Consider the following 118,277-nt stretch of genomic DNA (forward strand, 5'->3'; position numbering starts at 1 on the left):
CGACACAATGTCTGGGGAGGAGTGGCACATTATTGGAAACATGACACCCCTGTGTTCAGAGGTCTACATGGTTGGTACCTGGATCACGATGAAGAGGAAATTCGGCTTGTATAAGACAAAACAGTTATTAGATCAAAAATGCATCAGTCGGCTGTAAGTACAGTTTATGCACCATCAGATAAAGAAAACATAAAAATAGGAGTAATCAATAATATCTATGATTAGTGTAAAGGAATCATCCCCTCTAGGTTTTATTATACAATTTTTCACATGTACATTTACAGTTTTCGTTAACAATCCAGAAGAAAACATGAAACAATATATTAATGAAAAAATGACAAAAACAGTAAAAACCCTAACATTTATTTAATATTTAATCAGTGAACTCAATTGATGAAACAGTAACAGCCAGTTACCGTCTCACATTCTAACACAGGGATATATTAAACCCTAACTTTGGGGCTATTGCTAAATACATTATACATCGGCTAAGAAAAATTGCTCATTTAATGTGAAATGTTAAGTTGTCCTTTATCAGCCTCTTATGTTTAATTGGCCTTTGCTTTTCAGATAATTTTCACATATGCTCAGATTGGTGCACTATAGAATTAAGCGAAGCAAAACTTCTCCCGTCTAACTTTGCACAATCATTTTGAAGTATGCTACATAAGCGGCACCACACAACTTCCTCGGCTCCCTGCTTTGAGAGACTGGCATGTGCCGGGGTTCTTAAGTTATTAATACTGTGGCAGCAGTGTCTTACCTGAAAGAGAATATGTTAACACTTAGCATGAAGAGCCTGAACACAACAAAGACACAATAGATTAACATGAATGAAGAATATGTTACATGAGAAGCATTTTGAGAAAAAAAGTTTTTTTTAAAGGACCTCAACTAAGGCTACATCCACACTACTAGGTTTTTATATGAAAATGGCGGTTTCAAACAAAAAGTTGTTACATCCACGTGAGCATTTTGGCTCAGAATCAGTTTTAATCCCTGTCCGGCGTACAACGGGGAGCATCTGGTTGTTTGTTGCAGAACGAGCTAGGTTACAAACAACACTGCTTGAATAATGCCTTATTGTTTCCTACGCATCTGAGCAGTTGTATCATTGTAAAATGCAGAATTTCTTTGCACAACAGGGTCAGCAACATTTATAATTGATAATCCATTTCACGTTCTACACTGATCGCCGAGGCAAATGCTGGGCGTATCATTAGCAGAGTTGATGCATTTTCAAATGAAAATGTAGTTGTGTGATGTAGCCCAAGAAACACATTTAATAAAGAATTGTTTTTACCCTGGTTCTCCATGCAGTCCTGCATGAGACATTTTTATTCCCCAGTTTGTGAGCAGGCAGACAGGTTCGAGGCCTGGAACTTCAAACATTTTTGCACGAGGAATTCAACTTCTACATCTAGAAATGATCTGTATTGGGCTATCAACAGAAAACAGTAATATTTGCAGATGGTCAATTATCTTCTCAGTGGATAAGTAAATCAATAGTAGAGAGCAAAAATATTTAGTTGTATTGGCACAAGGAAAATGCTTTTTCTTAAAAGTGTGCTCATTAGAGACAAAACTTTAACTTCAGTGGAGGTACAGTACATACACGGCTATGGGTTGCAGAAACTCTACAACTCAATAAGTTTTCATCCGTCAACAGATGCGCTTGTGACCAATGTGCGCCCAAAGATTTCGGAATGACTTAAATGAGAGGGTTGCTAATGGGATCCAAGTCCTGTCAATTCTTATATAAACGTCTATAATTACTACAATGGATACACGTCAACGAAAGCCACACCAGGCCTAAAACACAGCCCTTCTCCAACAGATATCACAGGGAGGCTGACAGGTCCTACAACTCTCCTACTTAAAGTGTCTGTCACACAAGGTACACAATTGCAATCACAAACACACATTTACATCTACTAATGTCTTCACCTCCACTGTGCAGTCTCTTTGAATTCAGTTCAGTTGTATTGATGTAGTCAGACTTGCTGAAAATCGTCCTTCCCGGCTTCTGTTTTAAATCCGCACTTTTAAAGTCATCCGGTGAGACGCGACGCGGCTGATGCACAGTTTCGGCCTCACTAGAGGCTGTGTGCAGAGGACCTGCTGGTTTTATGTTAACTCTCGGTCCCCCTCTCCTCCATAAAGGTAATTATTGGCTCCGGCTGGTTGTACATACTCCTCAGTTTTATCCCAGTCTGAGACCCAGCCTCCTCCTCCTCCTCCTCCTCCCATGCCGCCGCCTCCATTAGGATCTGCACCTTGGTTCATGGCTCCGTAGCCTCCCCCACCGCTTGTGCGATACAGCTCCTCTGTCTCGTTTGCGAGCTCATCCTCGTCCAGGATGCCACATTTCTCGTCGCTCAGCTGCTCCGGCTCAGCCCAAGCCTGTTTCTCTCCAGATGCAAAGAGTCCTGCAGCAGAGACGGACAAAATAAGACACACAGGCTGTAGCATAAAGAAACTTATTATTGATCTGAGGCAGAATGCGTGGAACATTTACAGGTAAATATACCCACCATAGAATATAACACCACCGTAATGTACAAGTGAGGCAATAAGGAATACACCCTGCCACTCCTCTCGAGTCTGTGATGGAGAGAAGAAATAAAGGGGTTAAAGTTATTAAAAAATGTAATCAACCCAGTCAAAGAGAGGATGCACTTGTGCCGTGAAACATCTGTTCCTCTTAAAAGACAGATTTCTCCTTGTAGGCAAATGCAAAATGGTAAAGTAAAGAAAAGAAGTTTTAATTAGGGACGGATAACTTTTATAAAATGTTTTCTATGACCAAACTCAGTTGCCAAAAATACTCACAAGATAATGAAAACAAAATTATATTTATTTTACAGTGTTTTCTATTCAGATATGATGTCATGCGTACTATACTACTTGTATACTTGAATGTAACTGTAGTTGATGAGTGTCTATACAAATACACACAGGCCTCTGTAAGATTTAGTAGAATCAGTTCTCACCTTGTGCTTTGTCATGGCACCAACTATAAGTGGGCAAACCATACCAGACAAGGTGCCCACACCGTTGGAGATACCCATGAGGATACTGGCATATCGTGGTGCAATGTCCAGGTGGTTGACATTGAAACCTTATGAGGAAAAATAAATATGGTCAGTGATATATATATATATATATATATATATATATATATATATTTGTGGAATGGGCTGTTTTCTACATTAGAATTATTCCTCATCATCTGTGAGTTCTCCCCAGTCTATGGTGCAGAGTGAAGTTAGAAAACTTTATGTTCATCCTACCTGGTTTATCAACTGTGAATATTTTAAAGTCATTATATTAATACAGTTAAACTGAATTAGCTTTCTTACTTCTCATGTTTATGGTTTATAAATAGGTTTGAATGATTTACTGAACTACTGTTTTTTTTGTCATGCACTTCACATCAGCTGTTTCAGAGGTCTGTTAGGCAAACGGAGCAGTCTTCAGATCCAATTTTATTACTTTCAAACTAAAAGCTCTGTAATTCAGCTCGATATAAAGCATTGAAGTGATTCTAAAAATGTTGCTGCCTTGACGAAGATCAGCAACCACAACACCCGAAAAATGTCTGTGTCAGTTCAAGATGGTGAAATAAAGATGATCAAACTATCAAATGCATTTGGCGGCGGTTTTGACCTAAGGTTTAATCCAGTTGCAAGAAGACATATTCAACTGCTGTCTAGAGCAGCCTGTGTATTCAATAGTATTGAAAATATCAGGTGTCCAAATCACACAAAATTTGAGTGTGGAGCCAATAAGATGGATGGTTTGCGAGATATGCACTCCACATACAGACAGATAGCGAGACAGACGTTTGTGGAAATAGTAGGTAGATATTTATGGCCAAAGGGTTTAAAGGAAAACATTGTATGAGGGATTAGAGAATAAATAAACTCGAGATATGTTTTCACCTGAAATGGCAAAGCCAGAGAAACCCACAGCCAGGACCAGGAATGTGATGGCAACACCTTTGGTATGAGAGAAGCCCACCACCAGCAGCAGAGTTGCCTCCATCCCAAACCCTGGCAGAGATGAAGACATCACAGAAATCAACAAGGATTGGGGTATCAAAGGAAGACGCTTATTTAAGTCAACTGAAAGATATTTTATTAATGTTTTCTTGTCTTTCTCTCTGTTCACAAACTGCTGTTCTCTGAGATGGATGTGAAAATAGCCTCAGTACTGACACAGCTACCAACAAATTGATATGTGCACTGTTCGCTTCTACATTTCACTCTGCTGGGGACGTTCAAAAATAGCTGACAGGCACAGAGCTTCTGCTTTATAGTGAGTCACCATTCGTCTTATCCAGCAAATGTTTTCTCACTGCAGCTGAAGAAATAATTTAGTTCACAGCACAATTAGTCAAGGAGTCACCATGCTGTTTATGAGGTTTACACGGAACCTTCTGACTGAAAAACCCCAGACAGTAAAATGCTATTTTATGTCAGATTTTGCTTATTGAGTAGTTTGACTACAGGTTTGATCTTTGGGAAGTAAAACTCCCTCGCACTTCCTCTGTGCGATTTTAATTTAGCTCTACATTCGTTCGACCTTTCCTTACCTCCACAGTTCATAAGTTTCCTGACGTTAGTGGTGGACATGATATGGTTGGAGCGCATATAGTCAGCAAGCTGGCCACCAATGGGTACGATGATGGTCATAACCAGATGGGGAAGTGCAGAAACTATGCCCACCTACATGAAAATGTAAAAAAAGGTTGAAAATGCAGTTAACATTGAAAGTGACGAGGTTATGTTTTCACCTCTGTCCCTAATTGTTGGTTACCTCGTATTTTCATTTGATCATTTGTAAGATTACAAAACAAATTGAATCTCTACAAAATTTGGTGCAATGATGCAGGTCAGGGAAGATGGATCATAGACATTTAGGGAACTGAACTCTATGGTGTGTGAAATTTGGTGCAGCTTTATTGAAATTAAGGGGACTGTTGAGCCTTATTGGAGGTATCTGCTCTACTGAGTTCTATTCTATGTATTGGGCTTTTGTTCCTGTTCCTGTTACCTTGCTAATCTCGAACCCAAACACCTCCTCGAAGTACGCGGGCTGGCTGATGAGAAGCAAGTAGAAAGTCCAGCTTCTGCAGAAATTAGCCACGATGATGGCGTACACTGGCATGGACGTGAAGAAGGCCCTCCAAGGGGTGTTAAATTTCTGTAACACATAAAAATGTGTTATTTACCATCTTCTAAAACCTTTGGAAGGACAGTGTCTATCATACTTCATCTGAGGGAATCTACTGACCGTTACTGTGTGTTGGGCAGACTCGCCGATGCTCTCCTCGATATAAGTCCTCTCCTCCTCAGTGATGGTGGGATGAGCTGCTGGACTTTCATAAGACACCAGGGTCCAGAAACAGTACCACATGATCCCAAAACTTCCTGGAGCGGAGGAAGGGAAGGAAGACAGGCAGGGAAAAGAAAGACAAAAATGTAGGTGTCAAAGCTATAAGACAGAACAAGCAGCAAAGAGGACACTGACAAATCTAAAAATCCTGGTTCATTTTTTAAAGATGCTAAAATAAATACTAATTTCCCTTTGAAGGCTTTGAAAAGCAAGATAAGTGAAAAAGCTGGATGTTGTTTATCTTCATTCTAAGGTTCACGGGTCGCTTACCGTAGACGTAGAAGACTGATGACCATCCTGAGTACTGGACAAGGATTCCAGCTAACGGCATGGCAATCACAGCACCAGCATAAGAACCTGAGGAGCACAGTAAAATTGTGGTTTTAATGAGAAGACTTTTTTTTTCTAAAAGTCAAACATCAAACATCAAATATCCATCATTCAAAGTGAAAAAAAATGTTATAAGTGACTCACCACAAAACGCTGTTGTGGCCAGGCGACTTCTTTCAAGAGGTGGCGCCCATTTTGCCCAAATACCATGACAGGCAGGATATGAAACACCCTGTAGAGAAGAGGAAAAAATTATATGTTGAATGACCTGAATATAATGTGAATCTGTCCATCTTGTGCTATTATTGTAGAGGAAGACTGCAGTACCTCTACAAGTCCTTGAAACACCCTGACGATTATAACGCAGCCAAAGTGCATCCGGGCGGCCGCGGGGATCAGCATGTTCAGGCATGATGTGGCCACTATGGCGAAGCCAAAGACTCTGGAAAAGGGAAGAATAAAGACAGAAAAAGACATGGTCAGTATAGAAGGATGTGCACTTATCCTTTGCACATACAAATTCTGAAATAACGAACCTGTTTGCTGCAAACTTTTGACAGATGAATCCTCCTGGAATCTGAGTTACGATGTATCCCCAGAAGAAGGAGCCGTGGATCATTCCCACTGTCTCTGGGTCCCAGTCAAATTGAGCTTGCTGTCGGGACAGACAGGAAGACAGCACATGAAGAATGAAAAATCAAAACAAGAGAATTAAAGAGAAAAAATATTCCTTCAAATCACTGATTACAATGCTTTGTGTCGACTCCTTTTTGTATTTGCCCACTTCCACGTGTTCCCCATCGATCTTACTCTAAAATAACCCTTTATGCTGTATTGATGGCCACTCACCACTATGACCTCCTTGTTGTCTTTGTAGATCTTGTGGCTGTTGACCATGCTCACGATGGCCACGCCCAAGTTACACCGGATTCCAAAGGAGATGCAGAAGCCAATACCGGAGAGGATGGCGATGATGTAGCGCCTGGGCAGGCCGAAGCACGTGCAGTCAACCACCGGCATCTCCTTCTCCTGCACCATCTCTGGCCGGCCCTCCGCCGACAGCTCGATGGTCTCGCCATTTTCCTGCTTCTTCTCAAGAGCTCTGAAAAGAAGAGTTTGGAATAGGGAAGAGTGTGGGAAGGAAAAAATCCATCTATCCATCCATATTTTATCAATACCGCCTTTCCTTTAAGGGTTATTGGAACACTAGAGCCAATCACAGCTTTAAACAAGAGGTGGGGAACAACCTGGACAGGTCGCTACCCCATCACAACTTACAGGGACAGTGGGAACATTTGATTCTCTCACTGAACCAAGTGGAATGTGTTTGCTCTGTGGAGAGAAGCTGGAGTATGTGGAGAAAAAAAAACATGCAGACACGGAGAGAACATGCAACCTCCACACAGAAAGATCCTGGATGGCCATCGGGTTCAACCACTGCATCACTATGCTCCGTCCTTGTTGGTATGTTGTTTGGATGCTTGAGCACCTTGATTTTTATCATTTGAAAGGCCTACTTTAAAAGGTGCGTTGATTTGTCTTTTAGGAAGTTGATTTTAGTAATTACATGGATAAGCAGTATAGATAATGGATGGATGGATCCAGCTTTCTCTTCTATCAGATTACGATGTGTGATGTGGTTGTCTGGGCTTGATCACCTCTTTGCAACATTGTGGAATTGATTGGTGGAGAGGTGTCTTATGGGTCAAGGAAGAAACCATTACCTTTTCCACATTTTTCCAGGAAATAATACATAACTAATTTGACTGAGTTTGTGAAATTCAGTTTCAACTTTTACTTTCTAGATTGAATATATGTATATTACTCATCTCCTGACTGAACCAGCTCAAAGTAAGGAATACTGTGTGAACGAAAAACAACAGTGCTGACAGACACGTCTCATCTTGGTGCATTCATCCTCCTCCTCTCCCTCCAACTCCTCCCTTCCTGCTCCTGTCTGTGACTGATGTTCACATGGCTTGCTGAGAAACCCTGAGAAGCCTTGACCTCTGCCAAGCTTGAAGTCTAACAGGCATCAAATATGTATCTAAACATGCAGCGGATAATCTATTAAACATGACGCATGTTCTCGGATCAGACCCGAGAGCTGCAGGTCCTCATGATGGAGTCCTTTTTCTACCCGCACTGCTTTCGTCAGGTAAATATAGTTTCTCACCGATGTTGAAGGATTCGGTGCTTAAGAGCTGGTTGTGCTGAAGCAAAAACATATGAGTCAGCTCTGTCCTGCCGTTGTTTTTAGATAAAATACAAAAAAAAACATCAGACGGTGCAGAACATGAGTCAAGCTTTAGGGAATGGGGGTGTGTGCTTTTTTTGGCAGCTGTTTTTTTAGGACAGAAGATGATGATATTAGATGGAGATCATGAGATACAGCCTCATCTGATTGTGTTAGGATTCTTTACTGACTGAACCATCAGGGCACCACACTAGAAGGCGGTCTTCATGGTGGCGATGAAAATCTCACTGCAATTCACTAACACACACACACTCACACAGTTTCAACCACCGCAGTTCTGGTGTTTGTTCAATTCTTCTCTGACTAGACCGTTTCATTTCGGTTCAACCATTGCGGTCGGGGGAGTCCACAAAGACCACAATCTCCAAAGGAGATGGTCACTGAATTGGAAATTATCAAGATCTAATTCATATTTTCATACAATTATCTTTCTTTTACAGAATACTCTGAACTATTCTGCTGATTTCAAGTGCATTTTGTTCTTCACATTGCTGTTAATTGATTTTAAAATGATGATTTTATGTTTCTGCAGGGCTGCATTGCCTTGTATTGAGACAGGAATTATCGTAGGAGCGGGAGACATGTGATAAAGACCCCAAACAAGATATAAACCATCCCAGAACTCTCTCTATCTTAGCTAATTTAGAACCATATTTTTTCTGTTAGATATGTGGAGCATCTTCTCTATACTCTAAGATCTCAATTCAGAATGTTACAGCTCTGTCACGCCACCAAGACAATCCCATTTCTGAAAAGAGCCCCAGCTGTTGGCAAAAAAAACCTTTATACATGCATTATGGAAGCTCTTATAAAAATGTCCCTGCTGCAGACAAAATGAGACCGATCCTAACATATCAGGTGACAAAGAAGACATTGGTTCCTGCTAATAAACCTGTTCAAATAAAAACTCCAGCGGTAAGCAGGCTGCATGGGAAAGAACAGCGACGCAACAATAAAACATACAGGCTCTATTAGTTACTGTAAAGCCGTAGATCTAACAGTCTTCAACACTGATCAAGTATTAATGATTCTCCATCCTGAATTATTAATATCTCTGGCTCGCTTGGACTATTTTTGTCTGGGCGGGCCTCTCTCCTCATTCCTCCTGTCTCCTCTTTATCTTTAACCCTTCCTTTTACCGCCAACTCCCCCGGCTCCCGCACAGTCTTGCACACAATTCACAACATTCCCTTCCTCCTCAACACCAATTTATTTCCCAGTGTCCAGAGGACATCCACATGGAGCTTTCTTTAACTGCTGGTATTTCCACTTATTTTTTTGTTTTACTACATATCGTACATGCTGTAGTGACTTTTCATGACTGACCCGGAATTAAGGAAAATCCGTTGTAATCCTCACAAGCTACCTGACCTCCTCTTCATTGCTCTTGTCACACCATGAGGGAAAAGGGTGCCTGATGGGAGAAGCTGTTGAACTCAGAATTTAAATGATTTTAGATGTAGATCCGGACGTCGAGTAATTTCTGAATAACTGATTCATATGTCGATAAGATAAAGTCAAATAACTATTATATGAAAGGTTGAGAAGCTCCAACTGAGCAGAAGCTACTGAATTCACTTGTGAGGCAAAGCATGCACTCAATGAAAAAGTTCAGAATTTTGCCTCCAACACTCTCATGTCACTCATACTGACTCTGTTGCAGGGGATAAGTCAGCAGTTGGTTTAAATGAACGGTAAATACAGAAGAGACACGCACACTGAGAATAGAAGAGCAGCAGCAGAGTGTCAGTGGGTTCTATCAGTGAAATCATGGCCCTGAATTCTATTGTACATAAAGAAAATACTCAACAATGAATAATACACTGTCACTATTGTTGTTCTATTCTATTGTTTGATTGTTATTATCAATTTTAGAATTGAATAGAATAGCTTCAGAGACACACAATAAAAAAAACTCAACACTAAATATTATAGTATAGAATAGCTACTAGAGACATCATCAAAAAATACTTAACAATAAATAGTTTAGTATAGAATAGTACAGTATAGTATAGTATAGAATAGTATAGTATAGAATAGTATAGTATAGAATAGAATAGTATAAATAAAAGAATTGCTACATAGAGGTGCATTCAAAAACACCCAACATGTATTAGATATTCTTTCCAATTATATTCTATTATGCAATTATTGTACTTGTTGTTATAATTGTAATTATAGAACTGTATGTAATAGAATAGTATGGAATAAAATATATTTGGAATAGAGACACCTTTATCACCCACCACTAAATAAAACGCTGGCCGCTTGTCACCGTGCGTGCCCCTTCGTTAAAGTTGCGTGCAGGGAGCAGCAGCAGGGAGCAGCAGCAGGGAGCGGGGCGGGTGCGTGTTACGCACGACAGCGAGGTGCCCAGGGAGTATCTACCTGAGCGCACGTGCACGCTTCACTAAAATGAGAGGCCGTGGGCAGCGGCGGGCTCTCTGCCATGACCTAATCTTGGCTGTGAGGTGCCCTGAGAGAGGGGGTGGGGGGGTGGCACGATGACGAGTTATCGGGCTACTTAGGTTGAGAGAGAGAGAGAGAGAGAGTGTGAAGAACAGACAGAGAGAGAGAGAGAGAGAGGGAGGTGTCCAAGGTGTACGGCCTGCGGGGATTTACGTGGGCCGACAGCTTGGACGAGGAGAGGCTATTTCTGGAGAGGATTTAAGTGTTTAGACGCTCCATCAAATCCCGAGAGAGAAGAGGAAGAGGAGGCCATCAATACCTTCCTCCTCCTCAGATACCCATCACCGGCCAGACTCCTGACCACCCTACTCACTCGGTGTCGGGTGCGTGCGGAGGGAGGGCCACCAAGTTCAGCCAGTTGCAAATAGAAAAGGAGAAGAACTGTGCAATAGTGGCTTTTGCGCACGGTGGCTTGCGCAATGCGTAATAACGCATGATAGAGGTTAGATTTCCTCCCATGTTCCACGTCCCCCAGTCTTCTATGACACGTTTGCTTGCTCCTCTATTATCTAACACAAAAAGGTGGAGCCTCCACTAGAGTGAGGTTTTAATGGAAGTCGCCCTGAGCTTGCTGTCCCATGGAGGCAGGTGCGACAAAATAACAGGCCGCAGAGGAAAAAGTCCTCACACTGAAACACACGATATAAACTGAGACACCTCACTTGATTGTCCAGACACAGAGCCCCACTCAGACCTCCAGCTGAAAAGTGTGACCGTGCCTCTGTGATATGACAGCGCTGCAGAAAAGCCTGGATGAGCTGAATCTGGTTATTGATCCAAGGCTTCATCTTACACTGATCGAGCAGTTTGGGTCTGAAATGAAACTTAATTCTGAAGCTCAGAGGAGGATAATTCACTTACTGTGTCTCTGCGTGTGGAGCAGACTTTGGTAGACTTCAACATTAAACCTATATCACACAGAGGTTCCATCTTGAGATAGATGTATAACTTTACATCTGGCGTTTTCAATGACTGTGATAATTTGTATACCGGTTTGTTATGTGATGGCTTAGAGACACAGATGTGGTGCGAGGTCATACAACTCCACACTAATCCAGCTCCCTGGACACCCTCCGCTTTAAAGGAGCAGTTTGCTTAAAATCAGAAACTTACATGATAAGATCAGTGGACTAGATTCAACGTCAAACACACAGCTCGTTACTTTTGCTTGAGGTCAGTCTACATACCCGTATATTTTCCCGAGAGTCTTGGCTGCCACGGCCTTAAACCTATCCGGCCGGATCTCCATCCTCACGACTCCAGGTTCCGACCAAGGTGCAGTCTTTGCGCGCTCCCGCCCGAGCGCACAGGGTTCTCCTCCTCCTCTCCTGCTCCCTCCGCCTCGTGTCTCTCACTCAGACATTAAAAAACTAAAACAAAGGAAAAACTTGATTTTACTTGATCACCAGCGTCCTTAACCTCGCCGTTCCCTGAAGCTGCAGTCAGCAACTCTGATTTTCCACAATTGTCCTCCACATGGTCAGTGCCACTTTGCCCTTTTCCTCCTCCTCAGTGTCCTGAAGGAACTTTCCTCACACTCCCCGGTGTCCGGAGAGGAGCAGGAGGTGCAGGAGGAGCAGGAGACAACTTTCGACAGGAGTCATGGCCCGGGGCGGCGTCACTGGCCGTGGTCCTGAAACCAGATTACCGCTGCCCGCGCGCTAATCTCCCCAAGTGTGTGTAGTGAGTGGAAGGTAGCATGTCACTTCCTTCCCGGCGTTTTAAGCAGCGGCTATTCTTGGAGCGCACAAGCCTTCAATGGAGAGAGTCAGAGTAAATACTGTCCGATCGAAGCATATCACCACAGTTCCCAGGTATTTGTGACACAGGGAGGGGCAGGCTGCTGCCGGGAGGCTGCAGAGGAGTCTGGGCGGAGGATTATTTGCGCTTTTGGGACCACTGATTGTTTTATTTTCAACTATGGACCCAGGCTGTGCAAGACTAAGAGTAAAAAAACAAATATTCTTTTTTAGCCTAATATATAAATATTCTAGAAATTGATTTTCTTGCAGGGTTTCCTTTGAGACCTGACGCACAGGAAACGCTGCCATGACGCAACTGCATTGTATTATTCATTGTTTTCAGTAAATAACCACTTGACTTTACAGCAGAAGTTTGTGACACTAGATGTTTTCAAGATTCAAGAACTGTATTGACATTGTGCAACTAAAGAAATACGAAATTGTCATTCTCAAATCAAATTGTGCCTTTAACGATTTATGAAAGGTAAAAATCAGCTAAATAAGAAAATATAAATACAAGCAACGCAAGAATGAAATAAAGTTTTTCAATAAAATATAAGTAAAGACAATTTAAGGTGATAAAAGTACAAGAGCATCGTAGTAAATTCAGTGATATAAATAAAGAAAAACTAAATAATATAAATAATATGAAAATTGCAGTGTTTTAAGGTGACTGTGGATAGGATGACAATAAATATTGCACATGTGATACAATTGCATAGTGGAGTCTTATTAGAATGAAGAAAGTTTGTTTGTATGTCGTTAAATTTGTTATGTGAATATGAACTTTGTCTGAAACTAGGTGTATTAAATCCACTTTTAAGATTATTTTTAACAACATGAGCGTCTATCTAAAGAAGCTCAAACACAGATCAAAGACTGTCAGATACTTTTTGATTTCACTCGTTTGCTGAAAGTCTCAAGCAAATGTATTTTTAGCCGAGGAACAAGAGACTCTTCTTTGGTCTGCGTTGTGGAGATTCTCCTTTGTTACAACTGGCATTGAAGCTCACGGAAACATAGTAAAAATCTGTATATCTAATTATGAGGCTGTGATTATTGGTCATAAAGAGCAGAAATGTGGTGGCAGTGCTGAAAGGACAGATAGGATCAGGTGCAGAGAAGATCTAGTTTATTGTAACTGTACAAACAGAGACACAGATATATAACAGATATATATATATATATATATATATATATATATATAAGTGTGATGTACAGACACACTGTGTGTGTGGTAGTTGTGGGTAGTAAGAGGGTTAAAGGTCAGGAGGTCACAGACAACAGTGTCAGAGGTGCATCAGGTGAATGGTGAATGTTTCTAATAATTATATTTGTATTTTCCTGCTGATAAGTTTGTGAGCGGAAACCATAGACTGTAAATAAAGATGAAAAACATGCCACCTGACCAAGAGTGAAGCCACACCGTCCAGATCGCCATCTAGTGGCTGGCTGCAGTATAGGTCATAAAACCCACCTCCTCTATGTTAGTGGACAGGACATGGACCAAAATAAAAAGTATACGTCAAATAGAATTTTCTACTGGATGGTTTCTGTCATTTAAGGTAATTCTAATCACACTGGTGTTGTTCCAGTAAGTTTGGTTTTAATTAGCTTTTTGGTGATAAAAACAGAGTGAAACGTGATTGACAGCTGAGAGACTAACCAGAGATTGGTCAACACTGTGTATCGGTGGGATCTTCATCTCCTGATCGCTACTGCACAGACTGTGGCGCCAAACGCACAAGATGGCAGCGTTCACATGCAGGATATTTTGGCTTCATTTTCTGGATATTGGGAGGATTAGGAGAGGCTTTATTTACAGTCAGTGGTGCAAACCTGATCTTTTTAAGCAAGATTTTGTCTACAAAGATTTTAAATTGAATCAGTGTTCAGAAAATGATAAGCAACATGCACAGTGAAAGAGAAACTACTTCTTTACGTCATTGTAATGTGTCAAACTCAGCATTTAACATCAGATGCAGCTCTTCTCCAGATCCTTGGCTGATATAGTTCTCAGAGAGCGAGAGGAGAGGAAGGGGGGAGGGAAGGGCATGGCAGAGGGAGGAGGGGACAGGCTGGGTGGGACAGAGATGATGGAAGGAGTGTCTGAGAGCGAGCCGTAACCGGCTTTACACACATCTACTGCGCTGGAGTTAACAGAGTTGTGAAAAAACACAGAGGGAGGGTCCATGGGGTCTGTAGTTAAATCTGCAGACAGAAATATGAAACACTTTATTTGAAACTTGTAGATATTTCCTGTCAATTCAAAGGTTGATTTATTTAGATATTTTATCACAGGATGAAGCAAAAGAATCAGTGATTAAAGCTACATTTATTTCACTTTCTTTATTAAAGTGTTAATGGATGTTGTTGAAAGCTTTCAGGCCCGTTTAGGGGACTGATATTTATGAGTGTGTAAAATTTGGTGCAGATCCAAATAAAATCCAGATCTAGAGAAATTAAATGTGAGACTGTTGGGCCTTCACATTTAGTACAATTCTAGTTTTGTTTGTTTTTTTCAGTTGATAATTTTCTCTGTGGTTGTGCAGGCAGATAGGAGACTGCATGTGTATTTTTACACCCACATTAAACCCACAAAAAAAAACATAACTATCTAAAATACAGGCATACAAAGTCATGCCCCCACCATTCTCAAAGAGCCTCCAACTCAGTATGGATTTAATGAAGAGCATGAATGTACCTGGGTCATCATTCAGCTGGGTGTGCAGGTACTGGTGTTTGCTGTAGAACTTGTTGTAGATGCAGTAAACAGACGCCATCAGGGTGAACGTTCCCAGGGCTGCAGCGATGAACAGACCCACTTTGGCATTATCTTTGTCTCCATGGGCGTCTGTGGAGACACAAACACACCACAAATACACGCAGAATAGGAGTTTTCTGCCTTTATCAATATTGACCTGCTGTACTATCTTTGTTTTGGCATGTGCTGCCTTTCTAAGATTAACACTGTGCAAGGTGGGTAGGGAACAAGCTTACATGTCCTCTTTGTATTTAAGCGAGTGGTTTCTTCTTTTCCAAGAAGGTCCCGTATTTGCGTTGAAGGAGGAGGAGCAGCCGGGGCCTGATGGGCGTTGATCTGCCCTGACTGCAGGGTGCTCTGGGAGATGCACAGTGGAAACACCAGCAGCAGGCACAGAGCTGCCAGGCCTGCCATGTGGGTACGCCTATAAATCGAATTCTGGTTACTTCACAAACATTTATCTGCACGAGGACTAAGTTAGTGTGGTTATGTATGTGGAAGGTGAACATTCCTCTTCACCCAATCAGAATTTACGAGCTGTGTGTGCAAAACGCTTGTTCACTTGGAACACAAGTCTCCCTGCACTTCACCTTCACTTCGAAATTGAGGAAATGTGCATCCGTGCATCAACTTCACGAGCATTTTTTTTTTTTTTGCATTTTGCTTTTTGAGAGGAATGGAATGTATATTTATGTCAAAGTAAAATTGAGAAGTCCGGAGATTCTCCTTTGGCCACAACCAGAAAACTGGTTGGTCTGTTTTCCACCGTTCAGGATAATGGAGGAAGGTCAAGGTTTTATTCACCGTGTGGATTTTCCCCACTAGTTGTCAGCAGAGGACCCTGAGTGATGACGCTTCTGAAACAGTGTCTGCTTCTACTTTTGTGGCTTGTCTGACTAAATTGTGTTTATTTGAAAAAAACAACACTTGGTTCCTGGTCCATCCCTCTCACAATACATATCATCCTCCAGTACAACAGCGCAGGAAACTTTTAGAATAATGTTTCCTGTCAGTTCACGTTGTAACTTAACTGTATTTTGTCTCCGTTGTTGGCATGGGAACAGATACTTAATGCAACACGATGGAGAGAAATTAAACTGGATTATTTACATTATTAACATGATATCAATATTTTATATGGAATACCAGTATATCACAACACCCATAATCTGTACTAAAATTAATTTAGACACTTTCTAGAAATGGACTTTGCAGAGAGGGATCAGGAATTTACTGAGCCTAGTGTAAGTATTTACCTCCATCATCTTTCAGAACGTTATTATTGAAAATTATGTAGCAAATCCTACCTGGCCCTGAAACCATGCCCTGTTTAACAGAGTTATACATTTTAAAAGCATCTTATTAATATCCTTTACCTGAGGTCGAAGTGAAGATGTCGCATTTCTCTCAGCAGGGTGTTGGTCCTGTCCTCTCTGCCTCCACCTGACTGAGGTGAGCCTGCATCCAAGACAACTGAACTCCCCGGACACATTACATTTCCAAGGGGACACCTTCCACACAAAAATACACTTAGTACTTACATGAGCGATTTCTACAGCCAGACAAAGCGGGGTAGGAAAACTCTTCTGTGTGCACATTTTGCTTTGGCAAAATGGTTTGTACACTTTTAAAATATTTGACAGTAAATTTCTAGTTTGAACGGAAAGTAAAAGCAAATTTCTGGAGGTCAGAGAGTGGATTTAACAAAGTGTCTAAAGATGTGTTATTAAATTATTAATAAAATAAAATATCTAAGAAATACAGAATAAAACAATGCAGATGATTCTCTGGACAAAAATATCAAGTTTGTTTTTGTGGAATCAATCAGATTATTCAGTAATATATCAAATATTAAGTTCCTGAAATGCATCATTATAATTTACATCTGCAGTGTTAATGGATAATCTCGAGGTAAAACATCCTCCGAAGTCAGCTGCTTTGAAACAGTTTCAAAAAGGGCAGTATATTTTCCTGTTGTCTGCACAGCCCTGCAAGGACACAAACTTCCCAAGGACTGATTGATAAGAGAGAAAAACAAAGAGCTCAATGTATGAAACATTCAAATTGTGTTTTAAAGCTACAGCTACAATATGTCAGCTGCTTTTCCAAAGCCTTGCACGTTTCAGGCCACCTGCGCTTCCAACACATGAAGACCCAAACTAAAATCTACACCAGTCAAAGCAGGGATGACCTCGAAGTGTTTCCCCACATCAGGCACATTCAGTTGCAACCTGTACTATAACACGTCGGTAAGAAAAGCAAATCCTCATACAGCCGCTGCACGTTGTTCTACAGCTGCACACGTGCACACATCAAGTCGTGACATGCTTCAACTTTCCAGGTGTGCAGACAGCAGGAGATGAAAGTGGTGACATGAAATAATCTTTTTCTCCTTAAAAGCTGCCAGTGGGTCCAGAGAGTCCGTAAGAAACACGATAAAACTGCCATTTCAAGGTAAGTGTGTTAAGGCGTCCACTGAGCAGACTTGTAAACAACATTCAGTATCTGACAGGTGATATTTGTTTCTTGAGGAATGAAAGGGGTCAAGTCGACCTCTCAATGCACAGGAGGATCAATTTCCTGCCTCTCAACCCAGATGTCACGTACACCTTAAACTTAGATTCTTCTTATTATATAAGGAACGCTTGTGGACTCACAATCACAAAACTGAAACTACAAACTTAAGCCAGCCTTATTTCTACGGCTACTTCAGTTAGTGCAGTTGTGAATTCACAAATATTTGCAACACCAACTATTACTCAAGTGTTTCCTTTTTGCACAACTGCAATTCGGACATGCAGAACTCATTTGGATTTTGAGCCGCCTTTTGGAAGAAAAAAGGAAGGAAATTGTACATCTGAGCAGTTAAATCCAGAATTTTGACCACAGATAGTTTAAATACAATATCATGCTGCAAGTCTTTAATTTACAAAATGGCATTATATACAGTAGCAGTGGAATTATATTACATTTTCTCAAAAGTTCATTTTATACAAACTAGCTACAAACGAGATTGAAAAGTGAAACAATTTGATGCTGGAATGTTTTTGACATTTTGTTCAGTTGGCCTCATTGAACATGAAGGCACTTGATACAGAAACATTCAACAGCATTCAAGTTCATAAGGTCAATTCATTTTCATCATAACCCCCCCGAACATTATCAAAACCTTTAACTTCAGAAAAATGGCTGATAAAAACATAAGTGATCAAGGACTGAAGTCTAAAAATCATTTTTACAACATTTTAAAACACTGTAATTAAATGATATACAGTTATAGTTTAAGTTTAAAACTTTGTCTGGTTTGGCCTTTTAGTTTCTACTTAAACAAGAACTAAAAGAAAAAAATAAACAAAGCTTCATGCAAAATTTGATTTACAAATAAAGTCCCACCGAATGTCTTAAACATTTGTTCTTGAAGAGAATCGATGTATTTTATACATATTTACAATGAAAACGTGAGTTTCCTGTGTTTGTATTCCGTCAACCATTCAGAAAATACATTGTTTACAACAGTGTAGTGCTGCTGATGTTTTCTTAAACATGACATGTTTAAACAGAAACAAGACACAGTGACACTAAAATAACAGTTGTCATGAAACAAGGCCAGAAACTGAGTTGGATTTCAACATAGTTATCACATGACGTGTAGGCACATCTGCATTCATACGTTTAAATATGAAACTCGGGCCTCAAATGTGATGATCTGTAAACATTCTGTGTAGTGAAGAGCACTAACATTGTACCTAATAACTGTTTAATGTCAACACAGCTGAATTCACTGTCCTGATGTAACAGTCACACAATCTGCTCAAATAGTTCCTGTAGTTTCTGACCTTTGTAGAGTAATAATATCACAGATCTGTTTCCAGAATCGTTTCCTCAAACTCAGCAACAAAACATCATCTGTGTGGTGCTTCGTGCACGGCACCTGATTCTGCCTTACACACAGATACAGCAACGCCATGATCAATTATAATTATTATATTTCATTTTAATTTAGTTTTTGTTTGAATTCAGGCTCATCTTTTTTATTTTTGTTAACAACTCAAGTCATGACTGACAAGTCATGACTGACAATCTAAAGCAACACATCAGTTTACTGTGCTGTGAAAGGTTTAAGAATAAAAAATACAAACAGCACATAAGAGCTCTGTGAAGTTCACATGGAGGGAGACATTGTTGACTGTAACAAATAAAATGAGGAGCAAACGTTTAGTTTCTGGGACATTCACTGTCAAAGTAAGATGCATGACCTCATCAGGTGATGAGCTGTATCACACAAGAGAGCTTTAACAAAGGTTTGAAATGTTTTGGTTATATTAGATAAATTCACAAGTGAAGCTTTTATATATAAAAACGCAAGAAAAGGATGTGATATCTTCTGGCTTGTACAGATTTTTTTGCTCATTTGGACAACAACTCTCTTCAAATCATCAGCTGTTGGTAGTTCTGCCTTTTGTTACCAAGCAGCAATAAATAACTTGTTCTATTATGTTCTAGTATTTTCCGTATTACAGTTGTCTGGAATCTCTCAGTTCATTTTCAGTTTCCAGGCGGAGTTATCAACCAGCGAGTGGCAGAGCAGGCTCTCAAACAATCCTAGCAACGACATGTGATGTAACCGGAGTGACAGGTTATTGTGTTTCTCTTTAGAGAAAAATAGACCAACCAGTTTGTTTAATACTGTCTCGATAGCTGATTCATCACACCTCTTCACATCAGCTACAGTATACTGGTTATAATAATGTTTCAGTGGCGCTCTAATTGGACACTGTCAGTAATCGTACAAATCGCGCCCCACTTTAGATAAATGGTTGAGATTGATCCAACCAGTTTGAAGACGGACAAATCTTGTTGGATTGGCAGTACTTAAAAAATATCATCTGGATACTGGACTTCATAAAAGTATAAAAAAGGTTTGAAATATTAAAATAAGGTCTGTGTCATATCTGCCATGAAGAGAGAGATATGATTAAAACTTCCTTGAAAATGGCCCACTGAATCTTTGACTGAGTGCTGATGGTCATCTCCCTTAAGTTCAATATTCATGAAAAGGAATCAGCGGTCCCATTTCTTTGGTCCAGATCTGTCATGTCAGTCATCGCAGTCTCAAACTTGTCGTCGGTGCTAACAATGCTGTACTGACCATTCTCTGCCTCTCTGGATATTCGCTTTGTCCTTTCCTGCAGGAGTGCGTGGATCAAGGCGACTGGCACGGGCATCATGGCAAATATGATCAGTAAGGCCAGAACAGCCAGAGCCCAGTCAGGGTACGGCAGGTGCTCCTCGGAGGCCTGAAAAAAGAATCACAGGTTACATAAAGGTAATGCAGCCTAATGCTCACTGCTATATTGTCGTCTGATGTCAGACGATGTGTGAGCTGCAGCTTCACATTAAGAGCATCCGACCAACAAAACACAAATGGACTTTAACTATGATCCAGTGAGAGGAAGTACAATGTGTCAGTGAGTTTATAGTTATACATCAACAAAACAAGACATCCGTCATTATCTGTACTTTTTGACAGGGACTCGGAGTGAAATATTGCAGGGAGTAATGAACAGTTGGGAGAAGCCCAAAGGAGCTGCAGGCGAGGCTGCTACAACTCAGTGAGGTAACCAACTCCTGTCACTGTGCCATGCTGCTAACAAGCCATGTGCAGCAATAACATCATCTTCAAAGAATGATGGAAAATGTCATTTCATTGTGACTTGTTGTATTAAACACACACTTGTAGTTACCACCAGTAATAAAAGCTGACTTGTGCTTTACCAGTGTAGTTACCACAGGTGTTACCAAATCCATCAGGACTGAAATCTTCGAGATACCGATTTAAACAACCAGAACTTACAAATACTCTGCTTTACATGTTCAATATGAACGGAGAGAAAATGTCATTAATTATTATGCAGGAGTGGAGAGAGCAAGAGACAGCTTGTTTTAAAGTGTCCTGTAGACAAAAACAACAGCTGTCTGCCTTATTCAAGAATGAACATGTCCCGTGGCTGTGCTGCCTAAAGCTGTTTTAGATTGTGTTCAGATTCCACCGTACGGAACAAACCCCACAAATAAAAGCTTGATCCTCCGTACCTTCTCTTGGTTCCATGCCATGTAAGTGGGTCGTGTGATGACCATGCGAATGCCGGTGGCTCCCAGTAACCCCAGCATAGCCAACAGGCAAATGTATTTCCACAGGTATTTGTAAATGACAGAGGGACGCCAGCCCAGCATCACCTCGATGTCATCAAGGAACCTTCAAAAACAGAGAGTGGTCAACTTTCACTTTGAGTGAACTGATAAACTGAACCGTAGATTGAATTTACCCACAGTGTTGAAATAGAGCTCACCTATCTGCTCCATATAACCAAGACACGCTGAAGGTCTCAAAGACCACCACGATAATGAGGGGCAGAGTGGCAGAGTAGTCATCAAACATCATCACAAAGTAGTTCCCACTGCGTTGGGTGAAGAGCAGGCCAATCACAAAGCCAATGATGCAGCTGATAACTGAAACACAACAGACATGGCTGTAACTTTCAAGGCTGAGAGCTATTGTCCAATTTGTCCCATCACAAACATCCATAAGATTTTACTGTCCTCTAAAAACCCAAAATATGAATTGTGAAATACTGTGTTACCATGGTATTATCTACACATCTCATGCTCTGTACATGTGCTATCTTGTAATCAACACAACTGTGTCACCACTCTTGGCTTGGATATGTTGGGATTCTCCTATTTTAAAAGGAAAAAAACATCGGAGAGGTAAAACGAGTGGAACAGGTGTTTACTTGTGAATTTGGTTTTGTTGTTGGCCAGAGTTTTGAAGCGGTCAGTGAGGGGAGCGAGGATGCCCTCCATCGTGCCAAACATCGTGCTGAGCCCCAAATTGAGCAGCATGAGGAAGAAGAGCGCTGACCAGAAAGGACTGCCGGGCAGAAGTGACATGGCCTCTGTGAAGGCGATAAAAGCCAGGCCTGTTCCCTCTACACCCTGAACACAAAGAGTGCCAGCTTTAGTTTTGTGTACAATTTACATAACACAAAAAATGGTGGTTTAGTGCTTTACATTGACATTAGTCGAAAAACATCAGTCTTTACCTTCTGCATCTCTTTTTCCAGGTCACAGTCTGTTAAATTACCAGAGAAGTTAGCTCCATGCTGTTTAAACCAGGTCCTGTAATCCTCCAGACTCACAGACTGGGGGACAGAGTAGTTGAAGCTTGGCATCCGGCTTACGTCCACATGACTGTTGTGAAACTGCTCTGATAGCTCCTTCACATTACTATGAACAAGACAAAGAAAACAAACAGATAAATACATAATTAATAACATACAACTTTTCCCATTTCATTAAATGGAAATAAGTTTCTTCCCTGCACAAATCCTCCGAATTAGGTCTAAAAATGATTTGTCCTGTGATTAAACCTACCTGACGACACACTCCATGACATTGCCTTTGGCGCGGAAGCCAAGCACAGCAAACACCACCAGAGTGGCCAGCACAGAGGTGAGGAAGTTTATAGAGGAGACGGTGAAGGCATCACGGTGGCAGTTGTTGTTCCTTGGATTATAGGAAGAGTAGGCGATAATGGACCCGAAGCCAAGACCCAGAGCAAAGAAAACCTGTGTGGCCGCCTGCCGCCACACCTGCACGTCGCCCCAAATTTCCAGCTAAAACGTAGAGAAGGAACAACGGGTGCGTCAGGGAAATATGCACATGTGCTTCACTTCCCCAAACTCAACCGGTCATTTAATCTGCACATACCTTGGGATAGAACATGTATCTGATTCCCTCTGAGGCTCCGTCCAGCATGAGTCCTCGGACAAGAAAGCAGAACAGAACCACATAGGGGAAGATGGAGGAAAAGTACATCACCTAAGAAGCAAGGAAGAAATATAACATTAACAAGCACATAGAAACAGTATTACCAGTTTCACACAGGTGCTTGAGCGTGAAGGGAACAACTCTCCTAAAGTTGACTGCCTCTTACAATGCATTGACTGAATTGAACTAATTTCTATAATTTTCATTTGTTCTGTGCTCCAGCAAAGCCATGACATTTACATTTCATACAGTTATGTAAAGCATCTATTTGACAGTTCCCTGCTGCTTGAACAACCCATACTCTCCACAGAGAGGACTGACGTTTCATCTAATCTTGTGTAAGCCTGCTGCTTGTTACACACTGAACATATGGCCCTTGTAATTGAGAAGTGCTTAAGTAAGTAATTGCGTGAAACACCTGATGTCAGCCGGAGTGGGATTAAACCTCCCCTTAGATGTTAAACTAAACATTAAATACAGTGAAACATGATTTACACTCCGAACATGTTTCCTCCACCCAGGACAGAGTTTTATCCTGTAAATCTGAATAATAATTTGAAATCGAAGGAACTTTAAAGTAAATTAGTCAAAATGCTGAGCTGTTCATTATACTGTGTAACTGCAGTAAGACAATGCCCAGGATTCAATATTTAATCAATAGTCAGAATTAATCAATTGTTTTCGATCTTGTATTAGTCCAGAGTTGGAAATAAACTTGAATGAGAAACTAGATATTCACTGTTTAGCAAATCAACTTGACATTTTCATTATTTGATATCAAGCTGGAGAAAAGAGAACAAGCTCATCATCATTGCTGCTCCTTCTCTCTCATTCTTTTATTTCTCTTTCTTTGAGCAGAGGGGAAGTTATTTCTGTCTCATCATCTCTTCGAAGGTGTGAACATTGAAACCTGCTGTGACACTAGAGGGAGGCAGGACCCCTGCAAATTCATTTTTTCACATCCTCGAATAACTGGGATATTCACACTAGGAAAAAAAAAAATTCTACACAGCTCAATACCTCATAATACTGTCATCAAAACCTTTTAAAACTTCTTAACAACCTTGACTTTGTTCAGTTTTTAATACTTTGAAACCCCAACACCCCAGTTAAGGAAAACAAACAACCCAGTACTAATAGAAAACTCACACATGGATTACGCCATCTGAAGTTAGTCAACAACACTTAAGCTTAAACATTCCAGAAATTCCATCAGCCACAGTAATTTTGTAAATCTAAGCCCAACACATGAGTGGGATTAAACCAAACTGAGGGTATCCACACAGGGCAGGAGCCGCTAAGGGCTTCTCTTCGTATTCTAGTTAGTTAAACACAACACATCACACACTTGCCTTCACAGAGCTCTTGATACCCTTGAACATTCCCAGGCACACAATGGTCCAGGCCGCCAGAAGGCAGCAGGTGATGTAAGGGTTGAAAGAGCCTGTGTCATCAATGGAGTCTGTGATATCCAGAGCTTTGCGGTACCAGAAATAAGAGGTTGGAGAACTCTTCTCACATTCTTTTACTGTTTCAAAAAAAAAAAAAAGAGTATCACTTAATTATCTTACATGTCACACACAGCTATACATTTTTAATTCAATAACTGCTCATGTCTGGTGGGTTTTGAATCTTCATGTGTTGAGTGTTTACCTGTTACATTCCCCTGTTCTGGACACTGGATCCATGGTAAAGGGTGTTGGAATGAGTTCCCAAGATAGAAAAAACTCCATGCAAGGATCACATTGTAGTAGAGAGCCACAAAGAAGCACACCTTAGGATATTTGAGAACAAGATGTTCAGGTTCATATATAAAAACACAACTTGCTTTAGAATCCACAGTTCAAATACAATTTACCGTACATCAAACAAGAATCGCAGCCAAGCTCACAATTTGTCATCGGTTCCCAGGTGTTAAAAGATGTCCGGAAAAATGTTTGCGCAGAATAGTGTGATGTCACAATGAAGTTGAGCTTTGGCCATTTGGATAATGTGTCATCACTTCAATCGTAGTAGACGTTTGTTTTAAGATTTGTCATAACTAGCGTAAGAAATCTTGAGTTATGAGGGGTCACTGGGATCCTGATCTATGACCACCAAAATCGGACCCCTTCATCGTCCAAGTGAACGATTGTGACATGTTCCCCCAATCAATAACATCAATATTATTTGGGGGGGGGCTCCGACCTCCTTCTTGCCGCCAGTATGCTTGAATATGGCGTTCTCGTTATTATGGCCCAGCAGACACCACAGAAAATAACACCTCTAGCCACTGCTGTTGTCGGTGCAGAGGTATAAAAAGTTTTGAAAGCAAAAGCAAAAGCTTGTCTCTACAGTGTGAGTGGTTCAGTTTGGCCCTTTTGGAAATCTTGATAGTCCAACATACACATAAAGGTTAAAAATAGGGAATTACAGGAATGTGTTGACTCAGAGTGACGCTAACTATCAATGTGGACATCTGTGAGAAAGATAGACTGAGACAAGCCTCTGGACACTGATCTGAGCTCTGTGTGTTTGTTGAAGAGATCTTATCTCTGACTATGTGATAAGAGGCTGTGGACAGTGTGTGAATTCTGCCGAATTTAGTTTGTTCCTGTCTGGAGGCAACAGCAGAGAACAGCTGTTTGCAGATCTCAGGTTAATGTCTCTCAACAGTGCAGATAAATAAGTGCGCAGACTTTCAGTCACTGTTCTGTCTGTCGTCAACGTGATCACTGAAGTGGAAGTGCTTTACTTAGCAGCGACTTTCCCCTAATGGTCCTCGACATTTCAAAAACAAACTAAAAAAATGACTGAATGAAAATGTTTCCAGTCATATCCCAATTCCAAGGCAATGGTAACGGTCAAAGGTTTGAGCTTTTAAATGTTTCCCTATCTCATGTTTCTATCTGCTTCAAATGCTGAGAAGGTTTTTCTATAAACCCCTCAGGATGTAGGAAGTTGTTTTCTATCAATACTTTAATATTTATATATTTTTTATATGACATGTTATTCTGTTTTATTGGAGAAATATACCATTGCTCCATTGCCAGGCACATATCACTAAATTATCATACATATTACCAGATTATCATATTATCATACATATTCAGCAAAAGGAAACATTCTAACTTAGCAAAACACAATAATAACTATTGGAATATATGCAACACTATATATTGAACAGTCTAAGAGTTTTAGTGGATATATCACTACAAAACTTATATTAAAACTTATCTTACCACACAGCTGGAATAGCCGATCCCTGCGAGCCTGGGGGAGATGAACTTCCACACTCCGATGCTGCCCTGTCGGATGGCCTGGCCGGCCGCCAGCTCCAGGAAGAACAGGGGGATGCCCACAACCAGCATCAGCAGCACGTACAGGAGGAGAAAAGCTCCTGAGGAGAAAAGGTGAGCAGGATTCAGTTGAGATATGAGCAAAAATTAAAAAAGGAGAAGCAAAAGCTTGTGCTCTTCTGTTTTTTTCTAGTTCCACAGCAGCAGATTTTTCTGCTTACTGCTGCCTGCAATATTAGTTTTGTTGAAAATAGGTCTTATCTATCCTGTAGGGTGAATAAGACACATATAGTTGTTACAAGTTTTTACATATATTTTTTATACAAATATCATTCACAGACAAACTGACAGCTAGCTTTTTTTTCATTTTTAACAAAAAACAACTTCATATTGAGGCAGTAGGAACCGAACAGCTGGGAAAATAATAGTCAATTTTTCTCAGTATTTACACCATGTTCCCCTGGCAACAGATAAAAACCTAACTCTGGAACATGTGACTCCAGAGCAGTAGTGTTATATGTTGTTTACAGATAGTTTAAACATCCAGCTGCTCAGATTTGGAGGCTTACATTTAGGATTCCATGCATGGATATGTACATACAGTACATATCCATACATACAGTATATCAATTGTCTCTCTGATCACATGCACATCCTGTGACAGTGACCTCCCCGTCTCCCATGTGAGTAAATACAGTATATTCTGCACCCACAACGTGTGTTTACTTAGTTCGAATCCCACTTAACATTGGCAACAACAACAGGGTCTCACCTCCTCCATTCTGATGGCACAAATAAGGAAACCTCCAGACGTTGCCGAGTCCAACGCTGAATCCCACCTGGGCCAGGAAGTACTCTATTTTACTGTTCCATCCGGCTCGAGCGGGAGGCTCCGATAAGGCCTGCTGGCTCTCCTCACCAGTGAAGACGCTGACCTCTGACTCTGTGGTTCCTGTCATGTCATCTTCAGTTGGCAGTGGCTGCTTCTCCATCTGAAACAGGATTATATTATGCACCTTTCATAATTATGCAATCCATGTCTCTGACTTTAGAGGTGTGGGTGTGTACACTCAGTCTTTATCATCAAACCACCAGGTTTCAAAACTTAGTTCAGTTCACATCCAACAATCCTCTGCATATCTGCTACTTCCTTTTGTTTACTCACCTCTGGAAAACTTAATATAACATATACTTTTTGGATTTAGTTTTACACTTGCATCCTCTAATTTATGTAGTTTTGTATTTGATTCTTTTATACTGAGCTATTTTACTTTATTTCATTTTATGTCATTCAAATTTCCTTTTCTTTATCCTACTTTATATTCTATATAGCATCGTTCTTAATGCATTGTCCATCTTGTTCAACGTTTTTATAGTACAGTCGACCCTGTGTTAACTTACATGACAAATAAAAGTAGAGATTTGAAACTTAATAGTTCATTAGGTACACTTTGCTGAAACTGATGCAATACTGCAATAAAATAGTCTTAATGGTTTTTGTAGAAATGATTATATTGTGATAATTATTGATTTAGTTTTATTTATGTACTCAGCCCTGGTACAACAAGAGGTGTTGCTGATGTGTCCAGCTCACTTGTAATAGGGAGTTATAGGACTAGCTAACTAGCATTAGCTTTAGTCTGATAAAGTCACATAAACAGCCTGCTAACACAACAGGTGGATAAATACACTCATTCTGGTCAGCTCGGGTAAAACAAACCCAAACCAGACGACATGTGACCGATCAAACTTTATTCTATTATATATTCTAACCAATCATATAATCTACAGTGATAACAAATCAAAACATGTGGAGGGAAACACACCACTGAGCCACACCGTGTCAAAGCACAACCACCATAGACGTGTGTGTGACTGGCCTCACACAGCGAACACACACAGACACACACTGACCTTAGCACCGGAGAATGTGGCGGACGAAGCCGCGGAGGAGGCACCGGAGGCGGCAGAAAGCCCCGGAGCAGCTCCGGTGATACAGTCGGTTGACTTCACAGGAGGAGGCGAGCACGTGTAGCCGTAGGTCTGTACCGTCACCGTGTGGTCGGTTGTCAACCGCGTCTCGAGCTGAGTTATTCTTCAGTTTCTATTGATCACGTTGAACCAAACACACCGACGACAACTTAAAACCTTTAAAACACATAAAATACAATCAACCGTAGAGTTCTATCAACGACGCATCCGCCAGCGGATCCTCTCCTCTGATTGGCTCAGACACTCAGCCTCTGCTTCCGCGTGATGCAATCACCAGGCCGCGTTCAAGTGCTGCAAGACAATATAGACACAGCAGCATCCTGCAGCCATGAATACTTCTCTGTTTATCTTTAAGACCTGGGAACCTGCAGTTCAAACCCAATCATTATCATCATCTTATAAAAAGTCATCAAATTTAGAAAAAGGCACTGAATCAGTTAGGATTCCCTGTTACTATAATTCTCTATGCAACTTTTGATGTAACTTTTAATTTATTTCTAAAAACTTATTCTGTATTGTCTTTTTGTATATCATATATAGTATGTTTATGTAGTATGGTGTATTTTATATGTATAGTTTTGTAAAGCACGTTGAATTGCCTTGTTGTTGAAATGAGCTATACAAAAATAAACTTGCCCAATGCCTAATTTTACAAAAATCCATCAAAACTAAATACACCATCATACAATCAACTCTTACCAGTAAAATTGACTTTAAGTATTATTAGGTAGTACGATTTGCTATATGTATTTTTAACACATACTCATTTGATTATTATTAGTGCTGATGATCTATTATTGTGTAAACAATATGATCTTGAGTTTCTAAGTAACTTTATGCTGTATACGATCTCGGTATCTTTATTTAGGCTGCTCTTTATTTATTTATTCTTTGTTATTATTACATGTTACTATATATAGACGTCCTTCTGAAATGTAGATGTGCACTACTTATGTACATAAGTAGTTATGTACATAAGTAGTGCACCAATGACACCAAGGCAATTTCCTGTATGTGCAAACATACTTGGCAAATAAAAGAATTCTGATTCTGATTCTTCTGATTCTGAAGTGTGATGATGAATACATGATCATACGCCTCGTGGTGGCGCTGTTTCTCATACACGCAGGTACGGGCGAGCGAAGAGCAGTGAACGCCTCATCAATCTAAACTACACTGATCTGATGGATTTTATTTTCCACCCCAACGTGTGTGTGTGTGTGTGTGTGTGTGTGTGTGTGTGTGTGTGTGTGTGTGTGTGTGTGTGTGTGTGTGTGTGTGTCAGGCTGCACCAGTGGATGAGGAAAAGTTCAAAACATGCTTCATCCTCTTTGATTTACACTCCTCTGCCTGTGAACGTAACACGTTCCAACTTCCAGCTCTTGATATTTATTCTCCACATTTCCACGTGTCACTTTTTAGTTGATGAAAAAAAGAAAAGAGAAATCAAAGTTTAACCACTTTCTCTTTCCTCTGCGGTGTCGAGGTTCTGCCTGTGACATCTCTCTGGACACACACGCACATACACACACGCACGCTGTCTGCCACGTATGCCTGTTCTGTGATCGAATAAAACACACGCTCTCCTGGCACTGCCAGCACGCAGACTACAAACAACGATCTAACACTTGGGAAATAACGTGCACGCACTTATTGATGACTGACAAATACCTGGAGCTGCCAGACCAGAGGAGATTCTTCAGACAGTGTCCAGATGTCCTCAGAGCAAAGTCAAGTGGGATCCTCCGCTTGTTGTCCCTTCACCTGACTCCGCCTTTCTCCTCTATTGGTGGACAACATGGAGACTTGGCCTCAGAGAACTAAGGTCTGTTATGAAATGTGAAACCCCACTATTTGTGCAAACACCATGTGTGGACTCACCCACCCCCTCAACATGTACTGTGTGTACGTGTGTGGGAGTGTGTGTGTGTGTGTGTGTGTGATCCAGGTAATACTTATGTTGTAGACCTGTTTACTACTCCCTGTAATATCCCTAATATCCTGGGTTAGGTTTAGGTAGTACGATTTGCTATATGTATTTTTAACACATAATTATTTGATTATTACTAGTGCTTGTCTATCCCCAGATCTTGTCTATACACCAGATATTATATTTTTTTTAAACTTATTTTTACCTATTTAGCTTTTTTACATGTACATAGCTTTTGTTTTTGTTCTTGCTTATGTCTATGTTTGTTTCGTTTTTTAATTGTCTGTACTAAGAGAGCAAAAGTAAAACCGGAGTCAAATTCCTTGTTTGTGTTCACATACCTGGCAATAAAAGTGATTCTGATTCTGATTCTGAATTATTATTCTGTAAACAATATAATCTTGAGTTTACTAGTCTCTGTAATATCCCTTACAGGGTTAGGTTAAGGTTCAGTTTCAGGTCAAGGTTAGGTCTGCGTGTCTGCAGTCATCAGGTGACTTTCTAATACATTTTATTTCCCAACATTTAAGGTTTAATTTTGAATTACAACCGCATGCCTGGAATAATATCATTGAAATTACTTGTAAATAAATAGCATAACTTCTTAAATAAATATATATATATATTTCAAATATATATAATTCCTACCATGTGCAAGTCATTAAGTTTAAATTGTAAACCCAACTTAACAAAGAGAAAACACAGACATTTCTGTGTATGTACATGCATTTTTTCAAATGTGTCCCTGTGTTTTTTTAAAAAGGGTGCACGTGTTGGTGTGTAGGTGCACAGGAGGGAGGGTGAGTAAATATTTTATCTCCAAGGTGGGGTGGTACATGGGCGGGAACAGCACAAGGTGACACAACTCTGCTCCATGAATGCTTTAAGTTTCTAGGAGGAGAGCGAGACACCTCTAGTGGCACTGAGACACGGGACAGGTTTTTATCTCAGTACACACACACAGCTGTTCACAGCAGGGATAAAGCAGCGGGAGCCTTTTCAAACCTCGGTAAGTTTATTGAACAAACATTTTCCAATCATCCACATCTGTAGTCGGCTGAACTGGTCACATTTCAGACCTTTAAAGTTTGTATTTCCGACTCTAGATATAATCTGGATGTGTTTTGTGAAGTTAATAACAACGTGATGTGCTGGGTTGATTTCTCACCTTATCTTTTTATACATTAATTATTCAGAGTGCTGATGTGGACTTTATTATTTCACTTAAGAATTGTGTGTACCATATGCCATGTTTTTTTTTTGGGCTATTCAAATATCTTAATTTTGATAATTGTTTGATTTTGGAAATATCATTAAAGGGACTCCAACGATACCAGTTTGACAATGATCATATAAACAATTAAGATGGAAACATACATTATATCAAGTATCATTTAATGAAACCAATGGACGTTTACTCTCATATGATACTGGTGGTTCCAGTATTGATGGTCAATGACGAGTGGAGAGATTGAGTGATGAGGCACACTATACTGTCGTCAGACTGGTTGGGCGGTTCTCTCTCTCACACACACACACACACACACACACATACAGCAGGGTTACTGAAGCAGAGATAGTAACAAGCACTGAAACAGACGAAGGGAAAATTTGAATGAGAATGTTGCTTCATACTTCACATGTCAACAACGTGTTAGTTTAGAAAGAAGGTGAAACTTGCAATGATGCGGCACATCCGGCCCTGTTGTGGCCCGGACAAAATGGAAGTGAACCTTGGCTGCCATCCAGTGTTGCTTACTTGTGGCCCACATCTGGCAAACAGGAGCAGACTGCCCTAGTGCCATCATTCCATGTGGTATGTGGGCAGAGAGAGTATGTGTGACAGTGTGAGCCAAATTTGGGTCAAAACTATTTTGATGTGTGGGGATGCACATCAACATCTGATTGGTTCAAATGTGTGATAACAACACACCTTGCGACTGCACCTGATCTGTTCTCTGACTCCTCAGCCGACGACTCACTGAAATCTGACACAGTGGACGAAGGATGACAAACATCTCCCGGTATCTTGTCAACGTGAGTCTCTACCTGCTGCTCACACTCAACACACTACCGTATGGAGATCGAGACATCTTTCAAGTTGCATTTTTCCTCACTTCATCATCACCACTTCCTTCTCTCTGCTCGCAGCATCTGCTGACGTTCTCACTCCAGGACGGGGATGTGCAGGGCGTGGAGGAGGCCCGCTCACGCCTCTCCTTCCTGGCTCAGAACAAAAAGCTGTGGAGTCAACAGATGATGCTGGACGTCGGAGCCAAGGCCATTCAGCTCCGAGACATACAGAGCAGGGTGAGGACCGATGATGACTTTAGGCCTGCAGGATGAAGATGAGATGCATGCATGTACAATAACTTTAACTTCCTGCAGGATGAGCTGGAGAACTACCCGTTCAAATCCATCTACAGATGCGACGCCATCGACAACGTGAAACAATTCCCCTCCCTCCTCATGCTCATCTGTCAAAGTGAAGATCAGAAGAAGCCAGACATTCTCTTCTTCAACTGTGAGACGGTGCCGGTGAGTAATAGCACTGGAGCGGCTTCCCTGCCTTTCCTGCCTGACTCACTGTCAATTTGAATCGTCAGCACGGTTCAGGTTTTACAAGTGATGATGATGTTCTGTTCATATTCTCACTCCCACAGGCAAAAGAAATCTGTGACAACATCACACGAACAGTTTCGGGTTCCTCCAGCAGCAGGAGCAAGAAGCTCACTCCTGAAACCTCCAGGTACGTCCTACAGGAAAGACTTAAAAACTGATTGATTTGATGTTGGTCCCACATCTAGGGTGAGGGTAAAGGTTTCTGTCTCTATGTGTATGTTTGCATTCATATTATCCTAGAGGAGGGTGATGGACGCCCAAAGACGAATAGAGATGCACGATTCCTTTTTTTACCCCATTATAAAAGCAAAGCTGCCTGATGTCACCATCCACCTGTGTGAGAGAGGGCGGGAGAGAGGCAGAGAGGACAGTGTAAACAGCTGAGAGAGAGAGAGAGAGAAAGAGAGAGAGAGAGAGAGGGACTTGTTCTACTGGTTTCCACATAACTTAAGAAGGTGTGACAGAGATAACAAGGCCATTGTGACAGAAAACAGAGAGAGAGAGAGAGCAGGTGGAGGGATGACGGAGGGAGATTGCCGGCTCAGGGCCTAAACGGATTACCTGCTTTTAAAATTAAAGATTTCTCCATAAAGGACATATTAAGGACAGACTCATGTGGTAAGAAGGGCGGAGACACGGATGAGGTTTTTTAATGTGTAAACTTTTGAGTCAGCCTTCCGAGGCACTTGCATGGACTCTGCGAATGTATGTATGCTCAAGAGTGAGCAAACATAAGGATAGTTTTAACCTACAGTGATCCACAGCCTTGTCTTTTGCTTTTAAACCTGGTTCGTTGCTGACTGGTGTGTTTAAAGGTGGATTAGGATTGTAGCTTTCAGTGTTGTGTGAAATCGAAGGCCGCACTGTGAGTAAGCACTTTCACAGTGTTTACTGTACTTCAGTGGGATAAGGGCTGCGGCATTGAATTTCAGAGACAGCAAGTCCATTGATGGCGGTCTCCGTTGTGTGCCCTGGATCAAAGTTGCCCTTGTGTTGCAACCGCTCTGCGAGGCTGCATCCATACGAGGCTCTCAGAATGAGGATGAGCCTGTCTGACAGTCAGGAGTTTATGAAAGTGTGTCACACTCACTTGAAGGGTGTTTCCAGTGATAGCCACTGCCATCATTCTGCAAGATGGATGTAAAGTTGTGAGAGTGAAGCAGGGTTGAAACTCTCCTCTTGTTTCCTCAGGGTTCCGCAGAGTGGAGGAGAGATGATCGACCCCTATGGACTCCCACATCCCCCCATCGCACATGCTCCAAATGCCCCACCGGCAAACCCTCCGCCTTACCCTGGACCCAGAGGTAAGAAAAAAAGATTGACTTTCACACAAATGCCTGTGTATGACAGTAAAATCCTTTGTTGTGGAAGTATTTGGAGATATTTGACATTGTGAGACTGTAAGAAAGAAAGGAGAGAAGTTGGACATTTAAGGTAAAAGGCTCAGGAGCACAGAGGTTGCTTTGTGTGTGTATTTGTAAAAGGGGGAGGGTGGGTTTCAGGGGTAAGAGGGGACAGGAATTTCAAACAGCATGCAGTCGAGAATGAAAATGGATCACCTGACTCCTTTCCTCTCTTCCCCGGCAGCAAACGCTGTGAACGGCGGCCCTGACGTCTCTTTCCTGCGAGCCGAGCGCGAAGTGGTACGCCTCCTCGTCACCTCTGTGTCTTTTCAGTCAGCTCTGGCTGCATTTCATACCTGAATGTTGTAACTAACTGGTTCTTACTTTCTCCAGGGGATCCTCAATCACTGCTTCGACGACATCGAGCACTTCATGGCCAAGCTGCAGCAGACGGCCGAGGCCGCCACGGTGCTGAGCCAGAAGAAGAAGAAAAAGAAGAAGAGCAAAAAGCAAACTGCAGAAGGTAGGAAGGAGACAGAGATTGAGTTTTGCAGGCGTTATTCACAAAAATGATTTTTGGTTGAACTCATGCTAATGTTTTGCTATAATAACCATTGGCCGATCTGGGATTTTTCAATCCCGAGGGCCATAAAGGGGCCACAATTTACAAAGAGGGGCAAATTAAATGTTTGTGCACAATCTCTGATTCAGTAAGGTGCATTTATTGAAGTCATTCCTGTTTGCTCTATAATGCTGAGCAGAACAAAAACATCATCGAATAAAATGTAAAAAAAAATTTCAAGCACATTGAGTTCCTCCAAAGAATTCATAAAATAAATCAAATGTCATATTTGTTGTTAGTATTGCTTGTTTTTGTCATTTAAAGAGTGCTACTTCAGGGTCCAATCAGATTTAATCAGGGGCCAGTGCCCCCCTGGTCCCACCCCTGGATCCATCCCTAGTGATAATCCTTATGTATTATCCACTTCTGCTCAACAGACGATATACTCTCTATGAGGGCTCAGCCCCCACCAGAGGAGGAATTCATCGACATCTTCCAGAAATTCAAATATTGCTTTAGTCTCCTGGTGCGTATTCAGTCAGGCCACATTATTTATTTTCCTCTTTGCACAACACTGTGTTAAATTCCTCTTATTTATTTCTTCACAGGCCCGTCTGAAATCAACCATCTCCAGCCCTTCATCAGAGGAGCTCGTTCACCATGTATTCAAACCTTTAGACATGGTGAGTCAGTGCTGTTTGACCTCCACGTCTCCACCAGCAAGGTCTCTGAGGACAACACCTGTTGTTGCTATTGCTGTAAACACTTTTATAGCAGCATAGATAAATGTTGGGGTATGACGTGTTTCTTATCACACATCGTTTACTGAGTTGGGTGCAGAGGGAGAGAGGATAGACGTGAAGAGGAAACTGAATTGTCAGGGTGATTACTTTAAATAGTAGACGTTGTAGGACACAGGGATGTGTCATGTCAAAATAATGAAAAGGAGTTAGTGTAGTTGAGTAGTGTTGCCATAAACTCCATGTTCCAGTCAGTGTTTACTCAGGGTCGTTCCCTGTGTGATAACTTCATTGAAACTTGATAAAATCTGCATTTGTTTGATCTTGTTGCCGAGACATTATTGTATGCAGATATGCTTTCTTGGTGCATACGCCTTTTGGGATGTGTCAATGTAGGAAAAATACGTCCTGATAACACCAACAAGGGTTTTTTTATGTGTACATTTTTCCATTGCATGTCAAAATATCTAATATATTTCTGAAGCCTTTGTTCCAGATTTTACCTGGACACAATAATGCAAGTGCTATTGATTTAGAAACTGAAATGACGAAATATTACCTTTACTTACATTTATTTTATTGTCATGACAGGGAAGTTTCCAACAATGGAGTGGCCCCTATCAGAGGAAACGTAGAGAATTTGAATCCGGGAACATGTCACTATTGAACTAATTTCAAAAGTATATTGTGTTTGGTGTTTCAGGTGTGTCTGTGTTGATATTTGATAAAACATTAAAGGTCGGTGCCTCAGCATTTCTATAGGAATGAATCAGTTTAAACACTCAAAGGGTGGAATGGGTGTGTTTGATTTGTGTATACTGGCGTGCCTGAATGGAAAACACAGAGCCCCACACCTCATGAACTGTCTCTTATTTTAGTGTGTGTGTGTGTGTCTGTGGTTTTTTGTGTGTGATTTGTGTCACTCTGCTTTGATTATCAGTTTTCTAACACAAAGTTTTCTTTCGACTCTCTTGCTTCAGTTGGACTTTGAGTATCAGGCCTGTTTTCGCAGACTGTGGGCATTAACACGTTTTGTTGTTCTCTGGGTGCGGACAGATGGTGAAAACAACAGGAGGACCAGCTCTGGGAGCCTCAGTGTCCAGCCCCTCCATGACCAACTCTGCTGTGTCGCTGCTGGAGGACAACCTGAGCGCGGAGGAGAGGCAGCTGTGGACGTCGCTGGGTCCCAACTGGACACACTCTCGGTCAGTACCAACAAACACCTCCATCTTACAGTGGCCTTTTTCATAAAGTAAAATAAAATAATGTTTTTATTTATGTGATTATTCACTACACCATCCTGGAAAATAGAGCCAACATTTCATTATGTAGTTAAGGTATTTTTACTGTGAGTTTAAACAAGAGTCTTCCATGGCCCATGCATCCTTTAAAGACAAAACATTACATATATACATACACACATATACACACATACATACACATGCACATATAAACACATTCCTGTGCTTATCCAGTATCTGTTTTTGCTTTCTCAGCTCTCAGCTCAGAGGACCTGTCGCTCCGTACACACCTGTGTTCTTGGACGGCTGGAAACCAGAAGCCCTGAGGGAAGACGGGCAGGTTTGGGAAGATCCGGTCGAGTCACAGCACAAACATGAAGCCCTCCGAGTAAAACAAGAGGTACAGAATACCTGCGTTTAGGAAAATACAGCACACGTAAATATCAAGTGCAATAAGTAGTAGAGCTTGGAGATTGGCGTTTTCTTCAGCATGAAAAACCATAAGTTCTCTGTTATAAAACAAAATTGTCCCATAAATTGAGTTTGTTTCTTAAATTTGTATAATAGAAAGTGTCTTGATGCAGTTTTCATGGAGACTTTGTATTTGTGTCTGCACAGAAATATAAATGCACAAAGTCACAGACTCTCGTGAGACACTTGCTCGTGCCACAAATTCAAGACATTAACATTTGGCAGCAGACATTTTGGCCCGGAGCTGTTTTTTAATTTTCTTTTTAAATGGCTTTAAATAAATTAGTCTGCGAATACAAACCTGTCGAACCAGGGTGAAAAAAAAATCATGTAGCTTTCCCTCCATTCCTCCAGGGCTCCACGTTATGTATGCTTGCTTTAGGAATGGCTGTTGATTTTCAGGCTGCATGTTTACAGGTCTCTGTCTGAATTGTACCTGCTGTAATGAATGTACTTCACACATCAGATAAAAAGAAAATCATCTGAGTCATCTTTAATCTCTTCTTGCAAAAATTCAACACATTGCAGATGAGACATTTTGTCAACCACCCCTGTCCCTCTGCATGTTGACCTTTGACCTCTTTTTCTACACCTGTGTGTTCTCATGCTGTATACCCACACGTCCATCTTGTCTTTGCCCCCAAGCAGCAGCTGCCTTCTCAGCCTGTCCCTCCTCCTGGTACCCTTGTCAGAGACGAGACGTAGGTCCTATTTCGAAAAAGCAAGTCAGTCAGTTGTTCTTATTTTCCCACCATGTGCATGACACCAGCGTGTGTGTCCTCTCCCTCTCAGAGACTCCAGCCCACTCCCACCGGATCCTGAAAGACTCTACACCTGCAGTTACGACTTCATAGCCAGGAACAGCAGCGAGCTGTCGGTGCAGCAGGGGGAGAAGCTGGAGGTATATAAAGCCAAGCAGATCATGAACAGCTACATGTTCAGGAATCCAGCATTAAGCTTCTTCATTATTGTTTGGGATTATTTTACTATTTTACAGTTTGCAAAATTATTTAATTGTGTTTTACAGTTGTAAAAACACTGACATCCTGTGAATAGTGCTGACAGAGGAATTTCTGGATAGATAGATAGATAGATAGATAGATAGATAGATAGAGAGATAGATAGATAGATAGATAGATAACCCTGACTGACAGCATCTCCTCTGTCTGACAGGTGGTTGAATCCTCAAAGCGCTGGTGGAAGTGTCGTAACAGCTACAACCAGATCGGATTTGTCCCCTTCAACATCCTGGAGCCCATGGCCCACATAAACAGCCCCATCACCAACAGACCCCCCAGTGTAAGAAGCACAACACACACACGCATTTATACACATACACACACACACACACACACACATGGATGTCATCAGCAAAGAGGCAGGCTCTCACCTGTACATGCCTGAGTAAATTCAAGTGTTTGCTTTTCTCTTTGCTCCAAACTCCTGCAGGCTCCCGCTCCGCCTCCCCTCGCCAAGACTTTCTCTGTGGTCCCACCAAGCCCTCCTGCCATGCCCCAGGCCCCGACCCACTCCCCACAGCACCCCCGCAGCATACCAGTATACAACCAACACGTGCAGTCTGCAGAGGACTCAGATAAAGGTACCAAAACAGTGTGACACATAAATTCTGTGATGAAGAGGTTTACTATAGGGAGCTATACTGTCCTGGACTGTCTATGTGTATGTGAAAAGACAAACAAGTGAAGGATGGATAGTAGCAGAAGAAATGCTACCACATCCTACTTTACCACTGTCACGGCCACAAACTGTGCAAAGGTGAAATATGGCTCAACCTTGTAGCTACAACATGAAAAGAGGACCGAGTATAAACACAAGAAAGTTTATTTATGAAAAAGAAAATAGACTAACTACCAAGATTTACCAAAACTATGGGAGTACTGGAGGTCTGGACAAAAATGACAGGGACCAGAGGAATAATAAATAGTTCAATAAAAAAAGAATTATTGAACATTATTAAAAGCAGGGGTTGAATGTTACAAAGTACATATACTTATTTATATCTGATTTTAAGAATGCATTGCATTACACCCAAGAGGCCATCAATCATCACGACTCAGCTAAATATTATTGATATTAATTAACATCATCTGCAGAGTCTGTATATTCTTGTATTAAACAGAATACACTGTAGGCAGTTAATGATGTAGTAGACAGCTGCATTAGAGAACAGGCACATAAACTGTGTATTGTTTAATGATTAGTTATCTCTGGAATATTTGAGTTGTATGCAGCCCAGCTTTCTTTCTGTTGTCACATTATCTGCATGAGAGGCTGAAATGTCTCCTTGAATCTTTGCAGTGATGCTGGTGAATGACGAGCTGCTCCAGAGGCTGACCAACGGAAAGCCCAACCTGCACAAACCTCTGGTCATCCCTCGCTCCTCAGAGACCGCCGTCCCTCTGGACTACCACTCTCCCCCTGAGGAAGTGGCGGAGTGGCTCCGAGGGAAAGGCTTCAGTGAACCGTGAGTGATGGCTACAGACTCACTGTTGATACACTGGAGTGCTGCCAACACATTTAGGTCGAGACAAATGGCCTCCTTCATTCAACATGAATTAAAGTGTAAAGGCTCATTTCTTGTGTATGGTTTATATGGATGAAAACTGTGTACTGGAGAATTAATTGTCTGGGGTCCTCTTGTGTCTTCGTGTCTCTCAGGACTGTGTCGTGTCTGGGAGTGCTGACAGGGGCTCAGCTCTTCTCCCTCAACAAGGAGGAGCTACGAGCTGTGATTCCAGACGAGGGCGCAAGAGTCTACAGTCAGCTCACTGTGCAGAAATCACTGCTGGAGGTAAAGCCAAGGACAACAGTGGATTTTACTAGAGAAGAAATTATATTGTTAAATGCTGAAGTGACCAAAGTTGCAGTCCCCAAACCCCTGAAGTTACTTCCATAGCAAATCCTTTAAGTTCAGTAAGAATCAGCCAATGTTTGCAATCTTCTATCCTGTAAAGTATCCCATTATGATAATATATGCGATATTTTAATGAGAATCAGTTACTTTATATACTCATCCATGAGATTTGAAATGCAGATTATGTTATTTAAGTAAGATGGCACATTTAAATAAAAAATAAAAATATGCTCACACCCATAGATTTTAGTCATGTAGACATGCCTGAATCTATTTCCAATCAAGATCCATGAATTACTTGAAAATGTTTAATGCACACTTTCCATCTTTTACTGTGCAGTAGTTTATCAAAATGCATAATTTTACCAGTTAAACTATATGTATATAAATGATCCTATCAGTTGTCTATTATAATTTTTTGGAGATGCAATGGATCTCAAGCTTTATTTGTCATTATTTGGTTGTTTCCTGTGCAGGATGCCAGAAGGTCTACAGAGTTGGAGGCGGTCATGGAGAAACAGAAGATGAAGGTTGATCTGAAGCTGGAGAGCAGCACACTGTGAGCAGCAGGCGTCTTCAGCATGAAGAGTCACATGAAGGATTGTTCGCCTGGTGCTGCAGCTGTCACTAAATTTTTAAATTATATTCAGAGAGCAAACATGTAACAGCCAATCTATAATCAAAGACTGCCTGAAGATCGTCATGCTCACTCAAATGTTATTACTTTATCAAGTGTTTTTAATCCAAGCAGGCGCTGTGCAAACTACACAGTCTAACATTAAAACACATTTTTAAATTATGATGCTTGTCTTAAATGTGAATAGTTTTCTTTCCAGCTCCAATGATACACATCTTTGTAAAATACTTCAACCATGATTAACATGCCATGACACAATAAAAAGTAAAATGGTAGTTTTTAATTGAGACTTAAAAGAAAGATTTCCAACATAAACACATGACTTCACACATTAGGTAAAGCAATGCATCCATTCAAATCTGTCTGCATTGAAATATAAATCTACACACAAAGGAATTTGTTTGAACCAGGCATACGTTCAACTTTGACTCGAGCCACAACGTGTACACAGCTTTAGCACTGAATTTCAGATGTGTCATTTCTGAGCCTACTGCTTCACATGCCGGCGCTAATGTGGAAGTTTCCATTTATACTCAATATTTTAAATAAAAGGAAATCAGGCTAGAACAAACTGTTTAAACAAGAGAGACTGCCACCAATACAAACTAAAAACAAGCAGTTACATAAACTGGCAGAACAACTGAACAGATTCCCTTCACAACTGGCAGCGGAGAAGAAAACTTGATGTGGACAATGCGAGTTATATTTGTTGCTAATACGACTCATTTTCAACCCTTCAATTTCGACCAATTACTGGAGTCAAATATGTCAGCAAACATTCAAGAACTAAACTCAAAGACGAGGGAGATTTACAAAAAAAAATAAATCAGGATTGGATGAGGCTAATTAGACCGAGACAATCAGTAGGCCCATATTTACAGACTGGTTCTGTATCAAAAGATCATCCGCCAATAATAATGAATGACGAATATGGATCGGTTCCATTTCATGATATAATCCAGCAGTTCATCAGCTCATGTATTCTGCATCTGTTGGAATCAATGTACGGGAGTTCAGAACAAGACATGGGACGTGTTGGACAGACAGCCACCAAATTACAGATGTACACTCCACTACTGATCAATAACTAATCCTGCCATCTGAATGCAATCAGATGTATCTGGATGCTAGATAAGTGACTCCATACATTATTTCAGGTATGTGTGCACTCTGTGCCGGCTGCATTAACTGTTAAAGCAAAGAAAGTAGGCAGGCGGGAGAACAAAGGGGTCAAGGCAAAGACTGTGTGTAACATTAGGTTACATTAACCAGAGGGACAGGAGGAGAATGTGTCGGTGGTGGATGGAGTTGGGTCTTCAGAGGTCCCCCATGTCCCTGTCGTCTGCTCGGCGGGAGTCCGACCGACCGTTCATACCGTCCCTCCTGTCTCGCTCCCGTGACCCGTCTCTGGACGCGCGCTCTCGGTCCCTGGAAGACCTGCGCGACAAGACCAGATATTCAGAGAGGCAACACTAATCCAAAGAAAATAGAGTCAAATCTTGCCTGTGCATGTCTGTCACGAAACAAAGATACAAACTCACTGTTTATTCTTATAAACAAGTCTAGGAAAGATTATTTGAGAAAAGGCTGCAACTGTGACAGACAAAAAAAAAAAACAACACATCCAACTCCTGATAAGTGCCTTGGAGCAAAAGTCTGTGTGGGCCTGGTGTGAACTCAGTGGGTTGTGTACAAACTTGTGTCTGGAGCTCTGCTCGTGGCTGTGACGGTGGCCTCGGCTGCGGGAGCGGGATCGGCTGCGATGCCGCCTCCTCCTCTCCCTGGAGCGTGAACGGCGCTTGTCTCGTGATGAGGAGCTCGAGCGCCGCCTCCTGCGGTCACGAGAACGGGATCTGATGAGAGTGAGCGATAACACTTGGTTATAATAGATCACAAACGGCACTTTTCCATCAGAGCAACACAACGCTCTCACCTTTTTTGCTCTCTGCTTCGTGATCTGGTCCTAAGAAATAAGCAGAGAACAAAACCACATGCTTATATAATAAAAAAAATACGCTGAATACAACAAATAAAATTCCATGAAGAATTTGAAATGTTTGCACCCACCTCTTCTTCATCCGTTCCTCTTTCTCCCTCTCTTCTCGTCTCTTTAAGCGTTCCTGGTTCCTTTTCTCCTGCTTGTCAACCACAGTTTTCTGATAAAATAAAACCAAACGACCTGTTAAGAAGTTAAACATCTTGATCCAAACCTCTGTGTGTTTTGTTTTCAGCTCAATGTCAATCACAGAACTTTTACATGGTGAGACAGGCAGAAATATACCTTTAGTTGGTCCAGTTTTTCTCTGATCTGGATGAAGCCAAGGTGAAGCTTCCCACCAAAATGGTCGGCCAAGCGACGGTCGTTGTCATGGAGACCCAGGTAGGCAGAGCATACCTCGCACACCCGAAGCTTCTGCTGCTGGAAGCTGGAGGCTGGCATCGAGTTTCTGTACTCTTCCTGAGGAGACACAGACAAGAAAGAACATTGAGGGATCAGATGATAAATGTATTGATATAAAAATAGGTGTCACACTCCATTTCCTGCGTTGTTACTTCCTCACCTCTGCATCCTTCTTCCTGGTGCGGACCTTCTCCACCTCCTGCAGGACCTTCTGGGCCTCGTCCACGTTCCCCTCGGCTCCAAGCTGCTCAGCCTTGGCCAGCAGCTTTCCTATTTCCTCATTCAGCTCATGAACCTTCTCTGCCTATAACAGTCCAGAACAACACAATTCACATCTGGCTATTTCCTGCACAAAACATTAAAGAGCAAATTGAACAGTGCATTCCAAAAAAAGTCTATACATATGAAACAGGTGTAAAAATGTCTTCTTAAAATTCTGTTTGCTCACCTTTGCTGCCACCTCAGCACTGATCTCTTCTTGGGTCTCAGCGAGGCGCTTTTTGGCTAGTTCTGTCCTCCGGTCACAGTCGGCAATGAATGACTCCAGGTGATCCACGGCCTTTCAGAATGAGAAAATATGTTCACAGGAAGGCAGCGCAGATTCTTACTTTCTAAGACATTTTAATCTCCGGGTTATTAATGAGGTGCTGATTGTCAACTCTGCATACATCATATATGTGTATAAATCATGTGTATTTTATGTCCCTGAAGGGATCACAGGACCAGTGTTATCACTTCCCTTCCCCGAGGCTCAGTTTATCATATCTTTTATGGCCTTGGTTGCTTATGGCAACTGCTAATGGGAAATGGGTAAGCTTAACTGTGTTTTATCTTTCTATCTATTGACGCAATCCATCTCAGCTTGCTTGCTTTTAGGGCGTAGGTCTAAATGAAAAATACTTCATAAAGGATAAATGTACATCCTCCACAATATAGATCTGTTGATCTTGAGGCAGTGAGAACTGGAGTGTGTTGTACGAATTTTACGACAGTAAAAAATATCTGTTGCTAGCAAGTAAGTCCTCTATCATTAAGAATGCTGTAAAACCAATTTCTCCACATTCGATATGAAATTTTAATAAAACATCTACATTTATATCTAAGGATATAAGATTTGAGATTTAAAAACTGCAGTTAGTGTGAACAGATCAGCAAACATGTATTATTCATAGTAGGATATCACTTACATCAAGCTCAAAGAACAGATCTCTCTCCTTGGAGGCAATTTCATAATCTGCCCGAAGTGCGAGGTCATGGATCTTCGTACACTCTCCCAGGTCCATACGCTATCACCAAGACAAAGGCAGACGTCACACACACGCAAATATCAATGAATGATGTTGTATAAATAAATCATGGTACATATTTGTTTTTCCTTCCTCTTTGTAGTATTTGACTGCCAAGAGAATTAATATCCTGTGAGGAGTCAAATGTGCTTTCAAATGGCGATATATTCCAGCATTTTAAAGTATACATATTTGTATAGTATGGTGAAGCTAAAAACAGAAATGCAGCCAACTCACAGTTCCGGACAGGATGTCATGTGGACAGCAGTTGAGAAGATGACTTTTGCAGACTCGCTCGTCAGTGAACTTGACCCTCTGCCTCGTCTCATCCCCTGAAATAATCAAGAAAACAACCAGTGAGAAAGACCTCACATACTTGGTAGCAGGTGCGAGGTTTCCAATGGTTTAGTACATATTACTATACTGCAGTAAAAAAAATTCTGCATGTTTGTCAAAATACCTGCATTTGTGTGAAAACCAATTGTTATATATCTGGAGTTTTACATATTTTATTAATGCGACATTTACCTGCAACAAACTAACTGTGTGTGTAGTGGGCTATGTTTAATTATGTGACAATGCAAAAGGTAGATGTAGCTCTGCGTTTTTACCTGTGTTTACCTTACCCACACCTTGATAAAAATGTGGAAATATTAGAGCCTCTGTTCCGTTTAACTTGCGATCAGGCTCAACGTCCACTCTTTAAATGTGGAGCAACAAAAGATGAAGACAAGAGGGACACAATATGTTATATTTGTTACCTATGGCTGTTTTGGATTACCATGACCTTGTAGTTGGAAATGGTACTATGCAGGAAAGCCTGCTGCTAAGACTATGACAGTAAAATGTAAACATGTCAGACAAATATTCCAGCAAAGACCTTTACAAATATTAGAAACGTGAAAAAAAAATACAAAAAAATACAAAAGAAATCCAAGGGAAAAAATGGGTTTATACACACTGCGATCTGCACCACATACTGTACCCTTCTGCATCTTCAAGACCTCAGCTGCAGAATTTTAAACCCGCTGTAGAAAAGTATAAATGGGAACAGTTTTCTTGCCCATACCTGTAGTAAGAAGTTGGGAGTCATACACAAGTCAGATTGAAAATGATGTGTGCAAAGTTTTTGTTTCGACTGAATGCAAAAAATGCCTTCTGAAAAACAAGACGTCTAATGGGAATTTGAGAACTTCTCCTTTGGCTTCAGCGGAACCAGACGTCTTATCTCAGACTGTATAGTACTACTCCAAATTGTCATTCTAGTGCCACTGAAGATTAACCCATTTGTGTGATTACAAAATGGCTACAATAACTTCCGAAAGGCAAACAAATCGTTTGGATATTCATCATAACAGCTTTAAAAATTATGTGTGACTCACGGCTCGATGAACATGAGGCTTTTCTGCAACTCCTTTGCAGATTGATGTAGGCTGGCAAAGATACACTGAACCTTAATGAATAAAATAAAGGGGCCACAATTGTTCAGTTTGTATGCAACAAATGTATGGGAAGAATTTGATATCAATGTCATCACACATACACCCACAAACTCACAACACAAAGTAACTCTTACAGTACAAATCGAATTAACAATTTGTTAAAACATAATCTAAAGGGCTGCAAGTTTATTCTACCGACATGATGCATCTCCTTTTTATTAAATAACATGACAGCAGCAAGCCGTCATGTTCTGCTAATGGAAACCAGACTTGACAGCTGATTCATCTTTTAATGTTTGCATCCAAATGGCTGAAAGTTAATACCAAAAGTATATATTAGCATTAAGAGATAACAGATTTGCACTTGCCGTGTGCAATACATTGGTTAGGTCTCAGACATAAGTTTTACATTACTGTTGTTATGTTTATAGATTCTACACAACAATGCAATCTGAAGCAGAGGGGAAAAACACGGCTATCATATCCATTTTTACACAATTTCAGCAAAACCAATTCCAATTTTATTTACCTTTGTACCTTGATGTTTTTTCTACAACATTTCAAATATTGAACATTCAGTCCGTATAATCATCTTACAGATGACATACATATGCATGGCATACATACACACGTGATTTTTTTATATAAAACATGGAATAAACTGAAGATATTTGATACAATGCACTGTTAACAATATAAAAGCAGCAACATCTAAATACTTCTAGTACATTAACTAAATGTGGTTATAACATTACACAAACAAGGAGCATTGTACTGCGTAATAAACGGTTATTTAATAATTTAGTAAGATTATGATGTCATGTCTAGATCTGGAAATTGGATGTTTACAAAAATGTACCGGGGTTCCTATTGATTTAGACAGTTTTATCCTTTTCTTTCAGTTTATTTTCTTCGTGCAAATATCACGTATATGGACAATGACTATGCTTTACATGCGCTGCATTGAAAATACCTCATTCCTTAAGGAGATTTTTCAGTAATAGCAAATGAAATGTAAATGCAATTCTTTAGCCCAATAATAGACACAACGTGAAGGCCCAATATAACCGACTTGTTTGTTGAAGCTGCATCAATGATCATTGTAATTGTAAAGTAGTAGAGTTAAGGTCACACGTATATTAATAACTATATTAATGCTCTAATTAGTTGTTGTGCATCGTCCAGTGTAGAAAAGCAGCAAAGCAGCGGAGGGTCCATAACTTCACACTAAACACTAGCATCTGCTAAGTTAGCCACGAGCTACGTTTAAGGTTCACTTTCAGAGCGACAAAAGCGAAACTTCAATATCTTTAGATTCATGGATGCAAACATTAAACTCGTGTGTTAATCCGTTAGAGCTCTTCGAGTCTAACTGTGCGGTACTTAACGCAGCCCTCTTTAGTACATCCATTCATGCAGGTCTGTCCATCACACGACAACAGCAGCCAGCCTCAGCGGTGGCTCCATCTTGGCTATGCTAGCTCAGCTAGCATGCTACAGCAACTCACCATCCCTCGCTGTCCCCATCAGCTGGTCGAGCAGAGCCCGCATTTGAGCCTGGGCGGACATCTGTGGGCCTTCCGTCGACGGCGCTGTGTACAGGTTAGAAAACAGAGCGCGGCTCCTCGGTGTTCCGTTCAGGTGATGTGTGATACTGGGTTCGTCCAAGCATCACCTCTCGCAGCTTTTCTCGATTTCGTGGATTCGTCTGTTTCCGTTTCGCACAGGGGAAGTGACGACACAACCAGTGGTTCCGGTGTTCTGCCGAAATCCGCATGCCCGTTGAGAATCGCATGCACCTCGCGGGAGCGCGCCAAGCTAAACTATATAATCTCGCTTGTCGGTGTTTGTTAACGATGATAAATGATCCGATGCTTGTTGTTCATGATGTTCAGAGTCACTGATGATGTATGAGACTCCGGTGGAGACACTTTTCCTCGCGTTAGTCTGATCAGTCAATATTTCTGAGGACGTTGGCATTAAAATGTGGAAAAGACAAAACTGTCCAACTCAGTCTAATAAAGCTTGTGATCGAGACTGTGGCTGATATTTCTTGTGTCGTTAGTTATTGTTGAACTGCTGCCATGTAATGTATACACAGCTATTTCAGCATTATTGACCTGATTGTCCTGTCAAACATCTAAAAAAGTATTTTAAACTACTAGCAGTTTATAGATCTCTAGAAATAAAGTTTATATTGTGAATGCATTTTTTTGTAGTTGTGTATTTGATGAATCGCTAGGATTTGCATCCCCTTCTTTTCTTACATTAGATGAGTGTCGGATGTGTGAAATTCTCAATGTTGAGTCAAAACAGACTTTTTAGATGTTTGACTCATCTGTAAAGTGTCAGTAATGCTGAACTACCTGTGTAAATATTACATTTCACGTGTTAACCGTCCTCAGAAACATCGACTGATCAGACGAATCTCGAGGAGATGAGTCTTCAGCTGAGTCTATAAATCACTGATGACTCCAACAAACAGGTTGTACAGTATTTCGTTGCCATGGAGATTATTGAGACTCGAAGCGTCTTTCCGCTGCGGTTGTGCGCGCTCCCGCGAGGCGCACGCGATTCTCCGCGCAACGGCGGAACTCTGCACGACACCGGTTAACAGGCGTCAGGGTGAGGGGCGGGTCCTAGATCCGAAACTGGCCCGTCATTGGCGGACAGGTGAAGTGACCAATCAAAGCTTCTTTAACTAAACTCCGGATCCTCACAATCTGTTTTTCCCTGAGTTTGACCTGACAGGCAGCAGCTATCACAGAAGGTGAGCCCCACTCACTCAGTGTCAGGACCGGGTTCAGGTCACAGGGGGGTTCTGTTAAAGCTTGGGTCGTAGATGAAGCTGTGGTCACTTTAATGTCACTTTAACGGACGACAGAGCGCCACCTGGCAGCCAAACAGAAGCGGTTCAGACCCGTGTGTGCTTTGTTTACTGAGGTTGACAGGCAGCTCGGTCGCTGTGTGTCAGGCCTCGGTGTCTGCGTTAGCGCCGCTGATCTCAGGACAGCCGTGGGAAGTAAGTAAGAACAAACTTTTCTTCAGTCTCTTTTCATTCTTCTCTCAGCTTCAGTCACCTTGTTGGACCGAGTTCTAAACCAACCAGGTGTTCGCTGCAAACTTTAGCTGCTAACGAAGATAGCTGCACCCAAAAGTAAACCCTCCTCCCGGGCTACCTGGCTAGCATGGCACGGTGCGTTCACTGAGGTGCATTTGACAGCGGATGTTTGCTAACTTAAACACACATGTTCAAGTTTGTATTTCCCAGACACTAGATCCTGTGCGATTCCTAAACGTAGTAATGTGCCTGTGGCTGTAACAGGGTGTGCTAGCCTGGCCGGGGATTATTATTCATCGTGGGTTTGTTGTTTTCGTGCTGAGAAGTCTCTGGAGTCCGAGCTGGCACCGTTTGAATAGGCCCAGGTCCACAAAGGTTGATGCAGCAGAAACAGCTGGACTCTGCTGCCTTAGTGTCTGATCATGTGCTACATCTGTGGATGCCTGCAGGCCTGTCTCTTGTTATTGATCGTTGTTATGACACATGCAAGTGTACCATACATATTGTGACAGACACAGAAGCAAACTGCACCTCACGATGGGAGTATCCACCGTGGAGTCCTTAAAGGGACATTTCACCCAAAAATGAAAAGTCACTCACTTCACACTTGGATGAAACCATATGAGCAGCATGGAGGCATCTTTTGGGTTCTGGCCAACATTCACTTTAATTGTAATGGATTTGGCTGCAACGCTGTTTACCCCTGAGAGTCCATAAGTGTTTTGTGGACTCAAACACTTCACCCACTCCTCCCTCATTTTCATTTTTGGATTAACCATACTTTGAAAGTGTATTTAAATGGTTACTTAAAGCAACACTATGCAACTTTTTTTTAAGATAGCAGCTTGATTAAAATGAGTTTGATGGTTCACTGACTCAGAATAGGGAGAATGATGCCGTTTGTGTAACTTTGGTGAGTGGGTACGATCTCCTGTTACAGGTCTGATAGCTGCACCTTCATCGTCAGAATCAGGTCGAGCAAGTTCAAGAGTAATGCTGTAGTAACTGTAGATCAGTTTAAAAGACTTAAGAGTCATTAAAAAACAGCGTTTTTCTCTAATATCCAGCGAGGAAACTTTAAAAATATAAAGGCAAGGTTATTTGTAAGGCACATTTCAAAGTGGTTTGAGTAAAATACAAAAAGCATCATGACAAATTGTAAAAGCAACATAAGACAATACAAACTAAGCAAGAAGAATTGTAAAGTTACTTTAAGATTAGGATTACACTGTGGGGTTGTTTTACTGTTAACTCTTTCCTGTGTTAGGTAGATCAGTGGCCCAGTAATGCTTTGAGGCGACGATGGAGACCACAGACCATGCCACTGAGGGCGACCCTCTGAAGAGAGGAGAGGAAGAGACGGGACCAGCGCCATCAGCAACAGAGCTGAAGAAGAAGAGTTGTAAGGAAGTGCTGGGTTTTGCCAAACTGACCCACTGGCGAACTGCGGTCTTCTTCTTCTCCCTGTTCCTCTGCCTCACCATCGTGTTTGCCTTCTCCTTCATCATCCCCTGTCCTGTCAGACCGCAGTATCTGGTTTCCTGGAACAGGACCTTCTCTGAAGCAGGTGTGTGTGTGTGATGGTGTGCATTTTGCTGCTCGACAGTGTCTTGAATGTGGGACTGACTTCTTCTCTCTCTGCCACAGAAACTTTTGATTTCTTAGCGGTTGAAGCTGCGAGTAGCGACAAGGTGCTGGACGTCCTGTTTGTGCTCAAAACCAGAGAATGCAGTGTGAACAACACCTGTGCTAATGCAGGTATGAAGGGCTTTTCAATTTTAATTCAATCAGAGTTGTTGCTCAATGTAAATGTTTGCTTTAAATGACTGATGTTGTTTTGTGTTCATTCACCCTGTGTGTGTTTTCCAGGTCTGCCTTCGCCATGTGTGTTTGTGTTGGCGGTGGATGGGACAGATGGAGAGACCCTGTGGGAGCGTCCACTGCATCCTGAGTTCCACTGGGCCCAGTGTGGTCTGGAGAAACCAACAGGCAGAACCTGGGACTGCCTGCTCTCCCACTCCGACCAGATCACCGCTGTGGACAAACACTCTGGTTTGTGACTCATCTCTGTCTCTTTGTTATGAAAACTATAAATTACATTTTCATGATAGATTTTTATCCCAACACATTTATAGTCATATAATTAACTGTATGATATATATAACAAGTTGTTTCTTCACTTCACTTTTTAAAATTAGTTTGTTATTCTTTAAAAGAGCAGTGGAATGTTTAACCTTCTTTTTATATGACTATTGCAAATTGTTCTGAAGTAATGTGTTTTTGTGAAAATTGTATTTATCACTGCGTCCATAGGTCACGTTCATAATAATAAACGCAGTTAAAGCAAGGATTTAACACATTAAAGATACAAGTGGTGGTAATAAGCACAAAGGTTCTTTGCCTGGTATAACTCCATGTGATGATGATGCAGTTAAAAGCTCAGAGAAAAGTTAGTCAGTGGACTTTAGCAAAACTGCTTTTCCCAAAGTAAAAAATGAAATGTCATGCTTAAAGGAATTGGTAGTCGATGTTGTATAGTGTGATAAACTCGGTCAGATTGAGTGTTCCTGTGTGGTGTGTTTGTGTACAGGTGAAATAAAGTGGCAGCAGCCTCAGCCCTCTGGTCTCCACAGCACTGTGCCTGTTCTCAGCGTCCCAGATCTGGATGGGGACAAGGTCAATGATGTGGCTCTGGTGGCATCTGACAGCACACAGGTGAAAGTCAGCAGTGTTGTTTATTACAGAGACATTTATTTGCCTCTTTTTATAACATAGACCCTGTTCAGAGGCGTCAAGGTCTGTCCTGAGGGATCTAATCACAAGCGGACAGCTCTGAGTTCATCGGTTCACACCTGGGATTCCAATGAGTCTCCATGTGTCTCAGATCTCAAATGCCATCTATTAATGTTGCACTTACACAGAATCAGCCAGTCTCATGTTTCCCATCATACCTGCAGACTCAGCTGGTGTTCCTCTCAGGGAAGACGGGTGTCCAGATTGGTTCCACTGTGTCTCTTGAATCCACAGGGACACACAAACATCTTCTCCATCGCACTGCAGAGGATTCTCTCTATGTGCTGCTCCAAACAGGTTTGTATCTGAAATCAACCATAGCAATCAGGTTACTACTGTGTATCTGTATTCACACCAGTCAAGTTTAACTGATGGAGGATGTAGTAGAACTGCTCTGCATCAACAGAGATAAGAAATGTCATAATAATTATTTTATATTATTTAACACACTTGGAAAAACTTAACTCTTGATGTTATTGTGTATTCATTCAGACACTGGCTTGTATGGACTGGCACTGTGGAGGATTGCTGCCAAGGCTAAAGCAGGGATGGAGGTCAGCTTAAAGAAGGATAAACACTGGGAGAAAAAAGCTAGCGGTGCAACCGGCCTTGTACCTATCTACGAGTGAGAGGAGCCCTCATTGTACTTGTTATTATTTCACTGAACAACCTGAAATGATAGAGACTGTGGCTGATATTTCTTTTCTACTTTTGTAGGTCTGACTCAGTGAATCAAGTGGTCAGAAGAGAAGAAAGAGATGATCCAGCAAACTTGCTGCTTGTGACCAGCACAGAGGTGGCGTTGGTAGACGGAAAAAATCTGCAGCTTCTGTGGATATTCAATACCAGCTCAGTCCTCAGGTATCCCGCCTGTCTGTTTTTAAGATTATTATTTAATCTATTATTAGATCAATCTTATGGTTATGGGCCTAAAATGAATATTGCACTGCCAGATAAACATTTAATTGAGTATTAAGTAATTGGAAAGTAGATGCATTATGTTCATATTGTAAGTAAAGCTCTTACTTTACTCCAGTAATGTTTCTCCTCTGTGTTCTCATTCATCCAGCGAGCCCTCCTTTGGCCACTTTAACAAAGACGAAGTACTTGATGTTGTAGTTGAGGAGGATGTTGGCAACTACACAAAGAGGGTGAGTCGGGTTTAAAAGGTTCCAACACTGTTGGGATATCTACAATATGTCCACCTCCTCTCATGCGGTGTTTGATTTGAATAATATATTAATTTGACCACTTTCTGTTTTAAATGAAGATAGTAATCCTTGACGGGAAGTCCGGTGGTGTGCTGTGGGAAGTCAGTCTTTTGTCTGGTCCGAACGCACCGAGGCCCGCCTCAATACACACCACCACTTCTGTTTCAATCTTTATGTTTTGGGGCACGATGCCCACAGAGACCAACTCTTCTGTGAGTACACTGCCTTAATGGAAAAGATGTATGTTACAGATTTGCTTCAGGAACACAAACTTACTCACAAAACATTGATATTCAAATATTTCCTTCCAGATCCCTTTAACTAGTGAGCGACGCTCTTACATGCTGCACCCTCTCTATTCTCAAGTTCTCCTTGAGTCTGCCAATGTCCTGGACCACATCATAACATTTAAAGGTACGCTTTAATGTCCTATTCTTTTTAATCATATCTTAACGTAACTGCAACAATAACTCGGAGGGAGAAAGAAAACCGCTCTTTGGTGTGACTAAATCTGTGATCTTATCTCAGCCACTCTGTTGGAGCGTGGGCGCCACGCTGCCTACTTCCTGCTGACAGGTCCTGGGACTGAGGGGGATGAAGACATTGTGGTCCTCAGCAAGCGAAAGCTGAAGCAGGATGTCCCGCACAGCAAAGTGCTACGTATTGGCACCGGGGGAGGTTCGGAGAGCAACGATGACATTATAGAGGCGTTCAAACGACTCCGCTTCAGTGACGAGTGAAGGGACCAACTGGGACGCGTACAGAGATTCCTCAGTGTTTGAACCAGTGGGTCACAGGTGACTGTACGATGACTTAACTGGGCTTTATAAACCAAAGTGTGTGCACTAGTTACATTTACTTTCCTACTGCTGAAAAGATTCCTTCAAACTGAGCTTTACCTTCAGACGTGACTGTAAACATACAATCATTAGTTTGATTTTATGTCCAAAGAGCTACTTGTCCTCTGACTCCTTCACTGTGCACAGACGCTGTTTTCCTGCTGATGAATCAAGAGGGGACAGGCCTGGTATCGTTTCTAACATGGGTTATTGTTTGGTTCTATGCAACTGTATGTGGCACTGTGCTTTAAAGGAAGCAGACGCACTCTGCCACAGGAGGCATTCTCAAATCGCTACAACCTTTATATGCCACAATCATAGGGCTACTTTTCTTTAGTTGAACTGAATGATTTAACTGCTCGGTGAAACAGATAGTTGTGCGGAAAAACTTGAAATCAGACAGAAACACCATGAACCTTAAAGTACTGCCATTACATTTTTTATTATATTGTATTTGCTGGCTTTTAGTCATTGATACTGTTGCCAATAACCAACACGTGTGTTATTTACTTAATCCAAGATGCTGTAAGGGTGAATCAAAGGATCACCTACTGAGTCATTGCTGTACGTAAGAAGCGGTTTCTTTTCTTTGTGATTTATATGAGTTAAAGAGTTTCTGGTTTATGCTTTACATTAATATATTGACCTGTTGGGCAGGTCTGTGTTGAAGCTGGCTGTTCTTTCTGACTTGACAAGCTTGAATCTGAGCAATATTAAAGAGTTTTAAAATAAGTGATCTTGTTTAATCTCAAAGATGGTAAACAGATTATATTTATGTGGAGCTTTTCTAGTCTTTATCAAACACTTGAAGCATTAACACATTCATACAGCACTTCTATATGCAGCATGTTTTCCATCCCACACTGTTGGAAAAGGCAAAGTCAAACCAAAAAAATAAAACAATAATTAAATACAGCACATGTTGAAATTCATTTTGTCAGAAGCAGTTGATGATTCATTGAATCTCAAACTTCTGCATCTGATGTTTTGCACCAATTAAATTCTGCCCAGTCACAACATATAAAAGGAAACTAGGTCGCCTCCTGGTGTTGTAGTATAGACACTGCATGATGAGTAGGCGGTAGATGTCATGCGCGCAGCAGGCTGCCTCACGTGCACTCGATCCATTGACAAACTGAGGCCAGTCACGTAGTACAGGAGTTGAACTGTACACTTTACTCCCTCAACAGTTCAGCGCGTCATTTTATCACCGTGACGCACGATCACCGGCAGGCTCCTGCCTTCCTGAGCTATCTCGGAATGGGAAGCCGGTCCATGTAGGGAAGTGGTCGGATCGTGAATCACTTCAGAGCACATAGAAATATTCAGGAAGACGGTTCCTGGCAGGAAAAGGCGCCGTGAGGAGAGGAGCCGGACGCGCACTGGTTGCAGGAGAACTGCACTGACGCATTTTTGTGTGATGGTTTGAGAAAATAGGACACGATGATGTCTTTAAGTTTAAGATGAAAGTGGAGCAGAGCAGCCCACCACCTTCCTGCCACGTTCAGATCAGTGCGCGCCGTTGACGCGCGCCTCTGTCCTCAGATAACACCTGACTAGACGCCCCACGTGTCCCGAATAACGCAATTCCTAGACAGAGAGTTCCTGGTTTGAATAAAGGAGCATTTCTTTTTCTTTGTATCTCTCTCATGTTACATCCTCAGCTGAATACAGACAGAATGAAGTCAAACAGAAAGAGGGAGACGGATTAAACCGAACCACCTGAGATACTTTAAATTCCCTGCGTAAACATCTGGTGATAAACGATCATCGAATACTTCCGCGTTGAGAACAATGCGGATAAACACGATTAAAACAGCCTCACACTGCAGCTGCGGAGTCTCCATCCACGAGGCTGCGTCCCCTGTACCCCCACATCACTAAGCAGCAAACCCCACGCGTGTGTGTGTGGACTCTGATCAGTGTGTATGTGTGTCCCAGTCACTTCAATGTGACCTAAGTCCGCCATACCGTTATGATTCCACCGCACGCCTGCAGCAGTTCCAGAGCGGAGCGCGCGCGCGGCACGGTGCGCACACGGCTTCTAATCCAACGAACCAGACGCAGGGAGCTCGAACCAGCGACTCAAGCGACTACACAGGTAACATCCACCTGCTCAGCTTCACATTTTTAACACATACTTCCCACCACACTCACAGAACACGGACAGTGAAGGCTGCATGCATATATTAATGATACATTAACAAGAATAAGTTAAGGCTGAGCCCACGCGTCAGGAAATACAAGTTCCGCATGTACATTTTTTTCCAGCACACGGTTTATTTGACCTTAGTTATTAATCACCTTGATACGATAAATTAGACAAATAGTTGTTCATGTGTTGTTTGATATAGAAAGAGAAACTGGGCTGTGTTGTAGGAGGAAATGCGCGCAAAGGCCTGGTGACGAGGCTGTATTGAAAACCTGTTTACCAATATCCTTACGCTTATGTTTTTTAATGTCACCATTTTCTAGAATTGTCTGGTGGAGCGGCAGCCATTAGACGTCTGTCGGACAGCTGACAGCCCTGCAGTGATGTGTTGATCCGTGTATTTTCTCTATGAAGTGAATATTCGATGATATGAATATAATCGTTATTGGCATGCAGCCGACCTAAATCTTCTGCCCCAAAATAAGCCCCTGCAGAGCCTCCGCTTGTCCCCGGTCACACCTGAGCTGCAGCTCCACAGACGCTCTGTCTCTGGGCTCAAAACATACATTTGGATCGATTTAAGAAGTGAGCCGTGGTTTGCTGGGTCTAGGTGCTGGGGAGAAATCTGGGTCTTGTGAGTGCACAAACTGATGATCCTCTCTCGACAGAGGTGACCATGGCTGAGGACATCAAGACCAAACTGGAGAACTATCGCACTGCTCCTTTTGACGCCAGGTTCCCCAACCAGAACCAGACCAGGAACTGCTGGTCCAACTACCTGGGTGAGACTGCCTGTTGTGCTCCTCAAGGTCAAAGCTGTCACTTGTGGCTCCACAGCACTCTGAATGGATATACAATACAGATCTGAGAGTATATTCAAATTCTGGAAACATGCTGTGCTATAAAAACAATATCAAATATTTTATACCTTCAATCTGAGTGAGTTCTGTGGAGCTGATGCAGTTTTACCTGAGGTCTTTCAAAAAGTGTTGACCTCTGAGCTGGAGCTAATCCAGATCGAGGACGCTGACTTGTGGAGTGAATGGTCCTTCTTTTTTTATACTCATTGTTATTGTTTCTCTATTAATAGACTATCACCGCTGCCAGAAAGCTCTGGATGCTAAAGGACAAGACACCATGCCCTGTGATTGGTACAAGAGGGTCTACAAATCCCTCTGCCCCATATCCTGGGTAAGTTGTTTTTTTCACATCTGAATAATTCAATGAGATAGTTTGAGAAAATTACACAGACAAGTGCTGCTACATGGTACCCCCCCTCCCCATGCGGGCTGAGTTTGTTTAGCAGGGGTCAAACAACTTTATCGTTCCTCGCATTCCTGCTCTGTAACGAGAATCAAAACAAAATGAAGAGCTTCAGTCCAAATTTAGAGATTGAAGATCCCCCTTGAAAAAGTTCTCAGCTCAATAAATATACAGGAAGGTGAAGTGGATTCTAAGTGACTGTTTACGGAAGAATTTAAAATAGAGTTTCTCAAACATTAGACAGCATCACTTGTCCTTTTGAGGAAGAGTATTGTGGTCCGGCAAGTGATGTCACAGCACGTTGTGACATCACATTTAGTCATGGAGTTTCCAACTATTCCAAATAGCCGTCTGGGAAGTTTTCAAGAATTTTTCTATATTTATCTTTATGTCACAAAGTAAGTTTCTCTCTGACATCTTGTCCCTTCAGATCCAGAAGTGGGATGACCAGAGAGAAGAGGGAACATTCCCAGGAAAAATCTGAGATTGTCGACTCCAAAGGATGTTGAATTGCGAGGATGTAATCTTCTCAGCTAAATGTTTCTATGTGGTTGGGAGACCAAGTGGCTACTGCACCACCTTTCCACTACTGGTGCTCTGTCCCAGGAATACACTGACACTGAATGGTCATTCCCCTCATACCTTATGAAATGTACAGTGAATACTGAATTAAAATATCTCAGGATATATTTATGGACCTCAGTTGTACCTTGTGTTTTTTTTCTTTCTACAGTGAGAGGTTAATCCCACCAGAGTACGATTAAGATACAGCAGCTGTGTCTCCATTCAGAGGCTGCAATTGAAGTCTGATTGTCACAGAAGTGCAACTAGACACGTTGTCTTGACTCAAAGTCTCCTTGAAATGTGTCTGACATAAGTTCAAGTGCCTGTAGACCACCTAATTTCTGTTCTGCCTTCCCAGCCTAAGAAGAGAGCTTCCTTCTTTGGACTAGTACACAGCATCCTCCGAAGGATGCGGCCCCTGAATTGAGACACAGCTCATAATTTGGCTTTGATGAGAAGTGTGCGAGGTCAAGTGACTGACTGTCACAAAGCTGACACATCTTCTGATATTGTTCATGAAACCGATGGAAGATACACAAATATATTTTAGAATTTATTCAATCAAATAAACCTACATCAGATATACATATTCAATCAAGATTAGAAAAATAATTAAATATTTCAAAACACTAAAAGTTACATACATACAATCACAGCCACCACCCCACAGAGCAGGACTGAGTAATGGCTACTGCTGCTGTAGGACTTAAAGAAATTAAATACATAAAACTGCATTTCATATACAACGACTCCCCATCCGGTGTTAGGAGTAATGAACAGTTTATATCTGGCCTCAATGAAGCAGTAAAAACTCCTCCGAACAAAAGTGTCTTAACATTTCTAGATGATAACAACAGTTAATGCTGAAGAAACCTTCCCATGCAACAAGATAGTACAGTAAATATTGAATGAGTGAGTAGTATAACACCAAGTGCCAAGAACTATAGTGAAGGTACGACCACATTTATCCCTTTTTAAAAATGATTCGGATCAATTCGAGGTAAGTTGAGAGTATTTGCATATAAGAAGTTGTCTGTTAATGAATCTGCTCAAAATCTAAACTGGAAAATGTAGATTTCCATTTCTGACTAAATTACTAAAATTACTGGCTCAGGAAATGAGTTACCTTACAGCAACTTCAATAAAAGGTCACTTGTATCACAAGTTTTTTCTACCTGATGCTACGCAGAAAACAACTGACCAAGTCCTGTAGAGCCAAATATATGTTGACATTTTTTTTTATTTTCTCTGAAGTTGTACATGCAGTTGTCTTTTTTTTATTTTACTTGAACAGTACAAAAGTGACTACTTGTACTTTCATCATCAATACAAATCTTGTAAAAGGTCAAAACCTGTGTGGAAGCACTTCCCAAAGTAAAACCACTAGCTTTGAAATATAATAGCTACCAGGTATAAATGATCAATAGATATAAATTAGTGTCTGCATAGCATTACAACTGTTGGTAGGGAGTGTTCGCCAGGTCTCAGACCTACGAGGCAACGAGCTGATCGATCAGGCTCATCAGTGGATCAGTGAGAAATGTAGCATGAGCCACATCCTGATGTGATCTGTGTGGCCTCAGAGCATTTTTCTTTCTTTTCTTTCTTTTTTCTCAACACGCCACAAGCAGCATTTAAATATGCAGCACAAAAGTCACAAGTAGCAGCCACAGATATAGTGTTAGGTACGAGGCACAATAACAGGGCTGATAAAATGCAGCCTCACAGATTTATCCTGGCACTGTTGGATGGACGACCAGGGCAACGACGTGGTACGTGGTAGAGATAATATGTATGTGTGGGTGTTTGGACAGAGCAAGGGAAGAAGGGGAGTGATCCAACCATAAAGTGGAATTCTGTGAGAGTGTGTGTGAACCCATTGTTCAGCCTCTGTCCTCTTCAGTGTCATGTCAAGCCAACAAACCACGGCTCGGTGGCTGATGTGGATCTCATTGTGAGGGAGGTTTTCAGAGGTCACCCACCAGAAAGTGGCTTTAAAAAGTCAGTACCTCCTCTTGCCATGTTTCCCACCGTCAGTCATGCAGGTCTTAGGTCGAAGAGCTGTTTAAGGGGAGAACGAGCAATTAAAGTTTTTAAACTGCTGAGTGTCTGTGCCCAAAAAAGCTTTAATCCAAGTTCAGCTGTTTCCCCCGACTCACCTGGATCGGCCGTCTGCTTCTTCTTGTTGTGATGGACTATCTGGTTCTCATTGGTCATCTTCACATCCTGATCCTCCACATAATTACTGCAACACAGCAAGAGAAAGGAAGAAACAGCAGTTAATCTTTTGCATCTGTGGGAAATTGGGACAGAGATAAGACACGAAATGGAGGAGTGACTGATACCAAAGCCCGAAGCCAGAAGGTCCAGGCTTTGAGACCAAAGGTGGAGCTGGAGAGTTAACAGGAGAGAGGAGGGAAGGGAGAGGGACTGAGGTATCACAAGTCAAGTGTGTGGGAAGGAGGGAGTGGCATTGCTGCAGGGCGTTTGAGGGCACTGGAGGAATCTTCAATACAGGGATTGACCACAGGGAGGTGCTGACACGAGGCTTTCAGGGGCTCAGTTACTCACTGTTGGTGGTGGCGGCTGCCGCGGGGGCTGAGGTGGAGAAGAGCACATCTCCGTTCAAAACAACTCACTACTCCTAACAGAGGGACTGAACAAACTCTACTTTGTCAAACAATTTTTGTCTCTGTTTCAACCGATCCCTCGTTACATGTTTGAATTAATTCACAGTCAAAAGTCGACTGTCTATAAACAAGCTGCTGGACAAAGTCTGATTTATGTACACAACTTGCAAAAAGACCAAAAGGAAACATGCATGACACATGGCACATGCGTGTTTTGGAAAAGATGCAGGCCTGACCGGCAATCTGTATTTTCATACCTGATAACAGTGTTCCTCTCACGGTGTGCGATGTAGGCATCGTCCGTGAACAGGATGGTGTGGTAGGGCACCACTGGATCACAGGTTGGCAGAATGCCCCGTGCCGCGTGGCTTACACTGTCCAAGATGCCGTTATACACGAGGAGGTCGTCCACCAGCAGCTGAACACACAGGGAGACATTCAAATTCTGCTGCCTGATGTCTGACTTTAAAAACATTAATGCCCAAATAATAGACAGAGCCGCGTACCCCAAACTCCTTCACTCCCCTCTGTGGAGTCTTGGAGTAGTTCCACAGCTTGATCATCGACACGGTCACCGGCTGATCAAAGATGACGTACACACGGTTCACCTGCATGGCAACAAGAAATACACCTAACTGCAAACTCTGATCTGAGTGTGTTAACTGACGGCACGCACACAGAGACACACACACTTCCTCACCAGGCCTGGGAGAACCGGGGCTAACCACATATGTCTTCCATCATGGGTACTGTTGACTCCATCTATTAATTTATCTGGCGTCCTCACGTCACCACTCACATGGTCCAGCACGTTCACACTGTCGGGAAAAGCAGCGATGTCTGGTGGACATGTCAAGGAACAGACATTTATTAGTAACTATTATCATGTCTTTAAAAGTATATGCATCCTCTCCTTCTAAATAAAATCACAATAGGACTGGTTGTGGAGTAAAACTTTTAAAATCAGATTATATATATAGAAACTGCAGTAATGATTTGCTAAACCAAGTTTATAGCATACCTTCTTACATTTTCAGTAACTAATAATACCAATATCTATGAAGTCCACTGGATATCAAGTGTATTAACCCATTGTCTGTAGATATAAACTACAAATCTGGAAGTGAACAACAACCAGACCACATGAAATAAAATGTGGATTTGTTACTGCTGGTGAAGAGAGCACAGGTTAGTGAGGGTAGATGCATGAAGGTTGCCGTTGACTGATAAGAAAGGATACTGTTGTCACTGAGACTGATCTTCTCGTGGTTGTGGTCGTAAAACTCAAGGCCGTTGAGGCCGATGTAGTACGGATCTCCCCAGGTTGTTAAAAGCTGCAGCTGAAAAATGACTGATGGGTTAGGGTCAAGGAATGTCCAACATGGGTCATCTGGAATACCACATATAAAGCCTGGTCCTCTATTTTTCATTGATTCATGATGGTACACAGGTTGTGCTTAGAGTGTCAGCCAGCTGTGACAGTATCATTTAACATGGCTGCATACACAGTGTTCATGGTTTTATCCTCCACTAATGATCTGATATTTGGGTAGAGTTTGCACTTCGGCTCAGTCTTACTAAACATTTCTTATCTTCCTTCTCCAGCCTGCATTTGTTCCTCAGTGTTCAAAAATATCCGTTAGTGCACACGTGCATGTCTTTGCTGTTACCAAAGCAACAGATGCAGATGGATTCATGTTGTCTGAACCCACAAATCTGGTCTGCTCATTTCCGAATATCTAAATATTACATGTGAACCGCAAACAGGGGCGAAAACACAGCTGTCCAAACCATCATTTTCTGCTATGGTTTGCGAAAGGATACAGCCACAAGGCATGATGGGAGCTTCATAGTCCATGCTGGCCTGCTCTTGTTTCTTAGAGCTCACTCTGAATTAGAAACCACAAAATTAGAAATTAGGAAATTAAAGTTCTTAATTTCTCCTGAAATAGGAGTTTGAGTGAAAGCAAACTCCGCCTACTTATGATAGTCTTCAGCACTCTTGTCTGTGGGCGTCTGCAGGAAGTCGACGAAGAGGATCTCCTGTGCAAAGTCAAAGTGGCAGTTGCCCGGTCCTTTCCTGATCAGGAATCCCTCCGTTGGGGAGATTGCGACATCGTCCATAAAAACATGGATCAACTTCACCTGAACAAAAATCAAAGATATTTGTTTGTGTTATGTGTGGTATATAATCTACTGAATAGAACACTTCCGTTGACTCTAGAAGCTAGTTCAAGCCTCGCACAGCAGCTTTATCACATTTTAGGTGTGAACTATGTGATGTTTCACGCAGCCTGACAATCGTGTGCTGAATTCCTGTGTGAATTCTATTTTAGTTTTCCTCACTGTCTCTCTCTGACACCTGTATGAATCTAAAAACATCAGCTGATCTTTGGTACCAGCTGAAAGAACTGACACAATAATGGAATTTGTCGTTTCACAGCGTCATACTGCTTAATAAACATGTTGTATTATCACTAGTGCTATTTACAGCAATTTGTGGCTGAGTCCAACAGAGAAGTATCTCACCCCTCTGTAAGAGTCCTCAGGAGACTTGTTGTAGTTCCAGATGCGGAGTCCTGCGATGGTCTGGGCCTTGTTGAAGGTAATGTTCAGGGTGTGGGGCTCTCCACGGGAGAAAGGGATCAGCCACATGTGCTGGTCATCCGTGGTAATGTTGTGGCCATCAACAAGCCTGGATATCGAAAAGACATAATAAAGAGTGTGGATTTTTATTATGATATTAGATTTTTCTCTAGCACATGAAACACTTTTTGTGAGACGTACTTATCGAGTGTTCGCAGGTCGTGTCCGTACTCAGGCAGGTCGTTGAGGTCGCTGGGTGACGCAGCCATTGCACTGAGGTCTAAAGGTAAATACTCTCCATCTTTCCCCACCACCTCCAATCCAGTCAGGCCCATGTAGTGGGAGTCCCCCCAAGTGAACAACAGCTCTAGTCTGAGGACTGGAGGACGAAGAGAGACGGTTATTTTGAGCACCTAGACATAAACTCTAAATAAAAATTGAACAGAACATGTGATGACAGGATATTGTTGCTTTACTCACACTTTCCAGTGAACATCCCTGGAATATGTTCCATGCTCTCCTCAGACTGGCTAACAGTGGGATTGAGGTGAAGTTTCAACTAAGAAATTATGTGAAAACATTAAAAACGTTATTATATTCCACTCTTCTGTTGATGGTGTGAAGACGAGGGTTGCAATGATAAGAGACTTTAATGGTATGATGGAGATTTGTGTAATAGCCTGTACTCACAGCGAGGTCTTCCTCTCGGAAACCGGCCTGTGTGAAGGGTCTTTCCTCTCCCTCTCCATCGGCGGTGCGCGGCCTCTGCAGCTCCTCCTCATTCACCAGACTCTCACGATCCTCACCTTCACTGAGGAAGGTTTCATCAAAACGAGACATGGCCTCCAGGATGTCATCATCAGTGGTGAACAGGATAGTGTCCCCAAACTGGTCCAGCTCTGAAAAAGACAACAGTGTAAGAAGAAAGGATAAGTTGATCAAAACAACAAATGGAGACGAAAACCCGGCGCTCGTTCCATTCAGATACCTCCAGACAGGGTGCCTGAAGCTTTGGCAATCTCTCCCCTGAAGATGCACCTTCCATCCAAGAGCATTTCCACCTCTTTCACCCCTCGGAAAGAGTGGATGCGAGACTTGTTGTAGTTCCACACACGGATCATGGCCACTTGGTAGGGAGCTCCGAAGTCCAGGAAGATGGTGTGGTTACGACCAGGTGTGAACGGGGCCAACCAAAGATGCATGTCGTCCTGTGTGCGATTGATGCCGTCAGTCAAGTTGGTTACAACACGAGGGTCTTTGCCATATGCAGGGAGAATGTTGATGTCTGGAGGATCAGCACGGATGTCATCAGGTCGAAGAGGCTCTCCACTGGAGCTGAACACCTCCAGACCGTTGAGGCCGACGTAGTGGCGATCGCCCCAGGTAGATAAGATGTTGATGACCAGCCTTTGACCCTGCGGCAGCACCGGGATTTCAAACTCCTCCTCCCGCTCCATGGATGGATCATCGTCAGGGACGTCGCACAGAGTCCCCTGAGCAGTCAAGGAGGAGAGGGGACTCCTGGGTGCAATGGAGGGATTGGATGGGACTGTGGGGGGACCAAGGCCCTGCCGCTGGATGAACTCATCAAAGATGTCACCTTCAAAGCCCATGTTGGAGATGCGTCCACGTTGGCATTGGTTGAATTTAATGAGGGAGTCCCAGGACTCCATGAGGGTATCATCCTGCTGGCTGTGCAGCTGGGCTCGAGACAAACACTGCCTCCTGTTGGTGTTCACCAATGACAGTGGCTCCTCTGGAAAATACAGAAACAATTGCTATTACTGAAGGAAACAAGAGCTGCCTTAGCATTTATTATCAAACAATGAATATAAGAAAATTGTTAATAGGTTTACTAATAACTAAACAGCAAACATTAAATTCCTAAATTTAATAAAATAACCAATATCAAACTCAACAGGTGAAATAAAATGTACATGGGTTAAATAACCAATAATAAATAACTTTGGTGTCCCTCTGTCTTATAATGATAACCTCACATATTGAAGGTCGTAGCATTGACTACCTGTGTTTGACAGTTTTGCAGCTCTGAGGTTCTGCTCCTCCATCTGTTTGGCAGAAACGGAAACTACACTGTTTCGAAATGAGCTCCTGCGTCCACTGATGGGTCTGTCTGGCTTTTGCTCCCCAAGCTCCTCCAGCAGGTCGCAGCTTAGGTCCAGAGAGTCAGCTTTCCACTGACTCCCATTCACTGCGCTCTCCGTCCCTCTGCACACCCGGCCTGGGTTACAAGGCAGCTCCGGGAGCATTGAAGAGGATGAGACCGGTGGTAATTTGGGCTCTGTTGAGTGCTGAGGCACAAGCCACCTGGGCCTCTCCCTGCCGGCCTCACAGCCCTCTGCTACTTCCCTGTTCAGTGGCTGCAGCCACTGGGGGGCCACCCGTGACGAGGACGGCTGGGTAGTGACAGTCTGCTCCATGGGCACTGGTTGCACCACCTGCTGCCTGAGAGAGAGGGGCTCCTCTGAGGCAGACAGGTCGAAATAGTTTCTCTGCGTGGAGGAGTGGCGAGAGGAGGATGAAACCCCCACTTCTGAAGGAGTAATCGGTGGTAGCGGTGTATGTGATTTCTCCTGCATGTCTATCATAGCCTGGCCTGGGGTGTCTGATAGCTGTGCATTCGAAATGTGGTGTTGATGGATGGTGCTGGCCTCCCCACCATTCCTGTCCTCATGGCGTTGGGGGCTGACCCCCCGCAGATTGTGTCCTGAAGACACAGGGCTGGAAAACACAGAGTCTGGGATCTGGAAATCCTGGAGATCAATCGTGGTGCTGTAGTCATAGACCTGGTTGCCGCAGCCCCTCTCCAGCTCACCTTCAAACACCAATGTGCTGTTGAGGTACAGCTTAATATGCCGTGCACCAATGTCAAGCTCCTAAAAAACAAACAGGGCATTCATTTACCTGCACCTTCAACTTTGAGCCATATTTCACAGCTTCCATAGCAACACCTGTTGATGTTAGTAAATACCCAAATAATTCAGATTTTAATGTCTAAGATCTACACAAAAAATATTGTACATATTTAGACAACATATTTGTATACTGAACAATATTTTGAGTACATAATCATTATTTTCAAAGCAAAGTAGGTCAAATTATAAACCTCAAAGCAAAAGGAGCAATAAAGTATATCACAGTTCATGGAACATGCAGAGTGCCCCTCGCTAGCAGTAATTAGCACGCTCACAGACACAAAGTCATGGCTACCATGAAGAAATGGCTGAAGCCCAAACTCAAATCAGCTCGATCCTCAGGACAGTAAACTTCTAAAAACCCAGGTCACATGACAATCTATTGCTCTTACCTTGCAGGTTGAAGACACAAGTAACTCTGGACAATCGTAGTAACATGTAAAGAGATATGGTGGGGCTTTTGTGCCCCTCTATGAACAGCAGTGAAGCTGAGAAGCAGAAGCCCACGTTTCCCCCATCACTAATCCTCTGGGGCTAATCTCTCACTGTTCCACATTTGGACAGCCTGAGTGGCAGCCCAGCCAGCCACTGCTTAAAGAGAACCACACCTCTCATGTTACCACCCCAACACAAGTCACCCCGTGCGATAGTGACAACACACAAGCATGAGGGATTTATGAGCACATGGAAACATCTGGACTAGAGGGAGGGGGATAACTCTGAAGATGTGAGGAGAGATGGGACAGATTGCACTTAGGCTGAACTTATGCCTCATAACAATTCGACTTTTAAGAAACTGTAATGACCAAATGATGAAACTAAATTAAAGAGCACGTACATTGAGGCTTCTGTTGTAGTTCCAGATTTTGATGCGGGATATTCCAAAGTCTGGGGAGCGCTCCGTGTTCCTGATGATGAAGTAGAGCTGGATAGGAGGGTGGTACGGACACGTCCACATGTGACGCTCTTTGGTGGTCTGTCAACCCAAGAGAATAGATGGAATATCCCTTTTACACCACGGACAAGTTTAATTCATGATATTTGTGCTTTAGGGCCCTGTTATTTAGCATTAGTTTCTTTATTGTAGCCATAATGACAAGTCAAAATATCTGCTGTGAGAAATGTTTCAATGTAATCCAAAGAAGATTGAATGTAAATGTGAAGATTAATAAATTATAACCAAAATATTGTATGCACATTTAAATAATTATATTATTCAAATGTAACAATATATTAAAAAAACTAAATATATAGACAAATTATATATCTCAGTTGTATGGCAAGCTACACAATAAAATGTTGCACATGCTTGAGTGTAATTATATAAAGGTGTAGGGCATTGGGAAGGACTCACAGAGGACAATGGGCTCAACAAAAGGTATATTCAAAAGGGACAGAGTCTAATTGGTCATTTTGTATGCAGATTGAATTTGTGCTTACATACAAGCAGAAACCGTTCAAACGAGATGCTGACGCAGCAAAGACTCACCTTCGCCTTTCCATTGACGAGTGCCCCCAGGTTCCCGGGGAAGTCAGCGTTCCTGATGTCCAGGTCGTGCGGCGAAACGTACAGCTTCTTTTTTACGAGACAGAAGAACTGCAGCTCCGTCAGCCCGACTTGCAAAGCGTTCCCCCAGTTCGACAGGATCTCCATGGTAACATACAATGCTGGGGTGACCTCTGCTGAGGGCTGAATTCTCTGCGATGAAATACATCATTAAAAAGTGCTTCTGTTAACAATGTTTGTACGATACAGGATTATTCACATCTGCACTGTGTGGCGGAGTCACTGACTCACCGGCTGCTTGCTACAGTCTGTTTTGACACTCTGAGGAATGTTGTAGCTGGGCCCAGGTTCAAGTTTCTCCAAGGCCATCAGCAGTTTCTGTTGTTGCCTGAACAAAAGGATGACATCCTCAGCTCTGCTGCTTCGCCTCTTGTCCTGACCTTCACATTAGTGGTGAGGGATGGCTAACCACTGTGTTTGCTACACTGATAAATTATTCTTCAAGGTCAGGATGCATACAGACCATAAATTGCTGTTCTTGGTTGCTTCTATAAAACACCATTATGTTTGTTTTGACACTGTGTGTACCAGGTGTCCTTCTACCCATCGGAGGACAGATGAATTTACAGCATCTGTGTTTAAGTGTTATATTCTGTCAACATACCTGGGGCCCATAAGAGTGATTCTCTGCATAGCCAAACTAACACTGCTCTCATTCTTGTCGTGGGTGTTGTGGTGCACTAAGCCATTTATTATCTGGTGTGCCCTGCCCTAGATGAAGAGAAAGCAGAAAGATAAATAAGCTTTAAGGACAGGGTTTACATGTAAGCTAAATCCAGAACACCATCAATGAATTAAAATCAAGAGCACATATACTACATGTAGGGAAGACAGTGAAAAGAAAAATCAGGCCATCTCTTATGTTCTAGATCACCATTACACCAACTGTCAATTGTAGAGAAACATGTAGTAGAAGCTGATGGCCTGAATGCAGTAAAGATGTGCAGTGTGAGGCGGACCGTGCTGCGACTGAAGAGCTCTGAACTCTGCACAGAGTCGTTTTCCCTCTGGATGGCCTGGCGAACCCGGCACGCCATCTCCTCTGGGTCTCGCTCCTCAACGGAAGCCTTTCTGGCTGCTGACAGTGGCCTTTCCACACGACTTCTTGGCCCTAAAGCAAGAAGCACATTTTTTTTTAGCAACAACCATTTGGGCTTGTATCAAGAGATTATTCCAAAATGTCTAATCTGCAGTCTTTACATTTAAGAGTGAATCTTGACTCTCATGTCAGACTTTGAAAATGTGAATATTTAGCCTTAAATAAAAATACTTACTCTGACCATCCCAGGTCTCTGCTGAAGGTGGCCTATCTAACGTCTTGCTCTTCACCAACATAGGCTTGGTTTGTATGTAGGTGTCAATGTTTTCTTTCCTTTTTGCAGACAGAGAACGTTGAATCTTACGACCTAGAAGAATAGAGAACACTTTTTAAGTCAGGGAGGAACAGTGAATACCTTTTATATTTTGTATGCACAACAGTGTCTCACTCTTTCTGTGTTCCACAAACAGAGCAGAACCATTCAGTATTTTATGTTATTGTGACGGAGCCACTTTGGACAATTAAGATTCAACCTAAAAATCAATATACATTTACATACGAAAGTGAAAGCTGCCTACCTTTAGGTGAGAGTGCAAAGTCCAGGACAATGAGGTTTGCAGAGTCAAAATGGCTGTGGGAGCCGCTGGGCCGAGGGTTAGAGGAGGACTTGGAGGATGAAAGAGGGAGCCCCAGTTCATCCAGACTCTCGGTGCTCTCCTCTCTCTCAATATGCTCCTCCACCCACTCTTCCTCCGACTCCTCCCCCGCGGAGTCGCGGCTGCTCCGCCTCATGTTAACTTCCAGGCTCCGACGCAGAGCCTAGTTTACAAAAGGTCAGCGTTTATGTAGGCATCAATGCACGCAGTCATCAGTATGCAAGCACGTGCATACTGACAGTTTAAGCATTCCCTCGATTTTTGTGACAACCCTTGAAAAATCATGACAAATGAACACCCGAGAGCATGAAACACATCTAGATGATACAGTTTATCTTATGCCACCTGGACAAGATTGAAGAAAACAGTATGCATAAGTCTTCATCCGCTCACCTTCACCTCCTCCAGGTTGAGAAGCACCTTCTCACTGTGCTCCTGGCTTGTTTGACCTCCCTGGCTCTCAGGCCTGGAGCTGAAGGAGCGCGTCACCTTGCATGTGTCCCTGGGGGAGCAGGGACTGTGAGGAGAGCGTGGATTCGAGCTCTGTGGGAAACACAGTGATTTGATAATGAGGAAATGGCAAAGATGGAGAGACGCTAAGCAGTAGAGACAGCTGCTTCTGACACAGAGCCCCTCCCCTAGAAAAAACACCCACACACACAGGCTTATTAGGCTTTGTTGTGTCTTCACTCTACCTCCATGTCTAAGCTTTCGTAGGGCTCAAAATCCTCAGAGTAGCGCTTTTCTGGAGATAACAGTAAATTTGGTCCTTCCTCTGTTCGAACTTTGACAGAATTCTGCACAAATGACAGAAGAATTTAATGTGTACTATCTATACTTTTATTATAAAAGATTTACAGCATCAAGGTTTTTAAAAAATCTTGTGTGAGGCCTGTACCTGCACCCATTCTTTCCTCTGGACCTTTCCTGGGGCTGTGTGGCTCCTCTTCCCGTGGGCTTGCTCCAGATTATGGCTGTCTTCACTTAACTGGTGGGCACTTCTACAGACATCTGCCGATGAGTCACAGCACAGAAAAGAACATGAGCAGCGTGCAGCAGACTAAAGCCTCAGAGGAGAAGGAACACACAGTCACATACGCAGATGGTCCACAGCACAAAGAGGAAGAGCGAGAAACTGGCTGCCAGCTACAACTGTCACTATCATTTATTCACTGAGATAACGGCATAGGTTCGTGCCATGCGAACTACAAGCTGGGGAATGGCGGCAGTTAGCTGGTTTTCATATGGTCTGCAGATGACAGAAGCGTCAAGAATAGAGTATGATGAACTTTGTTTGATTTCATTGTGAAAATGACTGAATCCTCAAGATTGGTAGTCGCCTTTGTAAAACGATGCAGTAAAAGATTTAAAGATTTTTTGTTTTGAGTGCCTGGTTTATTTTTGTCCGGCAGCAACATACCTGCTGTGCGTTCAGGCCTCAAAGCAGGTGAGGAGGTAGTAGACTTGTGGCTGGAGCTTTTGGGCAGCTTCCTACTGGCTTCAGCATTGGCTCCATTAAGATATATGGAAAAACCCTGCTCAAGCTTTTCCAACTCAATGTCCCTGGGGTCTTTGGCTTTAAGGCGCTTAAGGATCCTGAGGAGGAAAAAAACTAGTAACTAAAATTGAGAAGAGACTCAAAAGAACGTCAAACATTTGCTTTTGCCACATTTCAAATGCTTTTTTTTGGGGCTATCAATGCAAAGAACCAATCAGTGCTCCTATTAGGCAGCACTGAAAGCAGTTGTGTATCTCTTCTGTGAAATCGAATCTGTCACTCCCCAACAGTCTGTGCTCACACTTCACCTGTTTTTGTGCTGGAGGGCGATTAAATATTCATTCAGAGTGTCATCCACAGCAGAGGCAAGCTTCTCTTCTTGGCACGCCTTGCTCTCCTTTAAGAACACACACACACGCAAAGGAGTCAGAAAAACCTACATCAGCTGTTTTAGGAAAACAAGATTACAATACACATCATTGTTGCACAGGTATTCACAGCGACAAACTTAAAAACACTTAATTTAATACATCACAAGATTGATGCAAACCACTTGCTCTTCACAATAAATAAAGAAACAACACAGAGCATGCAGTGGGTCACCCCCTTAAAAGGAACTGCTCATCGATTGAAAACAGCAGGATGTGACAATCGAATTTGTTTCTTAAAGTCTGCATGATACATATCGTTCTCTCGTGATGATTTCATTGTCATCTCAATATTTAGTTAAGCCTGTTGGCCTGCAGACTTTTAAATTTGATATGAGGTGAGGAGGAAAAGTAATCACAGGAAAAGAGCCCAGCAGAAAAACATGGATTAACTGAGGGGGAAGTACTGACTCGGCATTTGCCAAATACCTGTGGAATAATTCTAATACTTGTACGAGTCCATGTCTTATCAAATTAAGGGTGTTCTTGAAAAGAGTGAGGAACAGAAGCTTCCATTAAGGTACATGATAAATGAAGTGCAGCTCTAAATAAACTAGCATCGACAAACACGTTTCCCAGATCTTTGATCACTTTACATGTCATGCAACTATAAAGTGGAGAACAACACAATATCTTATACGTACAAATCATAACAGCCAGCATTTGTTGACTCGACTAAAATGAAATCATCCTCATTAAAACATCAGATGTCTGCCGGCTCCTCACCCTCAGCCGGAGGTAAGTTTGACAGAGATTCAGATTCAGCTGTATTCGTCACTTCCACAATACAGGGAGCAAAATGCTGTACTCCACAGATCAGAGTCACATTTAATAACAACACAAGACACAATAAACCACACTATCCATGTAACATAGAAAACTGAGCAGGCAGTCAGTGGACATCGGTGGTTGTATACATAACATGGACACGTACAGCTCATGCCATCCCAGAATACATCAAATAAATTATCATCATGCAAGACGAGCAAAGGAATCACAAAGCCCTTACTCAGAGGCTACAAGTCAACTAGGCTACAGCATCGGTCAGTGTCAGCAGCAGAAGAGAAGCAAAGAAAGGCGAAGGAAGAATAGAGAAGATCTGTTAGTGACAGAATAAAGAGAAACTGAGTGACAGCTGAGGCCCTGCTGTAAATATACAGTGTCTCATATCAGGTTAAATGACAGAGGAGGTGTCACATGACGAAGATCCTGTCTTACCTCGTTGTCCATTGTGTGGCTGCAGATGATGATGCTGTCCACACTATCCCATGTCTTGCAGAGAGACGATCACTCTCCAGAAATATCACAGGAGTCGGTGTTGTGTGTGGATACCACTGCAGAGGAACACACATGAAACCTAAAGTACCTTGGATGCGGTGGGTTTAAAATGTGGCCCAACCCGCTGGGCCATCCAGCACAACGAATACACGTTCAAGCCACATGTCACGCAGCCGATTTCGAACCAGCGTCTTCGCCAGGACTCATTTTAACATACGATCGACATGTGGGCGATGCTGCGGCGATGTGACAGATGTGCGGCAACGTCTGCTCCCTTCGTTGCGATAGCATTCGCGGCAAACACGCTCACTGCTGCTGCTGCCAGTGCTAACACCGGAGAGCGAGCTAATGTTTTCACCCAGTTCACAGAATCATTTGAGTTAACTGTTTAAAAGCTCACTGTGTATCTCCCGGGGCGAACGGCTGAGCTAGCAACCGCTAAACAGCTAGCAGTGACGCTAGGCTAACAGAGGCTAGCGAGTTAGCGTGTAACTAGTCAATCGTGGAATGACACAGCTTAGCGTTTGTATCCGTGCACGACCTTGACTATTGCTCTAATGGGATAATTCAAACATACGTACTGTCTGTGTAAAATAGCGATTTGTTCTCCATAAGCTTTAAAACCAGCGACTCTCTGTTTTCTCATGTGCAGTGTGTTGTGTTGGTTGGTAACCAGGATGGATTCTCCACCAATGGGAAGAGCCGCAGCGGAATCAGACACGCCCACTGCCTGCTGCTGCCACATCCATACTGAGAGGGACAATAAATAATATAGTTATAAATAAATGAATACATAAGTACATTCATACAGTTTAGGATGAAAAGGGCTGTTGTGTATTTCTGCATTTATTTATTTCCACATTTGTTTATTTATCTCGACATATATTTTTGTATTTCTACATTTATGTATCAATGTCTACATTTATTTATTTCTTCATGTGTTTGTACACTTATTTATTTCTGCCTTTATCCATGTCTGTAGTTCTACATTTCTTTCTGTATTTCTCAATTCATTTATTGATTTCTGTATTTCCACATTTCTGCATCAATGTCTACATTTATTTATTTATATATTTCTACATTCATTTATTACTGCCTTTATCCATGTCTGTAGTTCTACATTTCTTTCTTTCTGTATTTCTCAATTTATATTTATTTCTACTCTTTTTTTTTTTTTTTGCTTCATACCATACAAGCCTGCACAAAACCCCGAGCTGCTGAACCACACTCCCCTCCTGCAGCACTGATGACAGTGGTATGCAAGCAATGTTATTAAGCAATAGCAGAGCATGAAGTTACATGGAAATGAGGAGATCTCCGAAGTAAAGTCACACACACATTCATGGTCAACGATCAAAAGTTCAACACTGTTTTTATTATTATAAATCAATACATTTTATATAAAAAAGGACAAAAAGGGGGGTCTGAAATAAAACCATTGTAGATGTAAACCAAACAGATCAGGTTATGGAAACCCTTTCACCATACTGGACCCATAGCTCAGACTCTTGATTCACCACCACTCATTCACTCATCCCAAAACAACCAAGGCTCTACTTAAGCTCAATCTACAGTTTGGATATCTTTGAATTGGAAAAGTGGTTGACATCAATCTCTCTGCAAAGTGTTGCAACCATCACCAGCAGCAGTCAACATTACTTGTGAAGTGTGTGCACTATTTGTTTCTTTGTATAGTAGTTCAAGGACGTGAAGACTCTTGCGCTCATGAAGGTAAACAATACAATACAAGCTTTTTGTGGTGCCCAGTGTAATGGTCCTGAATGTAACACAGGTTTAGGCATCTTCTGTTCAGAAATGACCTTGACCTAGCTTTAATCCATTTGTCATGTTACAAGCTTCCCTCTGAGAAGCATCATTGTGGTGTATACCGCTTCTAGAAAATAGATGGACATCAAAATGGTAGATGCTAGAGGTCAAAAAGAAGCACAGCCAGCTGCTTAAACAAGCCAAGCTCAGTCACTGCACTAGTAGCACTCAAAAACACTCAACACAGGAAAAAGAGTTGGTCTGTTACTATGGAAATGAATTTTGGTTCTAAATGGTTATTGTAGCAACTTTCAAGGGTTAAGCATACAAGTGTCACTTGTTTTAGTTTCAAAGTAAATCGCCCTTGTGAGATAATTGTAATCTGATACGGTTTGCAATGTAATTACAGGCCATCCGGTGTGAAGGCAATACAAGTGCAACCAATTCATCCTCACAGCACCGCAAGTTAAAAGCACAGACTCTAACTACGTCAGTCCAATCCAGACAATTTCACCAACGCGACCCCCATGATGAATCTCATATTTTGGTAGCAAGAAATGACTTGTATAGAGGTTTCCCAAATTTCCCTTCTTGTTATTAAGTATTTGTACAAAAAATATCAGCAGTGTTACCAGGTCAAAATGAACTTTCTGGATCAACTGTGTGGGGAAAGGTTATGGCTTTCTCTTGCCTGCTTTTAAAACCAAGCCTTTACTTTACTGTGCTGGGTTATGGTAGGAAAGTGTAGGTTCAAACGGACCACGTCCATTTACTAAAAACACACATGGGAGGAGAAAAAAGTAAAACAATAACTTAAATAGAAGTGCTTAAAACATTTCATTGAGCCCTTTCAAAAACCAAAAAAAAATGTTGCGAAGCAGGAATCCCACCCCAACAGAAAAAGAGAGCAAAATGAACAGCTGTAATGGTAATACTAATATTTATCCGATGATTCACAGATGTACAGTTCACTTATAGGTCATTTCCTTCCCTCGCTCACAAATATTTCTTGTTTCCTGGTCAGTGCCCCCCCCAAGTCTGTGAGCCGCGGCTTCCCTCTGTTTCGAGTCTATCTGTTGAAGGAGAAGACTCTGTGTCAGTAGACCTCCCCTCTTCCTCCTTTGCCATCAGTGCCTGTTCCTCCTCTTTTTTCCTGCGCTCCAACTCCCACTCCACAAAGGTGTCGAAGAGACTCGGCCACGCCTCGTCCTCGCTGTAGTTGGTCAGGTCAGGCCCAATCGCCTGGGTGAAGTTGAGGAACATGTTCCACGTGTCCCTTGAGATGCCCCGAATACCTGAGGGGTTCTCCCCTAGGAAGTCCAGCCAGCGCTCCAGGATCGAAGGTGTGTCCTGCGTGAAAACCAGGCGCCATAGGGCAATGGCGATTTCGCGCTGCAGAGAGCGTTGGCCCTCCTCCGCGTCCAACCCAAACTGGAAGGTAAAGCGGTACAAGTCCTTGAAGTTCTCCTCGCCTTGGGCATCCAGCAGCATGCAGGGGAAACGTGAGCAGATGCCTTTGAGGCTGTCTGCCTGTATGGCCTTACAGCCGTCGACAAACTCCTTCCTGAAGACACAAAGAAAACAGGAACACATATCAGAACAAAATTAGACCAGCTCCCTCAATATCACGTGGCCCAGAAGCAGAGACTGTACTTTCCCACAGCAAAGCTACAGGAACTGGTTTCCAGTCAAAAAAACATGTGAAATAGCACAGTGACAGAAAAATGTCTACGTCCAATTGTTTAGCATTGTTTCAGCGGATTCATCAAACATCTCCACATCAGCGGCAGCTATGTTGGTTGCTTCCATCGAGCGTCAGTAGATCTATCAAACCTGTCTCACTCTAGATAAACCGTAGGCCGATCAGTTTCAGAATGACAGAAATCGATCTGAATGAACGGAGACAGACACATAAACATGAGCTTGTTCTGGTTTGAAGGCTAATAGATGCAGCACCAGAGCTAACTAACTGCTAATTATGCCAGAAAACAACAAAGCACTGTGATGTCACCTAATGCAAACAACAGGCTGTGTGTCTAGGATGGCACAACAAACATCAGTAACAAAGACGCCATGGTCCCTTGTACTTTAGGAAACGCAATTAAAAACTCTACGTTAAAGCTTTAAATGTCAAGTTTTTCTAATATTTGTCTCTTCAGTGTCACCGGCCTCAACCTATGCACATAAACTTTGACTTTGTTACTGAGCCCAACAACAATATAGGCTGTGAAGGTCAAATGTAATATAAAGAGCTTCAGTAAGCATCGGTTGACAATGAAACATGTTGGTAACCACAGTGTGGCATTGTCCAAAGCCTCTGGATAGAAAAGTGCTGAGTTAAGAATCAGAGAGGGGGAGCAGTGACAAGTGACCCAGCCAGCAGGCAGCTCTATTCATCTCCAACACTAACTGCCGAGCGAGAGCACAGAGCAGGATCCATTTCCTCTGTGTCCCCTACCTGACAGAGAGACGCTGTGTGTGTCTTTACATGGAAAAAATAAAAAGTGAGTGTGTGAGGTAGGATGGCTGGACCAGTCCACAGTGTAAAACTGAAGGTCAAAACTGTAAAATCTTATAAAGTGGCTTGAAGTATATCATCTAAAAACAAGCTGGTTATAAAGGGTCAACATTTATTGTGTTCAGTATCAGACTAAGTTCTATACATCAAGAACCATTTTAAAATTAAGCCAGTTTGCTGCTTGTATTGTGCAATTAGCCACTTGTCAAATTAAAGTTGAGCCAATTTATAATACACATTCTCCTAAATGTGATCTTTTCTGGCCAACTGAACTTTAGGTATCGACCCAAACTTTCTGAGCCATGTCTACATTATATTTTTTCCTTATTGTGTGTAGGCAACACACTCAAGATTAGAGAGCCTGGTCAGAGTAATGGGTATTACTAAAGGTTTTCCCTGATGAAAGTCAAAAATTGTAGAGCCAATCTCCTTTAGAAGGGAAGTGTTTAAGAGCTAACAGCGTTATGTTACTGTAGGTGTTACAAAGGGCCAGTTCTGAACTTCTTGTCTGAAAATGTGCTTCTCTTTTAAGACTAACTATTCAGGCCATCTCAGTTCCTTTTTAATATTTCAGAGCTGTGTTAAACCTGCAACACTGAAATAAGTTTTTATTGCAACTTCAAATGGTAGCTGTTCACATGATGCTGCAAAGCTGGTTTCATATGGATATTATTTTGAAAGGTTTCTGAGAGCTGGTCAGCAAAGCCGGACACACTGAACCTCTGGGGACACACTGAGAAACAGCAAGTAAAATACCATAATAAATGAGGATCGTTAGACATCCGTTGCAGTTTTCATCTACAGCCAACTACTATAAGTAGTGACGCTAGTTTATCCATAAAACCCCACTTTACCTTGTAAACTTGCACATAGTGGCTGCTTGAAACTTCCAGGCGAGAACAAGCACACGGAATTCTGCTGGGTCCACGCACAGATCATTGCAAAACCTCTCCATGCCTTCCTCCAAGATGGCGTCGTCCCGTTCATCCTTGTAGCAGCAGAACAGCTCCTCGATGCGCAGCAACGACAGCCCATCTGCGTCCAGAAACTCGTCCTTGCGCGGGTCCCCCATCAGTGCGGGTATGACTGGCGTCTCCACTGTAACTTCCAAGGCCTTGGTGCCATTCGACAGCTCGCTGGTGGCTTTGCTACATGGGGCACTGAGCTCTTCTTTATGGCTCCCCCCACCACCGCTACCTTTCTTGGGGTGGGACTTGGAGCTGCTATCCTTGTCTCCACTCTTACTGCCGAGTGAGGACGTTGGATTCTTACACTTGGTGACACACTGGCCCATGTCTTCCTCCCTGGTCCCTCGTCAGTCTTTCCTCCTCGCCTTCAGGCCCCGTCCGAACCACCTAGACGCCTCTGCTCTGGCCTGGTGAGATGTCTCAACATACCCTCAGGCCTGAGGAGGAGAACAATTTAACTCATTATCACACAGTGTAGCTGTTAACTGAACAGGTCTTGCTCAAAATCGAAGTTCAAGATCCACATTTCTGTGACTCTCATTAGGAATAAATGAAATTACAGGTTTTTTTTTTAATATTGCAGGTCAATAAATGTACCTGTGCCAAATCTGCCAGGAAGGTTTGCTCTGCTTGATTTACACCCTAAAGAGAAGAACAGATAAAAAGAGTTTAATTGATTTGCATACATACACAGCATATCATGGAAACCTAGAAGACATTCAAGAGGGAAACATCACTAGTAACCCCAGAACTTCATCAACTTCAATATCAACTGGTATGTTTTCCTTGTGGTCACTAACAGGAAATTTGACTATAAGTAGATTAGCATAATTGTATCTTGTTATGTTTCATATTAGCTTTATTATAGTTTAGTTTATTTCAAAATTATCTATGTACGATATCTTAGATGACAGAATGTGGTTAACTAGGTTCTATATAAGTACACACAGTATTTGCTCCCTTACTAAACCCAGCAGTGGTGACAATGGGTGAATAAAAGTAATAGAAATGTCAGTAATCATCATGCAGTTTATCAAAACCATGATTATTTGGCTGTGTGTGATTCTTTCTGGGTTTTGATACATACATGATTGGAATAGGGGGTCACAGGCTTGGAGATGCCACACACTGTGTAGTAGCATCACTGTAAAACTCACATTTTCTCCTAGTGCTACCAATAATCAAAACCCTAGTGGTAACGATGGTTGACATTGGCAAGTCAAATAACACAGGGGAGAATAACTTAAGGACTTGATGTGTAGAGCATGCACTAAGCAGGTCATGACATTATTTACTTTTTTTTCAGGATTAAAAACTGATTCATAACCAAACTGTGGGTTTTGAGTAGTCAGACACACGTAGCATGTGCAAATCCTTAACCTCCACCAGTTCATTTCTCAAAATGAACGTATTTCATCAATTAATCACTCTGCAGTCACAGCCACAACACACGGGCGTTGATCAAGTGTTCGATGACTAATAAAGCAGCCGGGCAGGAGGTTACTTACAGAACGTCGGTCAGATGGCACTGGCCCCAGATCAAAGTGTCCTCCTACTCTGCTCCATCACTGTGCTCTTGACATCTGCAGTGCTGAAAAGACACATTATCTTGTCACCATAAGCAGAAAGTGATAGCTCATCCCTCCCCAACCTGCAGGACTATGTTGGTCAGCGTGCAATGAATATGTCATTTGAGCACAACACCACAGTTTGTCTTGAGGGAGGATTGTTCAATTCCTGATTTATACCTGCAATGAAGATGGTTCACAGCATGTGAGGTAGACATAGACAGAGCACTGGGGACTTAAGCAGGGCTTATGAATCTCTGGTTCAAAAGCCTCTAACGCTAGGTGTCCAGTGAGGGAGCTAGCTTTGTCCTAGATTACAGCTCAGTCGCTTTGTAAACATCCAAACTTCTGAAACCAACTTTTAGTCTGTGTGGTGATGCTGAACGATCAAACCGAGACTTTAGTCTCACAGCAACTAAGAAAACCAACAATCAGCATCAGAGGAAATGTATGAGGCTGTGAGGGAGATCACTGCACTGGGCATGTATGGACAAATCTCTCACACGTCCATTACGACTACACCTACTCCACCTGATGGAGAAGCGAACAGACGCTTTTGAAATCAGAATCCTACGAATTATTGTCCACAACATGCTAACACGCGAGGCTAGCAAACACTTCTGTGTCAACTAGTTTAGATTGTTAATATTAAAACAGTGAGAGTTAAGTTCGGCAGGAATGTGTGTGGTCTGTGCACCGTTGCTGTCAATGCACGCTCTCATATAAGATATATTAGATGTTTACTAACGTGAGCTTAGCATTAATGTTCATTTGACCAACTTGTGCTCTTTGGGAAGCTCTACCAGGATCGAGAGAGCTCAGCAGCTCATGCACAACACAACTGAATGTCAGGCAAACAGGCTTTTAATGATTATACACTGCTGGCGATTGAACACATTCACTAACCCGGATCGTAAATGGTCTGAAGCTGTTATCGATCCCCAACACATCACCGCCGTTTACATTTAAAGTGCTTGGCCCTGACGACGTCGCCATAGCTAGCTAGCATCAGCTCGTTTAACTAAAAGTTAGCTATCGGCTAAGCTAGGTCTTTCGGGATATGCCACACCTGTCCTTGTGGAGAAACTCACCCGTGGGGGGGATCGTGCCGTGTGGACCCGGGGGCTCATCGCTTCGGGGGATGCCAGTGCGAAGCTGAAGGAGTGAGTAAGTTGGCCGGAGGCAGCGTTTGAGCGCAGGAGCGAACTGACCCAAACTCGTCGCGTTAACTCAGATAGCTAACCGACTAGCTGCGAGCTAACAAAAATAAACTTCCACATCGATATCACATCCTTCTCCGCGTTTGGGAGGAAAACGAGTGAGCAGCTATTGACCGGACTGTGCTTTTAAATCCATTTGGAATATTGTTAATCCTCTGGAGGGAGTTAGAAGAGCAGCCCGGACTCCAGCAGCCTGTTTCTTTGTGCTTCCCCCTTCTAGTCATTGACTGTAGCTACATTATGGGCATTTTCCTGCATCACTTCCTCTAACAGCTGATCCTCATCTCCGCGGTGGCAACGACGAGATAAATCTTTTAGTCCGGACACAGTGACGCTTGTAAAGACTGTTTCACATCCAGCTGGATAAATAATCACACGGACAATTACAGAAGCACGAGTTCAGAGGATGACATGTTAAAGAGCTTTAGGAGAATAATATTGGACACCAGGGAAACGCGTGAAAACATATTTGTAACTCACCTAAAATGGCTTAAACTTGCGCTCCTGACGATCGTGTTTGTAAATCAAACCAATCATTTTAAACAGATTTGAAATCGATAACTTTATGTGCGACGTAAAAGAGGAATCGGTGATTTGTGATCGAGTTTATTTTTCATTTCTCTTGCGACGTCATCATCAGGCGACAGATGCGTCGGTGCTGCCCTGGCGAGCTGCTCGTCTCCAGACACAGTCGGTAGGTCAGAGTCTGTAGCTGTCGGGTCACTAGCGAGGAGGTAAGGAAGCTAGTTCATGTGGTTGAAACGAACGTGGGGACAGAAAGTCAGAAGCAGCAGAGGCTCGGTTTTGTGCTGTCGGGGTTGAGGGCTAAAGGAGAGCTAGCTTCATGCTAACAGGTGCTGCATGAATATATGAAAACAAGAATCAGAAATACAAATACATGAAGTTAAATTACATTCACATCGTGCTTTACTCTTCATGCGTATTGCAGAACATACTATTAATCTACGAGTCAGTTGTGTATCTGTTTGTGAATGCGATGTGTTGGAAACAGCCCTGTTTAGGTTCCAGTGACATCTAGCGTTGAAAGATGGGGACACTCTGGACAACTAATCCGACAAAGCGAGCAGCTGTCCCGGGGCCCCAGACTCCCAGGGGCCCCTAAACGTCCTCGGTTCATAGTGTGTGAAATGGATTCTATCATTTGATTATTTGTGTGGGAATCTGCACCACAATAGCACAACCTCAACAAAGAACACTGGTATTAACTGAGCCGTCTCGCTTTTAGATAGATAGATAGATAATTATAGATCAATGTACTTCATTGATCCCAAATTAGGAAAGGGCATTGCACATAGTGAAGTTGCAATAAAACAGTTAGGAAGAATTAAAATATCTCAAAATATAATTTAATAAACATCAAACATGATTAAATAGTATTAGCAGAGTTTGTCATGTCGATAAGCTTAATTTCAATTATCGTGCAGGCACCTGCTGCTTTCCCAGAATTCGATCCCAGATGACGGCCTCCACTCGCAGGACGGTGCTGTCACTGTACATGCGGGTGTTTCGTATCGCTCGAACGTGGCAGGCGCAGAGTGGAGTTACAAGTGACACAGAGACGGAGAGAAAATACATACTTCAGGAGGCCCGCACTCTGTTCAGACAAAACCAGCAGGTGTGGACAACAATACTCTCCTCACAACAAATGTAGTTTTTTATATATACATATATGTGTGTGTGTGTGTGTGAGACCAATTCTTTCTTCTGTGTGCTTCTTTTCAGCTCCCAGATCAAGTGTCAGTAAAGAAGTGTATAGAGGAATGTGAAGCAAGGATAGAAATAGGTAAGAGTGGAGGAGATGTGTCTCAAGTCTAGACTAAGCTTTATCCTGCACAGATAAAACAATTTAAAGCAGCACTACTCTTTGCTTTCAATGAAATGAAATGTTTATCCATGAGGGTGTGATAAGCATCCCAAGTGGTGTACGTTTCTAAATGCAGTGAAACATCTGCCCGGTGCTTCTGTGAAAAATCATGTGACACAAATCCTGTCATGTTTTCATTAGTTGAACATTTCTCTCCTGCTCATTAGGTGTAATATGTCACTGAGTGTTTTGGTCACAGCGTGGCTGTGAAAGTTCACCTGAAAGTGTTTCAGCCCGAGTAAACAGGAGTAAACTCTGACATGATGATCTGAATGTTGCTGACGGTAGAAAAGCCTGAAAAAGCAGCACCATCAGCATTAGCAGGGTTTATAGTGTCAACACTTCAGTGAAATATAAACAGGCTCTAATGACTCGTGCAAACGAGATCTGCATGTTCAATTGTTTTTACATGTTTTTGTTTTTGCCTCTGCCAAGGAGGCGATGAGTTCATTTCATTTAATTTGTCTGTTAGCGAGGTTATGAGAAAACTACTGGACAGATCACCACAACATGTGGTGGGAGGATCCACTATGGGTCAGGGAAGAACCCTTTCACTCTTGTTGCAGATCCAGGAATATATTTTTACGATCTTAAACATTTCAAAATGTTCACACATTTTCCAGGGAGAATAATTTCGGTGTGAAATTTGGTGAAGGCTGAATTTAAGGGGACTGTTGGGCCTTTAAAGAGGTATGCTCTCTACTGAGTGACATTCTAGTTCCAGATAATAAGACAGTTCACATTCATGCTCAGCTTTTTAGATAATGGACGCTCTAATTTGACTACAGGGAAACTTCAATAAATTATAAATGTATTCTGTTTAAAACAACGTTCACAATCTTGTTAAAATATCGGTTTTCTTCACAGGTCTACATTACAGGAACCCATATCCAAGGGCTGTAAGTAACCATTTGTCACATCCACTTTTCTTCCGGTCTGTTTAGGTTACTGTGTTGTTGCTAGATTTTATTCCATAATTCTATTGTTTGAATCTTCCTGTAGACCTACTTGCCACCACTGGGACTAGCAACTCAGAAGGGCAGGAAGCTGCGAGCACAGCAGCGCCTGAGGAAGCAGGCCAGGCCAATTTACTTGCAGTCACATGACGAGACCTGATGCTCGATTTCGTAGATCCTCGCTGAGAGTTCAAATTACCAAGGACAGGAGACAAGAGTGCAGTCACAAGCCGATCACATGGAGTGTTGCTCTAATTGATGCACGAACTGTGGTCATTCAGGGGAAAAGCCATGTTTCGTTGTTTTGTTTTTTATTCTGTGAACCTCATAAACGAGGCTGCATGGTCAGTGTGGGCTCACCTGTAATATAAAATCAAATTGTATATTTAATTTATTTTTCAGTGTAAAATATGGTTGTTATAAACACTTACTACATCAAATAGAAGAGTGTAGAGATAAACACTGGTGTTTACATGGTTCGTCAACAGATATGTTAAAGTAAAGTTCAGTATTCTAGTAATAAATGTGAATATTGATATGACAAATTCATGTAGTGTCTTTGTAAGATCTTTGGGACAAACTCCTGATTAACGCTAATGAGGTTCGTGCAAATGCTGTTACCGTGGAAACACAAGATCTGCAAACTTTATGGTCTTTGGATTCTGCACAAAGGAGCTGACTGTTGACTGTGAATGGATCGAGAGAGAGACACTGAAAGAGACAAAGATACAATATCAGAAATCTCAAGTAGTACTGGGTGATAAATTATCTTTACATATGAGCTTGCACCATAATCACATGGTGAAAGAAAACAGGGGTGGGCACCAAAGAACTGGCATTAAACAGACCTCAGGGTGAAGACGAGCGAGAACTGATCAGCTCCATCTTCACTCTTTTCTCCCATACTGTGTCAGACAAAAGAACATTGCCCTCTGCTGGAATATACTAGTACACGACCCTATTTTACACATTTCATGAGATTTCTGTAAATTCATGAACTAGTTTTGCAACTAATATTTAATAAATCTCTTATAAAAATACCCCAACTGCTACTTTGTTAAGTGAATGTTGCCACAGACAAATGCCAAACATGCCAAACAATCCCATCATCGTGTGGCGAGTCAGTGGAGTTTTCAAGAATGTTAGGCCCAAATTCAAAATTCAAAACAACTTCATTTTTCCCCAGAGGGCAAGTCTAGCTCTCCTCCTGAATTCCACACGTCTAGGACAAAGTTAAAGTATGAGGGTGGGTTTAATTTTTGCAACAATTGGCAAGAGAAGTTGGAAAACAAATCAAAACAAAGTACTAAGATTCTGAGTCATTGCAGTTTATTAAAATCCTGGAGGGCTAAAGCAGAATGACTGGCTGGGGTAAACCTTAAGGAACCAACAGCTTTTTTATTGTACAAGCAAATTCTACAAAGTTCTGTCCAGTAAAGCAACAAAACGGAGGTAAAGACAAAAACAATGAAATGGATGCAGAAAAAAATAGTTTGCTTTAAAGGAATAATACTATGAATTGCCATATAGCTGCACACACACACACGAATGTTGGTGTAAATGTTTCCTCCTGCTCGGAAATATATTGACTTAAATTAAAAATCAAAGAGAACTGATATTTTATTAACAGGAGTGAGCTCAAGTGGTTCTAATATTTCACTTGTTCTGTTCTCTTGTCCTCTGGTGAGACAGTCCTGTATATATCACTAAGCTTTAACACAATGCAGACCTTTCATTTCTTCCTCTGGACTGAATCACCTTGACAAGCACAGTCTCCTCTGAGACTTTTCGAAGGCCATGTCTTTGTCCTCAGCCGGACATCGACCAGCACGCAGCCACGTGATGAAAGCAGAAGTTAGTGTACATGTTTCACTGAGGGAGCTACACTTGACTCCAACCTCAGGTGTCTGGGCTGTGTGTGAGAGAAGTCCTGGTGGAATAAAGAGGCCTTGTTTTAAAGGGGCTTTTTAGGATGAAGTATGATCTCAGCTAAATTCTCAAAAACAATCTTAACAATCTTTATCCACCAGGGGTCACACTATGCTTAGTACTGAAGCCTTGAATAGGCAGTAGTTCAGTGAGTTTACCATGACTGGATTTACCAGTGTGAGTGCACCACATGCTTTGAGTTGACATTAAAATTGACACAAACCTCTGATCAGGAGTAAATACAGGCACTAGTGAATCATCATTAATTTAACATCTAACCTGAACAATTACAAATGATTTCCACTTGTCTCGTTTGTTTTCTGAGGACTGAGTCACAGTCATTACCACTTCAGAAGTAAATATTTGTCTGGCACACAGTAAATACACTCAGTGAAAGTGCGACGGGTTGTTGCTGCTCTCTCTGGAGACGACATCACCTCAGTGATAAATGACTGTGCTCGTTGTAATTGAGCACTGATGGGTGATGATCAGCAGCAGCAGCAGACTCTTAACTTTAATGCTGAGTAGTGACTCACTCCATGCATTCATACTGTATGCAACACTAAGGTTTAACCAAGACTCCACATTTCTCACTGGAAAGATATTCTACTCAAACAACTAATGTCGGAGCTAGTACATAAGTACATGTCTCTAAGGAGGATGAGCAAGGACAATGATTCACTTGCACATTCACATCAACAGAATAAACATGATCAACAAATACTACTTGTGCAAACTGTGCAGAGCATTACTATTTGCATTAAGTGCTGCTTAACAAGTGTTAGCATGCTAGCATCATCGCCGTGCCAATATCAACATGCTTATGTGCTCATAACGATAATGTTATGACAGGCTGATTTATGGCAGATATTATGTTCACAATGTTCCAAACAATTGATTAGCTTGATATCATTTCATGGTTTTCATCCCTAATTTCCCCTTCTGTGAAATTGGACAGCCCATGAACATGATCCCTTTTGCTATGTTTCCTTATGATTAATGAAAATACAACAAATGGTGTATTATGCTGCGTCTCTTTGAGCAGATCTCATCGGCAGCACAGTGGCAGAATGTGGACACTGTCTTCTGTCCGATCCTGCTGCTTTGTGGCTTTTTAATACTACACAATATGCATATGAAGAACCTGAACAAGTTTCAAACATTCCAAGTTTAATGCTGCAACAGGAATAATCTATGTGTAGGAAAATAGTACAGAAGCTATAACACCATCTTACTGAACTTTAACAGAGCGATTCTTATTGTTCATGTTTCTCTCTCGTTCTGGATATTGTCATGTCTCTGTAGCTGAGATCTGGAAAGGATGCACCTTTTAGTCAGGTGATTATTTAAGAGTTACTCACCTCATAAGCTGTATACACACTCTAATTATTCCTTACTGCTGTAATGAGCTGATTTCCCCACAGGGCCTGTTACAGTTTCATTTGTGTTCTTCCTATAGATGCACATTGTGTTTCAGAAATTACTCAAGCTGGTGAGTTTTGAGACCAAAAGTCTGGATTCAGATAAAATCACATTAATATTCATTAAGCAATTCTCACTTCATATGCAAACATTGTGTCTCTGATTGTATTTTAACCTACTACAAACTGAATTTCTTTATAAATGTCAGTTCTGGCCAAACACAAGTGGCAATCGGTTGATTTCACTGTCTTTAAATAAGCTTTCAAAATAAAAGTCTCAAGGCAGGTAGGTGACCTATTTTTGCCACTAATGACATGCACCAAAAACTGGATCATGGGAAAAAACAGGTTCTTTCTAAAGGTTGTCTGGTGCACATTTAGAGATTCACCTGAGAGCAGTGTTATTATGGAAATGATAAATAAGCTTCAGTGCAGGAAGAATACAGCAGCTCCAGGAAGAGGAGAGTGATCCATCATGCAGCCCCCTCGCTCTGTGTGCATTATTTAGGGGGTTTCAGTGCGACCCTGGGGGAAATATGGTTGAAGAAACAGTGGGAGACAGGAAACAAAGGGGAAAGAATAATGCAAGAGTTAGACATGCGATGTACTTAAGGAGCTACAATAAGGTAATTAGATGGGTATAAATGAGGAAAACTCCTCGTCTTACTTGGTCAAGTTGCCCTTGATGCCCTGATGCAGATCACATTATCAGCTGACCTGCCAACACTTGAACCAGCATTAAATAAACATCAAGCTTGTTTTCACTTTACTGTGCAATCAAAACACACGAGATGACAGAAATAAAAATGCTACTGCGATGGCGTGTGATTTCTAACGAGGTGTTACTGGAAGCTTTGGAAATGATTTTATATTCTAGTCTAGTCTGCTGAAGTAACTTTCAACACTGTCAGAGCCATAGCATCACAGCACCGCTACAGCCCGAATGGTGTTCAATGCTTCCTAATGCAAAATGCACAACTGTACCTCTTTGTTGCCCATTTGATTTCAATAATTGTTCCTTCTTGATTAGAGTGGTGCTCCTCTGATTCAGTTAGAGGCAATCATCCTCATCACAGTCATGGTATATATTCATTTAAAAGGCAATCAGGCGTTTTCTGAAGCCTCCGAGATTTGAATACATCTCAGCAGGCTGATGGGAATTTTTCCGTGATTGAACGATTTGTATTATATATTTTCATATCTGAACTCATCACACGTATACATGCACGGTGCTGTCAGTGCAAGTTCCACTACATATTATGGCCTTTTTCACATGCAATCCTGAAGCCAATTATTCAAAATCTAATGAGGACAGGTCAGCACCTACCTTCGACCTTTGTTACACCAGGCAACACCTTAGGTTCATTAGTGCATGAGACAATGTATCCGTTTTCAGTACATAAATAATTTGTTATTGGAGCCATCTATGAGTTAAGCAGTAACTATTGAAGGTACATTTTCCAAAACAGTGTTTAGAAAGTGCAGTTATTAACAAAAACAACACAACATATCAGAAAAAGAATTGATATCATCATTTTAAATTACATTTGGACGAACACAATATATTCTCTTGTGACTAAGCAGCTCTTTTGTGTTGACTCAGACATTTCTCATCTCCAGCTCTCTTGCTCACTACCTTCCCACTCACTCTTTGTCTTTCTCTTGGCTTTTGTTTGGACTATACGTTTCACATTGTCTCAGCTCACAGAGCAGCGAGAGTAGAGGAGGCCTGAGGTGTGTGTGAGTCGGCTCGAGTCGTGTAGTGACTATTGCTGTGTGCCTGCAGTGTGCAGAGCACAGACAAGTGCTGATGCATGCTTGGTTAAGCTCTGTCCACTGGGACACTACACTGAAAGTGTGTGAAGAGTATGCAAGTGTGTCTGGGAGTCAGGGTCAGGTCAGGGGCACTTGGCTGTCGATTAGCTCATGATGAACAAAACTGAGCACCAAAGATTTCAACCTTTTTTATTTTTGCCATACGTTTGTCCTCTGGGTTCTTACACTTTCTTTTTATAAGCAACTTAAACACTGCAGCAGAGCATCTGTAACTGAATGACTTTTTACATTGAGGACTACTAGTTGCTGAGAGTCATAATTGTGGCCAGCACAGCGAGCGGAGAGAGCACAAAGCCTGAGAGTGCTTTATATTATTTGCCAACCAGAGTCATGTGGACACAAATGTGAGCCAGCGCTCTGTAGAGGTGTTTAACAATGACTGGATGTGCTGAGGCCCAACTCTAGTGTTGGGTCACAGGGTGACTGTTCCTGGGTAACTCGAAGAAGCCATCAAATATTTAGCTGGCCTCCTTTTCATGATCATGGTATGTAAACAAACATATTATCTGTGTGATTGACACGGAATCCGGTGAAATCTTAGACAGCTCTTCAGAGTAAAACGAAAAGATGGCCACTGGGGAGGATTTGTCAAATTCATTTCTCAAGATTTGATCAGACAGGAAGAAGGAGTGACACATCCGAATGCAGGCACACATTGAAGAACTCTCAGATTCTGTAAGTAAGCAAACTGGTGTCTTTTAATATTAGTTTTCAGAGATATCTGTTTCAATGCTGCACCTTTTGTTCTGCATGTTGCTGCTATTGTTTTTTTGGGAAACCTATCTGCTGGAAAATCTACCTGTATTTTGCATTTTCTGATCCATCATTTATCTTCTCTCCTTGCAATCTTGCTAATTTAAACACAGGGGAGAGGTTAATGCAGGGAAGTTGCATTTTGTTTAAAGCAATTCTTTAATGAAATAACATTGAAGTGGTCAAACACAATAATTGTTTCTTTTAATCGTTACGGATGCATGAAGGTGGATGGAAAACTCATTAAAGGAGGCAGATGAATAATGGAGGAGTGTGTGTCGGTGTGGTGCTAGCTTAGTTTACATCTTCGCTGGATGGAGAGCTGTTGTGGCTCCTCGGGGGAGGGGGGGCTTGGGGAAGGTGGGGTGGTCAGAGACAAAGCGAGGAAGCAAGAGGAGGAGGAGGAGGAGGGGGCTGGCAGGCAGAGAGCCAGAGTGTCTCAGAGCTGCACAGTGAAAGTGAGGAGACGGCTTCACTCAAAGGCCGGGGCCAGCACCAGCCTAATCAGACAAAAATGGAAAAACGGTTAGCCAGCCAGACAGCAAGCTGCAGGGATGCAAGGCAACCATGACCACCAGCAGCCGTCATAGGAAACTCTCTCTCTCTCTCTCACACACACACACACACACAGTAAAAGATGGGTGGGCAGGGCCTCCTGCAGTGTGATAGGCTGCTTGATAATGCACGTTTGATGCACATTTTGATCCTGGAATGTCACGTATTGTCTAATTCCACTGTGTGTGAGCTGCATTTTCCCCTCTGCTCCAATTGTGACGAGGAAAGCTTTTCATGACGTCTGTGAAACAATGCACACATCTGTTTGCAGCAGTTATTGATAAATCATCATTTCTAAGTCATCATGTAATTCAGGAAGGCTTCAGGCAGAGGATACATATGTAGTCGAGTGCACTGTGAAAGTACGTGCACAGCCATGTGGTGAAAGTGACAAATGAAGCCGATTGGTTGTAGGTGGCTGTAGGTGCTGGGTTTCAGGTGACCAGTGTTGCATGGTCTGTGTGGTAACCAGAGCTGGAATCTCCTTAGGAGAATAAAGAGTACAAGCTCCATCAGTCCCATATGTTCAGCGTACAGAATGGGAAATGACAGGTGGATGCAGATGGAAAGACTGTTACAAAATCAGACATTAAAACAGGGACATGGACGCACAGATCATATGCACTCTCACACACACTAAATTCATTTTGGTGGACTTTAATGCTCAGTATAGTGACTCCTTCTGTCTCGCCACGCTTCCTCCTCCAAGGTGTCTGGGAGCATCTGGAAGTGAAAATTAATAATCACAGGTCTCAACGTGTGATCTTCGGCACATCCTTTACATATGCTTTGTTACGAAAGACAAGGCAATGATGCGGTGGACTAATTTTAGATAGAATCTCAATGGATGTTGGTAAATCGTTTGTCACATTAGAATTTTGAAAATAGGTGAATCAGAAAAAAGATTTCAGACGGTTTGGTGGAGGAATGGTAATGCTAACAGGGAAGACATCTATGTCTTCCTATTTATATCTCTCTATATATCGCTATTTATCTATATCTTTCTATATTTATCATCTGTTACAAGTACAAAAACTTTTCATTCTGTCGTTCCCACTTTTTAGATAGAAATGGTCTCAACTGTTGCAGTGGATGAATCCATTGCAAACAGAGAGAGGGACAGTGGGTGCAAACTTGGACAAAGACCGCGTGAGAGCGGAGGTTCACCCGGGGCTCTGGCTGGTTTGGAACTGGTGCGGCTGCTGCAGGTACAACCTGGTCAGAGACAATGCACTGCGAGTGGCAGATGATTCATTTTGAGAGTGATTGTGCAGCATTGAGAGAGCAGACAAAGAGAGCGTGGTTGAGAAAACACTCACCATGAGTAGGAAGACTAACAATTCACAGCACAGCATTTAAATCAGATTAATCTTCATTGCACCGTTAATGTATTACGTAGATTAATTTAAAATATATAATTTTGAAGCTTTTGAATAGCCCATTATTAGAGACATTATAACATATTCCTGGGGTCATGATAAAAAGAAAAAACTTGAGTAAGGTATTTATGATAGGACAAAAATGTGGGTTTTGCTGGTGGTGTGAAGGTTTTCTATTAGTGCCACAAACACATGGAAAAAATAGAGCTTTCAACAAAGTGCAGAAAGGCAGTGTAAGACTTATTATAGACATAAATAGAGCACTCATCATAGATTCATTTATATTCAGTGTGGAAAAGCACTAGCCCACGTGTCACTAAGTAGACTTTCAGCTGTCATGGAGGAAGAAGTAAATTAGCCCCAATGTAATGATATATGATTAATATGAAAAGGCACATATCACATCAGTTGTGTCCATCATCACATATATTTAAAATCAGTTGATACTTGGTGTCATGAATCCATATAACTGTAAAGCATCTTAAATTGTCACATATTGTACAATCTGCCAAACAAATTTATTCCAGCACCACATTATGAAACCTCCTGCAGTGGCCTGAATTGTTTTTGAGTGAGCACCCGAAAATGCACAAGCACTTACTGCAGTCTTTTTTTTTTATTGTTACCACAGTGGAATATCAGTTAAATAGCAGTGGAATAAAATAGAGTTTCTCAAAGTAAAGTTTTTAAAGTGGACATTTGCTTGTGTGGGCAGGTCAGCAGTGATCCTTCCTGTCACTTCACATCACTCTGCAGACGGCCTTTTAGCTGACTGAAGAGACATGTCCTCCTCCCGACCTGAAGGTCACTGCTTGGTTTAAATTGCATTAGATTTAGAAATAAATACATGAATAAATTATCAATCATCAAAGCTTGAATCAGTGTTTCATCCTAATTTTGGAAACATGTTAGTTGCGCATTTCTGTGGTGTTTCATAGAGCCAGACTGATTTATACCGATATTAGAAACTGAAAAATTTGGCTTCCAATATATCAGTCGATATGTATATTAAAAAATAAAAACTGGCAAAGATGTCACTATCAAACCCAAATGACAAAGAAATGTAATTGAACCATGATATTTTAAAGTTCAATCATAAACTGTATTATAAATAAAAAGAAAACACATATTCAATCAAATATAGAACTTGTAAAATATGCATCCTCCCCGGAGATCACTTGTCAATTAGCGCCGCCAAAGACATCACTTCCTTTGTGCCAGATGATTTCTTTGTAAAGGCTTTCATTAACTGCAGCAAATCAGACGTTAATTGATATTGAGATGTCATAAATTATTACTTAAGAGTGGGTGTAAGTCCAGCCAGTCCACGCAGGTCACAGGGGCACCAGGCTGACCTAGATACTAAAAATACCACTGGCTGCAGTTAATTAGTGAAGTAATAAGATTAGAAAGTGTGATTGGAAAGAAATGGACAAGGGCTGGAGTAGAAGAGGACTTATCTTGTTCAGCAGCTGTGAGCCTGACCCATAATAATGATGCAAGATAGTAGGATCTAAAGCAAATGTTGGTATTCCCAGATTTCTATCGTTCACATCCTTCAGATCAGATTTCTGATTTTAACTCACAGACAGAAACACATCATCAGTGTTACAGGTACAGTTTAACATGCATTTTGATGATATGTCTGTCTGAAACAGCAATGAGCCACTGGCTAAGGTAACCAGCATCCATTAAAAGAAAACAGGCGTCAAGGAAGCAGATGGCAAATGTGGGCAATCTGTATTCGAAAAAAGAACGAGACAAAACACTGAATAATAACCTGTGTTTTTATATTTGAATCTATCAGTCTTTCCTGGGTTGTTATAACACTCGAGTCAAATCTGGTGACATCGAAATTAAGCACAACTGTGATTCAGCTTCATTGTAATGCTAGGGTTGTTGAAGAAGAAGGAACTCACTCAAGAGTTCAAGGATTTCAGTCTAAACAAGATACAGAAAAACAGCTCGACTGTTGTGACGGTGCCTTCACAGGTCTTCAGAAAAAGAACCAACAAATCAACCAGACAGCTCATCCTGAACGCTGCTGCCTCACTAACGCCAAGAAAGTGTAGCACATTACACTGTCTCCTCAAATCACTGCTCCAGCTTCATTTGTATCAAATAGATTTTAAAATCATATTACTCGTCTATAAAGCACTAAATGGTCTTGGGCCTGAATACATTTCTCATTTACTTGTATGCTACAAGCTACCCAGATCCCTCAGGTCAACAGGGACATGTTTCCTAAGTGTTCCCTGAATCAAAACCAGATAAAGTGAAGAAGCTTTTAATTTCTATGTATCTGAAGCCTAACAATACGAAAAGATCATTTGAGTTTGCTGCAGCTTTGGAATAAATTAGATATGTAACACCTTTTTTTTTGTCATTGTCTTTTAAATGCATTAAATTTAAAATTCTATTTGAGTCTGAATAGTGCTATAGAAATAAACCTGCCTTGACAGTCCTGTTGTACTAAAGAAGCCTCAATTCTTTGACAGTGCAGTCGTTACTTTGCTGCATGCTCAGCAACACTGGGGTGTATAAAAGCAGAGAGCACTCCATCATTCCTCAGGGAGGATACAAGAACAAACAGAAGTGACACCGCATTTTAGATTAAAAAAGAAGACGACATAGTGAAGTGAAAGGTTGATTTCCCAGCATGACGCAAAAGTTGGTGATGGCTTACTGCTGCTCAACCAATCCCAGAGCTCCTCAAAGACTTCATTCAACCAGGGGCAGATGATTGTGACATGCTGTCGTCAGTGTTTTCAACCTGTTTTCAGTTTTATCAGCAAATCTTTGGCAACAAAGTGAAATAAGTAGGTAATCTGAAACTATGTGTTCTTTTCTTCAGGAGGAAGCTGCAAGATGGTTTGCATACAAATTCAGATATAGTTACGCTTGGTATATAGATCGCACAGTTAAAAGGTATTTGCCAAAGATTGTATAGAAAAATAGTAAAGTGAAGCCAAAGCGTCTTGCTTGCCACCTGGTGGCTGGCGGCAGTATAGGTTATAAATCCCGACTCCTCCGTGTTGCTGGATAGGAAACTTTCAAAGTACACATGAAATACATTTTTCAAACATGGTGTGTGTCATTGTGGGTATTACACTGGTGTTTGTTAAACTCTTTAATGTTTTAATTATATATTTGATGTCCTCTGTATGGATTGACTCACAATTGGTTGAACATGTTTATCAGCAGGACCTTGCTAACACAGCTCCATCCCCCAATCACTATACAGACTCTGGATCTAAATCGACAACATTCCAGTGTTTATATCAGGATATTTAGTTTTGTCTTCATTTTTTGGAAAGTGGGGGGGGTGGAGACATGTCATTTATCTTTTTACACAGTCATTCGCATGGTAATTTAAGATATACAACACACTACATCTTTCCCTCTTCCGCAAATCAATCTATACATTTTGCAGAGCCGGGTCTGACAGGACAGAGCATGAACCTCCACTGTGGGTGTTGATAAACCTTTTACATCATTCAGATGAAAAGACCACATAGTCTGGATAATTATGCATTCTCTTAAAAGTCATAAGGTGAAGAGTGAGAAAATGTACTGTATCTTATTAGAGTTACCAACTCACCGTGGACATGCCGTTCTCTATTGTAACCGAAGGTAACAGTGTTGAAGTAATAATTGCTCTTTCCAGAGCGCTACAGTTCAGTTGTGTGTGATTAGAGCCGCTGTCCCACTCCTGCAGATCATCTTAACACAGCTCCAATTACACAGAAGATGATAAGATGTTCCCTGTAGAAAAGGCCGGGAGGACCCAGACAGACAAATCAACTACAAAGAAATGATGTCTCCGATTTTTATGACAGCCAGTAGATGTACTGAGTGATTCTTTATCAAACCCTTAACAGACAGGTGCCAGCGGACACACAGTTTATAATATATTCAGACTTAATCAATGGGGGATCATACTGTGATGGAGTGGCTCACAATATGATCTTATGTTAAAAAAACGTGTAAAATACAGATTAAAAAAGAGTTGAAGTGAAACTTTCAGCAAAGAACGGAAATAGGGAAAGACTGTATGTAAAAATGAAGGACATGATGGCTCACTGTCGATTAGGTCGTGAACCCCGCTTCCTCCCTGTTATTGTATAGGACATGGACTGAAATAAAAGTCAAAGTACACATCAAAGAAATGGTTTTTTGTGATTTTAGCTAGTTCTTATCACACTGGTGTATGTTCATGTTATTTGATGCTATGAAAAATCTTTATTGACGTGCACACACTTTGGCTTCAAATAACCATGCAAGCAAGATGGCAGCATTCGATATTTTGGCTTAATTTCTGGATAGTGGGAGGAAATGGTGATGCATCGTCCATCTTTATTTACAGTCTATGGTCTGCATACGTATACATCTGCTAATACAAGGCTGCTAAAATAGCTGTGGATCATTCATTGTTCTTTTATGGGCTGAACAAAAACATGTGTTAGTTAGCAGATACCACTTCATCCATACAAGCAACAACCACAAATGTCAGTCCCGCAAATTGAGTGAGCATTGGTAGCTGTCACGTTTCAGTAAAGTTTACACCTATGCAGAGGAAAATCCATCACAGATGTGTTAAAGCTACCAAACTACAGACAAAGCCTCAAGAGACCATGATGCAATGCAACCAAAAGACATTTTGTGCTCAGTAAGCGGTGCTACTCTCAGCTTTTCTCAGCTGCATTTCTCACTCCGGTACATTTAATTGTGCACTCTGCCTGCTGAACATATGTAAGCCTCGGCTGAATGCAGCGAGTTCACACCCAGTCACAAGAGACACGATAACAGGAACTGGAGACGAAGAAGACATGTTTGAGGAAAAAGTAGCAAATTTAAAGATATAAATTACAATCATGGTAAATAAATCCTGGAATTCTGATGCTATAATTATCATCATGGATAATTCTGTTGATACAAACAAATGCATGATGATGTGCTTGAATGCTTAGAAGCTGATGTTAGTATAATGTAAAATATTACTCCTGAGATGTCCAGGGGAGAGAGCAGTCTGGGGTGACTGTTGGGAAAAGGCTGCATGTCCTGGGAGTGTCATCGCTCTGTGGGTGCCCTGTCCTGGAGACTCCCCGTGACACCAGTTCAGCACAGCCAGCACAGGCCCAGACACTAAGCCAGGCTGACAGCACCAAACACTGTCGGCTCTCGTTGGCAGGCACTTCCTTTACCTTCCGATGCCCTCAAAACAGCCCCGTCTTGGTTAAAAGAAATCTCTTTGGTTCGAAGGTAGTTTTGCGTGATTGAAACTTTGAGTCTAGAGTTTTGCCTTATTCCTTTACTTCGGGCTCTGCATGGAAAGAGTTGGTGCAGGTACACAATGCACCCGACTATCAAAATAGCTGGGGCAAGTGGAAGTCAGTTCAAGAAAGAACTAGAATGGCCTGGACATCATAAATTAGACAAATTGAAACAAATTCCTGGATCATGTCTCTTAATCTGAATCTGCACCCAAATGTAATGGGCTCTTCTCAGGCTCAGTCCTCCACAAAGTTTGGTGGAAATCAGTTAAGTAGTTTTGCTTAACTCTGCAGTAGAAGGTTGATCAGAGAGTGCATACGTCTGCTAGGGTCAATGGTTTCACTAGGCACATAAATGAATGTGAAAGAAAATTCCTGGATCCAGAATTAAAACGTAATGGAGAAACTCATCTGATGGAATCAAGTTTTTACGTTAAACTTCAAAACTGTTTTGACGATTTACTTTTTCTGTAAATTCCCTCTCTGTATTGATCTGAATGCACTGCAATATCCAGTATTTGTCCGGTATTGATTAAGTGATCGAGTATGATGTTGGATTTCCTTGCAATTCCCACAGTTAAGGGAGAAAATCAATCAGCAGGATCAAGCCACTCTTAAATTCCTCCAAAATAATTGAGGAAATCAGCCTGAGGGTATAATTTGAGCTAATCTGCAAAGGGTACAGTATTGCAGTTAATGAAGTTTCTCCTAAAAATATAATGCTAAATATTTTATTATTCCACATAACTATTATATCGACGCTTCCAGGAATAAAGCTTTCAAATAAAACTGTGGGTCTTCCGCCCATCCAGAAATACAGAAACCCTCCCTGTGAGGTCGCCAGTGGGGGGTGGAGGTAAAGAGCAGACTGGTGAAACACAATCCAGGAGGATAGAGTGGTAGGTGGTGGTAAAGCAGCCGAGGTGATGACGTTCAGAGGACGCTCAGAGTCCGCTGATCAGGGTGCCACGGTGGCTCCTCCACGCCATACACATGCTTCCGCATGAGCCAATTACTGTCATTAGGGGATCGTTTCCAGTTGCTGAAAGATTCAACGCTCAATTTCCTGGCTGCTGAGATCGCTCTTACTGGACATGTTTCAGTAACAGTGAACGTTAAAGTGAAATTGTTATGAAGCCGTTTGTAAAAGCTGCGAGAATCCAAAAATATCCAATAACACTTGAAGCACGTTGATATCATATTTATATAATATGAAATTATGTATTGTCTCTGCTCAGTTTTTTCTGGGTTTTAAAAATAATGTATCACTCGAAGCAAATGCTTTAATGAGCCAGTTGTGCGTTACATCACCATTGTGTTAACATAACAGATAATGACTTATTATGTTCCTAGAATAATATGTTTAAGATCATTAGTCTGTCTGTTTCCTGACAGGTACCAAGTCAACATAAGTGATAGTGATGTGAAGTGCAATGACAAACACTTCATGGTAGAACAATCTGTCACACATTAATGACCAGGCCACTGAGGTTACTGCACAGTGCTCTTGGCACAGCCACTTGAGCGCTGGTGTGTGGCAAAGGAGCCAAAAATAAAACCAGTCCTCCAAAATGAGAGCATGAAGCATGTCCACTTGGGATCTTCCTGTCCTTTACTGTTATTGCCCTGTGAAGCTCTGATGCAACACAGTGAATAATCCTGCAGCGTTTGGATATGTGTACCACGGTGAGTGTGTGCTGCAGCACAGCAGAAGCCAAAAACCAAAATAGACTTATGCTCTTTTGTAAAAGTCAAGGTTTGAGGAATTTGAGGAATCAGGGGTAATGCAGCTGTTTTAGCTTCAATGACCACGACATGAGCCATTCAGATGAATCATATTGACGTTATATTTGCCAAAATGCACCAATATAAATAATTTAACTTATGATGTGCATTCATAATTATGTTTTACATTAAAGAAAGTTCTATTTGTCCCCAAAAATCCACATTGGTTGGCCTCTACCGTAGTGTTGCTTTCATTTACTATTTTCACGTTTGATGTCTAATAACATTGTAGACTTTAAAAGTCATTAAAAAAAACTAAAGTTTGGCAAATGCTTGACTCCTGTGGGTACCACTGCTGTAAAATAACAGAAGTCACTTCAAGGTTAATACGTTTTTTGTATTATATTATGGGGATTGTTCTAAATAAAATTAGATTTTGAACCAATAAGCAACAGGACGACAGAGTTTAGAAGCGATGAGATGGAGTTACAGGTGAGACAAAACCTCAGAGGGTGTTCTCTGTCCCTCGTCTTACTGACGCGTGCATTGTCGGGTTAATAACAGCTTCTCCCCATCAGTGTAATAGAGAAGACCGGCCACTGTCAGTTTGCACCTCTTCTTTCATGCTGCTGCGGCTCTGAACCTAATGGTGACATGAGGGCTCACTCAGGAGGCTCATCGCTGTAATGAGAGCACCCCATCCCGGTGTCTGCTGAGTTGGATAATGTTATGAGTGCTCAGCTTTAGGCTTTAATGCCAGAGGATTAGATGTACTAAAGCTAAATGTTAAATAGTTTGAGTCCTCCATCTCTGAGGTCTCCTATATAATGAAGCAATCTTCCCTTGAGCAGAGGAACAAGTCATCCACCCAACAAAGTTTTAAATGCTACGACCAGTTAAAATCACTTTGGCACATTATACTTGCTTTTTTTTTTTTACAGCAATGTGTAATATTAATTTGAAAGTTGTAGTGAATTCATGAACACACATTTCTCATAGTTAAAGCTGTTTATATATGTATTGCAATAGATGGTTTTATATCTTGCTAGGTTTTTGTTTTAATGGTCTGGTTTAATGGTTTAATGTCTATTTGCAGGCTTAAGGGTTAATGTCATTTTTGTTAATGGTATTTCAGACATTTAATCAGCATAAGCTACTGGACAAAATATTATAATTAGCAGTTACTAAAGTTAGTAGTTCAAAGATGATTGATTGAATCCATGTGGCTTGTATTCTCTCTTCCTACACTATGTAATTCCCACAACTAAAATGAGGGCTGACTTTTAATTATTTCACACAGCCTCAGTCTATTTCTCACTTCTCGTCCACACGCCCACAGTGAGAGGTGTTAAAGAGGGACAGCAACTCAAAAAGCTCAACTCCGACCAGAGCAAAAGTGAATCTCACTGAGTTATTCTTGGTTAGTGACACCAAAACAAGCACACGCATGTGTGCATGCACACACAGGTACATGCACTTTGCTTTCAGAATTTCACTAACAATTAACCAAAAAGTTCTGGCAAAGTTCATCCATGTAAACACTACCAGTCCGAAAATAAAAAAAATGCTGAACATCCTCCTCTTCCCCGGCCGTCCCTTTAAATCCGGCCTCTCTCCAGGGAACAATGGGAGAAATTTTTGGCCTTTGGAGCCAGTGAGCGAGGCCATTGAGCGCCTTGCTGCGGGATCGGATGCAGTGAATTAGTTTAAAGCCTCAGTGGGGAATTAAGCTGACACAACTGCACTGCTATGACCATGCTATCAGCTCCTGCCACTCAATACTGGCCCCAACCTGGAAAACTCCAGTGTTGGGAACAACTGATACCCCCCATGCCCACTCTGGGGTACATAATTATATAGATGCTGATATGGATGTAAAAGCAGAGGTCGAATTGCACCAAAAAGCTTCCCTCAAGCTTAAGGTGAATCCTCCAGATAATCTCCTGCTGAAAGTGCACAGCAACTGACTCGAACATTTGCAGAGCATATCTGAAAGCAACTTTAGTGTCTGAATGTCATTGAAGACACCAACAATTGCAATATTGTTTTATTCTAATTATAAAATTTCAGTGATGAATTGTTCACTGACTGTTACATATCTCACCCGGGCTATTTTAACATAATTGGAAACAGGTGTCTTAGCCCTCGCTTATGAATGGCATCTTATAACTCTCTCCAAAAAGGCCCCAAACTAAAGGGGCAAGTGGCATCCCACCATATGCCTGCACAAAACCACCATATGCTCTACTGGTTAATTCATTTTTCCAAGGCCACAGGGCTTCTTTTCAGCATATCAACATACTAATAATACCACAACACACTTTTGAACCTTTGTCAATCATGTGATGATTTTTTTTTTAAATTCCAAACGTCCATTATTTTAAATATGCATATTTTGTCTTGTGTTTATTCTAGTAGCGTTGCAGATGAACGTGTGGGTGGGACAGTGACTATGTCTGAGCGTGTGAAAGAGCATGTGGAGAGTAAAGGCGGGCTTTTATGGGTGTGTTTGTCAGAAAGCAAGAGAAAAGGGGAAGAGTACAGCAAGTAAGAAAGTATTAGAGAGTGATGCTTGGAAATGATGGGGTCTATGATACCATTCAGAGAAAAGGGTCAGCTGCTGGTAAATTTAGGGGTAAAATTAGGGCTTTACTGGGCTCGGCTGTGAGAAATTGACAGATGGAGGATGGGCTCCCAGGGAGCCAGACCTGCTGAAAATAGCTCTGTGAGCACACACTCTCCTGTCCACAAATACATACCAACATGAAAAAAGCTTAGAATAAGACGACAAGTTCCAACGCAGATGTACACACACCCACAAAGATACATTTGAAAACAAGTGCATGAATAATCCCCACTGAAGCTTTCGGACAACACGTGTAGGCTCTAATTAAAAATCGCACGATTGTTTGTTCTCTCCTCTTTGTGATACATGACCAGATGTGATCTGATTCTTGACCTGGTTTCATTTGGTTTTGTTTGTCATCCTGAACACAACGATGTGACCAAGGCCGGTCTTGGGGGGATCCACAGGGACTGTCTAATCACACTGCAGCTTAACCATCGAGGTTAGAGAACAAGGGAACGCATACAGAAGCTCTGATAAATTCACGTTGTGCTGCCTGATTCTTAACTGCTCTCCACGTCCTCGTTCTGACATGAGCTAATTTGCAAGAATTGCAGGGGAAATTTACAACTTTGAGGAATATTAAACAGTTAAATGCAGCTGCAATGAACTGTTACAGAAACAGAGCGGGAGTCCAAGAGCACCTGAAGATGTAAGCAATCCATTGAAGAGCTTTAATATGTGTCATGAGGGACAACATCTGTGATAAGGAAGTTGCTGTGACACAGTTTCACATGGGAAAGAGAAGTCATAACTGCAGTTAAGTTAGTGATAACTTCAATACATTTTTCACATATGAAGAACCGCAGCAGGAGATTATTGTCAAAAGCTCTCAAGTCTTGTTGTCTTTCCAAGTTGACATATTTGTTGGTGTCTTCTACATATATCGCGTCTCTTTCTCATCCTGAAATATTCATATTTTCTATGTCCATCTGTCTGGACAATTTCCTGCTGTGTTCTCACAAGGGCTCACTCTGACATTAACATGACATTTTACTGTGGTGCTGTAAGGAAAATTTCCAGAAAATGTGCAGAGCAACATTTGCGAATTTCAGGAACATTTCCTGACTTCAATGTATGTCTGAAAGCAGCTTTAGTAAATCAGAACGTTCTCTTAAAAGGTGTTGGTGTCTCAATATTCCACTGAAGTATAGTACGAAAGTTAACTTTCTCCCAATGTGAAAGGGGGGACGAGAGTGTTTGATCACTCTGGGCAGAGGCAGAGGCCGGGGTCAGCATCGAGAGGGGTGGCTGTGAGGACACTGGATCCTGAGCCGATTAATTTTCTCACCCCCAGGGTATCGATGGAAAGGCTGACAGGAGCTCTTCTCAGCATGCTGTCAAGGTGAGGACATGTTGAACCCTGCACACCAAACCGCCAACCCCCAGCATTGCACTGCATAGCACATTAGGTAATGAAATTCTTGTTAAAAGCTACTAGATACTAGTTTAAGGCAAAGTGAACTGTGTATGAAGAGTTTCTATCTGTAAGGCACCATTCTATACCTGACATTCCTCAGAATGATTCTGCTATCAGAGAGTGAAGAAAATATCTTAAATTAAATACAAACCAGAAGCAGCAAAAATGACACAAACCATCTTTTTCAAGTGAAATATAGGTCACTGGACTCTTCAGTCTATATCTCTCATTAACAAGAAGAAGAAAATATTCTGAAAGAGCTTCCACTCGCAGTGAAAGCTTCTGAGTTGAGCTAAGTGGCTACTTAAGTGGATTATTGCTTTTTAGAATGTATGTCAAACACACTGCGCACACAGAAGTTTGAGTGTGCACAACAGGGCTTATACTGATGACACACACACTCTCGTGTCACTCACCACACTCCATTATCACAAGTGCATGAAAGCTTAGATCCAGCCTGTTTAATAAAGTGTAGCGAGTCTGCTCTAAACAACTACGTATGACGAGGCTTAAAAAGCTTATACAACTGTAGCTCGCAGTCTCACTGCAAGCCTCGAAGAGAAATCATTACAAACCCCATGGCAGCACTGAAAGTCTCTATAGAAGATGTATAGAGACTTCTCAAAACTTATTCACATGACAATTGTCTATAAATGACTAAGATTTACATGTAATTAGCTCTAATAGACCTCACAGATTATCATTAGAACAATAATCGATATAGATCAAAACTAGCAAATAAAAATACAAAGAATCAGCTTTGGATCTGTCACATAAAAACTGTAATTAATCTGTGAATTGGTTTGTTTTTTATCCAGCCTTAAACCAAACAGTTACATAAAACCAAATTAAAGCTTTAAGATTAGATCATGGAAAATGTGTAAGATGTTATTTCCACAATCTCCAACAGTGAACCAACTAATCAACGACCAAATACACTCTACCACCACTTAAAACAACAACCAGCTGAGCCCAGGAACAAGGCCTTTTCACAACTTTTTTTCACCCAGCGTGAGTTCAGTCATATCACATTTCTAATCCCTGCAGACAAGAATGAAGTTGCACAAATTAAATGAGCAGGAATGGCTCCAAAACCTGAAATAGCTGCATCAGATGGGAGTCTCAGAGAATAAGGTAATTGAGGATCTTAGTGTAAACTCAGGTAGCAGGGAGGGAGGGAAGGCAGGAAACTTGTAACTGCAAACTGCAGCCTTCAACACAACAGAGTCCTTTTAATACATTAAATATCTCAATATGAATAAGTATTCTCTACCTTCAACTGGCAAAATATACATGCTGACTTCATTAAAGTCACATATCAACATCAAAACATTTCATTTGTTCATGTTTCATATGTATCTCACTTTGAGCATCAGAACCCTGTTGATGATATTTCTTGATTATGATGGATAGAGATTGAGCTGTCAGCAGCAATAAGTCAATAGAGGTCCTGTGCACCATCTGCCTCAGGCGAGCGCCACAGTGGAAGATGAAATGCCACAATCGCTATCACAAGAAAGATTGTGAAAGGTTTATTCTTAGGGACCTTCTGATTAATGCAAATTACACCTTTCTGAAACTGGCAAGACAGAGAAAGCTCCAGCTCCCCTCTTCCCTCACATTATCAGCTCAGCTGCAGTTTTAATACCTGAGCGTTTTAATTTCTTGCTTCTATTTTCACCATCCAGCTTTACTTCAAAGTCTTCTCATTTTGGTCGGTTTTCTGTTACACTGTTTTTTTTTTTAAATTAATTTCTTTGGAATCATTTGGTTAATGAGTTGTGCTGTTTTGTCTCAAGGACAAAAGAGTCAGAATCCTGCACTGCGTGGAGGCATTTCAGCTCAAGTACTGCAAAATTGGCTCCGTTCAGACCTGTTAATACCAGGTCTGAACAAATCACAAGTAGACAACGTTTAGTTCGTCTGTTCACACCTGGCATTAGAATGCGTCCTCAATGTGTCTCCGGTGAGCACTCGTGATTGGATTCCACTTCCCTACTCGATATGCAAACAATCAGGACTGTCATTTCTGTTTGCAAAGACCAAATTACCATTTTAAGAAAACATATCAGTCACTTGTGATCTGACCACTCAGGACAGATGTTATTGATCTGAACGTGGTGGAGCGTTTGGATATTCTACAACAGATTTATACAAATGCACTAATCTGAAAAGTACTAATTTGCAAGATACAATTTAAATTTTCATTTTTCAAGGTTAAAGATCAAATACCTATATAAATGCTTTTAAACTAAATTTTTCATCTTTCCAAAACACTCTTATTTCGGTGAGTCATGTTGACAAGAGCCTTAGCTGAGCCAAATCCTCTAGCTGCCCAACAGCCCCCTCTCTTCCCCTTTATCTCTCTCTGTGTCTCTCTTTGATTCGTCTCTACCAGTTCCTATTGGTCTGAAAATAGTGAAAATGTGTTATACCTGTAGCCATAGAAGCGGCAGTGAATCCCACTTAGCCATCTCCCTGGGAGGCGAAACCCTTTCATTTAGACAGAGACATGCAAAGGATATGTGAGCTGCCACCTGTGATTATGGTGCAGTTACATAACCAGGTTCAGAGTCTGGATGTGTGAACCTTGTGATCTACTGTTCTCCAGGCTCGCAGCACCATGGCATTGAAGTCTTACATTATGCAGGAGCCGGTACAGTACCTGTTGCCGCCACAGACCGAGAGGTGATTTAAAAGGACGCTTTGAGCTCCATTAGTTGACGTCCTCAGCCAAACACAATAGCCTGGTTATGATCACACACAGGCTATTGCAAATAACCCTTAGAACTCTGAAATCAGAGGCTGAGAGAGAGAAGGAATGGGAGCGCAGAGAGAGAAAGAGAAAAAAAAGAGAGTTCCTGCATTGATGAATCATTAGTGATAAAGCTGCGGCTGAGCCAGTATGGCTGTTTTTAGAAACTTCTCACTCTTTCAACCCCCTCCTTTACTAATTGTCATCTCTTTTAGCGTTTGACTGATGACTGGCTCTCTGAAGACGTGAGAAAAGGGGAGTGGGCACTCAGCTCTGAGGATAATGTCACACGTTGAAGCTGTCAAGGTTAACGGTAATTTCCCTGACAGTGGCTGAAAAAGCTGTAGCTGAATGCACAAACCACGGACACTGAATAATTCTTCAGATGTGCAGGCAGAGTGACACATCGAGACAATGGTCCTAAAAGACTTTATGTGTAGAACAGTGATACTGAAACAGATGAAACAAGAGAGCTGACTAATCGTGATTGGCATACTTCAATTTCAATTCGTCTGACACAAGAGTCCTGGCGTGGTGATGCTGTCATATTGTCAAGCACATGCACACGCGCCCACATACACACTCAACCTCAGGTCAATCGTTGCTGATTAGTTGTTGGTGACAAGTGTGAAAGGCATCACTCTGCATTGAGACACAGCAGCCAGCAGCTTGATATATTGATACACACTCTACACCACACACGGCAGAGTCTTTCATTACAGCAGGTCAAAGAGACACAGGACCTGGTCATGCTGAGGCCATGCAGCGATCAATATTCTCACCTGGTGAAGTTGTTTGACTCTAATAGAGGAACTTTAATGAATTGCCTCTTTTCTACGAGGGTGAATGTGGTAACATGCACAGTAGACTCAGAGTTGTTCATTTTGCTTGGGAAGTCAATGTGCAAGCCTGTCATCCTAATAATGTGTCCTCCGTTTACTTTTGATTAACAAGTGATCGCATACAATGGTGGATTGTCTGCTTGTGTTTTCTCAATGATACGTCTGTGCATCAAGTTGCTGTCAACTGGTGGTGCCATGATGTGGGAGGCAGGGAGAGAGACAAAGAGACAGGGAGAGAGGGCGGGAGGGAGGGAAAGAGGGAGGGAGGGAGGGAGGGAGAAAGAGAGAGAGAGCGAGAAAGAGAGAGAAGAGGGGAGGAGAAAAGAGGGAGGGAGGGAGACTGCAAATGGCAGCTTCTGTGACACAGAGGGAGGGAGGGAGGTACAGAGAGGAGAGAATGAGCAAGAAATAGTCAGGTGGGGAGATAGTGTGAGAGTGAGTGAGAAAGAGAGAGAGAGACAGAGAGAGAGAGTGAGAACAGCAGTTCAAACTAGATCAGATTGCAAAAGATTGATAGAGAGAGCTGTTCTGTTATTACGCAGTTAGGAAGTATTGTACAGTTTAATGGGAAATGTGAAGGACAGACTTCATGTTAGTACAGATGAGGGATAACCAGGAGACCAGGTGAAGAAACTGCCTCAGAAGATGGAGATACAAAACCCTGAATTTTCACTAGGATAGTCCTCGTTAAAACGTTTCACACCTGTTTTGCACGTCCAGCACCGGTAGCGGTGGCGGCATCGTGGCCCCGGGGGTCCTGCTGGGATTCAGCCCGGTCACCACAACTGCGTTTCACCTGCACTTGCAAACAGCTCCTCAGAAAAAAAGACAAGAGCACAGAGAACAAGCCAGGATGAAGAAATTCAAAGGGGGTCTATGCCTTGTGCTGAAGATGATGGAGTGGTTTTCTCCAGTATTAGAGTAACACGGAGAGAGAAGGAGCAGCAGCGGTGGCTGATGGAGAGAATGCCTTAGTTTGGTTACTAGGAGAGACGATATCACCTTTTACTTCTGCAGCCTGGTGAAGTACAGGTAGAATAAAAAGGTAAGGGAAGGAAAACTTTACCTCAAACTTGCAGCCTGATTGTTACCTCAACATTTGTCAAATGTCATTGCTCTGTAGTGATATACATAATGAGACAATGGACAACAACGCACTGTCAATGCTGTTTGAACCTGAAAATTGTTATGTGTACCTAAGAGCAATTTTAAAGACTAAACTAGTATCTGATTTAAATTAAATCTGAGTTTTATTTTTGTCCAAGCCCATGTTGTCCCCTAAAGTACAAGAAAACCTTTTTAATTTAAATGTGTCAAATGAATCAAACGAAATTGCACTTTCATAGATGACATCATTAGAAATCACATCACAGCTTTTTTGGTGCAGAAAAGCTTTTCTGTACAGTTACAATAAATATTGATTGTTTCCATGCAGGTTGATCATCTTTATTGTGTAGCCTAAATTTCATTGTGGCCAACAGGGCCCTGTTTGTTGTTATCACAGCATGTTACTGACAGGTGCCCAGATCACAAATGGTTAAAATAAAAAAGCTGGAATGGAACTAGAAGACAGACAAAAAAAACAATTACAGGTAATCAATTCATCCACATTTGAACCCTAAAGTCAGTGATCTCGATTCATATCACAGCCTGTTCACTGAGACAGTAAAGGAGAGTGAGAGGATATAAACACATTGATTTGTGTGAAAACTGGAGGCTACTGCTTAAAACCGAAAGGCCTCAATTGACGATAGAAGAAACATTTTCTGGTCACATCTTCTAAAATGTGGAGAGATGCTGCTTTTCTAAAGCTTTCCTATCATTTTAAACTGAATAGCTGTGGAGGGTCTTTTGCCCATGGGTCAGACAACACAAACCAACATAAGCAATTTTGCAATAGCACTTTCAAATATAGTAAACAGTAATTTATAGATTGATGATTGAATTAGCTAGAAATTGGACATCGAGACAGAACGTAATCAGCAGAATCACAAACTGAGTCAATGTAAACAAATGCTTATATTTCTACTGTTACATCCTTGGTAACAAATCCACTTGTTACCAAGGATGTATTTTCATATATGTGTTACTTTAGATAACAGTGCCATCTAACTTGGCATAATACTGCAGTGATGTCTGACAGCTCACCAAAGTCATTGTGCTTTTTATCTCCCATTTGATTCACTTTTATTTTCCAAAAGACAAGTTTAGCACGTAGCAGGTCCCAAAACTGTTACAAAAATATTTCAAACACATGGAGTACACCTTACTGCATACACAGTATCTTCTTGTGTGGCTTCATCTGTAACATCTAGTGGAACTGTGGTTAAAGTAATGCATCTAAGCTTGTTTGCTTTGACCCAGAGGTGTCTATTCAAATTTGGAAATAATAGTTCATTAAACAAAAAAGTGGGTAATGTTAGAATGATCATTCGACAAGAACCAGGTGTTTGAAAAGCTACAGGTGTTATAGCATATATATATATATATATATAAAACAATGTGAGAAGGTGACTCAACTTCTTTATGAACACTTCTGTCTGTCACTTCTCTCAACAAGCAGACGTAATCTCAGCACAGGAGATGGCCTATATAGCGAGTCTAACAGCTTGGTCAGTGTCTGGTTCTAACTTACTGTCTTTGCTACAAAAAAATGACTGCACTACATTAGAAAACAACAATAAAATCAGCTTTGAAGGAGTTTATGTAATATGCTGCCAATCAGAAAGCATATCTGCATGGGGACGTGGTGTTGCGTTCTATAGGAAAATACCTGTAGGTCATTTGAGATGAGATGAGTTCTGCATGGTGAGCTATAGGAAAATACAAAGACACCCGAGCCTCGACTCTTTCTTCACAAAGGCCTTGTGAGGTGGATCCGTAGTGGCTGAGCTCAGTTTCCTGCATGCTTGTCTTGAGATGAAGTACCTTCTCCCACTCTACCTCATTGTCTCAGCCAGTCCCTTCCGTTATTTTGCACATCTAATTATTTGTCCTAGTCATCCATTCCTCATTAGCTGCAAGGTTATCATCTCCCTTAGTCACATCTCTCAACTCCTCAAGAAGACACACAGCAGACAAGACCGCAAAGGGTTGTTCAAGCTTAAGATTTGCATGATGGCACTGAATTGCTCTTGGAGTTAACAACCAGTGTTAAAAGCACAATCTATGATATCCAGCTGCCATCTGCAGCAGCTAATGTCAAACGTTTTATTAGTGTTAAATCCAAAGATGCACCATGTCGAATCAAACCTCACATGAACAATCTATCAGACGAACAATCTGACTGAAGATTTCTTCTGTTGAAACTCTGAAGCACTTAATTAATAACAACCAGGAGTGTTTTTACTTCCATTGGATCATTTCACTCGACAACTGCCACTGCATGACAAACATGCAACAGGGAGACTTTTCACCTTGTAGGGCAGCTCAGCTGTGTAGTGCAGAGACAGGGAGTAAAGGGAAATGCTGAGAAAATATATATATAATAAATATATATATACAGTCAGTTTGCTAACTATGTCAAACAGATGCTAAATGGATGAACCAAGGAACACAAACCTGCTTAATTTAACTGTCTGCGTAAAAAGTGCTAGATACAATTGGAAAGGATTAGAATGGTTTACATAACATAACAACAGACTTACACATCTGAAAGGAGTTGAAGGAACACAATATTTAGTTATAAGCTGTGCTCTTCTGCAACATTGTGTCTTCCTGACACAGACGTGTTTGACCCCTAAGGGACAAATTTGAGACAGTGCATGAGATAATCTGGCTCCAGATCAGAAGAACTTCCACCTGAAAGAGTGTGAGTGAGGAGGGAATTAGTGTGAGTTTATGGCAGAAGGCAGGACACCTGGGATTTGGGAGCGCACATGAGTGAACTGTCAAGTCTTAGGCAGACAGACACAGAACGAATGTGGCTAAGCGATAAAAGCTGTCTGCACCCAGAGGGGCCTCAGTCCAACACCCATGGGTAAAAAAAACAAACTTGACCCTGGGAGTCAGCGTCCAGTGTAGTGGCCAAGAGATCTGCTGCCTGATCAAGACTTTGACTACGAGCCATAGTGACATGGTGTAAATTACATTTGAACTCATACAGTATACTCTGAGTATTAGCTTTATGTCAAGAAGTGTGTTGTCTAATTTCGTAAAAATCTTCTAAGCTTAAACTGTAGTGAGTAGTTACAATGAATGCGTCATACATAGGATTATACAGGGGAGAATCTACGACCTACTTTTATGGAGCACAATGGGACAGGGTTAGATTTACTGTACCCTTATAGAATGATAAATATAACTGCAAATTGTACAGAATGGGGTCAAAAAAGTCCAGTCTCCATCCCTGTACACAGCATCTGGAATTGCATGTCTTGGTCTATGCAATCAGTGGGACATATACATACACATACCTTTCCCTTAGGAGCTTACACACACACACACACACACACACACACACACACACACACACACACACACACACACACACACACACACACACACACACACACACACACACACACACACACACACAGAGGGCTTTCTCATTTTATAAAACACCTAACCAGATACAAGCATTGATTCTCATGTTGGTCAGTTGTTTTTTTATTATAAAATAATAAAAATCTGGGAGGTGATGACTTAATTTTTTTCTTTGTAATTTGAAAGAGAAAAGCAGAGGAAATGCCATGTGACAGAAGTGGATCTGCAATGAGGCCAGCTCTTCACTTACCCAGCCGAATTCAAAAGACTTGAGTACCCTTCAGTGAGGGGCTATTGGGTTTTGAGTCGTGATGTTTAAATAGAGCAAAATGGCAGAAAGAGAGAGTGTGAAGTAACTATCAAGTTACTTGTCAATGGACGCAAACAATATAAATCATGACAATGCACCCATACTGTAGAAGCTTATTGTTGACGTGATTTATGTTTTGACAGAATTATGTGTTTGTGGTGGCAGCTGTACAGTGCGTTATTATTGTGATTGGCCAGAGAGACCAGTCCAGTCACATGCAGCACACTCATGTGCACCCTGAATGACAGGTTCACAGAGAGGGCCCTCGACATGCCCGCACAAATAAAGCAAAAACTGGTGTTGTGTCGAGTTCTGCCTGCCTGCTGAGGACGTTACAGATGTGTTTATATTGTACCAGCCTGCAGATTTGGTGATATTTCTACCAGCGCTCATGTTGGCCAGTCTGACTTTGATTTGAGAGAAAGAGAGGGAGGAGTCAGTGGTTAATGAAATATCTATCTCTAAGATCTACTATGTATATATTTACTCTAAATGATCTTGAGAGAAATGGCTGAAAAAAAAATCAGATCCAGGTTTTTCTATCTGATCTCTTTTTCCAGGTAAGAGATGTAAAAGATATTGGTGATGATTGTAATGGTGCTGAATTGAATTGGTAATTTGGGCTCTAACACACAGGCACTTCATTCAGTGTAATAAGCTATTGATCTATTGAAACCTTATTTTTTGGACCGGCACTTTTTGAGTGCTACTTATGTTACAATGTTTTGCCATTTAGTCTCCGCTATAATGGTTATTTCTTTGGTGATGCTTTTATACACAGTTATGGTGTTGTTTGTCCATTATGTGACATAAAGATGCTAACATTGAATTGAATACCCTTTATTATAATTTATTCTTCTTCTAGCAATGGATTTTATAAATTTTCTTATGAAGCACTTTGTAACTTTGTTTAGATAAGTGCTATACAAATACAGTTATTATTATTATTATTATCATTATTATTAACATTGTTCTCTTCTCCTGATACATTCTACAGGGATTGGATTACAACGACTTCCAACCAGCTTCTGTCTATGACTCACTAAAATGCAGTGTAGCCAGTGATCAAGCTGTGAAGGGCCACAATCACACACTGGGACTCCAGGCCTGCCCTTCTCCTCTCACCCTGCAGCTGGAGGCCCTGCCAGGAGCATGAGTGTGGGGAGGATCAACCGCTACAGCATTGTGTCATCTGAGGAAGAGGGCCTCCGCCTCACGACCATGCATGGCATGAATGGCTTTGGCAATGGCAAGATCCACACACGCCGCAAGTGCCGCAACCGCTTCGTCAAAAAGAACGGCCAGTGCAATGTGCAGTTTGCCAATATGGACAACAAGTCACAACGCTACATGGCTGATATCTTCACTACCTGTGTCGATATTCGCTGGCGATGGATGCTGGTAGTCTTCACTCTTGTATTTGTTCTCTCCTGGCTGGCCTTCGGCTTAGCCTTTTGGGTCATCGCTTTGCTGCATGGTGATCTGGATAACCCCGCCGGAGATGACAACTTCACTCCATGTGTTCTACAAGTCAATGGGTTTGTGGCTGCCTTTCTCTTCTCCATTGAAACACAGTCTACTATAGGTTATGGCTACCGATGTGTGACAGAGGAGTGCCCAGTGGCTGTCTTTATGGTGGTCTTTCAGTCCATAGTGGGCTGCATCATTGACTGCTTCATGATTGGTGCCATCATGGCCAAGATGGCGAGGCCTAAGAAACGAGCACAAACATTGTTGTTTAGCCACAATGCTGTCATCGCCATGCGGGATGGAAAGCTGTGTCTCATGTGGAGGGTAGGGAATCTTCGTAAGAGCCATATTGTAGAGGCCCATGTCAGGGCACAGCTCATCAAACCTCGGATCACGGATGAGGGAGAATATATCCCTTTAGACCAGATAGACATTAACGTGGGCTTTGACAAAGGCTTGGACAGGATTTTCTTGGTTTCACCCATCACTATTCTCCATGAGATCGATGAGGAGAGCCCTCTTTTTGGGATCAGTAAACAGGACTTAGAGACAGCAGACTTTGAGATTGTTGTCATCTTGGAGGGCATGGTTGAAGCAACCGCCATGACCACGCAGGCTCGCAGCTCCTATTTGGCCTCTGAGATCCTCTGGGGTCACCGGTATGAGCCAGTCTTGTTTGAGGAAAAGAACCTGTACAAGGTGGATTACTCACACTTTCACAAAACATATGAGGTGCCGTCCACCCCCCGCTGCAGTGCCAAGGACATGGTGGAGAACAAGTTCCTAGTCCCCAGTTCCAACTCCTTCTGCTATGAAAATGAGCTGGCCTTCCTCAACCGTGATGAGGAGGAGGAGGATGTAGGTGGTGGAAGCATGGCACTGGCAAATCTCAGTCCAGACCGGAACAGCCGACATGAGTTTGATCGCTTGCAGCCCAACAGGGCACTGGATCAAAGGTCATATCGCAGAGAGTCGGAAATATGACCTCTACCCTCTGACCCCATGTCAACTTTTAGAAACTTTATCCAAGGGTAATAATGCCGAACAATGCAAAGTGCCATAGGAACTGACTACTGTGAAAGAAATAAGACAACAATATAAGGGACTTAACTGGAAGGAATGGGGGAAAGCAACAGTACACAGCATAGAAACTGTGGTGAGGAATATCCACAATCAAGGAACAGGCTAGAGAAAGACGTTCTTCTTTCATGGAAACTTGAATCTTTTTTCACATGGTCATTTTGAGTTAAGAGTTCAATGAGGGGCATCAAAAACTATTATGACAGAACCTTGTAATCAAATTTTAGGTGTAAATACATTGCTTAGGTAAGTTATGTTTTGTGTGCAGTATCAGTTTCCAAAACATCTCTTAAAATTGTTGCTATTTCATCTTGTTCTTGGGCACAATAATTCTGTTGCAAGGTTTCTCTACCGGACCTGTGTTCAGTGGCACATTGAAAATTCATGCACTGCAGCCTTCAGATGCAACGAGCCATGATAAAACATCTGATCGCAAGCCACTGAAAACAACATAATCCAACACCATTTTCAATCTGAAAATCTACCAACATAGGGAGAATTTGCACTATGAAGAAATATGTTGAACAAAAGTAAACCTGTACAGAAAAAAACTATTTATATAATCTCAAAATCCTCTGCTATAATATTACAAGCCACCATCATTAATCAAAAAATTAATTGCACTATGAAGAACATATGTTGAATAGAATTAAACATCATGATTTGGTTGCAATGGCAGTATTAAAAACAATTAATAGAAAGAAATAGCCAATAGGACAACCAACTTTGATGAACATGTAGTTTCACTTTTATGTTTGCAAGATATAGGTTGCAATATTCAGGTCTGCACTGATCAGATAAATGTATCAATAATAAATTGAAAGTGTTTTGTAACCATACTAAGAAATGCACCTTAAACTTAACCTTTACTTGCATGACTTGGAAAAAATTTATTAAATTATGGAAATTAAAACTGTAACAAATTGGCCTAAATCGATCACACTTAATGTGTTCTTGTTCACTTTAAAAAAAACAAATCTATGCATATTGATAACTGTATCAGGGGACAGAAAGACAGAAAAAGTGTTCTTTGCAAGATGGAATAATGTAATGTAATGACATTGCTTTAGGTCAGGGAAACCTTTTTCCTATCAAGTCCCATACTAAAGTTACTTAATTTATTGAATACATATATCACACTAACCTCTCTTATACAATGACTTGAACTGCTTTATTTTGGCAAAGAGTCTGATGTCAGTGATGATGATGATCAGCTGTTTTTTTCAGGTGTTAGTCAGTCAGTCTTGGGTGGGACTGGGTCAACTAAAGAATAAATTACGAAAGGAATGGCTCACAGCAGAAGGTTGTCTGAACTGTAAATGCAAACTTCAGTGCATGTATCTTCAGATTGAGAAAATCCTCAGGATTTACACACAGTTAATAGAATTTGATCAGAAGGCTTTGCACCTAAAATATTTCATGTTATCAGTCATAGGTTGTTAGGCACATCAGCTGGCTCCTAATTAAAAAGCCTCAACAAATATGTTGATTTCCATTTCATGTCTTGAAACCAAACTCTTAATGGAGTTTTGCAAACTCACCAGCAGATTCACGTCATAGCAGACTTTTGTTCTCACAGGAGGAAAATGCAGTGTTTGCACACAATGCACAATTTTAATGTGGTGCAATTCCAGAGCAAGCAGCTCTGCTGCAGCAACAAGGCTTTTTCAACAAAGTTCCCTTTCTGAAAGAGGTTTCAGGTTTAGTTACTAGCTTGTTGTAACATTGTCTCTGTCAGAATACTTTCTCTTCAAAGAATAATTTTTTTAAAGCAACTCACCCACTTTAGTTGCAGGTTTCAAGCTAAGAAAAGCTTGAGATTGGCCTTTTTTGTGTTTCGTTAATCATGACTTGACAGGCATACAGCCAGAAGAGACCATAACAGGGGCCACATTTATGAATTGTCTCACAGGCCGTATACATCCCAGAGGCCAGAGGTTCCCCACCCCTGCTTTAGTCAAATGCTAGAGCTTAAAATAAAAAAAATGGCACAAAATAAATTCCTAAGAGTATTTGTTACATTGATCAATTCTATTTGACAAGAATTAAAATCATATCTAAAAATGTTAAATGTGCACAGTGAATTTAGAATTTTCTTTGGCTGGAGTGTTGGATGTTTTTAACCACCCATTTAACAGCCTTTTGAAAGTATGACAAGGGCAGGAGTGTGTAAAACACTTTGCATTATGATAAGATAAAGATAAATAAGATAAATAACTACTACATTTGGTGATAAACCTGTCATCTGTCATTGCTGTGTAAACATTTACATGAGCAACAGTACAACAAATATAAAAATACTTCCTCCTTTTAATCTACTCAAATTGATTCCTCTGACATTTGCAAAATTCACACACTGTAGACCGCTAAATACATTTTAGCATTATGCTAAAATATTTAACAATATGCGGAATGGAAGCAATAAACACTGGAGCACATGCCAGTCTATTCTTAATTATTCTCTTGTAATACACTGGACATAGATATTTATCATTTTTGAGTCACAGATAACAAATGAAAGGAATGATGACAGGAGAATGATGAAAGTTTTTATTGTATTTGTATGGATATGATTTTTTTGTGCAGATGTTAAACTCAGTTTTGATACCAAAGTAAAGGAGTGTAGCTAAGACTAAGGTCCTGAGATGATTGATCCCAAACCTCCAAACACAGTTGGAAATGGATAGTCGTATTCCAATAAGGAGTCCTCCACTTTGCAAATGGTCTTTTTATAGATTAGCATTCCTATTATTATTAGTAGTAGTAGTAGTAGTTCATGTATCAATTGAAGCAAATCCATGTTCAATAAAAATAATTTCCAGTTGTTGATCAAATCAATCAAATCTAAATCAAAGAAAATTTTCAGCTGTAGTTATAGATTAAATCATTCGTTGTCACTATATACATTAGTTTTAGAGACTAAAGTATGATGCATGACTTCTTTTCCTTTGGCATGGACAACAGCATTTTAATATGATCCCTTATTCTTATTCTTATCAATCAAACCTAAACTTTTCTATGTTGTGTCACAAGATAGTGTTTATCTTAAGTCCAGATTTACCTCACTAAAAATCAATAGTAGTTAACTTTCATACATAAAAGACTACATATGTGTAAAGGTGATGACCTATAGGATATGGTGAAAAACAAAGCAGACAATGACAAACATTTTCAAAATAGTACTCCAAATATAATCATTTCATTTTAGCCATATGCTTGACTATAATATTTATTGGTTGTATGTTGCTTTTTTTTTTTTAAATTGGGATGTAGAAAATGTAAAAAGCATTTTTTGGCTAAAAGTGAAGTGTTCTCTACCCAACCCTATACATTGATTATGCTCATTGCCTTCTGGGAAGGTTTTATACACTGACGTGTGAAGCCTCTGCTCCTATACTCTCTCAGTGTTAAAGAAAAGGTAAAGCATAAACAGCTTTTATGCTGCATCACTTAAATGCATAGTTCAATAATTTCTAATGAATAATGTTTTTCAGAAATTGTTTTAGATTTGATGTTTCCCACCTGAGCCTTTAAAAACTGAACACACAAAGAATCTGACATAGGTTTATAGTGTAAAAAGCATAATGACATTATAAAAAAATCATAATAGGGAGCAGCTAGGCTGAACAAATCTGCTTATTTTTATACAATGTTCTTTTGATAGAATATAGAAATCAATATTTATCTTTTTTTATTAGAGTAATACAATGAAATGAATACTGGGAGGCATCATTTGATCCTTGTCTCGGTTTTCAAAGATTTAATTTCTGTTGTTTTTCTTTCAGCACAGATGCTCATGATTAAACAGGTATTTCTCTTAAAGGGATGATTGGAATAACCTTTGACCTCTGTAGAAGTCTTCCTATATGTCCAGTGAAATGTCTACTGGCCTTTTGAGTTTCATTCAGAATCATTTAAATTATTCAATTAAAAAGTAATTGTGAAAAAATGACTGGGTTTTATCTCTTCTTCCTCTTTTGTTTAATCTGTTTTTTTGTGATGGTCTGGGTTTAACCGAAATGTAAAATCCAATTACAAACTACAGACATCCTCAAGCTTGACTAATCAATGGGTGAAGAGGTAGCTGAGGCAAAACATCACCATGAGGGCTGGTTTGAGATTCACGTCACCACAGACAGATGACTCCTTGTTCTTGGGCCAATTATTCAAGAAGGCTCATCAATTAATCACTGTGACACACGAACAACCAGCAGGGCCATGGGCCTTTTGGCCCTGCTGAACTAGGCAAGAGGCCTGCAGCTGACTTAATCAGATCAATGGAGTAACAACACATGAGAGATCACTATTACTCTACCAACCTGAATGTTTTCAAGTATTAAATGTCACTCTGGGCCTTTTTTTGTCATTAATCAAATGTCTATTTCTCAACTCCAATTATTTGCTCCAGTAAGGTCCCTGTTATTTGGGCATGTTGGCTCACTGATCTGCTGTCATGTTTTACTGGGACACATGAATAGAATTAAGCCATTGTTAGTAACACTGTATTTCTCACTGCAACAAGTGAAATGTCTGCTCTGAAAAAGCCCTCATAACTGCACAATGGTAAGTTTAAGTATTTTACTGTTCTGCAGTCAAACCAATACTGGATGAAAACATATATATGAAATTGAAAGGACACTCAGAGAGCAAATAACTATAGCCCATTAAGGGGAATGCCCCTTATAAAACAACACATAAATTCACTAGATTTCCACATCTAAATGTAATGAGTTATTTCCTGACCCATACTGCATCCTTCCACCAACTGTAACTGCGATGTTATAACTACAATGACACTGGCCACCTTAGAGTAAAGTGTTATAAGAGTTATGCAATTACCAATTAACAAGAACCAGGTCATCGTCACCACTGAACAAACTTTTGTCCAGTGATTAAAAATCCTGAACTCTTTGCACGAGATGTTTCAATCAGTTGTTTCTAAATAATTCAGGTTGGGGTGATTAAATCACCCACAGTGAGTGACAGATGTGGGATTAACTTGCTGGCCACTGCTTGTGCTGAGCTCAGGCGTTGGGTCTCAGCACTAACTGACACTGGGATCATAGAGGCTATGCTGGAAGCTTTTGCCAAGTTTGATTATGTAACATGGTCAGGGCAGGGTTGGCCTGGCTTTGTGGGGCTTGGTAACATACACATACAGTAGAAGTGAGGCTTTCAGGATTAGTGGCTGACAGTGTTAATGAGTGCCCACTGCATGAAAGCATGATAGATTTTTCATCAGTGTAGCACGGGTTGCAGAATTCTAAATTTGACTTCTGTGAATGAGCCATCTTCTGAGAGCAGGGATGTCAAATTGGTGTACTGTCATATTAGGATTAGATGACTAGTGGTCATGGATTATTAAAGCCATGTCAGGATAAATTGCCTCACAAGTCAGAGGGTTGCTATAATCCTAAACACAG

The 118,277-nt window shown here is 41.5% G+C and overlaps 11 protein-coding genes across 29 annotated transcripts; 5 read left to right on the forward strand and 6 right to left on the reverse strand.

Annotated features, from left to right (window-relative positions):
• Positions 1-221: 221 nt before the first annotated feature.
• Positions 222-12,314, reverse strand: LOC109626788 (vesicular glutamate transporter 1-like). Its single transcript, XM_020082950.2, has 13 exons — positions 11,644-12,314; positions 6,580-6,832; positions 6,267-6,385; positions 6,058-6,172; positions 5,875-5,962; positions 5,671-5,757; positions 5,299-5,435; positions 5,059-5,208; positions 4,598-4,730; positions 3,945-4,055; positions 2,994-3,121; positions 2,535-2,604; positions 222-2,429 (listed from the first exon to the last, which is right to left on the reverse strand). The coding sequence occupies exons 1-13, from the start codon at positions 11,703-11,705 to the stop codon at positions 2,128-2,130; spliced, it is 1,755 nt and encodes a 584-aa protein (XP_019938509.2). The 5' UTR covers positions 11,706-12,314; the 3' UTR covers positions 222-2,127.
• Positions 12,315-13,313: 999 nt separating this feature from the next.
• On the reverse strand, positions 13,314-17,746 carry LOC109626849 (uncharacterized). The gene is made up of 4 exons (XM_020083035.2): positions 16,339-17,746; positions 15,199-15,386; positions 14,903-15,052; positions 13,314-14,409 (listed from the first exon to the last, which is right to left on the reverse strand). The coding sequence occupies exons 1-4, from the start codon at positions 16,452-16,454 to the stop codon at positions 14,174-14,176; spliced, it is 690 nt and encodes a 229-aa protein (XP_019938594.2). The 5' UTR covers positions 16,455-17,746; the 3' UTR covers positions 13,314-14,173.
• Positions 17,747-17,868: 122 nt separating this feature from the next.
• LOC109627166 (sodium-dependent neutral amino acid transporter B(0)AT2-like) lies at positions 17,869-29,871 on the reverse strand. Its single transcript, XM_020083608.2, has 13 exons — positions 29,734-29,871; positions 27,985-28,174; positions 26,843-27,062; positions 26,014-26,171; positions 24,446-24,566; positions 24,145-24,320; positions 22,733-22,843; positions 22,397-22,638; positions 22,066-22,249; positions 21,757-21,958; positions 21,313-21,472; positions 21,056-21,218; positions 17,869-20,259 (listed from the first exon to the last, which is right to left on the reverse strand). The coding sequence occupies exons 3-13, from the start codon at positions 27,060-27,062 to the stop codon at positions 20,011-20,013; spliced, it is 1,986 nt and encodes a 661-aa protein (XP_019939167.1). The 5' UTR covers positions 27,985-28,174; positions 29,734-29,871; the 3' UTR covers positions 17,869-20,010.
• Positions 29,872-30,876: 1,005 nt separating this feature from the next.
• Positions 30,877-40,645, forward strand: LOC109626999 (epidermal growth factor receptor kinase substrate 8-like protein 1). Of its 2 annotated transcripts, none has more exons than XM_020083305.2 (19): positions 30,877-31,001; positions 31,963-32,029; positions 32,144-32,302; positions 32,381-32,530; positions 32,656-32,741; positions 33,806-33,918; positions 34,202-34,257; positions 34,351-34,480; positions 34,957-35,045; positions 35,128-35,202; positions 36,316-36,464; positions 36,756-36,900; positions 37,617-37,672; positions 37,764-37,872; positions 38,145-38,270; positions 38,421-38,571; positions 39,291-39,456; positions 39,651-39,783; positions 40,323-40,645. In XM_020083305.2, exons 2-19 carry the CDS (start codon positions 32,000-32,002, stop codon positions 40,407-40,409), a joined length of 2,010 nt encoding a protein of 669 aa, XP_019938864.1. In that variant the 5' UTR covers positions 30,877-31,001; positions 31,963-31,999; the 3' UTR covers positions 40,410-40,645. The 2 variants fall into 2 exon arrangements, with proteins under 2 accessions (XP_019938864.1, XP_069373181.1); XM_069517080.1 differs by having other exon boundaries at positions 37,620-37,672.
• A 98-nt stretch (positions 40,646-40,743) lies between these two features.
• Positions 40,744-47,352, reverse strand: luc7l (LUC7-like (S. cerevisiae)). Of its 3 annotated transcripts, XM_069517082.1 has the most exons (12): positions 47,121-47,321; positions 45,553-45,623; positions 45,156-45,239; positions 44,408-44,502; positions 44,072-44,170; positions 43,333-43,443; positions 43,045-43,188; positions 42,765-42,941; positions 42,551-42,639; positions 42,417-42,446; positions 42,181-42,336; positions 40,744-41,920 (listed from the first exon to the last, which is right to left on the reverse strand). In XM_069517082.1, exons 3-12 carry the CDS (start codon positions 45,163-45,165, stop codon positions 41,800-41,802), a joined length of 1,032 nt encoding a protein of 343 aa, XP_069373183.1. In that variant the 5' UTR covers positions 45,166-45,239; positions 45,553-45,623; positions 47,121-47,321; the 3' UTR covers positions 40,744-41,799. The 3 variants fall into 3 exon arrangements, with proteins under 3 accessions (XP_069373183.1, XP_019938863.1, XP_019938862.1); XM_020083304.2 differs by lacking the exon at positions 45,156-45,239 and having other exon boundaries at positions 47,121-47,340; XM_020083303.2 differs by lacking the exons at positions 45,156-45,239; positions 45,553-45,623 and having other exon boundaries at positions 47,121-47,352.
• An 870-nt stretch (positions 47,353-48,222) lies between these two features.
• fam234a (family with sequence similarity 234 member A) lies at positions 48,223-54,248 on the forward strand. Of its 6 annotated transcripts, none has more exons than XM_020083442.2 (12): positions 48,223-48,634; positions 49,941-50,240; positions 50,321-50,431; positions 50,543-50,725; positions 51,264-51,388; positions 51,631-51,763; positions 51,959-52,091; positions 52,184-52,327; positions 52,536-52,617; positions 52,737-52,889; positions 52,989-53,091; positions 53,206-54,248. In XM_020083442.2, exons 2-12 carry the CDS (start codon positions 49,976-49,978, stop codon positions 53,415-53,417), a joined length of 1,644 nt encoding a protein of 547 aa, XP_019939001.1. In that variant the 5' UTR covers positions 48,223-48,634; positions 49,941-49,975; the 3' UTR covers positions 53,418-54,248. The 6 variants fall into 6 exon arrangements, with proteins under 6 accessions (XP_019939001.1, XP_019939004.1, XP_019939002.1 ...); XM_020083445.2 differs by having other exon boundaries at positions 48,223-48,382; XM_020083443.2 differs by having other exon boundaries at positions 48,331-48,638.
• A 729-nt stretch (positions 54,249-54,977) lies between these two features.
• Positions 54,978-57,629, forward strand: cox6b1 (cytochrome c oxidase subunit 6B1). The gene is made up of 4 exons (XM_020083447.2): positions 54,978-55,617; positions 56,337-56,450; positions 56,759-56,859; positions 57,362-57,629. Exons 2-4 carry the CDS (start codon positions 56,345-56,347, stop codon positions 57,413-57,415), a joined length of 261 nt encoding a protein of 86 aa, XP_019939006.1. The 5' UTR covers positions 54,978-55,617; positions 56,337-56,344; the 3' UTR covers positions 57,416-57,629.
• Positions 57,630-58,727: 1,098 nt separating this feature from the next.
• katnip (katanin interacting protein) lies at positions 58,728-72,801 on the reverse strand. 8 transcript variants are annotated; one of them, XM_069517077.1, is made up of 29 exons: positions 72,695-72,712; positions 72,054-72,169; positions 71,845-71,867; positions 70,716-70,804; positions 70,330-70,505; positions 69,808-69,920; positions 69,605-69,706; positions 69,303-69,452; positions 68,832-69,072; positions 68,489-68,620; positions 68,174-68,325; positions 67,819-67,925; positions 67,446-67,542; positions 67,137-67,346; positions 66,486-66,623; positions 64,738-65,608; positions 63,700-64,467; positions 63,402-63,610; positions 63,192-63,270; positions 62,913-63,090; positions 62,655-62,820; positions 62,107-62,270; positions 61,950-62,014; positions 61,366-61,476; positions 60,826-60,965; positions 60,632-60,733; positions 60,383-60,543; positions 59,655-59,740; positions 58,728-59,556 (listed from the first exon to the last, which is right to left on the reverse strand). In XM_069517077.1, the coding sequence occupies exons 7-29, from the start codon at positions 69,608-69,610 to the stop codon at positions 59,498-59,500; spliced, it is 4,392 nt and encodes a 1,463-aa protein (XP_069373178.1). In that variant the 5' UTR covers positions 69,611-69,706; positions 69,808-69,920; positions 70,330-70,505; positions 70,716-70,804; positions 71,845-71,867; positions 72,054-72,169; positions 72,695-72,712; the 3' UTR covers positions 58,728-59,497. The 8 variants fall into 8 exon arrangements, with proteins under 8 accessions (XP_069373178.1, XP_069373180.1, XP_019939083.2 ...); XM_069517079.1 differs by having other exon boundaries at positions 70,716-70,795; positions 72,695-72,709; XM_069517076.1 differs by lacking the exon at positions 71,845-71,867 and adding an exon at positions 60,067-60,093 and having other exon boundaries at positions 59,085-59,556; positions 70,716-70,795; positions 72,695-72,801.
• Positions 72,802-73,468: 667 nt separating this feature from the next.
• Positions 73,469-80,775, reverse strand: dcun1d3 (defective in cullin neddylation 1 domain containing 3). Of its 2 annotated transcripts, none has more exons than XM_020083453.2 (5): positions 80,635-80,775; positions 78,875-78,957; positions 77,964-78,008; positions 77,253-77,803; positions 73,469-75,444 (listed from the first exon to the last, which is right to left on the reverse strand). In XM_020083453.2, exons 4-5 carry the CDS (start codon positions 77,690-77,692, stop codon positions 74,901-74,903), a joined length of 984 nt encoding a protein of 327 aa, XP_019939012.1. In that variant the 5' UTR covers positions 77,693-77,803; positions 77,964-78,008; positions 78,875-78,957; positions 80,635-80,775; the 3' UTR covers positions 73,469-74,900. The 2 variants fall into 2 exon arrangements, with proteins under 2 accessions (XP_019939012.1, XP_019939011.1); XM_020083452.2 differs by lacking the exon at positions 80,635-80,775 and adding an exon at positions 80,026-80,165.
• Positions 79,968-83,544, forward strand: lyrm1 (LYR motif containing 1). 3 transcript variants are annotated; one of them, XM_069517087.1, is made up of 5 exons: positions 79,968-80,101; positions 81,600-81,790; positions 81,898-81,958; positions 82,907-82,938; positions 83,042-83,544. In XM_069517087.1, the coding sequence occupies exons 2-5, from the start codon at positions 81,632-81,634 to the stop codon at positions 83,153-83,155; spliced, it is 366 nt and encodes a 121-aa protein (XP_069373188.1). In that variant the 5' UTR covers positions 79,968-80,101; positions 81,600-81,631; the 3' UTR covers positions 83,156-83,544. The 3 variants fall into 3 exon arrangements, with proteins under 3 accessions (XP_069373188.1, XP_069373185.1, XP_069373187.1); XM_069517084.1 differs by lacking the exon at positions 79,968-80,101 and adding an exon at positions 80,710-80,848; XM_069517086.1 differs by lacking the exon at positions 79,968-80,101 and adding an exon at positions 80,751-80,888.
• A 27,766-nt stretch (positions 83,545-111,310) lies between these two features.
• kcnj12a (potassium inwardly rectifying channel subfamily J member 12a) lies at positions 111,311-112,899 on the forward strand. Its single transcript, XM_020083401.2, has one exon. The coding sequence runs from the start codon at positions 111,457-111,459 to the stop codon at positions 112,756-112,758; it is 1,302 nt and encodes a 433-aa protein (XP_019938960.1). The 5' UTR covers positions 111,311-111,456; the 3' UTR covers positions 112,759-112,899.
• Positions 112,900-118,277: the final 5,378 nt, after the last annotated feature.

This window comes from Paralichthys olivaceus, chromosome 21 (assembly GCF_024713975.1).
Source record: "Paralichthys olivaceus isolate ysfri-2021 chromosome 21, ASM2471397v2, whole genome shotgun sequence".
Taxonomy (NCBI): Eukaryota; Metazoa; Chordata; class Actinopteri; order Pleuronectiformes; family Paralichthyidae; genus Paralichthys; species Paralichthys olivaceus.

Coding starts and splice junctions, on each gene's coding strand:
- LOC109626788 (XM_020082950.2), bottom strand. CDS start 11,705: ATGGAGATCCGGCCGGATAGGTTTAAGGCCGTGGCAGCCAAGACTCTC. Junction 5,758..5,874: donor GGCCACAACAGCGTTTTGTG/GTGAGTCACTTA, acceptor TGTGCTCCTCAG/GTTCTTATGCTGGTGCTGTG. Junction 2,605..2,993: donor GTGCCATGACAAAGCACAAG/GTGAGAACTGAT, acceptor TCTCCATCACAG/ACTCGAGAGGAGTGGCAGGG.
- LOC109626849 (XM_020083035.2), bottom strand. CDS start 16,454: ATGTGTCCGGGGAGTTCAGTTGTCTTGGATGCAGGCTCACCTCAGTCA. Junction 15,387..16,338: donor CATCTTCACTTCGACCTCAG/GTAAAGGATATT, acceptor TTCGATTTATAG/GCGTACCCACATGGCAGGCC. Junction 15,053..15,198: donor CTTAAATACAAAGAGGACAT/GTAAGCTTGTTC, acceptor GTGTCTCCACAG/ACGCCCATGGAGACAAAGAT.
- LOC109627166 (XM_020083608.2), bottom strand. CDS start 27,062: ATGGAGAAGCAGCCACTGCCAACTGAAGATGACATGACAGGAACCACA. Junction 22,844..24,144: donor GTATCAAGAGCTCTGTGAAG/GCAAGTGTGTGA, acceptor CTTGCTTCTTAG/GTGATGTACTTTTCCTCCAT. Junction 22,250..22,396: donor GTCATGGAGTGTGTCGTCAG/GTAGGTTTAATC, acceptor TCTTGTTCATAG/TAATGTGAAGGAGCTATCAG.
- LOC109626999 (XM_020083305.2), top strand. CDS start 32,000: ATGACAAACATCTCCCGGTATCTTGTCAAC. Junction 34,258..34,350: donor TGCGAGCCGAGCGCGAAGTG/GTACGCCTCCTC, acceptor TACTTTCTCCAG/GGGATCCTCAATCACTGCTT. Junction 38,271..38,420: donor TCACCAACAGACCCCCCAGT/GTAAGAAGCACA, acceptor AAACTCCTGCAG/GCTCCCGCTCCGCCTCCCCT.
- luc7l (XM_020083303.2), bottom strand. CDS start 47,181: ATGTCCGCCCAGGCTCAAATGCGGGCTCTGCTCGACCAGCTGATGGGG. Junction 42,640..42,764: donor AAAAACTGGACCAACTAAAG/GTATATTTCTGC, acceptor TTATTTTATCAG/AAAACTGTGGTTGACAAGCA. Junction 41,921..42,180: donor GAGCAGAGCTCCAGACACAA/GTTTGTACACAA, acceptor CTTGTCGCGCAG/GTCTTCCAGGGACCGAGAGC.
- fam234a (XM_020083442.2), top strand. CDS start 49,976: ATGGAGACCACAGACCATGCCACTGAGGGCGACCCTCTGAAGAGAGGA. Junction 50,241..50,320: donor CAGGACCTTCTCTGAAGCAG/GTGTGTGTGTGT, acceptor TCTCTGCCACAG/AAACTTTTGATTTCTTAGCG. Junction 52,890..52,988: donor CCACAGAGACCAACTCTTCT/GTGAGTACACTG, acceptor ATTTCCTTCCAG/ATCCCTTTAACTAGTGAGCG.
- cox6b1 (XM_020083447.2), top strand. CDS start 56,345: ATGGCTGAGGACATCAAGACCAAACTGGAGAACTATCGCACTGCTCCT. Junction 56,451..56,758: donor CTGCTGGTCCAACTACCTGG/GTGAGACTGCCT, acceptor CTCTATTAATAG/ACTATCACCGCTGCCAGAAA. Junction 56,860..57,361: donor CCCTCTGCCCCATATCCTGG/GTAAGTTGTTTT, acceptor TTGTCCCTTCAG/ATCCAGAAGTGGGATGACCA.
- katnip (XM_020083522.2), bottom strand. Junction 66,624..67,136: donor TCGTCAATGGAAAGGCGAAG/GTGAGTCTTTGC, acceptor TTGGGTTGACAG/ACCACCAAAGAGCGTCACAT. Junction 62,271..62,654: donor CTGAGGACTCTTACAGAGGG/GTGAGATACTTC, acceptor ATTTTTGTTCAG/GTGAAGTTGATCCATGTTTT.
- dcun1d3 (XM_020083453.2), bottom strand. CDS start 77,692: ATGGGCCAGTGTGTCACCAAGTGTAAGAATCCAACGTCCTCACTCGGC. Junction 75,445..77,252: donor ACTATGTGCAAGTTTACAAG/GTAAAGTGGGGT, acceptor TTGTGTCTTCAG/GAAGGAGTTTGTCGACGGCT.
- lyrm1 (XM_069517087.1), top strand. CDS start 81,632: ATGACGGCCTCCACTCGCAGGACGGTGCTGTCACTGTACATGCGGGTG. Junction 81,791..81,897: donor TGTTCAGACAAAACCAGCAG/GTGTGGACAACA, acceptor GCTTCTTTTCAG/CTCCCAGATCAAGTGTCAGT. Junction 81,959..82,906: donor TGAAGCAAGGATAGAAATAG/GTAAGAGTGGAG, acceptor TTTTCTTCACAG/GTCTACATTACAGGAACCCA.
- kcnj12a (XM_020083401.2), top strand. CDS start 111,457: ATGAGTGTGGGGAGGATCAACCGCTACAGCATTGTGTCATCTGAGGAA.